This window comes from Falco cherrug, chromosome 7, assembly GCF_023634085.1.
Source record: "Falco cherrug isolate bFalChe1 chromosome 7, bFalChe1.pri, whole genome shotgun sequence".
NCBI lineage: Eukaryota > Metazoa > Chordata > Aves > Falconiformes > Falconidae > Falco > Falco cherrug.
In genome coordinates, this window is record NC_073703.1 from 6,439,246 (window position 1) to 6,540,509 (window position 101,264).

The 101,264-nt window shown below is 46.7% G+C and overlaps 9 protein-coding genes across 17 annotated transcripts; 3 read left to right on the top strand and 6 right to left on the bottom strand.

The window, feature by feature from the left end:
- Nucleotides 1–3,023: 3,023 nt before the first annotated feature.
- Nucleotides 3,024–8,917, bottom strand: MTFMT (mitochondrial methionyl-tRNA formyltransferase). Its single transcript, XM_055716558.1, has 9 exons — nt 8,745–8,917; nt 7,937–8,149; nt 7,389–7,511; nt 6,468–6,570; nt 5,857–5,932; nt 5,210–5,301; nt 4,622–4,703; nt 3,908–3,993; nt 3,024–3,607 (listed from the first exon to the last, which is right to left on the bottom strand). The coding sequence occupies exons 1-9, from the start codon at nt 8,891–8,893 to the stop codon at nt 3,407–3,409; spliced, it is 1,125 nt and encodes a 374-aa protein (XP_055572533.1). The 5' UTR covers nt 8,894–8,917; the 3' UTR covers nt 3,024–3,406.
- Nucleotides 8,918–13,307: 4,390 nt separating this feature from the next.
- On the top strand, nt 13,308–21,633 carry SLC51B (solute carrier family 51 subunit beta). Its single transcript, XM_027800220.2, has 7 exons — nt 13,308–13,507; nt 14,563–14,628; nt 17,105–17,205; nt 18,355–18,729; nt 19,032–19,175; nt 20,038–20,128; nt 20,959–21,633. Exons 3-7 carry the CDS (start codon nt 17,166–17,168, stop codon nt 21,173–21,175), a joined length of 867 nt encoding a protein of 288 aa, XP_027656021.2. The 5' UTR covers nt 13,308–13,507; nt 14,563–14,628; nt 17,105–17,165; the 3' UTR covers nt 21,176–21,633.
- RASL12 (RAS like family 12) lies at nt 21,422–26,781 on the bottom strand. 3 transcript variants are annotated; one of them, XM_055716818.1, is made up of 6 exons: nt 26,511–26,781; nt 25,472–25,588; nt 25,309–25,365; nt 24,116–24,189; nt 23,832–24,022; nt 21,422–23,002 (listed from the first exon to the last, which is right to left on the bottom strand). In XM_055716818.1, the coding sequence occupies exons 2-6, from the start codon at nt 25,578–25,580 to the stop codon at nt 22,618–22,620; spliced, it is 816 nt and encodes a 271-aa protein (XP_055572793.1). In that variant the 5' UTR covers nt 25,581–25,588; nt 26,511–26,781; the 3' UTR covers nt 21,422–22,617. The 3 variants fall into 3 exon arrangements, with proteins under 3 accessions (XP_055572793.1, XP_055572792.1, XP_005435654.3); XM_055716817.1 differs by lacking the exon at nt 26,511–26,781 and adding an exon at nt 25,905–26,121; XM_005435597.3 differs by lacking the exon at nt 26,511–26,781 and having other exon boundaries at nt 25,472–25,898.
- A 979-nt stretch (nt 26,782–27,760) lies between these two features.
- KBTBD13 (kelch repeat and BTB domain containing 13) lies at nt 27,761–29,548 on the top strand. Its single transcript, XM_005435596.3, has one exon. It carries the CDS (start codon nt 28,166–28,168, stop codon nt 29,546–29,548), a length of 1,383 nt encoding a protein of 460 aa, XP_005435653.2. The 5' UTR covers nt 27,761–28,165.
- Nucleotides 29,549–29,632: 84 nt separating this feature from the next.
- On the bottom strand, nt 29,633–45,633 carry UBAP1L (ubiquitin associated protein 1 like). Of its 2 annotated transcripts, none has more exons than XM_005435572.4 (6): nt 44,808–45,633; nt 42,099–42,250; nt 40,681–41,421; nt 39,295–39,504; nt 34,592–34,693; nt 29,633–33,623 (listed from the first exon to the last, which is right to left on the bottom strand). In XM_005435572.4, exons 1-6 carry the CDS (start codon nt 44,821–44,823, stop codon nt 33,489–33,491), a joined length of 1,356 nt encoding a protein of 451 aa, XP_005435629.3. In that variant the 5' UTR covers nt 44,824–45,633; the 3' UTR covers nt 29,633–33,488. The 2 variants fall into 2 exon arrangements, with proteins under 2 accessions (XP_005435629.3, XP_027656020.2); XM_027800219.2 differs by having other exon boundaries at nt 29,634–33,623; nt 42,099–42,253.
- A 152-nt stretch (nt 45,634–45,785) lies between these two features.
- Nucleotides 45,786–50,557, bottom strand: PDCD7 (programmed cell death 7). Its single transcript, XM_055715359.1, has 5 exons — nt 49,676–50,557; nt 48,394–48,532; nt 47,818–48,054; nt 47,110–47,197; nt 45,786–46,718 (listed from the first exon to the last, which is right to left on the bottom strand). Exons 1-5 carry the CDS (start codon nt 50,417–50,419, stop codon nt 46,601–46,603), a joined length of 1,326 nt encoding a protein of 441 aa, XP_055571334.1. The 5' UTR covers nt 50,420–50,557; the 3' UTR covers nt 45,786–46,600.
- Nucleotides 50,558–50,649: 92 nt separating this feature from the next.
- On the bottom strand, nt 50,650–71,443 carry CLPX (caseinolytic mitochondrial matrix peptidase chaperone subunit X). Of its 2 annotated transcripts, XM_055715356.1 has the most exons (14): nt 71,284–71,443; nt 67,546–67,706; nt 65,970–66,087; nt 61,666–61,820; nt 60,661–60,820; nt 59,434–59,475; nt 58,100–58,276; nt 57,055–57,219; nt 56,615–56,703; nt 55,892–56,056; nt 54,616–54,915; nt 54,021–54,113; nt 53,663–53,769; nt 50,650–52,546 (listed from the first exon to the last, which is right to left on the bottom strand). In XM_055715356.1, the coding sequence occupies exons 1-14, from the start codon at nt 71,351–71,353 to the stop codon at nt 52,456–52,458; spliced, it is 1,893 nt and encodes a 630-aa protein (XP_055571331.1). In that variant the 5' UTR covers nt 71,354–71,443; the 3' UTR covers nt 50,650–52,455. The 2 variants fall into 2 exon arrangements, with proteins under 2 accessions (XP_055571331.1, XP_055571333.1); XM_055715358.1 differs by lacking the exon at nt 59,434–59,475.
- A 1,755-nt stretch (nt 71,444–73,198) lies between these two features.
- Nucleotides 73,199–86,211, top strand: SPG21 (SPG21 abhydrolase domain containing, maspardin). Its single transcript, XM_005435569.3, has 9 exons — nt 73,199–73,330; nt 77,483–77,576; nt 81,638–81,799; nt 82,657–82,737; nt 83,336–83,481; nt 83,902–84,010; nt 84,467–84,574; nt 85,078–85,218; nt 85,562–86,211. The coding sequence occupies exons 2-9, from the start codon at nt 77,514–77,516 to the stop codon at nt 85,682–85,684; spliced, it is 933 nt and encodes a 310-aa protein (XP_005435626.1). The 5' UTR covers nt 73,199–73,330; nt 77,483–77,513; the 3' UTR covers nt 85,685–86,211.
- Nucleotides 86,212–86,419: 208 nt separating this feature from the next.
- ANKDD1A (ankyrin repeat and death domain containing 1A) lies at nt 86,420–100,486 on the bottom strand. 5 transcript variants are annotated; one of them, XM_055717406.1, is made up of 15 exons: nt 100,245–100,461; nt 97,743–97,846; nt 96,947–97,066; nt 96,260–96,358; nt 95,728–95,832; nt 94,771–94,869; nt 94,250–94,348; nt 93,017–93,115; nt 92,581–92,676; nt 92,237–92,335; nt 91,181–91,279; nt 89,794–89,889; nt 88,363–88,564; nt 87,519–87,650; nt 86,420–87,290 (listed from the first exon to the last, which is right to left on the bottom strand). In XM_055717406.1, the coding sequence occupies exons 1-15, from the start codon at nt 100,276–100,278 to the stop codon at nt 87,229–87,231; spliced, it is 1,545 nt and encodes a 514-aa protein (XP_055573381.1). In that variant the 5' UTR covers nt 100,279–100,461; the 3' UTR covers nt 86,420–87,228. The 5 variants fall into 5 exon arrangements, 4 of the variants coding, with proteins under 4 accessions (XP_055573381.1, XP_055573380.1, XP_055573382.1 ...); XM_055717405.1 differs by having other exon boundaries at nt 92,581–92,679; nt 100,245–100,456; XM_055717407.1 differs by having other exon boundaries at nt 92,581–92,679; nt 96,968–97,066; nt 100,245–100,455.
- Between the last annotated feature and the right edge of the window lie 778 nt (nt 100,487–101,264).

The following is a 101,264-nucleotide window of genomic DNA, read 5'->3' on the forward strand; positions in this document are numbered from 1 at the left end:
TGGACTTCTGATACTGTATTCTTTCTGTGGGAGTCACACCTCACTGTTCATTTTGCTCAGGTCATAATGAACCACAATGCATTTTCCAGTGCCTGGGGACCTGGTACATCAGAAAAGTTGGCTCCGTCCATGCTAACAGATAACTAAAATGCTTCGCTTCTCCCAAGTCTAAAATTCTTTACCATTTGTGCTTAAAATTATCTATAAATTGCAGTGGTGGGGTTTTTCATATACTCATTTCTCTGCTGATTCAGCTTTGGATACAATCCATGCCTGAGGCCAGACCCCTATCATGCAGCTGATTAGTGTCAAAAACCTCACTGTCTATGGGGAAGGGGCTGTAGAGAAAGTTTTTATCCTCAGCAAACACTGAATATTTGAATTAAGTGATGCCTACGAGTGTTCTTTACAAGTAACCGATGAAAAATTCCCCGAAGCTCCAGAAGGGAAAACACAAGGCAAACAGCCATGCAGCTCAGACCAGTGATGTAACAAACCCCAGAAAACCCCCAAACCCACCCACCAGCCCCACAAACACACAAAACACCTACTCACCCACCCTCCTTTCTATTGGCATAAGGTGATAACTAACCTTTCACACACTGCTCTAAACACAGGAAAAGCAAAACGACTTCACAGCCTTTACTTGCAAGTAGTAGGTGGGAGCAAAACACAAAAGTACATCATTTTCTTGGAAACAAACTTGCCAGTTTTATAACTTCTGCAGCACAAATTGCACCCTTGAGTCTGTGGGCAGAGACAAAAAAAACATTCTCCACAGAAGCTTGACTTCCAGCTTGCTTTTGTTTCCAGTTTTTGACTCTGATTCATAGGCTTGGATTTCTTGGAGGATCGTGTTCTGGAAAACCAGTCAGAAGCAGATTAACAGTTGGACCCACAGCAATTAATACTTCAATTTATTTACTTTTTTTGCATTAATTTAATTATTTGCATTAACTAATGCAAAAAATCTGCTTTAACAGATGCTTTTTCAGAAGCATTTTAATCCGTTTGGCAACACATTTTTCTAGATTTTTTTGCTTGCTTTCATTCAGTGAGTCACACTTAAACACATCAAGTTCCTGTCACCTTGATTTAAGTCCCATGAATTCAACACCTGACTTGAGCTTTAAGTTCCAGGCATGACTGCTGGAAAAGACAGGAAAGCACTGAAAAGTCTGAAGAGCCAATAGGACATGTGGAAGAGGATGTGCTGGCATTGACGAGCATGAGAAAAACAACCATTGTAACACCAAGCCTACGGAACTCCTGCGATTTTTTTTCCTTTTGAGGCTTCCAAGATTGCTGTAAACGTGAACCTAACAGAACAGTGCTACCCCCCCAACAACCCACCCCAAGTCTGAATAACCATCGGTTCTGCTTTTACATCAGTAATATTCAGAAAAAGCAGGAATAAGCTGAGCAAGTAACATTACAGCAGCTCCTAAGATGCAGCTGGTCTTTGTTTTATTGCTATCCTCACAGTGCTACATTACTTTCAAGACAAGAAAAAAAAAAAAGTCAACAGTTTGGGGATTCTTCACATTAAATGCTCCTTCTTACGTATGCCGTTAACCAAAGGCAGGTTGAAGAAAAGCTTGGATTCAGTTTACGGCTCCTCATCAGGCAAAAATCTCTCTCATCAGACAGAAAGTACAACAGCAGAACATAGAATGGCATACAAATATTAAGTGGAATATACTCTAGGATACGAAAACAAAAAAGGAGAAGGAAGAGATGGCAATTGACATGATTAAACAGAAAAGGTAAGACACTGATCAGAAAAGCTAAAGCTATCAAAGAAAAATATCTACTGAACAAGGTGAATGACAAGTTCGTAGATTAGAAACAGTAAGACTAAAACAAGTCACTTGCATTGAAAAGCAAACGTACACAGCAAATTTTTCTTTTCTGAATTTAAAAGGAAACAGTTACAATTTGAGTTAAGATGGACAAAAAATATTGCAATGCACCCATATCGATTAGTTGTCCATGGCTCACCCCTCATGGTGTGTTATGGGTCAAAGGTTCTCCCGCTTGTCTCAGCTACGTTGGACACCAATTGTAGTTGGGAGTCCAACTCAGTCAGCCTCACACGGGGCACCAAATGTTGCAGCACAAACAAACTAGTAGGCTGCAACAAAGTTTTTATTCGGTCAGGTTCTACTGTCCATGCTGTGCTGTTTCTCCTTCCTCCAGAGGTCAGACCACACCACCCCTCCTCCACCCAACCACCTCTCCCACACTCCTCAGGGCTATTTAACTACTTAGCAGGAATGGGCTACAGCTGCACATCGTCCATGGCAATCAACCCACTGCCTTCGAGGCAAGGCCACAGCTGCATGTTATCAATGCTAATGAACCCACTGCCTTCACTCCTCTACAGGAAACAAAATCATGTGCTCACATCACACACAGGTACCTAAAAACCATCAGCTACCATTCACGGATGACATTAAACAGTGCTTACTACAGAGAGTATTTTCAGAGTCAACAGGCCCAAACAAATACCATGATGGTCCTAAAACAACTGGATGAGAACTCAGATTAGAACAGATTATAAATATTCTGTCTGTTCCATTTCTAAATTGAAAATTTATTGAAACCGAATTTCAGCACACTGGAAGTATACACCTGCAGACTGAGACTACACAAAGGGAGTAAGCTGGAAGACAGGTAATTAAGCAGTTGGCAATGACTGCACAAGTCAATCAGATGGGAAATCAACCTGCTCAGAAAAACCCACCTAGCAAACAACCCGACAAAGGCATATACCAGCTGCACACAGCTCCACATATGTATTATAGAAAGATGTGGCATCAAATTCCAGTGAGAAATAAGGGATGTCCTGTGTTAAATGTAGTTGACTAAGAAAACTATCATGGACAGGAAAAGATACTCTAGATGTTCCCAGCAAAGGCTTAAGTTACTCATCTCAACATGGGGATACAAAGCTAGTTGAAGGGTCCACAAGAAAATCAAACTAGACAATCTAAGAGTCTCAGTGAACACTAAACTCTGAATTACGGAGAAGCATAGGATTTTAATATTTCCAGATTAAAGTAACCGTGTACAACTTATGCTTGAAGAAAATTATACCAGAAGTCCTCAAAAAGAAATTGAAAGCATTGTATAAAAAACATTTATATTTTTATATACTCAACAGTAGAAACAAGGATTTATTAACCGTCTTCAGTGTTCAGAGATTCTCTTCCTTGATGGGGAAAAAGAAATGAGTATCATCAGGAACCCATGATGAAAACACGCAGATGACAGTAACATCAAACACTTTGGGAGGAAACCCCTTAACTCAGTTGAATGTTGTAACACTGTAACATTCAGGTGGGCACTGAAATATTTTATATTACTATTAACTTACAGACATCTTCCACATTTTATAATACAACTATTGTTTTATATCCTGTGCAAATATTTTCCTTTTTTTCAGAGTCTTTTTTGCTGTGCTAAGTTTGAGTGTTTGAAATCTGCATTCCTGATGAATTGTTCTTGACTGCCGCTGGAACCACGAGTGCAAATATCCATTGTAGAAGTCAAGTGCTGTAAGCTGCTTCCTTAATATGACTCTTTTGAATCCAACCCAGCCTTCCTAAAAATAAAACCAAGAAAATGGCAGTAAGCTTCTTCCATGTTTTAAAATTATCTTTAGCTCTCAGTTTGGCTTAAAGAACACATTTTATTTAATGTCATTATGTTTACAAGTCAAATTCTCTCTTGCAAGCCTGTTAGTGGAAGCAGAGTTCTTCAAGTATCAAATGAGAAAGCTGATTCTAATCTAAACTAGTTCAGTGAATAAAAATGGACAACTAAGACAAAAGTTATGTAACACGCAAATACTAAAAACCTCATCTTTAGGGTACTGAATATAAAAGAAGTGGAAAAAACCTACCTTGCAACGAGCTATCAGCGTTTGGGACTCTTTATGGTATAGTAATGAACCAGGAACAACAGCTCCGTGATCATTTAACATTTGATCTAAAAGCAAAGCAAGATTGTCCTGCATTTTTATGCCAACAAGTACAAAAAAGTTTGAAACACTTAGGTCTCTCTGAACATGATAATCATCTTGAGTCACTATTTTGCTCAACACTATTTTATTGTATTCTGTGGTTTATTGTACCCAAATGAGCAGGGGAGAAGGAGAACAGTCACTCTCTGGCACTGCTCCCTATCTGATCCATAAACAGTCATTAAGCTTGATTGGGCTCTAGCAAACCACTCAGCCCACAAGGCTCTCAGACTCACAGACTACTATACAAAACGGTTTAAGCCACAGTACACAGGGACAGCTTCCCTCATGAGAGATCCCCAGACAATGGCATTAGAAGAGGATCTCCTAACTAATTAGAGGATTAAAATCCTCCAGTCTCAGGATTCACAACACAATACCTGCTGCTTGCTCAACATCATCACAAAGCAAGAATGTTCTTAAAACCCATTTTATGCTCATCTTTGGGCACAGAAACTTGCTGCACTCTGAGCACATACAAGGCTGACTGGCTTCAGAAAGCAGTACTTAAAGCTATTTTTTAGTACAATATGGTACAATCTCCAAGTCAATGTTTGAAAAGACAGGAAAACTTAACAGATTAAATTAAAATACCAGAAAACCCAGGAATATTATCCACTTCCTCAAAATCCAGAAGTTTAACAGTAGTACCCTTCCAGAGTGTCTGCAAAGGAAACTGGAAACAGAAGCAGATGACACATTAAGAATTATCACAATTTCCACAAAACTGCCTAGGCTGTGGGGCTTTTTATACAAGATATCTGTCATAATAACATTAGGGGGGAAATTTAGGTCAATGTCCAGATAAGAGACTTTATTTTATCTACTTTTCCTTGTTATTCCTCATCTCACTGACAAGCAAACCACTAGCATACACAAAGTGACTACCTACAATAGCTGTTTACTGTCGCCGTTCACACTGTTTACTGTCATGCAAAGATGTCATTATAGTGTTCTGAGGAAACAATACAAAACTATTGAGCAGATTTCACACTTGGGATCAAGTTCATGAAAATTCTCCTCCACACTAATTCTGCCTCTAATGCTGAACTGTGCTGGGATTTTAAAACACATGCTAGGTTTCAGAAGCTGAAATAATTAGTTTTAGTTACTAGTTAAAACCCACCAAACCCAGACATGCCAGAGGACAGAAAAGCGTTTAAAAAAAATCCACTGTCTTACCATACTTCCTATTGCACGATGCAGTTGAATTATCTGTGCAGCTGTTTGCTCTTCCCAATTTATACAACTCTTAGCTATAGATATTTTAGGAGCTAGGAGGGGAAAAGAAGAAATTAAAAAACTTTGTATTTTGTTTTGCACCTTTTTGTAAACAAATAGCTGTACTATTTCATACTATTTTAAACTGGTTTATTCTGACCAATGGCAGGATTACTGTCTAAACATACGTACCTTAAACTGGAGAAGATTTTGCAAAAAAACTCAATTACTTATACCTTATTCTCAGTTGTCCTCTTATTTACCCACTGCACTATGAACTGATAACACATATTTACAAGCACAGCTGTAACACTTTTGTCTGCATTACAACCATGAAGAATAACTCATTCAGATTTTGCAGTATCACTAGTGATTTTGATATTGTACAGGCAACTGGGAGAAAACTCATTAATGTAGTAAGCCTGAAGATTTCTGAAACATTTTTCCCCTCTGTACGAGTTTTTTAAGCCAGAGAAGGCAGTGAAGAGACCATACTGAGGAAGGTATCTAAAGAATATATAACCCAACACAGTAGGAAGAAACTTACTTTTCCAGCTGCTATAATAAAAAAAAATTTAAAAGTTGCATTAAGTATGATGTGTACCTACCAAATGTTACTCCTTCTTTCGGTTGCTCTTTTTTATTTTTTAAACTTTCAGGCAAGTTTTTCAAAACTGCTAACAGCTGCAAAATTAAATTTTGTACAGAATATTAGCAAAGCTAAGTAGAATATTTTTATTAACAGTAAATATAAGACATACAAATACAGTACTTAATTCTTCATCAGTGAAACTTTCTTGTGAGTTTTTAGAAAACTCGGTCAGTATATTAAGACGACTTGCATCATACACACAAACACACTAAAGGCATCCTACCTGCTGAATCACAATTAAAAAAGCCAACTGTTTTTTTTATGGATGATCTCCCCTCTGATATTATTCCCTTTAATGAAAGAAGAAACACGCACTGTTTCCATACAAAGCACTTGAGTTCTTCACTGAATAGAAACTGAACGGCAACACACAGGACCAACACTGACAGCTTATCACACACCACACAGTTTTCCTCTCAAGAAGGCAAAGTGCTCACAAACATTTAGTTTCAGATCACTACCTTCTCAACAGTTGCAGTAGTCAACTCAAAACAAGATAAAAAAGAATTCTGTTCACATATGTTAAAAGGTACTAATCAGAAGTGACACTAGCTTGCATGACTTTACCATATTTGCACCCATCTTTGATAACATCACTTCTAGCTCCTTTGCAGTACAGCGGGGAGGAACCGCAAACTCTTCTTGCTTAATAATTGGACCTATATCAAACCTATCAGGCAGAAAACATACAAGCTTACTAGAGAAGCTATAACAACCAGCAGTTCAAACATCTACATTCAATAAGTCAATTCAGTTACTATTTACCCTTTCCTCCTCTAAAACTTTATTTTTCACACATAATCAAAATAACGTTTGGTTCACAAGACAATACAGAGAAAAGAGTATCAGATATATCCTGGTAAGCAAGATTTACCTCAGCAAGCTGAGACTGATTAGAAAGCAGAATTTACATTTCAGAAGCATAAGACCTCAGTAGAAACAACCTAAAGAATTCAGAAGGAACTTGTTTTGCACTTTCCTGAGATCTATTATCAGACAAGCATCTAAGAAAAGATAACTATATGTGTTTTCCCAAGCCTTTTAAGCCAGAGTTTATGCTGAAACCAAAACATTTAATATCTCTCCCATCTCTAGATAGGCAACTGCTTGTCCTCTGCTTCACTTACAGGAGGTTACAGGTGACTCTGAAGTCTGAAAACCAGATCTTTTCTGTGACATCATACCAAGCCTATACATCCAGCTGTGTGACTGTTTGTTCTCTGTCTGCCCCCTGTGATAATACTAAGAATTAGAGAACAAGCCTAGAGTCTAGAGTACAAATTATGCACTCCCTAACATACTGTATTTGTGGCGAGTCTCATACGGTCAGATGAAAGTTTCTAAGATGTTTCAAATTTTAATATTAAACACACATTTTAAAAAAAAAGTTATTACATAGAATGATTTACATGATTTAAGCGGTGATGATTTTAAGTCCTGAGAGGCAAGAGAAGCAGTATATTGTTTTGGGAAGCACATCTAACCTACCTCTTTGGTCTTATTTCCATAATTGTCACCCCAGCCACTTTATCACCATGAAGCACTGTGTGGACTATTGGTGCAGGACCACGCCATCGTGGCAGACAGCTGGGATGGACATTCAGCACGCCACTGAATTGAATATTTTAAAGTTAGAATAGGAACAGTACCTGAAGAGGAACCCATATGTAAACAGGTGTGCAACATTTATTACACTGAAACTACTTTAAGAATTAAATTCTCAGATCTTCTGAAGTATTACTGGTTTAAATATACATTTAAAGGAAAATTCACATTATATAACCTTCAGTTTCTCAGTAAACACAGAAAGGGAGATGAGGGGAATAAAGGTATACATATTGTGCTGAACATTTGCACAGATCTACATCAGCGTGTTAAAGAACAACAGTGAACCACACAAAAGAAGCAGGCTCAGGCTAAGCAGATGAACCCAAGAAGAAGCTGATCTCGCCTGCTACAAGTCATAGGTGCCGACTCAAAACCATAGTCTAGCTTTGCTTACAAAGCAGCAACAGACATTCGGTCAACTCACTTACTACGGGAACTGCAGAATAAGGTCCTCACTTAGGAGACGTCCAAATGATGCTACCACACCTACATCAAACTGCCCCACAGGTCCTGTGTGTGGCCATTCATGAACAGGCAGCTGGAGCTCCCGGGCACAGTTCCTTACAGGCAGGTCCCCAGGCAAGTGGGAGGGTAGGGTCACCACCTCCAGCCTGGAGACGAGTGAGCCCTTGCTGGGCTCCCTAGGGTGGACAAGGCATTGAAGGCCTCACACAGGCAGACCAAGAGAGAGACAAAGACTGGGTCACCTCCACATCTTGCTGTGCCCTTCCACAGCACCTGCCCCTCCAACGGCTATCCCCTACGTGGTCCCCAGTCTCCCCCCACTGACCCTAGCCTCCCAACCCTGCCAGCCCCAGCCCCCTCACCACCAAAGGCTTCCTCCTTTCAATCCAAGCCCCCTTACGAACCCCCATGGTCCCTGCCCCTCCTCCAAGACCTGACCCCCTGTGATACCTCTCCATTGACCCACTCACGACGCCACGGTCCCTGACCCACCCTAAGGTCCCTTCCACCCCCTCTCCCCTACCAACCTCTGCCCAACCTACAGTCCCTGCCCCTCCAACCCCAGCTCATCCCCCAGCGGCCCCTGAACCCCACCACCTCTCCCACCCCCCGATGCCCAGCCCTCCCTCACCGTCCCCCGCCCCTCCCTCCACAGGACAGCCCCTGCCGCCCCCCCTCAGTCTCCATCCCTCCCGCCCCTCAACCACAGCCACGGCCTCCTCCCCGCAGGCCACGGCCCGCTCGGCCCGTCGCCCCGCCAGCAGGCGGTACCTGGCCGCCTCCAGGGCTCGCAGGGTGGTGACGGCGAAGCGGTCGGTACCGAAGAAGAGCACCCGCCATGGCGGTGCGGCCGCCTGCCCCGCCGCCCCGCGCACCGCCTTCAGCCCCTGACGCCAGGCGCGCAGCAGCCGGCCCCGCATAGCGGCACTTCCGGCGCCGGGCGATGACGCACCCGGGCGCGCGGAGCCCGCTGCGAGCCGGGCGGGGCGGCCTCTGGGGCTGAGGCGGCGCCGCCATCTTGGGGCGGGGCGGCGCGGAGCCCCGCGCAGGCGGGGAGCGGCGGGGCCCTCAGGGGCCGCGAGTTGTGCTTCCCGGGGCCGAGGCGGTGGCACCGCGCCCGGGGAAAGGGGAGCGGAGCCGAGCCAGGCCTCTGCCTCTGCCTCAGCCCCGGGCTGGGCTGCACGCCCCGAGCGCGGCCTCCGGCCTGTGGCTTCTGGCTCTCCGCAACGTCGGTGCTGCCCGAGCGAGCGTCTCCTGTGGCGGGGGACCCATAACCCTGGCCCTCATGACCGTAAACTGGCTGCTTTGCGCAAAGATAACGCGGAAAAACGTCAGGGTCAGAAAGGGGTGTTGACACCGCAGCCTCTGATGTTCTGCTGGCTCCAGTGCAGCGCTTGAAAAGCTAATTTCTGTGGCTGCCTCTGTGGACAGCTTTGTTCTAACAGTGATTATAATACAAAGAATGTTTTCTTGTAAACTATGGGGTCAGAATAACCACTTAAAAACCAGTCGTCTCGCATAACGTAAGAATGAAAATACTTTATCACTGTCCTACAAACATTCTCTTCCCCCGTGGTTTAGTTGTGTAGTGTTTCATTTAATGTAAATTGCATACACAAATTCCCTATACATCTAAATCACAGTATATCCTGCAGTCTTTGGCACTAGGAATTTCAAAAACATGGAATGTGAGGATCTGGAAACATTTCATAGATGCCAGTGAAAATATGTAAATTACTTGGATGATAGAATTTATGCCAGACAGCCACACGAGGAAAGGATCACTAAGGAAAGTGAAAATTTGTGCTGCGCTAAGCGGCACTGCATGTTCATTCCCTTTTTCACTTCTGTATTGACCATAAGGCTTTCTTCTCTCAGGTATGGAAGATGCCTCCACCTCTAGTGGTAGAAACAAAGAAAAACTAATGAGAAAGTGCTGTTACAGGTTAAATAAAAATGAGTAAGGCCATCCTAACTGAGGTGCTTATATTCCTGCATCCTGGAAAGAGGAGGATACCCTACCAAATACTGAGGTAATTTCCTAGCTGAGAATCAGTACATAAAAATCAATTGCTCCAGAAAACTTGGTTCTCTGTTACTCAGGGATCCTCATGAAAATCCTCAATTTAGTCGCATGCAGAATACTTCAATTCCAGCTGCTTCATTTCAGGGCGCATAGATGCAAGGATACGGTAAACATACAAAAAGATAAAGACAGTAACAAGGATGATGGAAAAACTTCTGTTTGAGAAGAGATTAAAGGAACCAGTGTAGTTTGTCTTGGAAAGTGGACACGGGGAAAAGAGGAGGCGAGCAGTCTCTCTTATTTTAAATAGTATGGAGCTGGTAAACAGGGAACAATTAGCTGTTGTACAATAACTAAGAAATTACAGGCACTTATGGGTATTAGGCCCCCCAAAAGAGGAAGCAGTATTCCACGCAGCATGTAACCACTTATCTCAGATGCTGAAAAATAGTCATGTTTTCCAGAAGCAGACATCGCAATTGATGGAAGGCAGGCTGGAAGGAGATGTCCTGTGTTGTGCCGGCAAATACCAGCTCTCTGAGGTCTTGGGTGAAACCCTGGATTTATCACCAGCAATTCAGAAAGGCCAGGGACATACTATGCGTGTCTGGATAGCCCAAATGCTGCCTGAAAGCTGGGAATTTGAAGTCTGCATCCAGCTGCTGCTCGGTGTTAATTTCCAGGTATCAGATCCCAGCACGGGAGGCACTGAACGTGTCAGTGGTATATCATATCGGCACTGCGTGCGGAGCTTCACCTGCTGCTCATCAGGGGACTTAAACCCTGGAAACGGATTCTTAGTTCTGGCAGTCGTTAAGGCTCCTGGAAATACTGGAAGTCCATACTGAGTTTTTGCCATCCTTACTCATGAAGTAATTAATGCTTCATTTGCAGTGAGTTTATGAAGTGGACTTAAATTCACTCCAGTATACTTGCTCACAAGTAATTAATCCTCGGCTCTGATACAACTGTGCAGTTCAAACAGATTACAGCTATTATTTAGTATCATGTCTTGGACACAGTGTACATTAATTTTAACTGAAGATTTATTACAATATAAATTTTTCCAGCAGAATGAAATCAACAATGATTGTTTCAGAACAAAAAAAAGCAAAAAGAAGCTCACAAATCTTGCTTTCCTGCTGCATTTGAACTCTGCTTTTGTACGTGGGGGAAAAAAAACCAACAACCCTGAATGTTTAGTTATTCTGTAACCAGGCATTTCAGGTCAAAGACACAGAAGGGATCAAAAAAGATAAGCACAATTAAAACACCAAGGTCGGACAAGTTCTTCTTAAGAGTAGTGAGGACAAATCTGAGGAGGAAGCAGAACACAAATCAATGTCATATCTCCACTTTGCTTCCTAGCCAAAGACACTGAAAGTGTCTCCAAGAAGTAAAAAGATATCTCCCATTAAAGGCTGCCAGTGTCGTCAAGGGAAATGTGAACTAAAACACAGCAATTGCTGGAGAGACAGCTCCTGAATGTGTTCGCAGCCCTCTAGAGAAGGAGAGGATTACTGGGCAGAAGGGCCAACTGTAACCAGCAGGAAACTGGTTTTATTTCCATGTACATCATGCTAAGTCCTGAAGGCATCTGAGCCACCTACCTGCATCTGGACACTATTTTTGGGGGGTTATTGGGGGTGAAATAGGAGCCACTGTGCTGGTGCCCTAAGGCTTGTCCCTGACTCACACTGCTCCACCCCAGGGAGGCAAGTGGAAGTAGCCCATCACTGCACCACTGGCTGTGGGACACTGGACTTGCAAGGGCTGCATGAGGGGTTTGGGGGTCTCCCATACAGGAGGAGCTGTTGGACACCTCTTCCTCAAACAGCCCAAAGGCAGGGCAGGAGCCAGATGGGCACTGCAGAGCTGCAGAGGTTCCCGTGACGTCCCAGGGGCTATAGTCACTCTGTCTCCTCTGATCAGGTTTCCCCACCTGGTTTCAGAGGCTTCAGTTTAGGGAATTGTGGGTTACGCTGTTATGCCCAGCTTCTGCACAGCAGCTGGGGAAATTTATATGTATTTTCTTAATTAAAATATAGATACGTAATTCAAGCTATATAGGAAATTGGGATTAAAAAGGACCTTCTGTGGCTTTGCACTCACCCTCCTCCTGTCACAGTCACCTCTTAACCATGGCTAATATGTCCTTCCCTCTACTCAGAGACTGCACTACAGGAGCCAGGCATTTCCTTTGCATCTTTCTCAAAGGCAGTGAGCCAGAGGATTTGGTTGTGTAAGCTGCGAGACTGCTTGCTGACCTGTCACTGAAACCCCTTCCCTGGCAATGGAAGGGTCACAAGGACACTGAAGAAAAGCGTTCCCTAGTGTGATGACACTTTTCAAATGATCCAACTCGAAATGAGGAGGAAAGACAGCCCAATTTACAGCATGGTGTGATGTCCTGGCTTGACCTGCCTCCCCCAGCAGAGAGGAGCTCTTGTTGCCTGGAGGATGTGTTTCTGAGCGTGAGCTCCCATCCCCTTGCTGCCAGGCTAACGCTCAACAGTGAAACATCTCTGTTTGGCGAGTGTGCGTGTCTGCTGGGTGAAATATCACAGGGGCAGCCAGAGGAAGCTCTGAATCAGCTGTGAGATGGGATTCAAAGGATCAATTGCACTGGAAGCACCTTGGCTTCAATGCCAAAGATGCTTTATTTCAAGCTGGAAAACACCAACAACAGAAAGAACATAAGATTACTGCGCTCATCTCCAATTAAGTCTAAGCTAAGCAGTGCTAGCTATGTGCTCCAAACCCATCACTGAGAAGTATCTCACTTGCTTTGCAGTACGCAGCTCCATCCATGGATCAGCTAGTTCAGGGAGGAGGAATTCTTTCCAAATGTGGCTGGCACAAAAAGGCAGCACATCAGTCTTGTGACACTGCAAAGCCTCTTAGCAGTCTATTCACTTGGCCAGCTGTTGTCAGTACCTGTAAAAAAGGGATGGCAGAATCTCTGATGAGTGCTTTGTGCTTTGCCTGCAAAGTCAATTGCTCTTGTGAGGTGCTCTCAGAGCCTTAGAATAACAATTAAAAAAAAAAAGGCGGGGGGCTAATATTTGCTTTATCAGTACATGCTTCCTTTTTGCAACAAGGAGCGAGCCAGGCAGAGTGAACGTTATCGTTTATGTTAATCCCAGAGTAACTTATTACTGTCATTCTGTTTGGTGTGCTCTGTTAATACTGATTGTGCCAATAGCTTGAGCAAATAAGCGGGACGTTCCTACAGCTCATACTTTGCAGAAAGGTCATTCACCTCATACCGTAATCGACCCACTAAGGAGGTGTGTTTTTTTCAGGGGCTGGAGTGAACTTCACCTGTTGGACTAGCATTCACACATGACTCAGGAGCAGAATGAATCACAGCTCATAGCATACCAAAATAGGAGGAAAGGCAACTTTGTCACCATAGTAAGGGGCTGACGAGAGCTCGGAGGAGATGTCTTCAGACAGCAGGGCTTGAAGAAATGTAGCTTCCTCTGCTGGGAACTGCATGTTTCTGGTGAGTTAGCGGAGATTAACGGACATTCCTGCTGCGCTAGCTGGTGGGTTAATTTATAGCTATCTGTAAAGAAAGGCTTATTTATTTATTTCCGTTAGAAAGCTGGAATTCTGGGAAATTTTAAGTGAAGGCTATGTCATTTGTTTAAGGAGAGAGTGAATGGCAAGTAAGAAGCAGGCTGGGGTAACTCCTGCATGTAAACAGTCTGGAAAGCAATCAAAGGAAAAGATTTAATACAACTCAGATTTGTTCATTAACTTTTAACTTTACAAAGGTTAAAAAATAGTACAGACTGCTTTTGTACTTTAGTATTTTAAATATTAATTGTTTTTCTTGTGTTCCTCAATTGAACTGAGTCCTTAATGTACCTGTATAAACCAATCCATCCATTTGTATCTTCATGGTGTGCCATTGTGTATCTTCTGTCAATCTCAAAGACTGGGCATCCCACTTCTGTAATGTATTTGGAATAACTGACACATTTCAACTCAATCAGTTAAGGTAACCACCAGAGACAGAGTCTGGATGACAAGAGGACACTATTTTACAAAGACTGGATGTTGTAGGTGCATCGTCCCGTATTGTGTAGTGAATATGGAGTAGGCAGTCCAGAGGGACATTATCATTTTAACAGAAGCTGTACTTGATGGTCTTCCCAGAAAACTTTTTTCCCCATCTTTACTTGTATCAATACAGTATCTCAAGACTTCTCATTTGCAGAGTGAGGGCAACATCTGGCTTAGTAAGCAACTGTGAATATTAGACCTGATAAAAACCAACATACAGGGCACATGGTGGTTTCACAGCACCACGTGCTGTGCCCTGGCTGGAAAGAGTCCACATGCTGCTGGGGACGTGTGTGCTCCCACACAGGACAGGCCCCTTGCTGGGTTATGCCAACTTGGAGCACCGATCCCTCAGCTCTGCCTTGTGTGTGTGATGGGTCTCAGATCTCCAAGGGCTTCCATAGTGAGGAAGGATTTTACCATTTAAGTGCCATGATCAATATGTCGAGCAAAAAGCAATCACTTGCCATTTTTCTATATTTTCTTGAGATTTCATTGGATGCCACCAACGATCACAGATCCTGGTTTTGAACAGGAGGATTTGAGACAGCACTGGTGAGTGACTCTTTGTTTCTGAAGTACATGCAGCATACAAGTTGTGCAGCTTTTGATATGAATATCCCATTTGCAAAAAGAAAGAAATGAAAATTTTTTTCAGATGAAAATAACACTGGTAAAATGTTTCCTTTGAAGATGCTGGCCTCCTTTCCATACAAGCATAAAATGCATGAGCTTTCTCTCATTTGAGCTTCCCATGTTGTACCCAAGCTGGGAAGCAACCTCAGAAGGGTCTTAGGTGTCTTCAGAGGGTAGGAGACCAAAGTCTAAGAGTTGTCAAAGGCCTGGATCTAAGGGCTCACCCCCATCCAACAGCAGCCAGAGTGACTGCTGAGATGTGTGGCTGGGAGAGCAACAGAGAAGACATCACCCACACTCTCTCAGCTTGTTTGGTGGAGCAGCGCTCACCCATGCTGGGATGTGGGCAGTGGGGCAGAGCAGCTGTGTGGGGGAAGCTGGAGGAGATGTCTTTAAAAATCTTTTAGGCTGGAAGATCCAAACTCTCCAGAGCGTGTTCAGCCCAACTGTGGGACTCAGTGTTTCCTTACTGGGGAAACTGGTGGTACAGGCAGTGTTCTGGACCTGCTCAGGCTCTCTACTGGGGTAGATACACTGGCCTAAGAACACTGTTTTGTAGCTTTGATGAATGAAACTTCCAAACCAGTTTGATGTAGATGTAGAAGATCTTTAAAATAACGGGAGTTTCCCTTAAACTCTTTTACCTAAATTTCCTGTTAATGCATGGTAAATATCCACTCTGCTACTGTATTTTACCTGAGAAGATCCAGCTTCCTGCATCTGGGGGAGATTTGGTGGTCACTGCTTTATAAAGTAGTGAAGTACTTCTAGCAGCTTTCTAGCACCCCTGCTGTGCATGGCAGCTTTGGTGTGGACACCAGGAGGTGGCCCACAAGTTATGAAACACCTTAGGAGAAAATCAGCAACATGCATGTCAAATATTCCTGTTTGAGCAAATGATTAGACAGAAGCCTTGCACAGCAAGATTTAACACATTCACTTCTTATTAGGGTGTAGCAGACTTATAACTTGATTTCATCGGCACCAAGACTTTATTTCCTCCTTTCTGAGGAGTGATCCATGTGAATAAGCTAAAGGTTACCTGGTCGGTAAGGTAATTGGCATACCCAACTGCAGGGAGTAGCTTTAGCCATATTTTCTGAAGTACAGAGCCAAAGTGGATCATGTATTTGAGAGTCTCATCCTCAAAGAACTGCTAACAAGTGGTTTTCTGGCAGCAGGGAGCAAGCCTGAATGCCTAGTTGGCTATAAAATGTGAACTTTGAATTATGAAGACATTGAGAAGGGGCGGGGGGGGGGAAGCGGAAATAGTAGCAATCATTAGGTCTATAACCAGTAGGACAAGTGCTTCCCAGAGGAGTCAGCAGCAGCATTGTTGACACAACCGGCATGTTGGAACGTGCTTGTGAGTGATTTCCAGCAAACAGTTTCAGACAGTGTCAGGCGATGCTACCAAGGCAGGTAAAAGTTGAGAGTATCAGTCATAAAAGTCTTAAGTCCTCACATAATAAGTAATGACCTGTGGGGCCAGCATGTCTGAGGGACACAAATGTTGTGTCATTCACCTGCGAGTGGGTGACGATTCAGGTGAGGCCGGTGAGCAGAGGCAGAGCAGTGGGCTGGGGAGAGCCACCTAACCATCTCAAAGTAACTCACAGTGGACAGATGGGAACCTTCTGCTTAGGTCAGGTCCCTCCAAAGGAGGCTGAAGAACTGAATTGGACAAACAGCCATAAAAGCCAGATTGATGCCACTGACAAATAAGAGACTAAAGCTCAAGGAGGAGCTTTCTGCTTCCCTGAGGGATGGGAGATACCTTTGCCTCAACGACAAGCTGGCTTTTCCTCCTGTTTGGGCTGAGCCCTTCATCATCTCCACACCCTTATTCTGCCATACAAGGATTGGTAGCAGGTAGTCACAGAGTATGTATTCCTTAAGGACTGTGGTGGGGGAGCAAGGAGGGAAGCAGCAAGGTTAGTTGGGGAGAGGCTGGCTTGCAGCAGCTAGGCTCACATCTGCACGGGGTCACCTAGGCAAGGCTTCCAGCCCCAGGCAGCAGACCCTGTGCCAGACCCACTCTGCTGTCACCTCAGTGGCTCCCAGGATGTCTGCACCCTGTCCTGGCAGCTCAGACTCATGTTCACAGAAGAAAACAGATGCCACAGCTGCAGCGGTACATCAGGTCCCCTCTCTGAGTACAAAGCTGGAGCAGAGAAGGGAATTGAGTTGTTTAAAAGATCATCGCTTCCACTTGTGGTTTTGCCTCCATTCAGCTGCTGTAGACACCAGAGCAGAAACATGCTGGCCTGCTGTCTCCAGTCCCTCTCAGTAATAACTCGTGTAACTTTCAGTGCTCCTAGTGATAAAACCAGTGGCACTGTGCTAGCAAAGGATGCTTTGAGGTTATCCCTTACCTCTCATCTCTCTTTTCCAGGCACTTGTGCACTGAAGAAATACTGGTGAAGACGTGATCCATCCCAGCTGCACATACAAATATGAAGTTCTTCTGGATAATCTCATTTTTGCTGCTGCAAGGTAGAGTCTTGGCTTAGAGGATAATGGTGTTGGTGAAGCAGGTCACACATGCTGAGTCTGTGCCTCTTCACAGGCTCTGACCCACACCAGGCTCAGCAGGGGATACAGCAAGACATTGTCTGCAAGGCAGGTTCATGGGAGCTAGATGTGCAAGAGTTTCCATCATTGTTGTATGACCTTATGAACACCTCACTGGCTGAGGGAAAACACATACAGATAGCATTATGGCAAAGACACGCATTCAAGACCTAAACTTTTTGGGAATATGGTTTCTTCCTCTCCTGGGACCCATTTTCCTCAGTATATAGCACTCTCAACCATGGGGAAAGTTTCACCCTAAGACTGTGCTTCCAGCACTGTTGCCATCTTTTTGACACCAAGGAAGACACCTGACTTATGGGGATTTGGGTTTTTTTAAACCCAATATCAATGTCTGTTGGGCCTCTCCACACCAATGCTGTGCACAGGGATGTTTCAGCTGACGCTTTAAGGTTAGACAACCAAACTAGAAATACCCGAGCCCCAAAACCTTCCCCTGTGGTTCCCCAGAAACAGAGACATTGGAGACAGTGTCTAGTTCATCCAGCTGGAGCAGGACATCAGCATGTCTGTTCCCAGAGGGAAAGCAGAAGCCAGCAGTGAGGCCCACCAAAGGGTCTGAGCCTTTGCCTCTTCGAACAAACCAGGAGAGCAGCCTCCCACCTCCCGTGAACAGCAGGAAGCGGCTAAGCGTGGGTCAGGCTGTGTGGCGCTGTGAGCTGACAGCTGCCAGCCCACCAAGGGACCTAGCAGAGCTCAAGTCTAGGAGAGGAGCTCACCATCTTTTTCTGGGGAACAGATACAGATACAGCTTCAGCCGGAGCTCAGCACCAGTTGCAAGGATGGTCTAACTGGGCTTCCCAGAACCCACCCAAAAGGATGTGCTTGAGCCATGTTTGCTGAGAGGTGTGGGTTAGGGAAAGCTACAAGCCCAGCAGCCTTGGCAAAGAGCAGCTGGACTGCAGGCAGTTTGCCTCTTGAATGCCTTTTGCCCTGCGTTGATTTCCCAGTGCCAGAGCTCAGTGTCATTCCCATCTGCCCTATACACTTGGTATGCATATATGTCCCATCCTTAGGGGGTGACCATCTCATATGCTCGTTTCTTTGCAGGCACTGAAGCTTTTCTGATGAAAAACGCTAACGTCAAGCTGTGTTTACAAGCCAGCCCGATGAATGGGCATGTATTGCTGGAGGACTGTAATCCAGAGTCAGATTTCCAGGACTGGTCTTGGCAAGGCGATTCTTTGATGAATCATGGCACGCAGAGCTGCCTCTCTGTGGTTGGGGCTGACAGAGTGCAGACAAGTTTCTGCGACAGCGCAGACTACATGAGCTGGGACTGCTCGAATTCGCTGCTCTCTCCTGTGGGCAGCAGCCAGGGCTACCTGGTGGCAAAGAGGAAAGGAGTCACTCTCAACAATGTGAGAGGCCTTAAGGCCCAATGGCAAGATGTTGCAGACAGGAGCGTGTGTGAGGAGAAACCAGGTAAATGCTACGCACCCTGGGACCAGTGGTACATGCACACACACCGCTGGGGAATGCAGAAAGGCACAGTCAGTGCCCTGGGGTCTTTCCAGCCCTGGGTGCCCCACCATAACGGCATCTGCAGTGTGAGGCAGAAATGCTTTCCACTTCTCAGTGCATGAGATAAGGCTGTGCCCTCACGGCTGCATTCTGCCTGCTTGGAGAGATGTGCTGGGCAGCCCTGGAGCCGAGGAGAAGGCCATTTCTAGCCTGAAGTATTGCAGCGAGTGACCATTTGATCTTTCTGCTCTTTTCCTCCACAGCCAAGGCAGAGCAAGACAGCTACTTCTTTGCAGCCCTTGCCAGCACACACATGTATGACCACACAGCAGGGAATGTGACTCTTGCACTGGGTATAGATCAAGAAGAGCTGGAGGAGCTGCTCTGGTTCTTCCGCAGAGAAGACCGTAAGTCCTGTTGATGTTCCTGGGTTGAGAGTTGAAATAGAGGTATGCGGTCCTTGGCTGTTAACCCTCCTGCCTAATGGACATGATGGAGGGAATTACCCAAGGAGGTGATTTACCCCAGATACATAAACCCTCAGTCTTGCCTCCAGAAGAAGCAGGCCACAGGTGAAGGCAGGCACGAGGCTTTGCTGAGATAGCATCTCCTCTCAGAGAGGGATTCAGCCTCTTTCCAGGCATAGCCTGCCAAGAGAGCAAAGGTCTGGGATGACCAGTGATTTTGGCAGGGTGGAGGGAGCAGATTGATATGAGCAGGTCAGTGCCACGATGATCAACTTCAAAGCCACAAAAATCAAGGACAGAGCATCGGCTGCCCTCTGTGCTGCGCACCCCAGCTGGTGTTCAAAGGCAAAGTCTACCTGCCTGGGTGTGGCAGCAGTGAGAAGGGCTGCAGAGACGGGGAGGGGGACCTTTTCTAGCAGTTCTCATGGTGGGATGCTGCAGCTCTCAGCCTTGTTCCCACCCTCGGGCACAGCCGCTCACAGCTCTCGGGCAAGGTTGAAAAGCCATGCGTGGCAGCTGGCGTCAGCGTGAGCCATACAGAGCCCAAGGCAGGGGGCTGTGAGCAGCAGAAAGCAGTTGTGCAAGTCGCCTGCCCAGGGAGGGAGGGTCGCCTGAGGTTATCCCAAAAAATGTGACATGGGTGCTCTGCTCTGAGTGTGGAGCTGGATACCAGTGCCTCTGCCCTTATCCTGTGGCCCAGCCACAGCACTCTGAGCTTGGGCATCCTCAGAAAACACCTGGCTGGGTTCTGCAGGTCACACTGCTCTGCGCATGCTAACGCTGCCTCTTTGCTTTCCCCCAGCATCAACGTGGAATTACTCCATCCTCGCGCTTTCCTTTGTGGCCATGATTTTGGGTCTTGTCCTTCTGGCCATTAACATTGTGCGAAACAGGTGAGACGGGAAAATTTGGGGGTCGTTTGGTGCGTGATGGTGTGCTGAACACCCCACCCCACCCCCACCCCCACCCCCAGCCCAAGCAGACAGACGTGGGTTTGGCAGGGCAGGGCAGCATGCTGAGATGTAGAGCAGGACAAGCCCTGAGTGATGGGGAAAAGAGCAAAGACAAACTCCCTTTGAACAATGCTTCGTTGTAAAACCTTGCCTGACTCCCTGCTGTCCCCATGTGTTGCCACTTCTCTGGGCCGTGGATCCTCACCAGTAGAGTATCTGCAACAGCTCTGCCCAGCCCGACAGGGCTGTTGGGAGGGAAGTGACATTAAATGTGCAGTGTGAGATGCTCTCCAATAAGTACAGGGGCTCTGGAGGACAACTCCCCAGCCTTTCCCTGTTTGCCTTCCCACGATATTCCCCTGGGCTGTGCTGCTGCACAACAACCCTGCGGCTGAGGAGCAACTCGCGGTTTTCTACAGCATGAAAACTTACATCTGGGTCAGAGCTTTCATCTTAAAATGAGAGAAAGAGCTAAGGTTATCAGTCTCTGCCATGCTGTCATTTTAGCAATGGCTTGCTGGGTGTTCCAGCCTCGCGTTGGGCGCTGTGTGTTCTCCGAGGGCAAACCCCACAGCTGCGTGTACCCAGACGCTTCAGATCACTTACACGACAGTGCAGCTGGCAGGGTTTGCACGTAAGCAGCTCACGTGTTCCCAGGGCCAAGGTGTGAGGAGGTGGATGTAACCATCGCCAGGGGTAGGAACTTGCCCCCAGGGGTGGGCCGGGCTTGCTGCTTCATGCTGCATTTCCTTTCCATGCCTTCCCTGCAGAAAAAGGAAGAGAATGTATAGAGAAGCAGTGCAAACTGCGCAGCAGGCGGAGCTGGAGGCCAAGCAAGCCCTGATGCCTGTGCAGGAATACAGCCCCGCCGAGCTGCAAAAGCAGGAGCCAGTGCCTCAGGAGCAGAGATCAGGAGAAGTGATGGTCCAGTGGAAGGACGGGACCGTCACGTCTCTGTACACAGAGAGGTCTGAGGATGCCGTATAACAGCAGCTGAAGTCAAACCATTTAGGCCCTAAGGAACATATCAGGATGTCTCTATTCATAGTGATGGAGGTTTAAAAACACAGTTTAGCCTGGCGAAACGAGAGAAAAAGAAGGAAGCAGCAGAGCTGCACCAGTAGGAGTAGCTCTGGACTCGAGGCAAACCTGTGCCTCCCCCGTTTCAGCTCCTGGGTGGCTGGTCTTTACCCACAGCTCCTGGCTACCTCCAGCCTTCTCTCCTGTGCTAGCTTCACTCCCTCCCTCGGATGCCACCTGCCTCTGCCGCAACCAGGTGGGAGACCAGCCGGGTGGGAGGTGGGAAGTGGGAGGCTCACGCTGCGGTCAGCCAGAGAATGCGCCCTCATGTCCCATCAAGAAAACAGCCACACTGAAGCGGAGGCACTTTTGTTCTTTGCAGAAATTGTCTTTATTAAAATACTTTCCAAAGTGGTTGATCGAAATCCCACATTGAATATCTCTCTATGAGTAAGGTCATATATATATATATTTATATATATGTACAAATATACACGTGGATATTTTACTCTGCAGAGTAACTGCAACTCCAGGGAGAAGTAGAACATTTAACCTGATAGAGCAAATGAAACCACACACACAGCCCTTGGCGCTGGCTTGGGCACAGGTAGAGCCTGCCCTGCTTTGGGATTCACTTCACACCCTTCCCTGGGCACACGTAGAAGGCATGAAATAATTAAAGATCTTTTTGGAAATACAACAGTCTTTTGAACAAAGGCTTTTCAGAGTGTGTCCTTGTCAGTGGAGCCTCCTTCCTAACAAAGCCTTTGAAAAGGAACGCTATAGTGTAAAAAGGTGATTAAAAACCCAGCTATTTTGGTACGACTTACTTTGATGCATGGAAATTGGTTTCAGGACACCTGAGGCCTTTAGTTGGCTGAAACAATGTCTGCACCTTTCTTGTTCAGATTAAAGAAAGATAAGAATTCCTCTCACTCACTGCTCAGTCAGGGGAACTGGGAGACAAACGAGATGGGTGCCTCCGTGCTTGATTAGTTCCCCCTTCCTGGGCTCCCATTGCTGTGCTCCAGGCACCCAACCCTCATCCTCCTGGTGGTGCCCACAGCTCTGGCTGCTCCAGGAACTGCCCAAATCCACCCAGAAATCTGGGCTCGCCCCCGATGCCAGTGGCAGGACAGGCTGCAAATAGCACGGCAGCGCTCGGCCAGGGCGGGTGAGAACCAGGGTGGGGGCAGGCAGAGTGGTGCCACAGCCAATTTCAGGCTCTCGGCACCAAGCCTGCTTGCCAAACTGCCACCGCAGGCTTTGCCCTGGCACAGAGACCGGGGCCGCTCTCCACCAGCAGCTGCTGCAGTGCCCGTGAGTCTGTCATGGATGGTCTCAGCCCTTACAGAACCAAGAGGATGGGGGTCTCTCACCACCCCCTCCACAGCCCGCAGGGACGTGTCCTAAAATATCTTGAAGCCTTTCAGCAAGGTGAGCGTGGGAGCTTTCCTCTTGCTCTGAGCCCGTGAGGACTTGACAGTGACCAGCTTGGCCTGGGCCACCGAGGGGATCTCCTTGTAGTTGACGGTGGAGAGAGTGTTGAAGGTGCAGCTGGCCAGGCTGTGGCGGGTGGGCAGGACCACTGGCGTGGCCACCGACGGACAGGGACGCTCCTCAGTGATGAATAGTGGCTGGACAGGCAAGCTCCACTCTGCCTGGCGCCGCACCTCCCGCACGGCTTCGTGGAAGACATGCTGCACACCTACGAAGTCCTGGCATGCCGACACCTCGTAGAAGAGGCACCCAAACCTGCTTGCCAGGGACATCCCTTCGGCTGCGGGCACCTGCCTGGCGAGAGCGGAGGGGATGGGTGCAGCATCCCTTGGGGCGCTTGCAACCACCCGAAAAGGGGAGCGAGGGGTGCAGGCGGCGGGCAACAGGCCCTGCATCCCATGCCTGCTTCCCAGGGAGCACCGCGGCAGCACCAGCTCATCCCTCCTCCTGCGACAAGCGGAAGATGTGGGTCCAAAATAGTTTTGCCTTTCCCAAAATCCTGGAGCAACAGACTATGCGGGTTGCTGGGGGATCATGCAACCTCCGTGCCAGAGACGTGTGCCAGGGATTCAGGGGGCTGCATGCGATGGCAGCACACTGGGAAGCGGGGAGAAGAGGCGGCAGGTCCTGGCCGTGGGGAGGGGGAAGCCTCTGTGCTGGGAGCACAGGGGGGTTCAGCAACACACGTGACTCAAGGACCTGTGGGAGCAACACTCAGCACGGCCCCAGAGTGGCACAAAAGGCCAGAAAAACATACCGAGGACATCCAGTCCTGGCAGCAGTGACGGAGCGAGAAAGGGCTCCAGGGAGCAGGCACGTCCAGAGGGGAGCAAGGAGCTGGAGCAGGCTCAAGCCCTGCCCGGGGACGGTGACGCTGCCTTACCACGCAGCCGAAAAACATCCCGCTGAAAATACCAGTGGGCTCAAAATAAGCACATCATCCCCCAGGCAGGAGAGCAGGAACCTTGGAGATGTGGGAGGACATGGCAAATACCAATGGGGGCAGAAATAACCACAAAAAAATTTAGATTTAGGTTTTGCATCCCAGCTAGAGGGATGCGGGGGGAGGTGTCTGTGAGCTCTCCCCCACCGGGAAAAGACAGCCTTGCCGCACGCCTGGTACCTGTACTGCTCCATGTCCAGCTTGTTGCCCAACAGGAGCACAGGGCAGCGGCGCTGGCAGCCCCTCGCGTGCAGGGCGAGGACCTCCAGGTAGTGCTGGCAGCCCTCAAAGCTCTTCCTATCGTCGATGCTGTAGACGACGAGGAAGGCGCTGGCCCAGCGCAGGTAGCGCTCACAGTTCCCCGGGCCGTCCTGGGGGTGAGAGGAGCAGCTGAGCTGTGATCCAGCCGCGGTCCAGCCGGGTCACACCGGGTGTTTGGCACCAGCTGTGCCCCGGTGCCTCACCTGGTCGGCAGTGTCCATCACCTTCAGCAGCACGGGCTGCTGGTCCACCAGCTCCTCTGAGGCGTAGGTGTCCTCTGCAAGGAGAAGAGTGGTTGTGAGGAAGGGCTGGGGCGTCCCACCTACGCCAAAGCCAAGCAAAGCCCTGGTTGCTTGGGACACCATGGAAAAATCTCAGCCCCTGGTGAGGAGCATCTTCCACCAATGCCTCCACCTCGCTCCTTCCTCCAACAATGCTATTTGGGGGACTGGCAGTGCCGCTGCTGGGTAAGCCCAGCTAGGCGCAGTCATTTCCCCGCGCATGCCGCAAGTGTGGGCTCCCGCGGGACAAGGAGGGAGGGAAGGAGCCCGACGTGGCCGCCACTGCGCCCAGGGCTCAGCCCTTATCTACATGCCACGGCCCAGCGAGATAAAGCGATGAACCAGGGGTGCTTCCCAATAAATCAGGCAAAAGCAGCACCCCTTTCTTTTGGCAGGAGGCAGGCAGGGAGAGCCGCCGAGCCATTCCCCTGGGAGAAAGATGCCGTCTCCCACCCGGGTCCTAACAGATGCGTTTCGGAAAGGTTTTGACATGGGAAGATAAAACCACATTCCCAAAAAAGATCTGAGGAGGAAAGGATTTATCCTTCTTTCTTAAGAGTCAGTGAGTTATTAGAGGCTGGAGTCAGTTCCTGGACAAGGTCCATATCTCCCTAATGTCCCTGATAAATCATTCATGGCTCTTCCCTGCACACTGGAGTCAGGCCTAGGAAAATAGTTATTAATTACTTAAACGAGTGGAAAAAATAAATGCCCAGAACTGCTTGCTGCAAAGCACAGCCCCCAGTGCTGCCTGCCCTGCGGCCCCCGCTCGCTGCCCCAGCCCCTCCCCTGCCTGATGCCCCCAGGAGTGAGTAGGAGGCATGAGATGCTGCCCAAGGACCCCCAGTAATTCAACTTTTAGTTTCTTTGTGGTGATGTGAGGAGCCGTGCCGCCCCGTGGGACATGCCCACAGAGAGAGCACTGTTTTCACCTCTGTTTTTACAGGCGGGTTTGGGTTGAATCCAGCCCTTCCCTTGTTTTTCATGTAATTTTGGGTTGGTTTTTTTTCCCCCTTAAATGCCATATTCGTGGGAAATGTGGGAGCAGGGGTGCTCCATGGGAGCTTGTGGGGGACAACTGGGGGCAAACACCAGTTTTGGAGAAAGCGACTTACCTAAGTTCGGGTCATATTCGCTTATGAACCTCTTGGTTAGAAACTTCACGGTCAGAGCTGCAGGAGGTGAAAGAAGCGGGTGAGGCGGGTGTCCCCCCCAGCACCGGCACCCAGCACCCCCCAGTGCCCGGCCATCCCCGTGGCGGCAGGGCACCCGTCTCACCTGACTTGCCAGCCCCTCGGCACCCCAGGATGGCCACATTACACTCGGCGAGGGGGCTCTGGGGCAGCCGCTCACCACCGGCTCGGGGTTTGCCAAACATCGACGACATCCTCCGACCTGCGGGAGAGAGCCGGGGGGGACGTGGGGCACCCACTGCCATGCCGGATGGGGACCTCCTCACCGCCCCTCACCGCCTGGCTCGTGGGCTGCCCCAGCCCAGGGGAAGGGGAGACTCAGCACCACTGGGGGGGGGGGGGGGATCCGTTCTCCTCCATGTGCGTCCTGGAGCCAGGGCAGCCAGCATCACCATCCCACGCCGGCAGCCAGCACCCCGCTCAAGCAAAGGCAGGGACACACACACGCACACGCACACGCACCCCAGCCCCCTGCCCACCCTTGGCAGCCCAGAGAGATGAGAAATGCAGCCTCCCACCTTGGCACCCGCTGACGGAGAAGCTGCCGCGCTCGCCGGGGTGCGCAGGGGCCGCGGCCGGGGCCGGGGGAGCAGCAGCCCCTGCGCTGCTGGGGCGGCCGCTGAATGAGGCAGGCGGAGGCGAGCGGCAAGGGCTGCTCGGGCCCCAGCCAAACTCCTTGTAAGGAAAGCTGCCGCGCAGGGCTGGCCACGCTGCCCCCGCCACCCCAAGGGTGGTCCCCCCGCCACGGCCCACGCCAGCCCCCCGAGCTCCTGGGGCTTGGGGCACGGACCCCCAGCCCCAAAACCCACCACGCCTCCGCTTTTGTGGCCACCTCACCGTGTCCCTAGCCCCTTGCCACGTCCCCAGCAAGCAAAAGCCTGCTCCCGCTGCCCTGGCTGAGGCCGCCGCACTCATTCTACCTCCCGCAGGCAGGAGCGGTGCCCAGGAACGATGCTGCCTGCACAGCCACCCTGCCCGCTGCTTGCCCGGCTCCCTCGGGCGCATTTAAGCACAGACACCTTCTGCTGCTGGCAGAGGCTCTGCAGGGTGAAAAAAACCCACAACCTTTTTCCTCCCCAAAGGCACAATCCCGAGGGGGAAAGGGGAGCCCGGGGAGTACTCACCGCTGCCCGCACCAAGCCATCAGCTGGCACCCAGCGGGCTCCCAGCTCGAGTAGGTGGCGGAGGCTGAAGTCAGCGTTGTCATAGCAATCACAGCCATTTGGGATGGGGCTCAGCACCCAGGACAGCAGGATACGGCCCCTGGGCTGGCCCTGAGGAGTTTCTATGGGGGCCCATAGCCGGGGCTGGGGGGTGAAGGCTGCTCCGTGGCCAGGCAGGGCTGCTGCGCCATTGGGATTATTGCCCGTTAATGCAGGCAGGATATTTTTAAACCCTCCCAAAATAGTCTGGGAGTGTGTAAGTCCCTGCAAGCCCCAGGGGTGGGAAGGATGGGGATCACTCCCCCGTGGGAAGCAGAGCCCCTCTGACAGGATCCCTGGCCCCCAGACCCCCTTTGGACACAGGTCAAGGATGCTTAAAAGCAATCGGAGCTAAATGGGGTATTTTAAGTGAGGTACCCGTAAAGATCAATACAGTGACACAAGCGCAAAGCTCTCACCTTCTCCCCTAAATGGATTTTGTGGGGAACCCACTGGAGCCACAATCCCGGAGCAATGGCTCTGCTGTCATCCAGTGCCCTGGGAACTCCCAGCTGCTGGGATGAGAAGCTACGGAGGGAGGAAAAAATATAGCTTCAACAGGGTGGGCTGCTCGGGTGAAATTCTGCATCAAAACTAAACACCAGCTGCAGGTGGCAACAGGGAGACTCAGGGAGCAGCCCCCCGGGTAAGTCCCTGTTGCTGGCCCTCCTTGGCATCCCTGCGGCAGAGGCAAAATGGGATTTCTTGCCAGAAAAAGCTGTGAATAGCACACCAACAAGTGATGTGCCCCAAGTAACACTTCACCATCAACCTCTACATGAGTCACAGGGGACTCGTCTCTGCCTGAAGCCAGGCGTTACGGGGTGTGGGGCGAGCTCTGTGGCCAGAGGGGACTTCTTTGGTGAGAAGGGGTCGCTGCACTTTGCTTTCCTCACCACGAGATCCCCAGATGAAGGACAGGCTGGTTTATGGCTCCTTGTGCGCAGGACGGATGTTGCCTGGGTTGCTCGATGGTTCCCTGGGGAGGGTCGCAAAGGAACAGCCCCTAAAAGATCTCTCCTTGCCTGTGGTCAGGGGCCAGCAAAGCCCCTTTCCCACGGCTGTACCAGATGGCACCGAGATTTGCTGATGTCAGTTACCTCCCTGTGACCATAAAACTCACTTTTTAAGGGGGGGGGGGGGGGGGGGGGGGAAGTGTCAACATGCTCTTCCCAGCCTTGTAAACGTGTTGCCCTTCCTGGGGTGGGGACTGTCCCTTTAGGGCATGGCAAGAAGGATGTCTGAGAGCAGGGAGAGCAAAACCCGTCTCCCCCTAGGGTGGCTGGGCATCCTCCATGGGGTGAGTCGTGATAGATCCAGGCACCTCCACCATGACCTGTGCCGGGTGGTGACGCCAGAGCCCTGCCTGTGTTTCGCGTGGGCAGCCGAGCGCGGCGGATGCCTTTGAAAGGCCCCTGTCACGAGCTCGGCTATCTTTAGCCGAAGGTATTTATATTCCAAGGCAGTGGCGTGGCGGCCACCGGGCAGCGCAGCAACGGCATCGAAGCGTGGAGGAGGCAGGAGGGGGCTGCGCCAGGGCACGGCACAGAGGAGCATCGCTGAGCCCCTGGGCGAGGATGACCCCAGAGGAGGAAGGCTCCCCGGCAGGGCCCCCGGAGCGGGTGCGTATCCGGGTGGAGGAGCAGTCGTTCTGGGTGGAGAAGACCTTGCTGGTGGAGAGCAGCGAGTACTTCCGTGCCCTCTTCCGCTCAGGCATGAGGGAGAGCACGCAGGAGGAGATCGGGCTGGGGGAGCTGAGCGCGGCTGGGTTCCTCGCCATGCTGCGGGTGCTGGCGGGTGAGAGGCCCATCCTCAGCAGTGAGGAGACCTTCCAGGCAGTCGAGTGTGCTGCCTTCCTGCAGGTGAAGCTCTTGGCCAAGTACTTGATCCACTCCATCAACTCCGACAACTGCATCCTGCTGTACCAAGCCGCCGCCATATTTGGCCTCCTGGACCTCTTCCACTGCGCCGCGCTCTACATCAGGGACAGCTACGCTGAGCTGGAGGAGTACCTGGACTGCCTCTCCACTGACCTGCTGGCCTACGTGGAAGCCCTCCTACCCAGCACCTTTGTGGCAGTAGGAGCCCACACACCCACCTTTGAGTTCTTGGAGGACCTCTCCAGGACCATCTGCTACCTGGACGAGGAGACCAACACATGGAGGACGCTCTCCTGCCTTCCGCTGAGTGCCAGCACATTCCTAGCCGGCATGACGACCATGGATAATAAGATCTACATCGTGGGTGGCGTCTATGGGGCCAGCAAGCAGGTGGTGGAGAGCAGCTTCTGCTACGACGCCGACACCAACACCTGGAGCGAGTTCCCCAGCCCTCACCAGCTGCGCTACGATGTCAGGCTGGTGGGCCACGAGGGCTACCTCTATGCTATTGGCGGGGAGTACGAGAAGATCTCACTGAAGTCCGTGGAGCGGTATGACGTGGCCTCCGGCACCTGGACATTCGTCTCTGACCTGCCACAGCCGAGCGCGGCAGCACCCTGTGCCCAAGCCATGGGCCAGATCTTCGTTTGCTTGTGGAAGCCGCTGGATACCACTGTCATCTATGAGTATGAGACCCAGCAAGACACGTGGCTTCCCGTCACTGAGCTCAAGCGGCACCAGAGCTACGGGCACTGCATGGTGGCCCACCGCGACAACCTCTACATCATGCGCAATGGCCCCTCGGATGACTTCTTGCGTTGCGTCATCGATTGCTTCAACCTGACATCACGGCAGTGGACCGCGCTGCCCGGGCAGTTCCTGAACAGCAAAGGAGCCCTTTTCACTGCCGTCATCAGAGGAGACACCGTCTACACTGTCAACAAGATGCTGACGCTCCTCTACTCTGTGGAAGAGGAGACCTGGAGGTTCAAGAAGGAGCGGGCAGGTTTCCCACGCAGCGGCTCCCTGCAGACCTTCCTCCTGCGGCTGCCGAGACGCAATCACGACATCGCGATGTAGGTGGCCCTCCATCCCACATCAGGATGCTCTCCGTGCATGTGGCCTCATCTCTGCACCTGCTGCTCCCCCGGGCAACTCTCCTCCTCCACAGAGCCGTGCTCAGGTCCAGGGATACATGATGTTGGACCTTGGAGGCGGCACTAGATGCTGCCAGAGGGAAAGGGGCTGGAGGCAGCTGCTGCCTGCCTGTGCCTGCACTGCAGGCTGTGTGCAGAATCCTACGAGACGTGGGCTCACAAGCCAACTACATGCAGGGCTTCATGGCTTCTGCAGAGGACAGATACCAGAGAGATGCAAACACAGGTTTTATTTTATTTATTCTGACTGCACTCTGAAGATGTGCAGCATCCCACCTCCTCGCTGCTCCGACGGGAAATCATTCACTATATCCTGGAATTAAAAGGAAAGCTATAAACCCTCCCTGTGTTTTTCATTACTCTTGGGTTTGGGGTTTTTTCACACACACACACGCACCCCGCTTCTGAAGGAAAATACCTCCTAATGGGGATCCACGTCAAGGCTTGCTCCTACCCACTGAATGCTTTTTCAGCTGTGGCTCCGTTTCAGAGCCGTACGTGGGAGCGCGGTTCTCACGCAGCCCCGCTCTCCCCGGGGAGATCTCCACAGCTCCCGGCCACAGCGGGGTCCTGGGAGGAGGAGGGGAGGTGTGGGGGTGAAGGAAAGCATCTCCTGAGCATCAGGTGCTTAATGCACTGAGGGGTTTCTGGGGCCTGGGAACCACCTGTCACCCCCCAAGAGCATCAGCCAGCTGTCGCCTCCTCCAGGCTTGTCTGCCAAGCCCCAGCACAGCCCCAACGGGGTGGCAAGTGCTGGCCATCAGTGGTGGCTCATTTGAGCCAGGACAGAGTCTTCTGAGGACGCGGCAAACTTGGAAATACAGGGGGTGCAAAAAGGGAAGGAAAGAGCATCACCATGGCATGGCGGCGCCGGGCTTGCAGAGGTCTTCTGTCAGCAGAGCTCCACAGCCAGGCGAGAGTTCCCGCCAGATACCAGTGGCTGGGTTTGAAGGCTGCTAGCCCTCAACACCAGCTCTGGGGGTGGCTGGAGGACACAGAGCTCCCTTTTGCGACCACAGGTGCTGGGAGATCTGCAGGGACCAGGGCAGCAGCAAACCCAGCCCATGGCTAAGCTGGGTTCCCATCCGTGGGGCAGGCGTGGGGCTGCCCGTGCCGTCCTGGCTGAGATGGAGCGGAAGGGAATACCAGCTGGGATGCCTCAAATACCTCCACTGCTGACCCTTGCCAAGTTCTCAGCATTTTCAAAACAGTTCCCGCATTTGAGAAAAAGCCCACACAACACAACCAACAAACCAAAACAAACAAGAAAACCCCAGCTCGCCTCCATGTCCAGATTGAGAGCCGCTTGATGCACCTTGTCCCCACGTGCCCTCTGCCACTGGGCCAGACCACCACCCGCTGTCACCGCTGGCGTGGGCTCGGCAGCCGGTGGAGGTGGTGGCGGCATGGGGGAGGCAGGGGACATTGGTGGGTCTCACCCAGCTCTACACCACGCTGCAGCGTCAGCTGAGCGGTGTTACTACCCTCGGGCAGACCATTAGCAGAAAGACCATCAAGTCAAACCCTTGTTCCCTTCCTAGACGAAGCCAATTAACATTTCACGTTGTCTTCTCCTAACTGAAAGCAGCACATGGAAGCACACTGCTTTAAAGCCATTTTAAGCTGAAAAAACAGCTTAAACCACCATTAAAATAAAGTTAAAATAATTCTGTTACTAAAATATTTATGATGGGCTCCTGTGGCTAACCTGGGACAGCTGAACCTGGCAGGCTCTCCCCTTCCCTCCAGCCCCAACACCACCAAGCAATGCAACCTCTCCCCACACCTTCACCTGCTGTTTTCTGACAGTTCAGGGGTTTACAAAGATATTTGCCAACAAAATGCGAAAGGTTTTAAGATTTCAAGTGCAGCACCTGCGGGGGAGGGCAGGTCTTGGCAGGCACCGTTGGGTATGGCATGGATGCTCCCGAGAGAGGAGTGAGTTGTTGCATCCATCAATCCAGAAAGTAACACAAGACAATTTCAGGCGCACAGAGAGGAAAAAAGATAACAGTTCTTACCCCTGCAAACAGGGAGAAAAAACGATGAGCCAGGATCAAGCATCTCTCTTAACAAGAGTGAGAGGCTGCTCAGCCTTTGCACGGTGAGTGGGCACGCTGCTGCCAACGTGCCTCGCTCCACCAGAATTTAGCCCTCAGCATTACACATTACTGGCACCAGCACAGCACCGTTATCTTCCCCTTTCAATCTTCACGGTGTTTACCCCGCCAAAGATTACAGTTTGAGGCAAAGCGACCTATCTAATCACAGTTTAACCTTTTGCAAGTTTCTTTTTTAAGGTGACATCATCTTGGCAAGGATGTACGTAATGAAAAGCTGTCTGTAGAATGGACTTGCCTTATAAGGGCCGTAACAAAAATAAAAGCTTGTATAACCAAGGGAAAGCTGGAGGAAAAACAAGGCTGGAAGCTCCAGGAAGAGCCTGTGAGCTCCCCACAAATTATCTCCCTTGGCCATACAAGGTGCCACGTTTTCCTTTTCAATGCCATTAAAGACGAGCAGGTGTAAAACATCCTCGGGTATGGATGGGTCAAGTCCCCCAAAACCTGGATGCCACGTTTCCTTGCTGCACGCAGGCAAGGATGAAGGCAGCCGTGGTGGGCTGTACCCTCCCGCTGGTGTCTGGCACCTACCTAGAGATGCGGGGAGCGGGGACACGGTGTTTTAGCTCGATGGCAGTACGTTGGGCTGGAAGATCGTTTAGAAGGATACAATGGAAAAATGGTACTAATGCAACTAATTAACTATTTTCTCTGCTAGGTTGTGCAAGTTGGCATTTTCACACGAAAAGACACAAATACGTTTCCTAACCACCCCTCCAACCATTGTCACTCAAGGAAATTACATTTATATCTAATTCACAGGAAAAAAAATACACTTTCATGTGAAAACACTGCCCACTGCTCCACTACCAAGCCAGGAGACACGTCCCGTAAGGTGATCTGAATCTCCCATTCTCCATTCTTCAGTTACATACAAAAATTCCCCCAGGTACCCAGATTTTCCTGATCCTGACACTTGTGCTTAACGTCACGTGGAGCCACTGTCTCCGCAGTTTAGGGAAGCATCCCCTGAGTTCTCCCGTGGGCAGAGCACGAGGATGGCCGAGCCATCCCCCATCTCTCTGTTCTGATTTCATTGAACTCCCTGAGCACAAACCCTTGCATAAGCCATTTTTCATTGCACTGAATAAACTTCATGGATTTCTAGAGCGAGGGCAGCCTGTTTTCTCTCCTCACCCTCACTAAATTGTGTATTTTTCCCAAGTTTCTGGTTTAAAAGGAGAAGCTAATGTGATTGGACTGGATTTCAATTGCAATATTCAACCAAGTCAACTGAGACTCATCCTGAGCAAGGATCAACAAATGTTTCTGCAGAGGCCTTCAGTTTTCAAGAAAACAATCTCTTCTGTTGATTTACACAATCTTTTAAGAATCCACACTTGATTGTAATTGAAAACACGATACCCGTCACCCCAGGTGGAGGGAGAAAGCTGCAGTTTGGGTTTTGCAAAATCTAAGCCAAAGGTGGTTTGGATTTTATGACATCCAATCTAGACAACTACCATGATCAAGGGTGGAGATGGGGGCGGGGTGGAGGGGGAGGGGAGAGAAACACTCCCGCTATAAAGCCTTTGCCCCAGTACAGTGACAAACACGCTTACGATGGATGTCCATAAACCGAGATGAGACACCAAGCCCATGCCGTGAAGGTTTGTGCCCGGTGAGCCGTGCTGCCTGGCGTGGGGGTGGAGCAGAAGGGTGAGCGTGTGCAGACCCACCCGAGTCCTTCGGTGGTCCGGTCTGGCAAGGGGAAGCGGCGACGGGTGGCCAGCATGCTGGTCACTGCGCTTTCATCACAAGCTCTTCCAGCGCCTTCTCCCTCTGATTCCCACAAAGCAAAAGAACTTCTTTGATTTCATTTTGCTGGAAACCCATGTCGTTAAACTGAGCTAACAGACGCAAGAATTCAGCTGCCTGGAGGAAGAAGGAAGAGAAGAGAGCGATGTTATCATGGGGTGTTAAGGATGGATTTAGTGTAGAGTTGCAGCAGGAACAGCGCTGGGTGATGAGGTTGCAGCCAGACGACCTGGCCGGGTTGTATTACCGCTGAAGGGCATTCCAACAGCGGACCGAGAGCGCACATACCGCTGCTAGCATTTAAAAGTGTGCTTTTACACCAACTTTTTAAATAAGAAATATTGAATAAAGTCAGCCTCTAGCTGCACGTATTCCTTATAAAGTTTAATATAAATTCCATGCAAGCGTTTGTCTGCATTAGAAAGAGACCAGGGAAAGGCAGCGAGGACAAGCTGGAATTAATTTGTCCTGCTTCCCCCCTTGCTCAGGCTGGGCCCCAGCACCACGACATCTCCCAGAGCCGTGTCCTCAGTAAAAAACACCCTGCCTGCCACCGAGACCCAGGCGCTCTCCCGCTGCCCCAGCCCCAGTGTGTGGTGAGCTGGAAATCCTACGTGCCGGCAGCATCACGTCAAACACCACCCGCCTAAATTTCAAGCATTTCTACCCCCGCAGGCTCTTCATTACCCCCAGGAGGAGACTGGTGATGGAGACCAATGCCTGGCGCGCCACCATGGATGGCTCTTTTCTCCCTGGGGGGTGAATGTGAAGGGAGAGCCAGGAGGGAGGTAGTGAGCATCGGGGAGGGGGGGGCTTCCCGCGCAGGGGCTGAGCGAGCATCGCGTTTGCACGGCAGAGTGAGAGGATGGATAGAGAAGAGCGAGGGAGCAGGTGTCCCTCCCCGGGGGTCCTTTTGGTGACGCTGTCCCCAGGGTCTGCTGTGAGTGCGGGCTCACAGCAATGGGTCTGACGTGCCAGGAGGCTGGGCGAGGGGCAGCGGAGGCGGAGGGGAGCGTGCAGCCCGCTGGAAAAGCCAGCCCAGAGGATGCAGCACAACGGGCCGAGCTGTGCCACCCCGCTCTAACCTTCTTCTCAGAGTACTGGAACATTTCCATGGCCTCCTCCACCTGCCCTTCCTCGTAGCCCTGCTTCAGCAGCCGGTCACAGGCACTCAGGTAGCTCAGGAACTGCAGATGACAACCAGGGTTAATCCAGCCTCACAGACACAGGGAGCGAGCGCGTTCAGGAGCCCACCTTGCCACCTCCCAGGGACACACTCATGGGGAAGACCTGGGCCACCACTGTGGCGTTGGTTCCTGTTCGATGCTCAGCCAGGGCAGTCTGTCAGCAGGACTCCCACCAGGAGAAAACAACATCTTGGTCCCCCCCACTCTCCCAAAGTAGGAATGGAAACAAGGTGGAGGGAGGATGAGGAGGCAAATCAAGCATCTGAACCACGCGAGATACAGAGCAATGGCCTCCAGGCTGTGGGGTGCAGCAGAGCCTGTCCTGGTGAGATGCCTACCCTCAGCCAACCCGGCGTCCCTTAGATGTGCCGGGGTTCAGGCACCCGTGGGTTTGCCCCAGGGTCCAAGCACAAAACCCACCCCAGGGGAGACCCGTGTGCTGTCATTACTGAAAGTAAACAGTTATTTTTGGCTTTCCTCGTTGTTCTTGGAGCGCTGACAGCACTATTCCCAGTCGTATCTTTTAAATACCAGAAGAATCATTCACTGTCCAAAAACATATGGGACAGACAATAATAAATGAGCTATACAATAGCAGGGGGAATAAAAACATCCCACGGCTCCCCCTGAAGCGGTGCCGTCTTCATCCAAGGAGCAGCTGATTCATATCTCCCCAGATCCACCAGCGCTCAGACCTCCACCCTCCCCAGCACCGCCGTAGCCAAGGAGAAGGATTCAGTAAAAGACCGTAAAACTTGAAAAAGCTACAAAAGTCCCCCAGACAGTCAGTTGATCTAGTTCGGCTAAAGAGCAGAGCAAGGATTTTAAGACCTGTCAGCCTTAAGGACTGGCTTATTAACTCAAAAACGAGACAGTAACTTGTCATTGGCATTTGTAACCTGGTTTTTTTTCCCCTCACTCCCTCACTAACTGACCCCCCATCACTGCTGTGTTTTCTTGCCCTCTCGCAGCCGGGACAGCTGCTCGCCGTGCTCACAGACAGTCCTGGCAGCCTGCTCAAGCCCAGCATGAAATCGGTGCCATTGCCAAATCAATGATTTTTATCATTAAAAAAATAATACATATGTTTATATCTATATCCGCAAGACTAAACAGAATCAGGTTTTTCAGTCCTATGATCTCCTAACCTCCTGGGTCCAGCACTGGCCCCACTGGGGAGGAGGAGGAGGTGCCACTGCCCTCTTGAAGCTCCTTCTCCCCTTGTAGCTCTCAAGGAGGCTCCTTATAACACTTAAACATGAAGTTCCTCCAGCACAGGCACCCCTGGGAGAGCTCGGCTTTATCCATGACACAGCCAAACCAATAACCTTGTCACAAACTGCTCATGTGGGAAGAGACCTCCAGGCTCTGGTAGATCAGTAACCTGCCCATTTATCTCTTCTCTCATTTGCTGCTATTTGATACTATGTGCAGCAACGCAGCTTTTCACAGCAAAGACAAGCACGTGCAGTGACAGAAGGAAGTCCCTCCTCTGGCGGGTTTTACCCTGACGCCCACTGGAAAGGCCCATTCCCATGCAGTCCCTGCTTCAGGTGTTCCAACAACTGGCTGCTTAAGAAGAGCAAAGCCTTACCACCAACCACTTCACCGACCCAGCTGCACCATGAACTATAAGCTGATAGTGTGGAAAAAACCACAAGCAAACACCACCGAAGACCCGAACGCTGATTTCATTGTGGAGGAACCAAGTAAACATCTCCCCAGTCCTGCAGCGGGGTTCAAGCCAAGGATGGGCAAAGCTGCTGGGCACAACGGCTCAGGTGCTAGCCTCCACGGACAGAGGCTCTCCGGGGGGACAGGGAGACCCCAGCCAGCACTGCAGCAGACAGCCCTGCTCAACTCACTGCTGCAAATGCCACCACTGAGAACACAACTTCTACAAGCGTTGGAGAGGCTTGAGGAGCCACCATCGGTGGGGATGACTGATGCAGCCTGTTCCAGTGCTTGACCACCCTTTCAGTGAAGAAATTTTTCCTAACATCCAAACTAAACCTCCCCTGGGGCGACTTGAGGCCATTTCTTCTTGTCCTGTCACTTGTTATCTGGGACAAGAGTCCGACCCCCCCACTCTACGACCTCCTTTCAGGCAGCCAGCTTTTTACCCAGCGCAGAGCACACCCATCCAAGCCACGAGCAGCTGGTCTCTCCAGCAGAATGCTGTGGGAGACGGTGTCAAAGGCTTTACTAGGGTCCAAGTAGACACCATCTACAGCCCTTCCCTCATCCACTAAGAAGGTCATCTTTCACAGGAGATCAGGTTCATCAAGCAGGACCTGCCTTTCATAAACCCATGCTGGCTGGGCCTGATCCCCCAGCTGTCCTGCACGAGACGTGTGATGGTGCTCAGGGGGATCTGCTCTGTAACTTTCCCTGGCACTGAGGTCGGGCTGACAGGCCTGTAGGTCCCTGGATCCTCCTTCCAGCCCTTCTTGTAGATGGGCATCACGTTGGCTCGCCTTGTCTTCTGGGACCTCCCCAGTTAGCCGGGACTGCTGATAAACGATGGAGAGTGGCTTGGCAAGCTCCTCCACCAGCTCCCTCCGCACCCTCGGGTGGATCCCGTCTGGCCCCATAGACTTGTGCACGTCTAAGTGGCGCAGCAGGTCAACCGTCCCCTCCTAGGCTGTGGGGGCTCCATTCTGCTCCTCCTTGTCCCTGTCTTCCAGCTCAGGATGCCGAGTGCCCAGAGGGAAGCTGGTCTTGCTATTAAAGACTGAGGCAAAGAAAGCATTAAGCCTTTTCCTCATCCTTTGTGGCAATGCTCCCCGCCGCATCTTATTGGATTATCCTTGGCCCTCCTTTTGTTTCTACTGAATTTGTAAAAACATTTTTTATTATCTTTTACGGCAGTGGCCAGCCTGAGTTCCAGCTGGGCTTTCATCTCTCTGATCTTCGCCCTGCCTAACCTCCTAACATCCTTACAGCCCTCCAGAGCTGCCTGCCTCTTCTTCCGAAGGTGGCACACTCTTCCTTTCCCCCCCACCCCCCCACCCCCCAGTCCCAGCCAAAGCTCTCTGTTCAGCCAGGCCAGTCTTCTCCCCCACCAGCTCATCTTTTGGCACATGGGGACGGCCTCCTCCTGTGCCTTTAACTTGAGTTGAAATGTATTTTCCAGGAAGGTTTAGCCTAATCTGGTAGTTTTGTACTTGTAAGAGATGCACATACAAAAGAGGGCTAGGCTTTATGTTTTATCTTGGCTGAACTGGGCATAGGTGGGAAAGATGGAAACTGCTGGTGAAGAAAGCACAGGATATAAGGCAGACCTTGTCTTTTGCTGCATTAACCTCTTCTCCAGGGGAATGGGAGTCCCGGTGTTTATACAGAAGGGAGCAGGCTGTACCATTCCCATCCTCAAGAAGATGTGCTGCTTCTCGATACTGAAGCCAGTAGCTGCTACAAGGCACCCTTGCGCGGCTTTGTGCAACGAACGTGGGCTGGGCTCTGTTCATCTCCCTCCGCCCGGATGAAGCCCTTACGAAGAATGCAAAGCCTCCCTTCCCACCCCGGCCTGAAACACCAGCGAGGGGATGGGGGGGCTGCTCCAGCCGGGGGCGACTCGGGAGGGAGCCAGAAGCTGCAGGATGACTCAGCTGCAGAGCAGCTTCGTGCACCGACCAGCCGGGTAAGAGCTGGCCCACGCAGCACAGGCAGCTCCCCGGGGGGGGATCGGGAAGGGGACTGGCCCCCGGCAGTGGCTGCTCCGTGCCGTGCTGCTCACACCTCTGCCCTGCTCCCTGGCATGACAGCCCAGGGGACATCCCTCTTGCTCAGCTGCGATAGAGCCCCTTCTCTCTCTGCAAGAGCTGCTGGGATAATTTAGCCCTATTGAACGCTCCACTGGGATGGGCAGGTCCAGCGCCGAGCCAGGGGGTCGGAGCCAGCAGCATCCCTCACCGCACAGGTGCTCTGAGCCCACCTGGACCACGGAAAGTTTGTCTGGACAAGCAGAGGCGCTGGGAATTGGGATGCAGCACAGCAGGCTGCGACGTACTCTGACGCCAGGGGTAGGAAGGGGTTGTACGTTCATTATTTTGAATAAATTCCAGGTTACTATAGAGGGTTCCTCAGGAAAAGAGCTCTGGGACCCAGCCGCAATGCTTGCAGGGAGTCCCTGGTTGCTCCAGTGCAGGGAAACTTATGTTTTGGAGAGAGCCCAGACAAATCTCCAAGGTATTTATACAGTCCCGCTCTGACAGGATGAGCCATGGCAATAATCACATGAATCTAACAGCTGGGAAAAAATTATGTGCAAAAAGTTTCCATATACAGGGGCAAAAATTGTACTTCAAAAGGACACCACACTCCAAACAACAGATTGATCAGATAACATTACCCGGCCGTTATTACTTGCTGAAAAGCTGAGGGCGACTCAGTGCTATTTTATTACAGCAGAAGTACAAACGCGTGATCTCATGGAAAACCCTGTCAGCTGAGGTCTGATTCCAAAGTGGGAAACCCAAGAGAAAAGAAAAAAGCCATGAGAAGTCCACCCCAAGCAAGGCAGCCATGCCTTTCTCCACAAAAATCACGTTTATCTTTACCAAAAGCTTTCCGCCCGATGCCGCACCAGCTCCACCAACCTGACTTAAGCTTTGCCTTCCAGTCTTCTGGAGGGTGAGGATGGCTTTGTGGGTGGGATAGCCCAAGGCTATAACAGGCTCGATGAGGTCCCGCTCCTCTTGGCTCAGAGCCAAGAGCAGGTCAGCCGCCGAATCCCTCTGGGATCTGTGGGAACTGAGAGGTTGCGCAGGCACGGAGGCCGGGGGGAGGCAGGCGTAGGGGCTGAGGGACTGCAAGAGAAAAACAGCAGATGGTCTTCTTGGTCCAGCTCATAAAATTATGTCAAACAATGCAGACTGAAGCAAAGCTTTCAAATGCCAGCAGTTACCTTGCTCTCTCCAGAAGCAGAAAATTCCCATACATAGAACAAACTCCCCTGGGCATCAGGGGAGACTGGACTTAATCAAATCCAGGCTCAGCTATGGACACAGATCAAACAGCAGTAGGGAGGGTTCATGAAGCAAAGTAAGCAAACCCAGCCTCCTTTCCCCGGGAATCCTGGTCATCTCTCCAGCAACAAATGCCATGCTTGTCCTTGAGCGGCCAAGCAAGAGGCAAGGCGATGCAGCAGCCCAGGCAGGAGGATGCTCCCCTGATGCCTCATTTATGCCAGATATATTTAGGCTTCTGTTACAAAGCCATCTCCAGAAATGACCTTGCACATGCACGCTCTTGCCTGGGGTTGAAGCTTTAGCATTCAGCACGATGCATGTGGAACAGCAGCCGAGAAGGGTAGGCAATGTACAAATACACAAGGGCATCTGACCGTTCCTTAATTACCCTATGTCTAATGCAACTACATATAAATAACCTGGCCTTCCATGTGTCCAATGGTTTCAGTTGCAGGTTTTGAGTAATTCATCTCCTAAATCTCTCAAGTAGGTGGATAAGACGTGATTTCTTAAAAAACATGGCGTAATTCAGATTTAAATTGACAAAGCAATATTTACTCCATCATTTCACATCACTGTCTCTGTCACTAAATGATCTGTATTTCTAGTAGGACTACGAAGTCCAAAGTTTCCTAAAGAAGACATGATGGCTGTAAGCGGGGCATTTCCCTATTAACCCTGTTTATATCTGTTAGAGGGGCAAAAATGGAGAACGGAGAAGGAAGAGGGGAAAAAAACTTATTTCTTTTTTTTTTAGTGTTTCAATTGAAAATCAAGACACCTTGCTTGTTGGGAAAAATAAACGTGCTCCCAGAAAGCTTGCCTTTAAACTCTAGCAAAAAACCCCCCACCTTCCTTCACTTAACTCATCAGCAATTCCTCATGGATTCAGTGTTCCCAAAGCCCCGTTTCGGTTCCATTTTGGACCACAGCAAATGGGACCAATTCAATGCCCTCCACTTCCCTCCTGTCTCAGCAACAAGCAAAGGGCCACCAGAAGGAAAAACGCCTCACCGGCACCGTGGGCTTATGCCGTTTGATTGGGGGGATTGGGGCAGCTGGAGGAGCTGGCACCAAGGTCCCCAGCCGGGACACATCTGGGGCTGGCCCATACTTGACGCTGCGGCTGGTGCGGGGGCGCCGGGGCAGCGGCCGGGACACCGGGACCCCCCTGCTCTCCGTGGTGGTTCTGTTCAAAGGATGCACCAAAGCAGCCAGCTTCCTCCTGGCAGCTTCCAGCTCGTTCTTCATGTTGTTAAATATCACCATGGATCTTCTCTGCTTGCTCGGGTCCGGGCTGGCTGGCTTGTGGCCACCATTCTCCAGCGAGGGCTCCAGCAAGCTGGGCGATGTCTTTGGTCGGGGCTGGTAAAAACCAGGACGCAGAGCCACACCTCTCTCAGTGCTTCGCCTCCTGGGAAGCTTTTCATCCTTGTCGTTGTCTTCCCAGGAGGTTGAGGAATACTCATCATCCTCAGAGTACTCGTCCTCCTCTGAGTGCCAGCTCTCGCTCTCGGGCAAGGCACCTCTGCCCGCGGTGTGCCCGTAGCTGCTGTGGGCAGAGCTCAGGCTGATGCTGCGCCGCACCGCCCCGTCCCGTGCTCGCCCCCCGCAGCTGTCGGCAGGATCCACCAGCAGCAGCCAGCACGGCGGAGCTGTGGGGATGACTTCGGAGGTGACCTGATGCCGGGAGGTTTGCTGCTGAGAAGCCACCTCTACCCAGTAAAGCACTTTTCTTTCCAGTGAGAAGTCATGCTGCAGAAGAGTGAAAAGCAGGTGGTGAGGGCATCTGAACCCAGACCGTGCAGCACAGAGCAAACCACGTGCTTCACGAGGGCACCTTAAGGGCTGCATCCCTCCCATGTTGGCCCCTACTTCCCTGAGCACAGGGCTGGCTGCGGGCACTGAGGCTGTAGGACTGAGCAGTGCCAGCCTCATCCCTATAAGGAATCCCCAGATTTATACTTGAAAGAAAAATCTATCTATGAATTTATTCCTATTCTGAGCTGCATCTACGATTCTTTTGACAGGTGTTTAATGCTCAGAGGTGGTTTTGTGTCACTTTGGCTGCTGTGGAAGGGAAGAGGGTGCAGACAGGAGATGTGGGCATCCTGATTTCAGGCAGCTGCATCGGCACTGCATCCCAGAGCGGAATCTGAAGTTTGTCCTCCTATCCCAGAAAGACCCAACCCTCCTGCTTGGATGGGATTTAAAGAAAAAAAAAAACCAACACCAAACCAACCCCTTCCTCCCACCCACCACAAATCATCCTCACCTCCTCCCACTCCTGCTGCAAACCAGCCAATTAAAAGGAGATCAGTTAGGAGAGGTTTCCCATCCCTTTTTCACAAGAAAAGGAAACCACCACTGACATCCCTTTGGGCACCGCCGAGAAGTGAATCCCTGCGTGGATGCAAGCGGAGGCGACTCACCATGGTGCTCATGAGGATGTCGGTGCAGTCGGGGAGCTCGATAGCCGGGGCAGTGATTAAAGTGTTTTCTGCCGCTGAGTCTCCACTGAGGCTTATGGCTGCCCGGAAGGGAACTTCATCCAGGTAGCTCATTGCTGCTGCCTGATTTCTTGCTGCTAGAGGAAGGGATGAAACAAAACTGTAAAAGGCAGGACTAGCACTATGTAAACTGGGTGGAAGAAGAGAAAGGTGAGCTGTTTCAAGTGATGCCGGTAAAAGGAAAGCAACCCTTAGAGATGCGGCCAGCCGAGTAAAAACCACTGTGTGTAATGTCCAGACTTGCAAAATCTTAATTACTGGTACCGGGAAGATTTGTCTGAACTAACTTTTGCTATTCTGAGCATGAGCCAGAAGAACCTGACCAAGCTTACAGCTTTATTGGGAGAGATCCCGAGTGCTTTTCTCCTCCATTTCCACCTCCATGCGTGCCCCGCTGTTTGCCATTCCTCCTCGCTGCCCATCGCATACTCCCTTTCCTAAGCTGGGGACAGACCGAGCACTTTTTCCTGTTACAGAGGCAGAAACCATGGCCAAGGGGGACACCTCCCAGGCCTCCTCTCCCTCTGTGACCCGAGAGCACTCGTGCTTGCGGAGCTCATCACACAGCCACGTGCTGCTAAGCTGTCACACGGAGCAGCCCGGGGAAGCTGGGGTGAGGGCATCCCCTCCAGCGCCGCAGCAGCTTACCGAGCACCAGACAAGGAGGCTGGTGCGTCAGGAAAGCTTCAGTGTCAGAGGGATGTCAAACGAGCCATTTTAAGGCCAGGCTGGCTTTTAAGAGTTATTCGTTTTAAGCACGGTGATGCTTTTAGATTAGGAATAGCAGAAGAGGGAAAAACTTCTGATGAACTGGGAATGGTGGCATGGAAAATATTACTGCAACTTACTATGCTTTTTTATTAGTATTATATTAATAGTAATATTAAATTGTAGTATTATTAAATGTAACATTATATAAACATTACAATTACTACGCTTACTGCATAGCCATCAGCTCTGTATAAATGTCTCAACTTGCTGCACGAACCTCGAGTCCCCAGCTTCCTAGCGTTGACAGCATGTGAAATAATTTCCTTTATGTACTGTCAGCTGGGAAGAGCTGATGGTCAGTCTTCTACTGAGTTCTGGTACCTGCAGCCTGTGCCTGTTCCTCCCAAAATCCTCAACAGTCACCCTCGAGACAAACAGTAAATAAAATACTCTGTGTGACATGCTTAAAAGTTTTTACCAATTTATTTTTTTCTCTAAAAAGAAATTATTTCTACGTCAATGAAGATAAATGCTCCACAAAAAGAAAACAAGCAGATGAATGTACACAAGGCAGAAAAAGCTGCCTGTTTAATGCAAAAATGAGGATCTATAATGGGAAACAGCATTCAAGGTAGTTTATGTTAGCTTCCAGACCACAAAGAAAGAGCAACACACACAATAGCTTGGCACAGCTCAGTTGGTCTTATCAGAACTACAAAAGAGTTGTCACTCGCCTGTTTACAACAGGAGCCTTTAATAGCCAGGGCTGTGGCGCAGGCAGAGCCCCTAACCAGCTTTGCAGCTCCCACACATGCATTGCTGCTAGCACGCAACTCAAACAACGTGTCCAGAGCCTGCACGGCACCAGGCCATCTGCTCCCCAGCCTAAGAGGGCTTAGCATATGTTACAATCCACGTCAGCACTGACAAAGACAACGCGTGAAAACATCTGTAAGCGAAGCTACCCTCCCCCACTTTCTCCAACTGCTCCACGTGGCCCTGCAACACCTGCCTGCAAGAGGGACAGACCCTCTTTGCAGCTTATGCTGTAAAGCAGCTCTTCCCAAAAGCCACGCGGTACAAAGGTGCAAAGGGAAAGAGTATCTCACCATCCGTCACCTAGAACAGCTTTACTGGGGTTTAAATGCTACTTCAAGGGATAGAGATGGGTAGTGAATGTGTCCAAAGCCACGATGAAGAAAATACGGAGAGATTACCGTAGTATATCTCACTGTATTTCACTGCATTAAATACCGTGCTCTAAGAAAGGCTCCCACAAGTGTTAATTCCTAAAACCACTATTTCGAAAAAAAGCAGCACATTGGGGTGAGAAGCGATGATAACGAAAACGCTACTAAAGAATAAAAGAGGGTCAGTTGTAAACACCAGCTTACTCCAGAAAGCAACTCCACCAGGAGTTCTAACCTCATGTGCTTCGTGCCAGGCCTGCTGCTTTCACATCAAAGATATAGGCTGGCAAAAGAACAAATTAATATCAGGAAGCAAATGTGCCTTAAAAGCATGAAAAACCTGAACTGCACTGGGACCAGGGAAGGAACAGGATGCAAGCAAGTCTCAGAAACTCACAGCCAACGCCTCTCTTCTTCTGGGCTAAAATAATTCTTTAAAACTTAAAAATAATAGGAAATACTAAACCAAATTTGAATCTTAAATCTGAATACACCTTTTTTTTTTTTTTTTAAGAATACCCTATCTCCATGTATTTTACGAGTTAAGATTTTAAACATTCCTCTTCCACCTGTGGCTTCAACATCTTCCTCACTAAAAACATAAAAAATTTTAATGCAGATGTCAGGACAAGAGCAAATATGTAGAACAAACCACAGAAAGCTTGAGGGGTTGAAAATCCCCTGGCATTTTCAAGTCCTATTTTTATTAAAAATATGAAGTTATCCTTACCGTCAGACGAAATCATGGAGCTCTTCTTGCAGGGCTGGGAGAACAGGGTTGCTTCTACGCTGCCTGCTCATCTACTGCTCCATTCTTCAAATTCTTGCAGCGTCAGACAAGCATCTGGCTTTGACAGTTTTAAGATTATCATAGCCTAAGCGGCTAGCCTGTCCTGTCAGATGTGCTGATGGGATAAGGAGCCTAACTCTTTAAGCAGAGCATCCTTCGGTCACTAAGCTTCCTGAACCAAAAGCATTTTTCTGCAATTGTTTCTATCCTAACTGAACTTCTGCTTTTTCTTCAGGTGTAACTCCCCAGGATCTGACCTAGCCGTAGGTCTTGGAGTAACGAGATGTAGAGGTGACAGTAGGGGTGGGAAGACATACGGACATGAAAATCAGAACCCTTTCCTCCAGAGGACTTCACAGCAATCTGTAGGGTGCTACAGGTAAGCAATACACAAGTGAGCAAGAACTGCAAACTTCTGCACCCAGATTAATTCTAACTCTATCAAAAATTACTAGTTCATGCACTCTTGCTAACAGAAACAAATGCAAAGCTTCAGCCAAGAAACTATTAACGTTACACAAGGCCCAAGTGTTTAATTTAGGCAATTATACACATTGCCTCCTCCACGAATTACACAACGTTGTGATGTGAAGAGGTAAGGAATCGGCGAGATTAAATCCATTCCTGGACGTTAGGGCTAAGCAAGAATAACGACCGCAGCTCTGGAAACACACCATGACAATCTGCATAGACCACCCCAAGCCCCAAACCCATATGGCCCATCACTGTTTCAAGCAAACTGTCCAGAACATGGAAGGTTTTGAAATCAGATGCCTCTGTCAGCTTGTACGAGGGAGAAGTTCCTTGACGTAAACCTTTTCCCAGCAATTCTCTCCACACTAGAGTTGTATTTGGTGCCAAGTACTGAAACAAATCTCTCCCTTGAAGTAAAAATGCTTCAAACAACAAAAAAACCCATCAATTTTTCTCAATTTATTCTGTATAAAAACAACTTACAAAATAGAGCTGGGTTTTTAAATCAAGTATTATGTACATGACCTGTCCCTGTACAAAAATAGCTATATAGGCAAAAACAATTACAGTAGGTTAGACTTCAGATTTTATTGTTTTTTTTTCCACCAGGCTTATTCATCAAACTCATACATATTCACACGGCTGTCTGACCTATTTCACCACAACTGGAATTTTTTCCATGTTGTGGTACCAGTTTCAGTCCACAAAAGTAAAACATCAACAGCTGCTTTAATCAACCTTGAAAAATCCTGTGTTGTTTGTACTCCAGAATTTGTTTAAACTTGTAATAGGTTTGTATCTATACAGAAAAATGCAGGAACTATTTTGACAGTGATGCCTGACATGCTTCATTTAAAAACATGTTTACTAATGATCTCTTTTTTTCTTTTTATACCTCTTTATTTCTGGAGATTTCATCATCTGGATTTAGGCTTATAAAGATAAAAGCCACTAAAAATAGGATGTTCATATTGGCACAAATACCCTTGGTCAGTAATGTTCCTTTATTAAGATTGAGATCAGTTAACAAAAACTCGCAGCGGGATTGTAATTCCATACCACAATAGGCCTAGCAGCTTTGGGCTTGCTCAGGTACTTCCCTGCAGAGTCAGATGGCAAAAGCAATTCTTACGCTTTTCTTCAAGACATTCCAGTACCTGGCTACCGAAACAGAGGATGAGGCTCTTTGGACCCTCTAATATCTACACAAGCAATTATAATGAAATATTCCTCCAATGTTAAAATAATTTATTACTAAATCATCTGACCGCAGTGGCCCACGTGTCATTTGTGGGGAGACTCGGAAGAACCCATCCTGGAGGGATGCAGCTTCCTTCAGGGTGATCAGCTGGCACCAAGTACCGATCCCATCCATGCCTTTAACAGAGAGAGCGTTGTTTGAGAGGACAGCCGGTATGAGTTTGAAGATTTATTACATACCCACACAGGTATTTTTCTATACCCATCAATACACAAAACACTGTAAATTGTACTCTGAAACTTGTTTTTCAAAACACAAATGTGAAAATTCTAAGTACTATTCTATTAAATGGCATGGTTATGCATGGAAGTGCACTCTGCCTCACACGGGCACCTGTTTGGATACAACTCTACCAAGCGAGAAGCTTGATCCCTAACCAAAACAGAACAGGACAATTCACTGCGTAACCATATTTGGAAGTTTACGAACCAAAAGGGGCCACACATTTACAATCTCAATAAACAATACTCATCATCTTTGGTAATAAAATAAAGACTCTGCGTTTACCTGATGTGGATTAGAGCTGCTACAGAATGCTCAGCTTGTAAGTAATACTCTCTGAAGGGTTGCAATAGATGGGCTAGAGGAAATTCATCTGTTAAATCAAACACAGAAATCGTTCAATAAATCAGAAAGACCTTTGATTCTACTAAGTCTTAGGAGCCCCAAATTTGCCAACTCATTTGCCACTCCCCAGCTATAACTGGAAATCACTTCCCTATGTAATACAGTAAGGACTGTTGCCATGTTTCGCTTGTCTCCTCATCCTTACCGGAGCTGTCAGAGGCAAGTCAAGACTAGCAAAACTTTTCCCACCTCCATCCTCTAAACAAGGGGAACATATGAACACTGAATCGTTACAGGCTACCTGAGTCACACCTACCAAAATCACCAGACTAAAGCATCTGTTGGGTGCTGGAAGTCTTCAATCTATTCTGTCTATTCTCACTTCAGCTTAATCTACAACCTCTTCTTGCAGAACACTATGAAATCAGCTTGAGATATACTGTAGTCTACGCTGAAGAGCTGAACAGTTCTTCTTACATCACATGTGCTACAGCACACTACTTTTATCCCATCTTTTCCTCAGACCATAAATTACTGTGCTGGATGGTTTCTTTCTCAACTATTTTATGCCCACATTTTAAACCCAGTGTCTATGAAATGGTGATGTGGTATGGAAAAATACTGTTAAATACGGCATGCAGAATTTACCTGGATCCCCAAACAGCTTGGAATCAATTTCAAGTTTCTGCTGCAGTAGTTTTTCCCTTTCCTTCTTCTGTTTCTTCTCCATTTCTCTCTTCCTTTCCTCCTCCTGTTCTCCCTCCAACATAACCCTTAATGCTCTCTCCTCAGCTTCATACAGCTCTGTGCGATTTTTGAGCAATGTTTTGAGACTCTCCACCTGATTTTCAAATGCTTCGTCTGCTGAGGGGGGTGGACAAACACCTAAACAGAAAGAAAATTAATTTTAAATTTTCAAATTCAGAAGGGGCCCTGTTATCAGACTTGACAGCAGAGCTGGCAAAATCTCAGAGGAACGTGAGCTTAACCTTGCCAAAGACTACCTTACTGGAATAATTCTTCTATCAAGAAAGCGCCTGGAAATATAGGAACAAAACCACTGTCTTTAGCATTGCATAGCTATTCTTGCATAACAGTGTAACTAAAATCACTACTAAAGAAACAGCTGTTTCAAGCTGCACCCTGCTAGTCTGCACACCGAACAAATATCATCTTATTTCCTGTGCACGCAATTAAAAGTTTGATAAAAATCTCATAATTAACCTTTCCTGCCAGCAGCCTCTTTTCTCAGTTTCCGAAGCTTTTCTAATGCACGCAGAATGTCCACCATCCTCTTTGTGTCTGCTTGTTTCTTCCGCACTTCAGATAAGACACTGTCTGCAGCAGCCTTAAGTTCTCGTTCCTATGAAAGAAAGAAAAAGACCAGACATGATGTGTGAAATATCCCATGCAGACAAGAATGAAACTGTACTTTAAAAAGATTAGCGAAGCACTGGGGATCAGAATAACTTCCTAGTAACACAGCCATAGCAAGTTAAGTCAACCATCCAACCACACCTTTTTATGAAGAAGCTAGAATAGGATGGCCTTCAGGAAACAAAATTTCCAACTCATAGATTTGGGCCAAATGGCTAAAGCCTGATAACCACAAAAAGTTAGGAAAAACATTAACAATAAACATAAACCGTCCTACAGCTCAGCAATTAAAGACCATTAACATGCCACAGGTTGAACACAAACACTTCCCCAACAGCTGCTCTGTACCACCCTGGCAGCAGACCAAGCACCACCAGCACAGCAGCTCTTCAGCCAACACAAAGGTGTTGCAGCACTTCCCAGAAAGCCTAACTTGGGGTGGGGGTTGTGGGTTTTCTTTTGCTTTGCAGCCATTTTACTTTCTGGTGAGGCTGAAAAGCTTGTGAACCACGAGCTTTACAAGGATGAAGCCAGCTGGCAGCTTGGGAGCCGAGAGGAAGCCCTCCTCACGCAACCAGGAGTTCAGAAACATTAAAACCAAAATTGTTGAGGCCTCAGACACCAGCGTGGCACAACTGTGATGCCCACCAAGGCTTTTAAGGAAGAAGCAGGGCTGCCTGCTTTCGCAGCTGCATGTCTCCAAGCCAGCTGAAGCCGTGCAGCACCCAGGTGGCACCTACTGAACCAAAACCCAAAACACCCGGGTGGCACCTACTGAACCAGGGAGCAGCTATTGAACCAGGGGACCAAAGCACCCGGGTGGCACCTACGGAGCCAGGCAGCACCTACTGAACCTGGGGCCAAAGCACCCAGGTGGCACCCAGTGAACCAGGGGACCAAAGCACCCGGGTGGCACCTACTGAACCTGCCGGGTGGCACCTACCGCACCAGGTGGCAACTAGTGAACCAGGGGACCAAAGCACCCGGGTGGCACCTACCGCACCAAGGGGCCAAAGCCAGGCGCCGGCCGGGCTGAGCCCGCCGCGGGCCCGGTACCGCAGGCCTCCCCGGCCCCGCCGCGCTGCCCCGCCGGGCGGGCCTCCCCGGAGGAGGCAGGATCAGGCCGTACCCGGTTCTTCTCCTCCACCTCCTGGATGCACTTGGCCCGCCACTGGTCGATCTTGGCCTCCCGCTCGGCGGCCCGGGCCGCCTCCGCCTCCTTGGCCGCCTGGGCTTCCTGCTTCCTGCGCTGCAGGCGCTGCCGCCTCTTCCTCGCCCTCTCGGCCTTCCTCCGCAGCGCCTCGCGGTAGCCGGGCTCCCGCAGGGGCCGCACGACGTCCCGCAGCTCCCGCCGCACCGCCTCCGCCTCCTCCCGCGCCTGGGCCCAGCCCGCTTCGTCCCCCTCGGCCTCCCGCCGCCGCAGGGCCCGGCAGAGCGCGGCCAGCCGCGCCACCCGCCCCAGCGCCTCCACCGCCAGCTGCCGGGCGCTGCTGGGGCTGGCGGCGGGCGGCGGCGGCGGCGGGGGGAAGGCCCGGCGCCGGCCCAGGAACTGCGACAGCCACAGCTCGTCCTGCTGCCGCTGCGCCGCCGCCGCCTCCTCCTCAGCCGCCGGCCGCGGCGGGAACGGTGGCGCCGCGGGGAAGTAGGGGCCGCCGCCCGGCGGGAAGCGCGGCCCCGCGTCGCCCTCGGGCCCGGCCGGCGGCGGCGGCAGCAGGAGGAAGGGCGGCGGCGCCGCTGCCGGCCCCGCGAAGGGCCCCGGGCGGGCGGCGGGGCCGGGGAAGGGCGCGGCGGGCGGCGGGAAGGGCCCGGCCGGCGGCGGGAATGCCCGGAACGGCGGCGGCAAGCGCCCGGCGAAGTGCGGCGGCTGCGCCATGCTGCCGCCTCGGGGGCCGCCGCGCCGCAGCGCCCCCGCGCGGCCGGGAGGAGCCGCCACCCGCCCCGCCCCGCCGGGGGCGGCCCGCACAGGGGGGCGGGGGCAGCGCCTCGCAGGGGCCCGCAGCGCCGGGTCCTTTCGTACAGACCCACCCTTCAAAACAAACAAAAAAAACCCTCCTAAAGCGCCAAACTTTAAACTTTCTGGGGATGACGACAACTCTCCGCTGCTTGAATATTCGCTTTGTTTTATTCAAACGCCAGAGGTGAAGTACAAACTGTAGTTACACAGCATTTTGTTTCCTTAAAAACATTCTGGATTACATAATTCCAAACAACTTTCAAAACCAAGTTGTTGAACAGTTTTCACCTAAAATGGTTTGTTGTTTTCTTTTTTTTTTTTAATCCATTTAAAAAAGGATGTGAATTAAAGGACTCAATTAAAAGCAGTTATATTTTTTTTTCCCACTCTACAAAGAGGAAAAGTGAGGATGCAGTTACAGATAGTTCACCACAGATTCCCACTGTGAGGGGACCAAGCTTCTCCCAAGAATATCCTCAACTCCAAACCGCAGCTTTGTCTGAACCATTAGTGGGTCATTTAACCCGGAAAAACCCTGAAATCCTAAGGGAAGTATCTGTTGCACCTGGCTGCAGCTGCATGTCACACTGCTAGGTAAGATCACAAGTATTACATAAAATTTACATGACAGAAAATTAACAGCAAAACCAAGGTCAACACATCTGCAAGTATCCTTTCCTGTCCTAACACACCCACTAGACCAAAAAGAATGACCGAAGTTTTATTTAAATAGCATGAATTAATAGTTTAGAAAAAAGGCTTGGTAAAACTGAAGTCCACGTATCACCAAAGGACAAAACGTTGTAAGCAACATAATTCCTAAAACGAAAATCAAAGACATACAGGTCCTTTAGTGTTTTTACAAAGACTTTCCTAAAGGATTGAATTAATTTCGGTGTAGAACAAAAGAGGGAGGATTGCTTTGCTGTGCGACTAAAAAAAAAAGAAAAAAAAATCAAGACACCCACAAGACGCAATACTAGCATTTGAGCGTATAACTTAAAAAGCACTGTCATGTGAACAATCACTACCGATTACATCAAAAATATTATACATGTACTTCTTTCATCTCTTAGCATTATAAGATAGGTTGGGCAAATACCTGGCACCAAAAAATTGATGCATGATAGTTCCAATATGTTAAACAAAATGTACTATATTAGAACATTAATATTTAAAAATTTCTGTCTCCTTCTCATCCAAATTCAGATGGCTTACCACTTCCTAGAAACCTTGTTCACCCCTCTGGAAAAATTAGCAAATTACTGACTTCACCGTCTTTCACAGTATTCAAGGTGACTAAAACTTAGTCCTAATGGAAGGGTGAAGGAAAGGATATTATTTGATATTGCATTCAAATTACTGTAACAAACTCGTGTCGCATTTCAGCAAAATCTCCCAGTAGTGCCATAAAGTGTGTCCCAGTTTTTCCAAAATCCTGTTGCAAGGGCTTCCTCCCCCACCAATGTAACAAAGTCACTCCAACACCCATCGGGTTTCAAACACCAGCAGGTACCTAACACTGACCTGAACGCACCCCCCCGTCAGCCGTATGAGGAGCTAATGGTTTATTCACCCTCTACTAATTATTAATCTTGATTTCCCATTTGTAGAGTAACATTATTGTAAAATCTAACTATTGGCAGCACCTGCACTGCTGTTTTAGGTTCTAGAAAGAGCAATCCAGGTGCTGCTGTATTTGCTATACATTTTAATTGAACAAGTGTAATATACATTTCATATTTGAACATTATGCTATCCAAGTCCACACAATGCCCATCAAATAAGTCTATGTGATGTTGCAATAAAATACATGATCTGATTTATCTAATAAAGTTCCTCATCATGTATCGTATCCACAATAGATCCAATGCCTTTAGTATCAGACTGAAGCCAGAGACAATCGTAAGGAAATAACCAAGTGCGCTTTATGCGGGCAAGCATTCTGACAGTATTTAATGGTTTGCAGCATCTGCTTGTCGAGGCCAGCCTTCTTCCTCAACGCCAGAGTCGTATTCTTCTTCAGACGAATCTTTAGTGGGAGCCCTATAATTAAAACGAACTGATCAGATACTTCAGAAATTGAGGAAGGAGACAGTTTCCATAGCTTCTGGTAAACATGCCACCTGCAAAGTGCCCCCAACCACAAGTGTCCTGACAAGCATCCATCTGCTAAATGAGTTTCTGATCTGAAAATGGCACTATGCCAATTTACCTTACAACCAGTATGGAGTCTCATTACTGAAAATCAAAAGGCTATTGAATTCAGTTAAGTCATAAATTTACTGATTAAATCAAACACTTCCAGCAAACATGAATGCTGGTGCTCTACAAAATCACTTAAGGCAGCCATGCGTGTAAGCTAATACTTTCCAGTGCAACCACCCCCTCTGAGACGCAAGGTGTGCTGAGCCAAGCTTCGGCACAGACACAGATGAATGCAAAGCATGTACCTCAGCGGAGGAAGTCACTCAAAAGTAAGTTGTCAGGCGTAGAAACCAAGCCAGAGTTACTAAGTTTCAGACCTGTGTTTTCAGACCTGACCCATTCCCTCTCAACTCCATCTTTTGTTCACTCTAATTAATTATTATTTTTTTTAAATCCAGATTTATCCAGTGCTTTCAGCATTTCACCACTTCATTACCATAATACAACCTTTACAACATTAATTAACATGAGTTCAGCAAATCAATAGATGTGCCTTTGTGGCTCTCCTCTGCTGCAAGAGCAACAGAGAGGAAAACTGCAGCAGCCCGGAGCTTGCATAAAAAAAAGCCACCTCACAGTGGTAGGAGGAGGAAAGAAAGAGTTCCATTTCAGAAATTTCAGTACAGTCACAATTAAACTTCAGGTTTTTACTGTTAACTTATGATGCTTATAATTTATTTCTATTTCTACAGGTATACACACACACAGAAAAGGCTTAAAAGTACCATCGTATCGTTTTATTTTACAATTTCTATTAAAAACTGAAGCAATACAAACCCAAAGTCTCTAGGACAGAACAGGCACTAATTCAGCTGTGTACAGTATACAGAGAATCAGATCCTTTCTAGGTTGTGTGCATGGTTTTGTGTTTACATGCTCCTTCCTACAGCAAACATCAGAATACCTGTCTAGCCACATTACTAGTCTGTTCTGATACTTCCGTTATGGTTTTACCTAATGTATCCTGGCTCTTTTTTGCCTTCTACAACATCTTTGTCAACTTCCACGCACACAATGTCAGAATTGGGCACTTCAAACATGGGCTCCAGCAACAGCTTTTCCTGAAAGAAAGCAAGATGGAAAAAGTATTTCTGTATGCCTTCTTCTACGTAACAACATGGTCAGCAAGCGATTTTCAGAGCTAGAGAGTTTTCTTGGAAGAACTCTGAATACACTAAGTTTTAAAAAGAGACTTAGTGTACCCATAAAAGACCCAGAATTAAGTGAGGTTTTGACTGAAAATTGTCTCTATTAGGTCCATACACACAAACATACATAGCTTCATTTACTCAGTGAGACTTAATTTACTCACCATTATAGATCGAAGACCTCTTGCACCAGTTTTTCTGTCCAGGGCCAGTCTGGCTATAGCCTTCAATGCATCTTCAGTTACATTTAATTCACACTACATAAAGAAAAATGGTAAGCTTAGTTCATCATTTCATTTGTAACTCAACATTGTCTTGAGTGCGACAGTGCGTGCGTTACTGAAAATAACTAACAGTAATATTTACCTGTTACAGACCAGAACATTTAACATTTAAGCTGCATATACAAACCTTCAGCTAGACTTTGTTTGTGACTAACATTACCAGTAGGGACTACGGCCCTTTACCTACAAGTACTATAAATACCTCTGCAGTACATGAAGTGGCTCTTGATGCCTATTAGGCAAGGTCACACACGTTCATTTGAACACTAACATGAAGAATGGTCCAACTATTTCCAGATTACTTGCCCCACAAGGACAAGCACCCAATCTAAACCAGTCAGGTTTTAACGAATTAGCTTACTACTTTTTCAGAGCGGGGAGGTGCACATGTAGGGACAAGAAGTGATTCCAATTGATATTTTAGATTGCTTTATAAACAAAAAATATTGAAGAGCTGTCGAATAAAAATTCAAACCTTATCCATGCTGAATAGTGCCTGGTATTGAGGAACCACAGCATTTCGTGGCTCAGTGAGAATCCGTACAAGGGTTTTCTCATCTAGGCTGTGCAGAGGAACCACAACAGGCAAGCGTCCCACAAACTCAGGAATCATGCCAAACTCAATGAGATCTCTGGCTTCCACATGACGCAGCAAGCGATCTTTTTCTTCAATATCTTCATGTGGATCAGACTCTCCACTTATATTAGCAAGATCAGCTGCTGCTGCAGCCCTTCTGCCTTTTCCCATGTTAGATGGTGTCCCAAATCCTAGGTACTGCAAAACAAACATGTTGTACTTACAGAACTTTACTAAAGTTTTCTTTATGCAACTAAATCACATTCCACGTGCATTAAAAAAACGGAAGCAACCGATTATGTCATTACATACTCACTCAAGCTCAAGAAGTTACCAATACTAAAATTAGACCCCTTGCACACAATCAGTTTCTTATAACATTTAATTCCCTCAGTAAAGTATCAACACCTCAGCCTAAGAGCAAGTTTTTCTTAAAAAAGGTTAGTAGTAACATGTCCCACCACGTTTACAAATACCAGTGATGCTGAAAAGGCCTGTTCAGAAGTGAAGCAAATGCATGCAAGTGTGCTTACATGAAAAGCTACATGAATTACCATGAACGGTTATTTGGATTTCAGTCACTCTCATTAAAGACAGCGTGCACATTTTGTCAGAAAGCTGCAGCCAGAATTCTGTCCCCAGACATTAACACAAAAAATAGTGAACTGCATGACTAGGTATTTTAAGATGATGATAGCTCAAACTATCTGAGCATCAACAGCAAGAGCCTCTTTCTACTAACATCCAAAGGTTTTCTCAGTTTCGTACTTGGTACACTCCAACTGAAAGAAATCCTATTACAACTGCTAGAACTGTTTCACACACTCCCTTTTTAAGAAACATTGGACATGACAATTTAAAGCGTTTACCACTCTAGTACAGACAGCAAGTTCTCTACCAACAGTTTTCAACCTTTTTCACCCCCTATTTTTTTCCTGTTTGCATATGCTAAGAATGTCTCTGTGGAAGACCACAGCAAGCTACTTAAGCCTACTAACAACAGGCTTGTTCTTTGCTACCTTTCTTAGGCTTGACCTCAAGCTCCCAGGTAACAGATGGAAACCCACTGCTCTACAAACAGTGGGAGTATAAATATAGCAAGACCTTGAGAAGTCAGTACTGCGAACAGTAATTAAGATAATTTTTCAGTTCAAACGCAGCCTGATGCACTCACTTTTTCATTTTTCCTCCTGCTGATAATTCTGTCAAGACCATTAAAAGCACCAGAAGCTACAAAGAGGATGTTTGTTGTGTCAACCTGCACCGTTTCTCCACGTAGTTTACGAGAATTCTTTTCTGGAACATTTACTATTGTGCCTTCTAGTAATTTTAACAAGCCCTAAGGAAGAAAGAAGAAAGAAGAAATATAAAATTCTAATGTGTAGCATCATATAAGGCAGCACACCATACTGTGGTTACTTTCACAGATGTACTTACATTTTTTGCTCCCTTATGCCTTTACAGTAACAGTAAGCGTTTAAAGGAATCTGTTCTCCATGTAAGACAATTCCACTCAGGGACAGACAAGTCTTCCTTTAAAGTGACTCCCATGAACATCATGAGCTGCGTTTACTAACAAGTTACTTCAAGTTTTGTCAAAACAGAAAAAGTTATCTATTTTTGCCTATGTTATGCAAGTTGCTATGTGAATGCTATGAAGATGTTTTTCAATTAAAACATTTCTGTGAAGCAGTCTTGAGTTACTTTTGAGATTTTTAGAGTTTTTTTGAATGAAAAAAGTAAAAAGGAAAGATGAGGGTTTCAAAGGTTAATAATTAAGGAACTGAAGAACTATGACTCTGTAAACTCCCATGATATTTGACACATAGTAGGATGATACATAGACTTGACCAGCTGTTCACTTATGAAGTAAAATTACTCCACAAAAAATACCTACTTGTTGAACACCTTCTCCTCCGACATCCCGTAACTGATGAATACCAGGCACACTGCCAATCTTATCTACTTCATCCAGAAAAACAATTCCTGCAGTTACAGCAAATGGATTTAAGGAAGACTCCACTTTTCAAAGAGAAGCAAGAACTTACACACAGGGAAGAACATAATTTAATACAGCAGCAGTCTTTTCTACCTCCATACTATGAATTGCAAAAATGTATGCAATCCTGTCCAACTATGGACAAGCGTAAAAAAACTACAAGATATGCTTCAAGCTTTTTTCAGGTTTATTATTTCTGATTTAGTGAGTTAAAGTTTCAAGTACATGCAACAGGAATATATATTACAGAAGTACTGGTGGTCACAAAGTTTAGAGCACTTAGGCGAGATGAACACAGTCTATGAATGAACTTCAGAAAACATACTGTAAAAGTTTACCTTGCTGAGCTTTTTCTACATTATAGTTGGCATCTTGCAGGAGTTTTGCAATGACAGATTCGATGTCTTCACCAACATAGCCAGCTTGAGTCAAGGTAGTACAATCACAGATAGCAAAAGGTACATCTAGGCATTTAGCTAGAGTCTGAGCCAGCAAGGTTTTACCTGATAAAATAAAAACCATATGTTACAACTACCATACATTTCTCTAGAGCACACAAACCAAAATATTTACCATAGGATCATTATTACTGTTAGTAGACTTTTTGAATGATGCCAGCATGTTCATATATTCATATCAGAACATTTTTCAAGGGAGCTAGTGTTCATCAACAGTGTTTTTTACATTGGCAAGCTCTATTTCTGAATTAGACTAACAGTACACATTTGAGGCAGCTTGAAATGCATACAGTATCACAAATAAGATGTCACACAATATAAAAAACAGAATACATGTACTTGCATAGATTAAACATTAAATAAATCAGTAGACCTTTGCAGACACTCAGGGTGCAGTGCAAAGTCCAGTGCTCCTGCTTTGAAGTTGGGGAGAAACAGAATTAAAAAATTCTTCAGTGAATGTTCTCCCAAATAGTCTACAAAATGCTGTCTTCAGCACAAACACTTCCACTTCTTATGAACATACAAATATAATTTCTCTTTTATCTCCCCTGCAACTGATCTGTCCCAGGCGCTAACCAACACTTTCTAACTGCATCTTCTCAGCTTGCCATCTAACATCTAACTAACATGTAACAGAAACTTTAAATGTATTTTATTTTAGCTTAGTGGAAGTTGCATCTTTTAATCAGCCAGTAAATATAAGTATAAAAAACCCCACCCAAACAAAACAAAAAAACCCCACACATGACTAGATCCGCTTTCTTTTCAAGGTCATTTAGCTCAGCTTATTACCATGGCATGAAAGCACAAAACCCCCAGCTTTTTATACACCAGACTGGAATATTCACAAAAGAGGAAAATGACTTGTTAATAATCAATTCTAAGAAAAATCTGACACCTATAAAAACACACAGCTATATACCTGATCCAGTTGGTCCAAGCAGCAAAATATTACTTTTTTCAAGTTTTATGTCATCATTGGGCGAATCTAGTACCTCTCCTCCCCGTTTTTCCTGAGGTATCTGCTGGTTCATTTGTTGCTGCATCGATGCTCCTAAAGCATTACCGTGTGGACTGATTCCAGCAATCTGCAGTAGTTCTGAAGAGAATAACAGTACTGTTTGAGCACTCACAAGGTCTGTCATTACCTTACATGCACAATAAAAGCTTGGTTCTTCTGTTTTGTTCTGCAAATCTATAATTCTATCTGTAGAGAAGTTTACAGATAGGACTGCAACAGCAATATGGCACAATTAGTACCAAAACATGAGTTCCAACTATTTTTGCACAAGCATATATTTATATATACAAAAATAGTTTCCAATGGTACAGTGGATTATCTAAAAATATTCCTCTATATTAAAAACTAGAGACATTTTTAGTTTTTACAAATTATAAAAAATTACAGTTAAAATGAGTTATTTTTTAACTGTTGCTCTCTATGATGAAAAAGTACAAGAATTGGCATACTGTAACAACTACAAAAGCAATGCACAGCTCTAGTCTCAAGAGTTAAAGACTTGCCTCAGGTTGTTACAGGTTTTGTCTCTACACATGGATACAGACATTCAGTTGGATTTTCTTTTTTCAGAGCACTTTTTTAATTTCAGAGCAATTTTTTAATTGGCTTGCAGGGTAGAATTTTGAAGATCAAGAAAATTGGTTTCAAGAACAATAACCGTGATTCCAAATGACCTACACTAGACTAAGGAATAAGTTCACAGACTAAAGAAGTTCAATAGCCAGTGAGAGCACCAGTGGACTGAAAATAAACATAACTGACATCACCCAGACAAAAAGCAGCAACATTCTGAATTTCAAGGTGACAGCGCATATTAAGAGTGCAAATACCCTGCAGAAAACAGTTGCATAACTTCCTTTATTATTTACCTCACATCATATTCTGTATGTCATTACTAATATCATCTCACCTCAGATCTAAGTAAAGAAAAAATAAAATCTACATTTCATTTGGTTTACTGAGAATAATTCTAAGGACAGATGATTATTTAACTTCATAAAAGATTGTATTTTACAATTTACCTGCTTTCCACCTAGAACTAGATAAAAAGAGTCAAATCATAGCCACCTCTGTTAAAAAGCATACTCAATGCCTTCAATTAAACTTACTTGCAGAAGAAAAGCAAAGAGAAGTTTACCCAGCATTTCAAAACTAGCAGTCACTAAAGACTATTCTATGTTAACATCAAAAGAGTAAATATTGCAGAGGAGGACATGAGGAGAGAGTTCACTTACTTGTAAATCTGTACTCATCCTCCCGTCTTCTGATTTCTAATTCTAAGAGAGAGGATGAAAACAGTAATAAAATATAGGTTTATAAAAAGTTTATAAATTCTCCACCTCTTGCCCTCTTCTGAATATCTCATCACTGTGTACGAATGTATTTCTAACAAGACACTCCCATATGAATTAGTTTTTATTGCTGCCAAAATTAATCCAAACCCCAACTTCCACGCTTTTAAAATGACAGCAAGCTTTCTACAACTGAAAACTGTCACAATTATTACCTCTGATTAGATTTTAATTTTAAAACCACTTCTAGAAGGGGGAAAAATGCAAAAATATAATTTTGGTTTGAAAAGGCTGCCTTAAACTCTCACGTTTATATCCAAGTGTTATAATGTAGGATTTCACATATTTCAAAGTACTATCTGTCATAAGCATTTACTGCCAGTCTCTCTGGATGTGCACCATTTTATCTTTCTGTGGAGGGTTGGGAGCTTTCCAGTGCCAAGTACACAACTGCTCTCTACCATTGCCAGGCCAGTGCTACTAGTGTTTTCCCCTCAGTTAAAATACTTCTTTACGTAAATTCACAAAAGGAAGATTTCTTTTCTGTTTGCCTAGCATACTATTTTTTGCAAGACCAAACAAAACACCTTAAAAAAAAAAAATCAAGGTACACTTTGAATCAGAAACAGTAACTGAATCCTACTTCTAAAAATAAATTAGATCAACATAGCTACACACTTAGTAGCAAAAGTACTGCCAAGAGTAACTCCATCTACACCTGCTAGATATGGAACAATACTATGAATACTATGGTCACCAACAGATGCTGCCAACAGCAGCAAGTAAGGTTAGAAAGCTAATTATTCATCGAATTACCTATGCAAAATATTGTCTTAGTTGTTGCTTGCAGATTAAGCAGCAGATTTACCATTAAGCAGTAAATGAGACTAGAAAGAAAAATTTAGGAGACTCACTTTATAAAGTTAAATATCTAATAATGTGTCAGTAAAACCACTAAACTTTTAATACCCATGGCACTATAAACCTTCTGGATTACTATTTAAACAGATCACAGAAGTTCACGTACAGTGAAAATTAAATTTGATAGAAATTCTTTTACATATACAGAACATCTACCATCAAGGTAAAACCTTTGACAGGTTTGTTAAGTTAGGGCCATGAAATGATGGGTTCTGTTTGACCAGAAAAAGTACAAAACTTCATACAAACCTCTTGGTGTTAGAGAAGTCTGCTTTTCAACTTCTGCTTGCTGTCTCAGGTTAGCTGGGATGTTATTGTAGATCCTCTTGTAATGATTGTACACAGCAACTGAAAGCACCTTCTTGGCAAAACACTGACCAACAACGTATTTGTCGAGGTAGTTATAAATCTGAAAGGTAACTCCATCTTAGTAACACTTCTAAATCATCTTGCAGCAGAAAAGAAAAAATAGTGTACTGTGCCAAAGATGGACTTTGGTCTAAACCAACCATTAGAGAACTAAGAAACAGAAGCCCTGCATCTAAAATACAAAATACATTGCTGTTGATGAGTTTACTTAAAACCACGGTGCTTACACAATCATGCTGTGTCTGTCAGTTCTCCCCTAAGAATATTTAAATCCATTGTCATTTTCACCCAAATTTGTAAGAGGAACAGAAATTTCAAGTATACTTAAATTTCTTAAAAGAGGCCTAACCAGGAGCCACGTGCAGCTTCAGAAACCATTACAGTGCACTAGAAACTGAGAAACACAACAAGCTCCTGCATTATTCGAGAGAGGGAAACCAAATGATTTAAGATGGGTCATTGCCACAAGCTGACCAGCCACAGTTCTCACCCACAAACAGGCCAAATAAAAGGTTCTGCAGCTACAGAAGGAAGCTGCTAACGTAAGGGTGCAGAATACGAGGCCATTGCAGGAAATGGAAGATACTATGGACGGTGAGGGTTGAGGTTAGCAGGGCCACAAGGAGAAAATGAAGGTACTGGACTTCAGTCACAAGACAAAGGCAGAGGAAAACAAGCCCAGCTGCTTTTACCGAATCTACTTGTTCCTTTTATCAGAGTCCTGCTGGGTCATATAGCTCTCAAAGGTTTAATCTTGAGCTAATCTTCTTTATTGCTTGTTGCTGTGTCAAAGTGAACTGTTACACACCTGATGCAGATTAAGAAGTAAAGCATTTCACCAGGCTGTAACAGAAGGAAACACTGGGATGAAATTAAGAACCATACCTTTTTCGGTGGAGGTGGTGGCTTCTGCTGGAATGCCAATTTCACTGCTTCTGCTGCTGACTCAGGCTCTTTAATGATGCTCTTTTTTGTGTCTGCCTCTGACAGTACAACAAAAAAATGGTGACACTTTTCGCACTTCACAAAACGGGTGGAAGCTACAGAAAAGTAAAACAAAACAGTAAGAGGAACTGCTTAGCATTCATTCAACTGCCCCATTTGTCATACAAAGGGCAAGCACCTGTAAGACAGCACAGTCACCTCTTTGTTTACACACTTCCCCTTCCTTTACCTTAGAAGATTTAAAACAAATTATTGGACTATGAAATTTGACACAGAGGGAATACAACTTGCCCAAAAAGTCACAATGCAGGGCAGCAACCAAACAAGGGATTAAAAAGTAAAAATCTATTTCATACTTCTTCAATAGCACTACACTCAGAAGAGGAAACTTTGCATCTCAGAGCGATGTAAAATTAACGAGGGCTTTAACTACACAGTAACAGTTCCTAACTCAAACTAGCAGGCAAAAACGTAATTGTGGTTAGGGACCAACTACTCTAAAGTACAGGAAGCAATCTACACCGTCAATCTCAAAGACGGCATGCAGCAGACTCAGGAAAGGACAGCTGTGGCAGCTCCCAGTCTCTGCATCCCACTGGCTGTGGAACACTATGGAGCATGGTTCAGTCACCTAAGCCCAGGACACAGAGCACAGTGGGGTCACACAAAGGGCTCATCCCAACAAGAGGCAGCTGTGGTATGCAACAGATGATCGGGACTTTGATGTTTTGCAAGATCTTTTGCTTATTTATTTTTACTGCCAGGAGCAGAACAAATTTCTTTCAAATTCCAAAAGCCAAACACTTCTACCACTGACTTTGTGAACTGTATCTCAAGAAATCATGTTCTCTGCAAAGATTGGCTTCAAAAGCCTGCGAACTAGAACTTGCACTACCTTTTTTCCTCCCTTTGGAAAAGCAAAGTTGAAATAAACAAAAATAGACAGTAAAGAATAAATTTGTAATTATTGTAATCAAAAATAGATCTTTTCTGACCATACTACTATGCTATTAAATGCAAATCATGTGCAACAGGACTGATTTAAAGTAAATAAATTAGTAAATGTATTCAATTAAAAGTAAACGTAGCAAAACCACCACATGAAAAGCTTCAACATCAAAACTTCTGAAATCATAAGAAGTTTTTAGAAAACAGCTTGAACCAGCTCATTTTAATAACAGCCTCTAGCAATAAACAAGCTGCTTATTTATAACTTGTTATTGCCTCCCATAGATCTAACATCAGCAAAAGAGGAGCAGGTGTGGTTTTTTGTTTGTTTTTTTTTGTTGGGTTTTGTTGTTTGGGGTTTTTTTTAATACTAAGCATACCTTATGACTGGATAAGTAAGACCAGCAAATTATTTTAAGAATGTAGCACATAACACTGTGACCATCACAGCTTTATTAACTCTACTCCAAAGAAAATTCATATAAATACTAGGAAGTTCTCCTGGGTTATCTGCCTGATGGGACAAGATGAAGAACCACTTGCAAGCACCCACTGCTCCTACATAACTATCATTTAGCAACAATTTTGTAGGGAAAATTGTCGGGAAACCCCCCAAACTTTCTCCCAGTGCTCACTCAAAACACCTCTGATACTCTTGATGACTGCAGTGCCATGAGGTGGTTGTCCTTCCTTATACAATGCTAACAGTCAGCTTAATTAGGATGAAAGCGCCACAAGAATACTTGCCCCCTTTTTAGGTCCACCGGAACGGTTAAAAAAAATAGAAAATAAAATAGCAGGCTGTAAGAATACTATTGTGCATCTTCAAAACATCATTCACCAAAAACAAAATATTGTTTAGAGTACACTTTTTATCAATTACTCCAGGCAGCACAGAGGAAGGTTATTAGAGATCTTCCCAATTTTCAGCAAGACCAGTAAGGTCAATGGTTACAGAGAAACTCTGATGTACAGGGTGCCTGGGGGAGCAGACTTAGTTATCAAAACACAGCTGTAAAACTGGCCAGTTTCTGTATCTACACAGCAATCTGGGAAAAAGTATCAATGTAAGTTTAACAGAACAAAGAGAACTGAGAAGGTTGCTCTGAAATGCAAGGAAACCAATTTCGAGTACTTCTATCTCCCTAAAACTCAAAATTGCAAGCAACTTTGCTATTCTCAAATACTGGCATGTTTTCACAAGTTCTTTTAGCAAACACATGAAAGCACAGCAAAGAGCTTCCTGTCAAACCACTTCACTGTCATTAAGATGTCTGCAAATATTTACAGTATACTAAAATTCAAGTCAAGTGTTGGTTTTTGATTCAGGCAACGTTACCACGGAGGCTGCATTTCAAAGAGATTTCTAAATACCATACAAGCTGACCTTATCAAAGAGAAAGGCCGCATTTCCAAAATACATACAGGAAGCAAAAACAATCAGAGGATTAATCTCAAAAACACTTGTAGGGTTGAGATGCTATAAGGTAAAAACACATCAGGAAAGCAAGCAGGGAAGCTTCTTGCCTATTAAGTAGGTACAATAGCAGGGAAGTCTTGCTTTGGAGGATGGGAGCTAACCTGACGGCATCAGGTGGAGACAGTAAAAGCAGCGCCTAGGTAAGGCTTCTTATGCCAATCAGCTTTACAGCTATTGGATTTCACCCTATATCTGAGGCTCACATCTTATTTCACTGATCACAAAACTCTTCTTACAGAGTCTCACAACCAAAACCAATACAGGAACTGCTGAGAAAGTGTGTCAAAGCAAAATTCCTTTTGGTTTGCATCATCTTCTGCCTTAATTGTTAATTACTGGAAAAAGCATTGCCAAGCAAATCCTTGTGCAAGATTTGCAGATACAAAGTGAAGCCCCATTAAAAACAAACTCCACCAGACAACCAGCCTGTCACACTACAACTCGATAGCAATTAATTTATTAATAAATGTGGCTTTTAGTTAGGATTTTGTTTCCCTACTTCTTACAAAATGACTGAAAAACCTAATATTTAAAGACTGAAACAAATGCTAATTGCGTATTTTCCTTTTGCTTTAAGTATTGACTTAAGGCTCTGCAGTTTGGTAATTCAAACCAGAATTGAGCAAATTCATCATTTTTCCTGACTAAGCAACATGAAACGCTTATCTGACAAATCAAGTTACAGTATGTTTAACACAACCTGCAACCCACTCATTTCGGGCAGAACAGGACAGATTTCTTTTTTCCTATTAGTTTTTGGTTTGTTTGTTGTTACACTGCTGCTTCTACTCCGGGGCAACGCCTTAGTGGTATTTCCAGATAAAAGCACAAACTCCAGTAACAAGAGGAGCAAACGGGGAAGGGAGAGTTTCAAAATGTCTGTGTCTACTCATGAACCATCTGATAAGAACGAAAATGAGGTTAAAAATCCTTCCACTATTTTCAACCACATCTAGTCCAAGGAGAGACTGATACACTGAACACCACATAGGGTTGTACTTCTAGTTACATCAACTAGCGCCAGCTTTTGCAGAAAAGTTTGAAACTATAGGCAAAAAGCAAACAACAAAAAAAAGCTTATTATTTCTGGAAAAAAATAGCAGCTGAGGACTTATCCTTTTATCTAACATAAATAAATATGTTAGTATAGAATTGTCTTGTGATTCATGACGTTTGATCATTTTTATTAAATAGTATTTTATATAAGTAGCAGCAAATAATAGCACATCCGCTCATTATTTTCACCAACTGTGATACTAACAACTGTTGAACAAGTTTATGCTGACCTTGTCTTAAGCTTCTTAGTGTACAAGTCTGATTATAACTTGATACTTCCTCCTCAAGACCCACCAGCTAACAATGGGTATTTGCTTTCTGGCAACTATTTTCTAAGCTGGCCTCATTAGCACTCAAACAAGGAGCAATGTCCTCAAGTCTGATTGAACCTAAAGCAGAACCGGTATGAATTTGGACTGCACTTCAAAAAAAGCAGCTGTTGCTGCTGAACACCAGGTACCTGACACATTTTGGATTTTCTAGTTGGACTTTACAACCTCCTACCTGGATAAAACTGCATATTCACAGTTGCAGTCTGAATTCCACGGCCATACTTTGCTCCACCACACATCACAGGAAATTACACAAACATATCCACAGAGACAATACATGATCAAGCCAACGTGGCCCAACCACACATAGCAAATTTTTTGACATTGTATAATTAGGTAGGCTAAAACTTAGCTATCAGGACTACATTAGATCACAAATACAGTCACATCTGTGGCTATTTAAAAAAGAAAGTATCATTACAACTTACACACAAAAGTCTCCACATGTGTGCACAAGTCACCACACTTCGGGCAGCGCAGCTGGTTCCCTCCTTTCCCAGAGCTTCCAGAACTTGACTTTTTACCACCTCCCTCACCGACAGACTTCTAAAAAAGATTTCCAGACAATTAGCCCCAAACAATGGAGCTGTTAACATCAGGCATTTAGCAGTGTGTTTATGGAATCCACTAATGTGAATACCGCAACAGCTGAATGACAAAATAACTATTGTCAGGATTTTTTTAAAGACTTCAAAAACTTAGAAAAACAGGATATAAACACTTTGAAATGTACACACATCTGCATTTCCCAGGTCTGCCAATTTTGGACACCCATCTATGTTAGAACCGCTTGACTGACACTAGAATGATAACAAGCTAAACTACAGCAAGAACGTTTTAATAGTATATTTCCATGTAATTTATACTAACCCCAGAGAAAAAAACAAGTCATACTTATAGAGAGAGTAATTTCATTATCGCAACTGTGTTGATTCTAAGGATTTCTGAAGCCACAACTCTTCTCACGTCCTTGACAGATGTAGCTATGCTGGCAGATGGCTGTAGGGTACATATGGCCTATAAAACAAGCATCTCAGAAATTGCTTGGAATACTTATGTTTTTTTACTTCTACAGCAGAATTCCCTGACAGACACGTACTTATCTTTCCCTGTGTTACCCTGCTTAGTGGTGTTCAAGGTTAAAAAATTTTAAATCTATATCCATTCTATGCCTTCATACTTTGGTTATTAATGAAAGCTACTATATTTGAGTAAACAGCAAAGATCTCTCTTCCCTTTTCTAAGGCAGTCACCCATTTTTTTTAAACCTTGCTTACCACCTCAGTTCTCCTTGAAACCTTCTCAAGAAAAAAGACTATTAAAAAAAGGTTTATCTTTCTTATTTTTAAAAAAAGTTTAATCTGAACCTTCAGAACACACCTGTGTCACCCAGACAGTTCCTCAGATGTCACAATATGCCATTGTAAGGCGACATTACTGCCTGTGAACTCTCAGAATATTATTTGCTGACTAAAGAGCAGTTTTATTCTCAGGTAATCATTTATCTGAAGAAGCTGTTTATTAACTATAACTATAGAGAAAGACTAGGATGAAAATAGACTACAATATAACAATAATAAAGCTAGCCTCCTCACAAACTTGTCTTGTTTAGTATAAACAAATCAATGCTGAAAAAAGAATTTCAAGATGTACTTACTTTAAAAAGCCTACTTTGGAGTAGCAGACTTTTGAAGAATAGTTCTGATTACTACTTTTTCCTGAGATATTGAAACCTGTTGTGGATTTGTAACATTCTACGAAATTTTCAAGTGTCCCTTTACACTAGGCAAAAAGATTCATAAAACTGGGAAAAGTGTTATGGGGCGCTTACGAAGTTTGTCTGCTAACAAATTACATTTTTCTTCACCATCACTTGTAGCAATTTGAAGGATCAGAAACGTCAAGTTAGAAAAAATTTCAGGAATATTCTAAGGAAATAATCTACTAAAAAAATTAAAGAAACATTTTATATAAACTATTGAAAAACCTAATGCATGAGATTACCTTGCTTCCATCACCAGAAGCATCCTTGCTTGCACCATCCTTTGAAGCAAAATACGCTGGTGTTTCTGAGAAGTTTCTAAGAGGAATTCGTCTTAGGGAACGCGTTTCAAAAGTCCCAAGTTTTCCTAAAACAGGGATGCGTGTACGACCACAAGTAATACCTAAAAAAAAACCCAAACACACATGAAAATTAAACATCAAAAATACTCTAGTTCTAATACAAGTGCCACCAAACCCCAGAATTTATTTACCTTAAATGGAGATCAAAGGCTTCCACAACAGAAATCAACATCCAAATTTCAGTTATCCAAAATAAATTCTCTTTACCACCTTAATGTTCATCACATTAAAAGCTGCCTGGATTGTCCAAAAATGACCCAAAAGTAATTTCAGGTCCTCTAACATCAGATAACTGAGAGTCCCATTGTGTCATGAAATAGGGAACATCCCAGTTATGAAATCAATCCTCAGAATTATAAATACGATCAACATCCAGAATTTATTGTGAAATAATTCAACCCCTGAAGTCAGAAAGAGACCTTTGAAATGTCCCCTTATTATGCAAAAATTACCAAAAAAGTGCCTCAGACTCACAGACTGCACGTCTGGATCTGGCTTTCACTCATGAACTCTACTAAAAACTAGTTTCCAGGAATTGAGGTACCACTTCACAGAAAAGGTTGTCCTGAGGAAAACTGAAAGGTAGTGTTATATTTGGCACATGCTGACAGACACACACAAGCAAAAATTCACTGTAATTTTAACTTTGTTGAAATAGCTTATTGCCAACATGAAAAAAAACACCTCATTGAGAAACTAAACAGCCTTTTCCTCCTCTTGCAACAGCGGGCAGGATTACATTTCATGACTAGGTATGATGTGAATCAACAAATACTGTGCTTGAGATTTCAACATCTCAGCACAGACAAGAGCTTGGAATCTATCTCTCATCTCAAGTGGCAAAATTCTCACTTGCTCTCTGGTTTGGCAAGAACTCTGTGCCTTACTTAACAAAAGAGCTATATAGCAACAATGACAACTACAAAATTGCTGACAATACATGGTTTCACTATTAGAGAGAATCCTAGAGAAATGCAAAAAAATCTTCTAAAAAAATAATAAGAACAGTATGAATGGCAAGAGGAGTACAGAGTACAGTTAATCTGCTCTGAAACAGGTAATAATGACAACCAAGAGCTGGAATCTTAGTTGAAAGAGGACACTTAAGAAAATTCACCTTGCTACTATAACGGAAAAATAGAAAAATAAAGAAAAGCATTATGAACAAGCTTAAATTTATCAGCAAAACCCTCACAGGCTTCTGCAAAGCCACAACCAAGATGACAGTGTCAAATAAGATTTGAAGTTGTTTTATTAACTTATACGCTGCTTAAGATTCCTGAACTTGAGGATCGTTTGCAGTTATTTTTAACAACTAAAAATGTAATCTTTTTAAAAATCTGTAATACAGAAACTAAGTGTTTTACCACTAAGCACTGCACATGGACTAAAGATGACTGATTTTGATCCACCGTACTCCTGTGACACAGAAAATACTGAAAACTGTATTGGATAAACTATGAAACTATATACAGCATCAAGTACTGAGCTAGTAAGTGCCACATTACTGACTGTGCCCATCTACTGATCAGAAACACCGCAGCTGTGGGGCTTCACCTCCAGCATTTGACAGGATGCTGGCAGCAGATCCATAGCCAGCAGCATTACACCCACACTGTAATGCCTTTGTTGCTGTTAAATTCACTTTCACAAAAGTCTTAGCTGGCCAGCCTTTGGGGAGCATTGCTACACATGCTGAACTCTAAAGGGTATAGATGGGCTAAACCAGAAAAAAAACCCCAAACATATTACTGCTACAACACCTTGTGTCTAAACACAAAATGCTTTGTCCCTGTGCTTATCATGAGGTCCGAGTGATTATTTTTAATAAAATACAGTTGTACAGTTAGAGAATAAAGTAGTAAGAAAGTTATCACAACTACTTTCTTGCATAAATAAGCCCAGAGGCAGATTTTCAGGAGAAATCAACAGTCCAGCCCAATGTCCGGCAACTTCCAGATACTGATAAATGTTCAAATATGCAACAGCTGGCTAGCACAGCAGTATTCACTCACACACGTAGCTGGCAGTCAGAGCTGGGGGGTTTTTTTGAAACAGCAAATTGGCATCTATCCAAGGCATTCAGATTAGTGTGTTAAGAAATACTGGGAGGCTCCTTCACACCTTATTAACCTTTAGTTGATACTTGAGGAAAGAAATCATGACTTTTGGGCCGAGCCTCAAATATCCTGGAAGAATCTATTGCCTTATAGAATCTAATCTATAAGGAAGTGACAGGGAGACTGACAGAAGTCTCCTCCTTGTCCCACACAACGCTTGACGGACTAGATTGATCCACGTACTCTGAATACTCTCACATTTGTACCAACCAGCAACAACAAACAAAGTACCTGGCAGAAGACGTAATCTGTTACAACAACAAAAATGCACCAAGGTTATTCTTTTTTAGAAGAACTTCTGTGGAAAGCTGATGCATAAATGATCTTATTACTCTGTATCTGTGTTTTAGTCTTATTTGTTCTTTTATATACCTTTTAGATTTTAGTTCTGACCAAAAAAAAGAAAAATAAAAAAGATAATTCTTAAGTCAACCCAGAATGTTACTTGCTTTAAAGTTTATTGTTTCTCCAGTTTACATGAGGCCAGACAGGCTGGAGTTGAAAGTACTGGTTTAAACCTTTCATCGCAGACGACATCATGAAATGCAGATGTAAATGTAAAGTCAACTGCAATGAGTTAACTCACCTCTTGAAGGCAATAAATCACCTTGGACTCATCAGGCTATTACTGAGGGCACAATCATTCAAAATCTTGTTGCAAACGTGGCAACAGCAGAGATTTTCAGCACAATTTGGGGGTGATCATCTGCCTTTCACCAAAAGCAGCACATGGTATTGTCAACTCTCACCACCCACACCACCATGAAAAGGACAAAAGTAGTAAAAAAGTAGCAGCTTTCCTCCATTTCAACTTCCAGTAAGTTGTCTGTGCAGTCTCATACTTCAACCAAGCTGGAAATAATTACTTTTTGCTAACTGAGGGCAAGTCCTTTATAAGACATAATTCGAGTTCAGGCTGCAGAACAGGCAGGCTTTTAATCAGTCAGTTAATGAAGCTCATTTGCTAGCACTGCAGGGTAACACACACTAGGCAAATGCTGCCGAAAATCACGTCCGTTGAAATTAACTCTCTATGTACGTCTCCCAGGAGATATTTCAATGCCGGGTAGTTTCCCAGAACTTCGCACCACCTAACGCTGCCCTTAACTCTGACACAACACCGGCCGCCCCCTCACACCACCCAGGGTGACACTAGCAAAAGGTAAGTAGCCCACAAAAAGGCGGCAAGGCCGAGACACGCACCCACTGCCTAGTCGCAGCCCTTATCGCAGCGCCGCAGACCGGGCTGGCCCAGGCCGGCTGCCGCTGGGCGCCGGAGGGCTCCTCTCCCTCCCCCTGCCCCGGGGGGGGGCTGCTCCCGCTGACCCCGCTCCGGCGCGCCACGGCGGAGCGCTGCCAGCCCGCGGCGGCCACAGGGAACGGCGCTCCCCCTCAGAGAAGCGGAAGGGGCCGCGGCGCTCGGGCCCCCACGGAGGGCCCAGCCCCGCCGGCGGGCAGCGCCCGGTCGGGCGTCGGTGGGCGGACGGGACGGCGTTACCTCTCCGCGCAGAGGGCAGCGTGGAGCCCAGGAGGCGGGCGGCGGCGGCACAGCTGTGGCAGGCGGACATGGTGCGGCCGCGGGCCCAGCCCGCTTCCCCCGCCGCCGACTAGGCCTCGCTGGCGGCGGTATTGCGCGCCCCACCCGCGCCGTAAACAGCCCCCCCCCCTCCCCGCGCCGCCTCAGTGACGGCAGCACGCTGCCACCTGCCGTCACCGCGCACAGCCCCGCCCGGCGGGCATCATGGGAGGCGTAGTCCTGGGGCGGGGCCGGCGCGCTGCATCACGGGAAATGGGGGGGTGGGGCCGCGCGGGGCGGCGGGCCCCGCGGGACCTGCAGCATTTGCCCCCCACACAGCTCATCTCGGGCGATTCCTGCCGCCTCCTTCTGCTTCCTTCACACGACACCAGATAAATATGTCCCTTGGATCCTAGAAATAATTTTGACAAAAAGGCTTTCGTGAAAAAAAAAAAAACAACAAAAACCAGCTGAAAAAACTTTAGGCAAAAGGAAGCAACTTTGGGAGTGAGATGCAAATGATAGTGCCTGTCACGGGGTCAGCTCCAGGCAGGGAGCAACACTGTGTACGTAAATCTATACAAAGGTATTCTTTACACATACCTCTGACAATTAGCTATAGGTCCCTTTCTTTCAACTCACCTTCAGCTCCTACTAGTCACACACCAATTAAATGAAGCTAATTGATCCCAACTGGTTTTTAGAGGAACTCAGTGAGAGGAATATATCACCTGTCGCTTTCCTTAATTAATCTGAGCTGCCCTACAGCAAATACCATTAGACCATGCCAGCAGCAGTTAACACACACCATGCTGCTCAGCTGCAAGCAGCGAGAACATCCAACATCAGTTTTAGTTTTTGCAAAACTATGGATGGAGTTTAACCCTTGTAAAATACAGGTTTAACACCACCACCTACAGCCAGACAGATGCCAGTCTGATTTTTAACCGGCATTAAATCCACCTCCGTGTTTCCTTTCAGGAGCTTTTTGAGGGAGTTAGGCAGGAAGAGCAGGTTGGGCTCAGGGACACACCGACACACGTCAACAGAAGCTGTTTGCCCTGCGATCGCACCTTATGAAAGCACAGAAGGAACAGCAGCAGTGTCTCCAGCGAGTACCGGTTGCATGCTGCTGCGCATCCACAGAATGTCTGGACCACTCATGGCAACAGGCAGTGCTCTCAGCTTCCTTGTAAACCTGGTGTACTGAAAATACACCAGTAAAATACTACTTATGAAATAACTATTTGAACAAACAATTTTCTCAGCTCAGAGCTTTACCTGCAAATGTTTCTTCGTGTATGAAAGGCAGGTAGTGCCATTACACCTTCTAACTCACCTCACCTAACTCAGCTTTTAGCACAGCCTTGAAATGGGCTTTTTAAAAATAAACTTTGCTTGAACAGATGCAGCCAATGAAAAGACCCTGATATTGTATTAGACAAGCAAGTGCTGCACAACAGCCAAGTCAAGGGAGCTGGATAAAGCCTAGAATATTAAAAGTAAGACCCCGATCTGAACACAGCTGTTTCACTCACCGGTGCTTTCACTGAAATCACTCAGGATTTCTCAACATACATCAAAAAAATTATGCTCTCTCCTACTGGATGGCAGTGGCAGGTAACAGTGACACCTGCACCAAGTAGGGCGGCAGCAGAGAGCGAAACTAAGCACCACCGGGGAGCTGCTGTGCCTTTTTTTCTAGGTTAAAACCCAATTCTGTGAGGAACCAGCCGAGCAGCAGATCAACAACAACCATCACCTCAGACGCTGCCGCCCCAGACTTGTTAATGGCGGCCGCGGGCCCGCGCCGACCAATCAGCGCCCCGCTGCGGGGGCACGTGATCTCCGCCTCGGTAGCAATGGCGGCCGCGCGCCTTGCGCCCCGCCCGCGCTCCTCCCCTCCGTCACGTGGCCGGCGCGGGCACAGCACCCGGAAGCAGCGGGCGGCGGCGGGCGCCCCCGCTTGGGTGCAGCGGGGCAGGAGGAGGCGAGCGGCGGCCCTGCGTCCCCGGGCCCTGCCGAGCCGGTGAGGGCTGAGCAGCGAGCGGGGAAGGCGGGGGGGTGGAGGGGTGTCACCGCTGTGGAGACAGGCCTGCCCCCTCTTCTCAGAGCCCCCGACCGGGGAGGGGGCTTGGGGGACCTGAGGGACCGGATGGGCCCAGAGGAGACCGGGGGGGTCTCACAGGCTCCGGGACAGCATTGCCCCAGGGCGAGGCTGTGCCTGAGTTGTCGGGGAGGGTGTGAGGAGCCGTCGGGCCGGGGGAGGGGGTTTTCACGGCCCCTAAGGGGCCCTGGCCTGGAGGAGGTCTTGGGGCTCGGCCCCGCAGGGAGCCCAAAGCCCAGCCCTGGGCGTTCGTCTTCCCGGGGGAGGCTTCGGGGAAGAGGCTGCCTCAGCCTGTGCTGTGGGGCAGAAAACCAGGGCCGGGGGTGCAGGGTGGGCTTTGGCCTCCTCCTCCCTGCGAGGTTGGGGGTGGCACTGTGGCTGAGGAGGAGGGATGGAGCAGGGGCTAGGGTCGGCGGGCGGCTGCGTCAGGGACGGTGGGAACAGCACTGGGGGAGAGGAGAGGGTGCTGCTGCCAGCATCCCAGTTATCCATAACTTCCCCATTGCCTGTGTTTGGTGGTCACGAAGCACATGTAGCCTTACGTCTCCGCTGCATCTCCTGGGGTTTGCCCGCAGCCCCCGTCAGCTGCATCTCCTGGGGTTTGCCCGCAGCCCCCGTCAGCTCTCGGTGTGGGTGTTGCTGATTCAGGTCCCTTGGCCCGTGGGAGTGGGCGCTGTGTGGGCAGCGCAGGGGGGGTGGCTGCGCAGGGCCCCGGCTCAGGCAGACACAGCAGCGGGGAGAGGAGTCACCGCTTGTCTGATCCACTCCGGGGATTCCTCTCTAGCAGCAGGATCAAAGTCTTTCTAAATCCATAGCGAGTGGAATATGTCATTAGTGTAGTGGGGATAACTCATAGGGAGAATATTATCAAGTGCTCTGAACACATCCATAGGTGATTTGTCCTAGGGGAATTGTTTTTAAGGGGTTAGGGTTCTTTGTGTTCTTTGGCTTTATGAAAAATTAAACTCGGGTCTTCAGAGGCTGGATCAGGAACAGTGTCATTTCTTTGTTTGTGATTTGAGTTACCTTTGATGGCTGGTTTCCTATTTTGAGTTAATAGTTCAGCTTTTCTGTGTCCAGAAGAGCACACAGTTGTTGATGACATTAATATTTGTGTGTGCAAATTCAATGCCGCATTTCTGTACCAGGGGAAACAAATTTTAGTAGTAGGACGCTGACTTCAGCAAAAACTTCTATAATCAAAGAAAGGCTGTTTACTCTTGCTTTAAAAGAGAGGCAGTTCTTAGGAGTGGTGGTCACAGATGGACCTTTGCAGGAAAGGAGCTGGAGGAAATCAGCCTAGGGTCTTGGTGGCCAACGGTTTGCTTCCACAAGTGGTAGCAGGTGAACTGAGAACCTCAAAATCTAGGTTTCAGATGGACTCTTAACGCACTCTGGTGCGAGCTGAGGTATGCTGACAGGACAAAGTTCATCTGCATGATACCCTTTCCTTACTTATTCTAACAATAGACGGCTTTGTGCTCCCAAGTGATGTGCCAGCCCACAAAAATTGAGTGCACCCTCAGCAAGTTTGCCAGCAATGCCAAGCTTGAAAGGTGGGCCTCTGCAAACCTCATACCTGGGTCAGGGCAATCCCAAGCACAAGTGCAGGTTGGGCAGAAAATGGATTGAGAGCAGCCCTGAGGAGAAAAACTGGGGGGTGTTGGTTGATGAGAAGCTAAACATGACCTGGCAATATGTGCTTGCAGCCCAGAAAGCCAACCATATCCTAGGCTGCATCAAAAGCAGTGTGGCCAGCCAGTCAAAGGGGGTGCTTCTCCCCTTGTTCTCTGCTCTCCTGAGACCCCACCTGCAGCCCTGTGTCCAGCTCTTGGAGCCCCCAACATAAGGACATGGACCTGTTGGAGCGAGTCCAGAGGAGGCCACGGAGATGATCAGAGGGCTGGAGCCCCTCTCCTGTGCAGACAGGCGGAGAGAGTTGGGAGTGTCCAGCCTGGAGAAGAGAAGGCTCTGGGGAGATCTTCCAGCACCTTCCAGCACTTAACGGGGCCAACAGGAAAGCTGGAGAGGGACGTTTTACGAGGGCTTGTAGTGATAGGACAAGGGAGAATCACTTTAAACTGGAAGAGAGTAGACTTAGGTTAGGTATTAGGAAGAAATTCTTCATTGTGAGGCACAGGCTGCCCAGAGCAGCTGTGGCTGCCCCATCCCTGGCAGTGTCCAAGGCCAGGTTGGATGAGGCTGGGAGCAACCTGGGCTGGTGGAAGGTGTCCCAGCCCATGGCAGGGGGTGGAACTGGGTGGTCTTTAAGGTCCCTTCCAACCCAAACCATTCTGTGATTCTATGAAAAGTAGCTGAATGAATTAGACTGAGGTGGCAGAAAAAAGAAAGGTAATAACGGTAGGAAGAAATTGCTGACCCTTTATGGCAGCCAGAATTATTAGCAAAAAATCTTCTCCTGTGTCTCTGTGTTTGTGCAGTGCCTGGCATAGCGAGGCCCTGACCATGACTTGAGTTTCTTGGCCCTACTATAATATCGTACTCCAAAAGAACATATCATTTTAAGGCATTTGCTGTAATTTATTTATGCCATTAATTTGTCACACCCTCGTTTACTGAATAGCACTTTGAAAACTATTGATGTGTGGTTATGGAAAGGAATTAATAGTCTGCACTGCTGTTTCTTTTCTCTAATGCCCAGCTGTCCCTCTTTAGTCTGGTAACGAATCTTTGTACCTGCTCTGCTTTGCAGGTTCTTGGGAGTAGGTATTTTTTACCTGCTGCCAGGCTATGACAAAGAGCAGAATAGTTGATGCAAGCACTGAAACAAAGCAACACAAAATTGAAATAATGGCCACGCAGCTGAATTTCCTACCTCAGACCCTTGTTGGACATGAGAGGTGTATCATGGGCTTTGTGGAAGATGTGTGTTGTCTTGCAGTTTAGAAAGTACTTTCCCTTTTGAAGTTCATTTCTGTACTTGTAAAATGGCAAATGAAGACTGAAAGATAAGGAAATTGTAACTGTTCGTCCAGCTGGAACCCAATAAGCTAGTTAAGCCTGCACACCAGCAGCTTTCTTGCAAGGAGAAATTAATTGGGCTGACTCACAGAACATACCAAGGTCTTATTTTATGAAGAATTAAGAGACAAAACCTATTGATCTGTACTTGGCAACTGTTAAGTAACAAGAGCAAAAGTTGCTTTGTTTTATTATGCTCAGTGCTGTGTGTGAATGCATGCAGATAATCTCTTGAGGCACTTGGCTTTCAGGGTAAAGCTATTGAGTTTGCAAGCTTCAAAACTGTTTGATACCATCTGTTGTATAAATGGAAGCTTTAAAAAAGTTAATTCTAGAAGTTACCTAAGTGTTTATTACTAATTAATGGAGTATTATAAGACACGCAGGACATTCTGACTTCAGAGTGAATTAGTGGTATTCCTGTGTGGACCCAACTCAAAATCAATTTGTTCTGTATTAATCGGTGTGCTTCAAAGATACCTTTGTTGGTGACTCCTGACAAGTCAGCTTCTGTGTGGATAGAATTAGAACTTCAGGACTCTTCTGTAAATTAAGCTTCAGATCAGCTGATGTTCCCCATGCACAGGGAAGATGTGATCTTGTTTTTTTCTTTCCATCTTCTAGAGATGGAAGAACATGGTCTGAATACTTAGGCAGTTGGTTCATGAAATAATGTGAGTCTATTGTGTGAACTGCTGAGTGAATGGGATAAATATTTATTAGATATAAATTTGGAGTGCTTTATAAATTAAGAACAAATCAAAAACATGCTTTGAGTATTAAAGCCACTTACAGCCTGCAACACAATTGTCTTTTCTTACAACTGTTACACGGGAATACTGTTACAAAAGTGTCATCATTTCATAATGAGGCTGGTACAGTAAGGCAGTCAGGTGACTGCCTCTCAGGAGAATAATTAAATGGTTTGTGATGAAAACTGAGGATAAGTAAACTTGGTGTGAGTCAGAGGTAGTACGATAACTGATAAGAGCAAACTTGCCCTGGAAATGCTTTATGTAAACACCATAGCTTTTGAATGCTGCCCACAGTAAAGCTACTGTATTGCTTTCTAACTTTGTCTCTCTTTTTCAGGCTGACCTAGACTGAGTTTTTTCTAAACATCATGGGAGAGATTAAAGTCTCTCCTGACTATAACTGGTTCAGAAGCACAGTTCCTCTTAAAAAGGTACGTACAGCTGTGATGGTCTTGTGGGTAGAATGTCTCCCCTTGCTTTGTAGTGGGGAAGGCTGAGCTGTTTGGTTAATGCAGAACAGTTGTGGCTTGTGCGAGTGACCTGGCTTATCTCCTGAACTGTTATCCCACATATCATATGAATGCATGAAAGCACACTCTTAATTTTCACATGCTGAGGTCACTTCTGCGTGTGGTGGGGAGCTGAGGCTCACAGTTGTGAGCCATGGCAGCGGTACCTGGCATCCTGATGCCAGCCACGCCTGAGGAGGAGACTTGGAGGAGGTGGCATGTGCTGGGGACCTCGTGCATGGCCTCTCATGGAGCTGCCTGTGCGCGCTGCACCACACCAAGGTGGGCAGCTGACCCAGCTGCCAGGCAGCCGTGCTGCCGGAGCCACCTCTGCCGTTCCTACCATCGTCCTCAGGTTGAAGCGGAGTATCTGAAGGCAGCTGCTCGGCAGTCAGGCTGCACACAGGCTTCCTGCAAGTGGACAGATGTCTTAACGATGGTGGGGAAAAATAAATGCTTTCTTCCACTGAGTGTCCTTTGGAAGTCCTCTGCTTAATCACATTGTCCAACCACTTTCTCCTCAGACTTGGATTTCTCCACTTCCTTTTGCTGAACCACAGGAGAGTGTTTGAGGTATGCAGTGCCCCGATGTCTGCTCCCTATATGTTGAGCGACAGAGGGCATGAAATTACTTCAACCTGTTGTAACACTTCACTTGACATTTAACATGAGGGTTTTTTTAGAAAAGTGCTTTGAATTACTGTGTTCCCAAAAAACTAAGTCTGGTGAATTCTAAAATCAGTAATTTTACTTAAGAAAACTGTGCAATGAAATTCTAGACCAGTTAAGAGCCCTCCCTTAGTACATCACTCCTGACCTGCACCAGCTCTCATGTATAGCTCTTGCAGATAAAGCCTGCTGGGGCTATGGTTGCGGACTAACCTGCAGCAGCAGCCCAGGCTCCCGCCAGCCTGAAGGACGGTCTTGCCTTTACACCCCAGCCCGCTGCTCCTGCAAGTGTGGTGGCTGCTCATGTGACCGCGCAAGCTGAGCAGGGTCAGTGACCTGCCTAGCTTGAAGGTGTTTTATAGTTTGGTTTGGGGTTAAACTGACTTCCAGTTGGTTCAGCTCCCTAACCTGGATGGCTGTGTGGGCTGCAGGAACACGGGGATGGTGCTGGCAGCAAAGGCAAGAGCAGCATTACCTCCTTCAATAGCAAGTTGCTTGCAGTTGGGCCACTTGAAAGGGACTGTGTCTCCAAACCTAAGGAACGATGTTTATATGTGCCCAGCACTATTTCCACTGAGTGGTGTGTAACTTTCTCGAAGAAACTACCTTTATGGAAGAACTGTAGGATTTTCCATTCAGGGTTTCTCGTTCATTTTTGCCAGTTTGCATCTTCTGTAAGTAAGAAAGATCCATTGCTGTTGGCTATGTCTAGGCTCTGGCTGTCCAGCTGCTCTTTGTTTCTGGCCAGTACCAGATCTGCTGGATCTGTTTGTGCCATGCTTTTGCCTTCAGGCAGTGCCTCACTGGGTCAGCAAAGCCGGGGGACAGTATTTCAGCGGAATGACGCATAGGTGCTTTTAGGCACTGCTTTGTGGGATGCGGTACAGTAGATGAAAGGGGCTGGAGGCTGTAACCACAGGACACGTTGCTGCTGCCTGGGGACTGTGTGACGCTGCAGCTCGCTGCCAAGGGGCAGTGCCTTCAGCTGCTGCTGACTACTCAGTATTTCATAAATGGGGACGTGTAAACTGAAGCTGCTGTTGACCTGGTGACCTTCAGACTAGGGAATACCTTACCCTTTTGAGTGGTTCAGTCTACTCAAAAGTAAAATGATGCCACAGTGATGAATGTGGGGTATGAAGAAGGTAGAAAGAAACAAAGTAGCCCTGGTTTCTGGAGAGAGAAGAAAAAAAAAAAAAAAAAAGTCCAATTTGAAGATGTAATCTCTGAAGCTGTAGTTAGGAAAACAATTGCTTGCATTATTGCCCAGAAGTATAGGCAAAGCATGTGCAATGCTGAGGAAGGAATGACCAACCATCATTACTGCTGGTAAGCACACATCACTGCTGTCAGATCTACTTAAGGAAGTCTTTTGTTTGAAAATGGGCTGAGATGTTCCTCCTGACAGGAGCAGGAAACTCACAGCTCCATTACCCTTCCGGCTCTTCTCAGATACAGGAAGTACAGCACAGAAAATAACATTTTTAATGTGAGTCTTTAGCCTTGCCTGTGAGCCTGCATTGCATACACTGCTTGCTGTCTTAGATAACCCCTTCCTAAAAGTCTTCAGCAAGGGACACTCTGGCTCTGCTAGGACAGGGGAAAGTTCTGCCCGTTTTTTAGTGCAGTGCAGATTTTACCCTTTATGTAAACTGTAGGTGATAATGATCGATTGACCAGAACAAGAAAAAGGCTGGTGACCTACCAAACCAGCAGTTAGCCACACTGCTATCTGCCTACGTGGTGCTTAGCCTTGTTCGGGAGCTGGAGTTAAACTATCCAGTATGTGGCTGGGAGTCAAATAGAACAATTGTTTAAACCCATTGATTCATTGTCTGGGCTTGAGGAACATTATCTCTGAGCCTCAGCTCTCTTGACGTGAACTAACTTTGGTTTTGTGACTTCAAGGAGCATGGTTCACCTTTGGAAATACTCCTAAAGAGAAACTTTGTAGTAGCCACTAACCACCACCCTGAACGGATCCTGGATCCGACATTACTGGTGGAATAACAGCTGAGAGCGGCGAGGCCTGGAGCTCTGGAGTTGTGTGACAAGGGTTTTGGGGGGAGATGGGAGGCTTTTGTACAAGGTTTATTTTTAAATGGTTTCAGTGGTCTGGAAGCTCTGGTATGCAGTTTTATTTTTTTTTTATAGATACTTTACAAAACAGCAGTATCATGTGATCGCTCACATGCCCCCAGAGCCTGAAATACTGGCTTTATTACAAGCAGATTTGTTAGTCAAGCAAATCTGATTTGTGGTACGCTATTCTTCTCCGATTCCCTGAGAAGCTTAACTGCTGTGATGAAGCAAATTGTGCTTGTATATTGCTGTTCAAAAAGCTACACAATTTTGATACAGAGGAGATGAATTCCTGCTGTGTGACGCAGGCTTTCCCCAGAGGTTTGTGCTTGTTGATCTGGTACAAGCTGCATGCTTTTGCTGGGTTGTGGAGCACTGAAAGAGCACCTTAAATATATAAAACAGTTTGCTGGTAGAAAAGGCTCTGTAAAAGCAAGTCAGGCTCCAGCACTGCAGAAAGGATGACCGTTGCCTAATTCCTATACTTTTACATATACTCACTGTGGTAGGACTTCTAACTTCTGCCCAAGATGGGCAGTGTATGAGGAACTGCTCACTAAGGATGGCAGCTTGCATGTGGATAATGTGCTTCAGCCAGCCACATGTCCTAGGCACTACAAATGCTCCCGAGATGCTGCCAGCTGATGGAAGCGTTTTGGTTTTTTTTCCAGGTCAGCTTTGCAGTGCTGCTTGGGGAGTTGTGTGCATCTCTGTTTCTGGCAGCTGGCTTTAACTGTTTCAGATCAATAATTTGTGGTGTTAGCTGCTTAATTCACTAGGCTTGCACGTATCCAGGCCTGTAACATCTTTTGTCCAGTGAATGTAAATATCCATGGTTGTTTAAAAAACTGCTCCCAGGGGCAGCCCTGTGTCTTCCAGCCTACAGCTGCTGCTGTCCATACCTTGAACTGACCTCCTGGGTCTCTCCTGGGCCATGGCACCGTGTTTGTTATCCAGCTTATGTCAGGACACACAAAGCATTTGGTCTGACAGTGCGTGGCTGCGGTTCTGCTCCAGCTGTATCCACACAAACACTGTAACTCCAGTTAGTAGACAGCCTGAGAGAGGAAAGCTATTGTGAAGAAGAGTAAAAGATGGTCTTGTTCAAAGGGGTCTTGAGTATTATGGTGTTTGCTAGATGATAAAGTGTTGTGTAGAAGCAATCCTGGAAGGTGGCTGAAGAATCTAATTTGTCTTGTGTGTTTCTTCTCCCCCGATGCCTGTCATTTCAGATAATAGTAGATGATGATGATAGTAAAGTCTGGTCACTGTATGATGCAGGACCTAGGAGTATTCGGTGCCCGCTCATATTTCTCCCTCCTGTAAGTGGAACTGCAGATGTGTTTTTCCAGCAAATTTTGGCGCTGACTGGATGGGGCTACAGAGTTATTGCTGTGAGTATTCTCTGTCTTGTGTCAAAGTTAGTATTACTTGTGCTTGTTGCTGTCATCAGAGGTTGGATAATGAAGACGAACAACTTAGTTTTGACTAAGGGAATCCATCAAAAACTTGGTGCTAGTTGTACTGTGGAATATGTAGCATTGCAGGTCCAGGCTGAAATCTGCGGTATGTTTATGGCAGCATTTACCCAAAGCCTTTGTGTGTGGACATTATTAATTACTCAGTCTGCTTTTTTCCCTTGTGTGCCCTGAGTGCCAGTCATTCTTGCCTCCAGCTGTATCTTTATTAGCCATGAGGCAAATGTGAGTTAGTTCAGGGTTTCCATGTTTTCCTTAGGGTTGGTGGATAACCTGGTTCTTAGCCTGCATCGCTGCAAGTGCTAAGTCACTCTGCAAAATCCTAACAGCGTGCTCTTGTGTGGCTTCTCAGCTCCTGAGCTGAACTGAGATTATTGAGCTGTACAGTATTTCTGCTAAACAGTACGGCTTTAGGAATGCTGCTGTATCTCTTGCGGCAGTTAACGATCTCTGTACCTGCCAACTCTACGTGCTACAAAATTGCTGAAAAATCCTCCCAGCCTCTCCTGCCACTGATTAGAGTGAAGCAATGCTGTACTTTCCCCTACAAGTTTGCTTTCCAGTACTTTGAGTTGTGTATTTTTGTGCAAGCGAGGGGGAGGTGTTTGCACCCTGGTGAGTTAGGGACCTTGCTGAAGAGCTTGAGCCTCATGACACAGGAGAGGCAGGTTGCTACCTTGAAACCTTTCATGTGAGAATTGGTATGGCTTTCAAGCAGACAGCTGATGGGTACTGCTCCGAGGCTGGCTTTTTCTAACTTTGTATTATTTTAGTTGCAGTATCCAGTGTACTGGGATCACCTTGAGTTCTGTGATGGATTCAGAAAACTGTTAGACCACCTTCAGCTGGATAAAGTGAGTGCTCAGAGATGGGGAAATGGATGTATAGTTGCAATAAAAACCTGTTGTTTGAAGAGTCGTTTAAAAGAAAGGGTATAAAATATGACACAAACATAGCCTATAAATAAAGGAGGCTGTGTTGCAATTTTACATTTGAAACTAGTTTATTTTTGAAGGTGAATACCCTTGAAAATTGTCATACTTGGCCTAAATTCAACTGCTATTCTAGGCCTATTAAATTGCATTGGTTAACTTCAGTTTTTCATGAGATCTCATGGAAGTTATCCTTCCTAATTCGTGTAGTACAGAATACCACAATAAAGTATCTTGGATTGGAAAGCTGTTGAAGACAAAGTGAAATGTTTGATTTTTTTTATTTTCTTAAGCTTGATGAGCACACAGAAACATGAACTGTGATCTGGAAACACTTCCCTTTTTCAGTATTTATCACATTTATATCATGCAAAAAATCAGAAGCTGAACAGAAGAGTGATTCTTTGAAAAAAATGGCTTATGACAACAGTGGAATTTGGATGACTGATTTTTGTAATGAAACATCGTGCTTAGAGTTCACATCTCATAAGTGTAACATGATTCTTTTTCCTTTAATTAGGTTCACCTTTTTGGAGCTTCTCTGGGAGGCTTTCTAGCTCAAAAATTTGCTGAATACACACACAAATCTCCCAGAGTTCAATCTCTGATCCTGTGTAATTCCTTTAGTGACACTTCTATCTTCAATCAGACATGGACAGCAAACAGGTGAGGGAGACTGAGACAAGCCTGCAGATTCATGGCATTAGTTTTTTTGCAGTGAAATGTCACGCTGACCTGGTTTGATGTGCATCTAACCTGTTTCCAGCCTGGGGGAGGGAGGTGCGGGGTGGAATGCTTGTGACTTTTAAAGCCATGCCGCAAGGAGAATGGAAGTTTTTTAGAGTGATGAAAGTGTTATTCACCTTGTTTAAAATACATTTTTGCAATGTAAGATTAACTGCTTCCCAGAACATTTTGAGTACCTAGCTGCCAGGTTTTCCATCTCAGTGCTCTCAAAGCTTCTTCAGGTTTTCATTTGAAGTTAAAGCACAAAGTCTGTGCAAGGAAAGGGAGTGCTTACAACAGAACATGTTAATGTTGGAGTCCTGGATGCTTGAAGATTGTTACATCTTGTTTCTGTTTCAGCTTTTGGCTGATGCCTGCTTTTATGCTGAAAAAAATTGTCCTTGGGAATTTTGCATCTGGTCCTCTAGATCCTGAAATGGCTGATGGGATTGATTTCATGGTGGACAGGGTAGGTAGCTGTGTACGCTAACGGCTGTGGTGTCAGTCTCTGTGAAAGATTTACTTAGCAGGAGGTTGTAGGTGTTTCTGCTGCTTTCTTCATTTACTTTCCCGGAAGGGAGGAGTGAGGAATAAATTTTTAGCAGGTATTGACTGTCACAGCTCCAGCAGTTTCACTGGTGCTGTGACTGTCTACCTTACAGTTCTGTTTATGTAAATCCGGAGTTAAACTGAGGTGGAAGAGAAGAAAGTGCTGGGATGCATCTGTAGGTTCTGGGGGCAGGAGGAACTAATGGAACATGTTTTAAGCATTTGTCTCATGCAGAGTAATGCTAAATTGGAACTGTAATCTTCATCTGAAGTGCAGTCATGTTTTCCTTTAACTTCTCTTTGGCTGTATTGTTAATATTGCATTAACTTCCTGCAGTGAAATATGTTGCTAATCAGTGTTTCTCTCTACTGAAAGCTGGAGAGTCTAGGCCAGAGCGAGCTTGCTTCAAGGCTTACTCTCAACTGCCAGAACTCCTATGTAGAACCTCATAAAATTCGAGACATCCCTGTAACCATTATGGATGTAAGTTAATCTCCATGTAATCCTTTTTTTTTTTTTTTTTTAACAGTTTCTCCCCTTGACCTGGATATCCACCTGGATATCCAGATGGGGCCTAGATATTCTGTTAGCAACTTGCTAACTATTTGTGGCATGTAACTTCATATTTAGATAAGCCACCTACTGACTGAGCAACACCGTGACTCTTCTGTGTTAAATTATGAATTAGATATTCTGTGCAATAACAGAGTCATATGTTTATGTATCACAGCGTTAGCATTCTAGCTGTCAGTGCCTAACACAGAATCATGGAACGGTTTGGGTTGGAAGAGACCTTAAAGATCCTTTCATTCCAACCCCCCTGCCCTGGGCAGGGACACCATCCACTACACCAGGTTGCTTGTTTTCTGTTTCTTCAACACTGCTCCAGAGAAGCTGAGAATTGCTTCTAGGAGCAGCACGTATCCAGTCTGATTTAATAAGCAAAATCTGAGATTCAGAGCTAACTCCTGTGACTTGTTATGCAGGTATTTGACCAAAGCGCACTTTCTACTGAAGCAAAAGAAGAAATGTATAAGCTCTATCCTAATGCCAGAAGAGCTCATCTCAAAACCGGAGGCAACTTCCCCTATCTCTGCAGGAGTGCTGAGGTCAACCTATATATTCAAGTGAGTCTCTGCACTCAAACCCAATCGACCAATGCATTCAGCCAGAACAGCTGTAGGAAGCACCTTTTCTGTGCTTACTTTTATTTTTTAGCTTGCCTGAGCTCTGTTTGCTCCAGCTTGCAGATAGCTGACACAGGGAGGGCAAGGCTGGGAGCAGCCACGTTCACGGAGGGCTGGCTTTGGGAGTTTGGCTGTTGCCTGTTTCCTCTGTCCTCTCTCTGAACATCTTGTACTCCAGAGCCATGATTTCATCCTCTCAAAAATTATTCTGAAAGAATGCTTCTCTTTTACCAAAACCTTGTGCTTCTGCACCTGTTTCAGTGTTATTTTCCATGTGCAACAGATCCATTTACTGCAGTTCCACGGTACCCGGTATGCAGCCATCGATCCCTCCATGGTCAGCGCAGAAGAGCTGGAAGTCCAAAAGATCCGTCTTCACACCAGCAATGAGCAAGAAGAGCAGTAGGTTTTGGGTGCCGGTGAAAATGAGGAGTTGGTTTGGTGGTCTTCCTGTGTACAATCAACTGTTCCTACTCTGCCTTTTTCCTTGTGTTAACCGATTATCACTGTGTGATTCCAACAGGATCAATAGTCAGTGAACTACCCACGGACAGTAACCTCTGGAAGTGTGACAGGATAGGTCTGTTTAATTTTTAGTCTTTGAATTCAAGGAGGCTTCGTTTGAAGATTACAGTTTTAAAAACAAAGACATTTTTGCTACCAAAGTCGTCACTGTCATGTTCTTAAGCAGAACAATATTTCTTTTTATATTTTTCACTCAGCTGTATATATTGCCACATGCAGATTGTGTACTTATAAGCTGACATATATTTTTGTTGAATATTTGGTTTAAAAGGTGTTTAAGTGACAACATTGCCGCCACTCACTTGCTTCGTATGTTGTGTTGTTAGTTAATTTCTATTTGAAATAAAGCATTTGAATTTTTAACTTTCTTGCTGTTTAAAAATGGTTTTCAATAAAACTTCAATTTCAGCAGGTGTCTCCTGTTTTGACTACGAGAGAAGAGCAGTGTAGCTTACTGCAGTCCTGGTTTGCCTCTACAAGCACCTCAAGAAATTAAGAAAACCACCACCTTCTGCTTGAATTCCCCCCAAGCTTTAATCACTAGGTTGCACTGGTTTAGCTCTAAGTAAGAATTATGTAGTATTTTTTTAATAAAGAATAAGGCACAACTTGCAAATTTAAGGGTAAAATCTGATTTTATTGAAATACAGACATTATTTTCCCCTTGAAACACTGTAAGAAATAAATATGAAGTATTACACAATGAATTGGTATTTAAGAAAGCTGTATGTCTTTGTCAGAGGCTGTGTAGATAACCAATGACAACTCTTACACTTTTCAAGCTGTAACCTAAGGGATTAAAGAAGTTACTTTTATGCAGTACTTCTATGCTAATCTACACTTCTCTATATATAAATGGTATGTGTTAATGTTCTTCTCTGAAACTTCTTTGTGAAGAGTTGAAACATTAAAGATCACAAACCCTTAAGGTTCCAAAAGGACCAAGTAGTAGCCTTGACTTTTCTTAAATTCCTACCCTAACAAGGACGTTATGAACACATCTAAGATAGAATTGATAGATGCCCCCCCAAAAAGGTAAGTAAATAACATTCCTGAAAACAAAGGCTTTCCCCTTGACAACTTAAAAAAATAACAATTAAAAATTTATATACAAAAATGTGATGTAAACAAGTTACAGTAAAATAGTGTAGTATTTCCTGATACAGTATGCCAAGTGAGGCTCGCTCACTGAAGTCTTATTACAGTACCTGCACTGTATGCAACAGCTGATTAAAAATCTCCCTTCTGTGTAAAGAGGCATTTTAGACTGTCAGCCTTTGCTGACACCCTTGCCATTTCAGACCAAGAAGGCGGCAGCAGCCATGCCAGCTCTTTATGCCGATCAGGAGCAGAGTGGGTGTTTCTCCTGTAGCTCCAAGACAAGCCAGGGCTGCAGCAGCTGAAGGAGCCTCTGGTGTCCTGCTGTTACATGGCTGTGCACTTCCGTGGAGATGCAGAATCTGCATTTGCTTTTTTCCGAATGCTTTCTGTAAACAAGAGAATGTTCTGCTGCACATAAAGTATAAAGCTGTGGCAGGATGTGTTAATTGATCAAAATAAAAGGGAAAAAAAAATGATGTATAATAGTGGCAAGGGGGCGGGGTGGCTTCTAGCCTGTGTGAACTGAATTCAGTTTTCCTCTGTGTATGTTGTATAACCACAGAATTCAGGTAGTGCTCAGTGTGTATTATTTGGAGGAAGACAAAAGGTATTACCTGCTAAATCTCTTCTTCCAATCCCTACAAGGCCTTCGTACAATCCCTTGATTGGGTTTTCTCCTGCTGCGATCACACCGTGGAGCCAAATAAGCAACATTCTGTGGCCATGTTCCCTGTAGCTTTTAGTGCCTGGCAAGATGAAACCACAAATGTAATCCTGCACACAGCACGCAGCCCTGACCAGAGCAGATTTCTGAATCAGTGGGTTTGGACAGCCCTCCCTCCCCTTTGGATTTTACTAGGAGGTTCTGAAATACAGTTCAGCTTAATTCCTGGTTGTGGTGTGATTGCTAGATTCATGTGAAGCTTAATGGAGTGGCTATGAATGAGCTTGGGCCTGTCAGACAACCTTTCATGGCAATACAGAATTTCTGCCTTCAGAGCACAGCTTAGCCCCTTGCTCGCATCGTGCAAACTACAGGAGTCCTTACAGTAACCGAAACAGCGGTCATCTGTTCCTGAAACTCAGAACCTGATTCTGCTAACATATCTCTTAAATTCTGAATGGGACTTCCCTGACTTCTTGGTTCAGATCCTTAAAAGAAAAAATAAAGCCAGCAAATTTCTCCTGTCCTACAGAACAAGAACTGTGGCAAGAACTCGAAGGTCTGGCAAGTGCCTCAGAAGTGAGCAATGAACCACTAATCCCCATGCTTTTGTGCTTTACTCCTAGACTCCAGTGTGTAAATAACTCCACTAAAACCAGGATTTTTAACCTAATCTTTTGGTTGTTTCAAAAAAGTCAGCTGCTTTTCTTCATGCCTTAGTATTACTACAGACTTGCCTCCTAGAAACACAGTTGAACTGAAGGAAGGGAAATAACCTGGGCAGTGGTTTATACCTGTCCATTGTTGCTCAATAGCCCTAATGTGGGCATCCGTGAATTTCCAGTAATGTGCCAGTTTCTTCCATTCACCAGGTCTGAGGTACTTAGTAGCTAATCTCCACATTACTGAGCGAATGTGCTGTGTTTCCAGCCTGTGATCTTGCTTAAAGGTCAAGTGCTTTGCCACCCAGGAGTCAGAGTCGCTGTTCAGATTGTCCTGCAAAGCCAGAACAGGGTGGGGGGTTCAGCTGGGATGCTGCAGATGTACCTGTCATACTGCAGCCTCCCAGGTCCTCAGCTCTGCAGGTGGCTGTGAGTTCCTTCTGCCACAGCACAAATTTTTTATTCTCTTGTTTCACTCTCTTCTAATCATGCATGTTAACGCATCCTGTTAATAGCAGCTTTGCTGTGGAAGCCCATGCAGATCTCCATTTGCATTTCTACAGTGCCTTTTATCTGAGGCTTGTATGCAGAATCATTTAATTAAATCTCCTTGGTCCCCTGCAACACAGTCGCAGCTGCTCAGCCCCCTTTAAGTGCCAGACTGCAAAGAGACTAAATGACTTTCCCCAGGGCTGTGTGGGAAGCCCATTGCAAGGGCCTGATATACATAGCATTAATCCTGAAGCTGCACCTGAGCCACAGGCGTATGCCTGCCTTTCCTTCTTTTTCCTTCTTTGCTGACTTCCTACAGCACTGCCTTTCCTTCTTTTTCCTTCTTTGCTGACTTCCTACAGCACTGCCTTTCCTGGTATGGGAGGATGCCCAAAGTCTTACCAAGAGGCAAGGGATGTGGTGTTTGGCTGTACTTTCAGCACACCCTCTGCTCAGATTGGTTTGGGCACAGGCTTGGTGTAGGCAGGGTTTCAGGTGGGGGACCGGGGCTGAGCAGCTGCACACGGGACGTGGGACCAGAGAGACTGCTGGGCCACGCTGGGAAACACAGGAGGAACTGCCCCAGCTGCGGGGCTTTTTGAGAGGGAAGTCAAGTTGTATGCCTCCACCAACAACTGATCTCTCGGCTTGCAAGAGGTGTCTCCCTTCCACTGTTGAAAAACTCCTCATGTCCCATTCGGTGACCTCAGGCCAAGCATTTTCCTGCTCAGTGCTTCAGTTTCTCCTTCTGGGAAAAGGAACAAATGCTACCCCACTCCCTTCTACAGGGCTTTGGGAACAGCTGCCAAAGCATCTTTGAAAACCCCAGTTGCCTTCAGCACAGCCTGGGGTTTTTAACAACAAGGCTGTTTTGAATGACGAAAGCCTTAAGTAGATGTTGTTGGCAGATGAGGACTTTGTTTTGTAAGGTGATGAAAGTAGAGGTCAGGCCACCACAGGGTGTCCTGTATTTCTTTTCCTTTTGACAGCTGGTAATGTGGAGCCTCAATGAAGAGGGTAAAGCTACACCTGCCCTGCAAAGCACAGGGGATGGTGGTGTAAGCTGCTCACCTTTTCCCATTTGTAAAACCTATCGGCTTTGATAATCATGTCCACCAAGTTGATGTGATTGCCTCGGGCAGCGACATCCAGAGATGTTTTCCCTTGCTGAAATTAGAAGGGGAAAAATGAGCTTGCATGCTTAGGGGGCACAATCTCCATGCCCACCCAGCAGTCTGTAGTAGCAGGCAGGATGGCCTATTGAGCAACGCACCCAGCCGGGATGAAGGACCCCTGTTCTCTACCTGTAAAGACATGGATGTGAGCTAGCTTTGAGCTACTGCATGCAGGGCATGGGAAGTAATTTTCTAGGCTGTGCAGCATCTCCCCTGTCGCCACAGGGGACCTGCCTGTTTGGCAGGAGCAGTTGGGAAAGCATCCTGCAACCCACAGTGGATGGCAGGGTGCTTTCAGGCTGCACAGCGGGTTTGCTGACACCAAACTGAAGTGATTTATACAACCTCATTAAATTTATAGGCTCCCCATATGTATGATTAGAAACGGTCTCCTAGAAGCACAGGCTGACGGGACTATGAAAATGTAATTACACTCCTTACATGAACATGATTTTGGACTGGTTGGGGTCGGGGGGGATTTGTATTTATATCTACAAGCATATAGCAGAAAGCAACGAGATTTGAAAGTTGCGTGAAGGAAAGCGAGCCAGCCCAGCCACGAGGCATGACAGTGAGAACGGTTCTAGCCTCAGATGTGAGCAGAAACCTAATTTCCCACAGCAAAGTGTGAATGTGTTCCCTGCACTGTCTCACTGCGGTTCCACAGACTGCTGGAAGGTGGCAAACGTTCACTGCAGCTGAAGGCCGTCCCAGCCAGGTGGCTTCAAGTCTCTATGTGCTTTAACCCGCTGTGAATAGCTGGCATTATCTTAATCTCTGCCCAAGCCCCCCTCAGCATTTTCTGGGCACATGCCATCCTTGCAGGCTGCACAAAGCTTGCCTGATTCCTCTAGAATTCTTTTTGTTGGTTTAATTAAAGGGTAGAAGGCCTGGACACTGGTGTCAGATCAATACTATTCAGGTACTTTTAACCTATTAAAACATCTGTGCTGTAATTCTTGAGGTATATTTTTTATCATTATTAGGGATGTTTGATATTAACGTGCACGATAGCACGAGTAGAAGGAACTAGAACAACTCTGAGAAAAAAAAGTTTGCTCACTCTGTGAACTGTTTTCTACCTTCCTAAGAACCAATCACTTCTTTCTGGGAAAATACATCAAAATAACCTACTAAGCAGTGTTTCAAGGCTTTATCCCTGGAAATATCCAGATTTTAATATTACTAGCATCCCTTGAAAATGATGAAAAACAGTGACAAAGACCATCTGTATTTTCCCTCTGTACCTCCACAGAACCTATTCAACCCATGGAGACATTCACCTTGTCTGTTAGCTTCAGATTAACTCCTGCGACAAGAATCATCTCGGCAATGTCCTGCCTGCCATGCTCCGCAGCGATGTGGAGTGAGGTCTGCTGCCTCTACAGAAGGAGGGTGAAAGGACTAAATTTCAGAGAAGAAAAAGTGTGAGGCTGGAAGGACAGGACAGAACAATACCAGGAGGAAGCACTGTAAGAACGCTGTCATCTCTGCCCTCCTTTCCCTCTATCACTTTTCAAACTGAGGGCCAAACACCCTCCTACCTCAAACTGGAGTTGGGTTCCTGAGACTGAGCAGAACTGATCTGTCCCTGTCCCAACACCAGCACTAGGAAGCCTCCTTGACAACATTTCAGTCCAAAGAAGGAACTTCTTCAGTTCCATAAAGCTCCCTAGGGTCATTTATAAGACTATACTATTTCCTGTTATTTAAACAATATCTGCAGGCAGACAGTTTGGCAAAGGGAGGAAAGGACCTGTGCCAATTCTTTGTTCCCGGGACACAGGGCTGGGTTAATGTGTATGCACTGTAAACTGTATGTACCTTGGGACTGTTTAACGGAAACAACTAAAATCAAACAAAAAATGTGGCAATTTTATGGTGTCATCAGGAAAGAACATCACTACAAGAATGAACATTAAATAAAGCATCACAAACAAGCTACAACAAAGTCCCTCATTCACAAAACTACGATTTGGTGAGACAACCAGCTACCTCCAGGCTTGCCTCCTATTCTCATCCCCCCAAACACTTAGCAGAATATCTTCTGGCCTGAAAATTCTGCCACCTGCTTCCAGCAGGGAGGAAAGAATCTGACTATGCAACGTCACTGTGCACAGGTCCCAGGGGAATGACACAGCCCATGTGTTGAAAGCCATCAAGCTATTACCTCACTGCAGCGATCCAGAATCATTTCACAGGTTTCATGTTTCCTAAGTTGCGCTTCCAGGTTTTCTCCATTTTAAAGCACTCCTCTTTAATCCTGTCCCCAAGGTGATCAAATCCCCCATGAAACTGGTTCACATTTCAAAGACAAAGAATAGGAACCGCAGTCTTACATTATCTGGAATGTCAAGGTCACACTCTGCATCAATGAAGAGCTTCACCATTGCTGGGAAGTTGTGCAGTACTGCAATGTGTGTCGCTGATGCGTTTTGCTGTGGAAAGTAGACCCTGTGCTTAGGAAGAGCTTATCTCAGGGCACTGAAAGGACCATGCTGTGCCCAGCATGCCTTACTCTAAGGCAGCTGCCAGCCTGGACTGGGGGCAGACTGGGGATGCTGCCCCATAAGCACAAGCCCCGTAGCAGCACTGGTCCTTTCGGAGTTGCTTTATGCTCTTGAGCAGCTTTATAAACTGGCTTTGCCTTTCGTAAGTGATGAGAGCATTGAGCAGGACTTACATGATTAACAGCATCTGTGTGGATTCCTGCATCCATGAGGATCCTTGCTATCTCCTCATAGCCATGCAGGGCTGCGTAGTGGAGGCAGTTCATCTTCTTCTGAGAAGCATGTCAGAAGAGACGGGTATTAGTCAGGGCTTCTTCTCAGAGGCTGCGGTGTTACAAACTATCAACAGAGATCTCCCCGCCTCCCCCATACCCCCATACTGACAAATTCATACAGAATGTCCCCACAGCCAAACCAGTTCCAGGGAGCTTCACCCATCTCTTTGTATAAAGTCATGTGTGCTTTCCTGTGGACTCCCTGCACTATTTTTGAAGTGCTGGGCTCCACATGGCCTCACCCGATCACGGGTGCCCTCCCTGGGAGACCACGGGCCTGGGCAAAAGTCCACAAAGTAGTGTTTGGAAATGGAGCCACTTCCATGGAGCTAACCTGGGTTTGGGCATTGACATCAGCACCTGTTTCCAAGAGCAGCTTCACACAGTCACTGTGACCTCCCTCAGCAGCCAGGTGCAGAGCTGTAAGTCCTTCCTGGACAAAACAAAAAAGGAGACAAGCAGCATTTCTGTAGACGAGGCCAAGAAGAGGAGCAGAATGAGCAAGCCTCTACCCCATCTTCTGAATCCACGACATGTTAAAATACCAATTCTGAGGGCCAGGGATCTCCAATCGATTGTTAGGAAAATAAAGGACACTATTACCTGCCACCAACATTAGAGTACTGCTCTGTCCTTATGCCACTGGAAACAGCTGGCCTGTGGGCCACAAGACAGACACCGCGTCTACCATCTTTCCTCCCCTTCAGCCCATCAGCAAACAGAAAAGAATTTCACGTGGACAATGAAGACAAACTGTTTTCCTGGAGTAGCCCAGAGACAGCCATAGGCAGAACTGGAAACCCATGGCCCTCAACCACTGGTTCTCCTTTCTAAGAGCTACAGCTCATTTCTTTACAAGAAAACAGAAACAAGCAGAATCCCGAAGTGATTTAATCTGGTTTTATTATTGCTCTTTGCACAAAAGGGAAGACAAATGCTACCAGTTACCAGAGAAGGTGGTTTCCCCTTTCTTTCAGATCCTAATCACAATCAAATACACTTTTCAAAGACAGTAACTAAATAAGACTAAAAAAAATTGCTGATAAACTTAATTGGGAGTGTGCCCTGAAATAAATAACAGTGCTCCTAAACCAATATTTGCTATCTAAATCATTAACTGTGTACCAGCCACATAATTTTCCAAAGCAGGTCTGGCAAAGAGAGATCTCAAACAGAAGGTCCATATGTTCAGTGACTAAGTCAATACTATAAAGCATAGTGAAGTTTAGTTTAAAACACACTCAATAACCATTTAGGCACTTGAATTTACAAGGGTCAGGGAGAAAAAGGGAGATTAAATGGAGTGATACGGTAGGTCAGCAGATAGAGCAGGAAGAAAAGGCAATATTTTAGAATGCAATATCAGTCCAAGAAGCGTGCTGCCTTTCACTGATACTCTGCAAGTGTGACCTGCAGTTACACACGTACACTTCAGATAAAATCAGCTATCTTCTAGACCTCTCCTGTCGATACTGACTGTTCAGCCTGATGACTGTGGCAGGAGATTATTTCTAGGGAGGGAAAGGGCGAAACTGACACAGTTTTTATTTCATTTAAGTGTACTTACTAAGTTCTTTCCATCAAGGTCCACTCCAATGTCTACAATCTTCTGCAGTACAGAGAGGTGTCCATTTTTAGCAGCTAAATGCAATGCTGTGTTTTCTTCCTGAAGGTAAACAACACTTCATACATGTATGTACCACAAGACTGAGTGTTCATACACCACAACCTTGCACAGAGTATATCCAGGGTGGCTGAAAAGGGGGGTTGTAACCAGTAACAAGAGTCTGAAACAGTTTTCTAATAGCTGCAGCAGGGAGGGAGGAAACCCAGCTACCTTAAACTGGAGCATGGTCCACTAGGCTTGCTGTGTATGCTGTCTGACAAGTCCTGGAGAGAAATCCAACATGGAGTGAGGTGCAAATGGCTTGCAATTGGATAGGGAAGAAAAGCCCTGACATACCACAACCATAGTCACAACTGCTGAGAACTTGCATGCATGAGCCTCTTCTGGTATCCTGTTCCCTGACTTTCACAGCCCCTAATTCTTGGACTTCACCTCCCTTGCATGTGGTTTTATGCCTGTACCTTGTCTTTGGCACTGTGAGAACAACCCAGTCGAATCAGGAACTCTACCACCTCCAGCCGCCCATACTCTGCAGCCAGGTGAAACGCTGTCCTGTCCATCTTCGCAAGAAAAAAAAAAGAATTATAGTCCAAGAAAAGCTCAGAAAACACAAGATTAGATCACCTTCTGCAAGCAGTACAATAATGCCTTGGGCAATAACCCAGTCCACAGGGGGGGGAAAGTGCTGCACTTCAAAAATAGTTACCTTTCATTCTGTTGTTAACTTTTATACTGCTTTACATTTGGGATGACCCTAACAAAACAAGGTCAAGAGAACTACCCACTGGGGCTAACAGCTCCAGGCACTTTGGTCTCACCAAACACTGGAAAAGAGATCTTTTCAGTATTTATTTCATATATATAGGGGATAATAAGTAGTTTACTAAAAGCAACTACGGATAAAAAAATGGAATTACTATCTGAGATCCCAGTTATTGAGTGAGTCAGAACTCCCTTGGGGGAAAGGCAGATCTCTTGTTACTTTATTTAACTCCCAAGCATCAGAGTGGGGACCACTCTTGGAACCATAAAGGCCATGGAGTCAAAAAAAATGTGCGCTAGCTCCTGTGTGTTCTTATGCTGTCTTCAGGAACAGATCAGCCAATGCTGGAACATGCTGGGAGAGGGTTAGCTTTGGTTATTACTTACCCACAATACCCTCTGAAGCATCAGCTGCAAGAGAGGAGGACACTGAAATTCCTGAATTTATTCTATAAAAGGCTACATTGCGAAGCCCTGGCTGCCAAAGCTTTACCAGAGCCAGAACCCCCATCGACCCTAAGCCCCCCTCTTCAGGAGGGCTTCCAGGAGTAGCATCTGATTCTGAGTCTCTTCCCAAGACAAAGGGCAACATTCCTGCTAAGCTTGGCAGAGGAAGGTCAGACCTGACGAAACAAAGCAGTGAAGAGCCTTCCTACCTTGTCTGTCTTATCCACACACATGTCCTCCAGGTCCTCCATGATGAACTCCATCACCTGGATGTGTCCCCTCTGAGCCGCACAGTGGAGCATGTTCCTGCCATTCTGGAGAGGAGATAAAGGACTGCTCATTTAACAAGTCCAAGATCACGGGACAGTCTGTTTTAACAATGTGATCCTGTTAGCAAAGAACCATTCCATGCCTTCCTGTGCCTCTAGGGCTAAACTAGCCTGTGCTGCACACAGCACGTTACGACTGAAGTATTAATGTTCCTTTTCCCAACCAAGGTCTATTTTAAAATACACGAACTGCTGATTCACTAAACCCATGTCCCATTTCTGTAACACCTGCCACAACAACACTGCACAAATATGAGCTAAGCAAGCTGTGTACATCTCTATAGCTACAATTATTACATGTGTAGGAATAAGGCAGAAGTGCAAATCTTAGTTCACAGGTAAGCCTCTCTCTCTCCCCACACCATCACTGGCTAGAGGCACGTGACAGACCCAAACAGGGAGACTGCCTCACCCTATTGACACAGTTAATCTTGGCCCCAGCACTGACGAGGATCTGCAGGACGTGGAGGTGACCGAACCAGGCAGACAAGAGAAGTGCATTCATTCCAAACTGGGTGGAAAAGAAGAGAGATACTTACAGCTAAACTGCAGCCACCACCATCCCCACCCACCCTGGAGGCAAGCTGTTCCTTTAGCTTCATGAAGTTTCCCAAACATTTTTGTTTCTTTCTGGGGTTTTTTTAGCCCCTTTCTCCAATTACTATTATTCCTGCCACAGATGGTTGCAGCAGCTGAGCAGAGACCTGCCTCTTGACTGCCACTTCCTAGTCAATGGTGTGTATTAGCCTGGTTGTTATGGGGGAAAGAGAACTTGCTGGCTGTCCCTGTCTTCTCACAAGCCCCAATAACAGGACCAGAAGCAGCCAAACATCCCCGTGCTATACAGGAAACCTCACAGATTCTACCAGCCTACTTCCTGGTCACTGTGCATGCAAGGAAAAGGCCAAAAGACAGAGCACTGACACCTCTGAAAACAAGGCTTGCTCCAGAAAGGCACTGCACCTGCCTCAGCAGGGAGGCCACAGCTTCTCAAGCACTGCAATGCCTTGTGCCACCCACCCAGGGCTAAGGTGAAGTCTGTAACTGCTGGCCCAGCACCCAGCCCCCAGCGCTCCCCCAACACATTTGCAGGACATGCAAGGGAGAGTCGCCTTTGTACACTGTCTTCGTCATCCACTGGGAAATCGTGATCCAGGAGCAGTCGCACAGCATCCACGTGGCCTGCTCCTGCGGCCCAGTGCAGGGCAGTCCGGTCTATCTGGAAGGGGAGGAAGGAGAGAGGGAAGGCTGATGTATGCAGAGCGCATGTGTATCTCCCAGTCTTCATGAAGGCCAAAATCTCCTTTGCCATCCATGGAGCCAGAATTTCTCACACTGTACAGGGTTTTCTTCGGACACAGCCATCTGTCTCTTTGCTGTCTTCTCAGGTAGACGGGTGCTAGTCACCTTCTACTCAGAAACTGCAGTTCTGGACTATAGCAACAGCACAGGAATTAAAAACATCGCTGACCGTCAATGGACAGATTGAAACAGCAGGGATGGGTGCAATCCCCTATTTCCAGGAACCTACTGGTCAACAAGCGGGAACCTGCACCAGGAACTAAGTTACACCCACAGCCTTGGCATAAAGAGATAGCAAAATCAAAGCCTTTCATTGGAGCTGTATCTGACACACAGGTTGCAAGGGGAGGCATAAATTACCACCCTCTCTCAGCACTTGCAACTTTCCAGTCTGACCAGGATGACAGCGCCGTGGGTTTCAGTGTATTGTGAAACTCATCAGTTGCCACAGGCCCTATTTAGCACTGGGCAGTGTATTTTAAAGCTTTGACCAATTGAGTAGCTAATGAGAAGAGTAGCATTAAGGAGCTGCAGTTCTGAAACATGCCCTCAGCACTTCCTGCAGCTTGGAGGTAGAAAACCCCAGGACTTACATTGTTTTTTGCTTTGATGTCGACCCCTCTCCTGATGAGCTCTTCCATCCTGGCTGTGTCATTACGCTTTGCCGCATCATGGAACTCCTTCTCTGAATGAAGCACTGCAACAGAGACACAAGAGCAGGCATTAACAGTGCTGGCAAGGAGCATGGAGCAGCATGCCCGAACAAATCTCCCCTGCATCTCACCGGCCCCAGTGGCTTCAAGGAAGGATGACTGCAGAAAGATTCTTTCAGCAAGAATTCCAGCCGAACAAACATTGGCATGTTTGCTGGGTTTGTCCTCTCCCATTATCTCCCCTTCCCTGAGTACCCGGTGTGACACCTGTGCTCTTCCAGTCCTACCAGCTTTTCTTCTAACTCAGTGTCCTCTGCATGGCCTTGTTCCAGCTGCAAAACCTTTTGATCCATTAGGTCCATGTTCACTGGGCATCCTCTGAGGTACAGAGCTGGTGTGAGGTCTCAGGCAGAAGACACTGACTCTTTTCTCCACCCCTCCACTTACATCCCACTGCTCTACAAGGAGGCCTTTACACATGGTCCTGCTGTCCCCCTCCAGGTAACATGAATCAGTCAAGCAGCACAAAACTGCTAGCCTGGCCTGTGATTAGTGTTGCATCTCTTAATAGACCGTTGCAGTTCTGCACATAATTTACCACAACCAGCAGTATTTGTCCTGCACAGTTAGGCATAATTTAAGAGCGTTTACTCTCCATGTTGGGCCTTGCCCCAGCAATCTTCTCCTTGATCAAACAAACCTTCCTGCCAAGAAACGAGAGCAAGGCTGTGACTCTGGGCCTGCTGCATCCTGACAGGGAGGCTCTGGAGGCTTTTGGCAAGCCTGGTGTCAGTCTTTGCTGGACTTAGTCTCTGTCCTAATGCTTTTTGGGGAAATCTTTTGAGAAGTGCTTGTGTCAGACCCTCACCCTGTTACATCCCACTGGAGAGCTGGCTCAGAGGTTCTGCTCTCTTTCGCATTTCTGCAGATCTCAGGCTGCAGTTTGAGGGTAGCAGGGGCTCAACGCACCTGCAGTTTGTCTCAACATATTGGCTAGACACTAACCACAGGCCACACAAGAGGCATCAAAACATATTATTGTTCCCATTCCACCACACTGAGGAGATAAACAGGAGACTTGCTGTCTAAATAGCACTACCACATTTGTCTCTGGAGGGCACAGAAGAAAGGCACCACTACTGTGGGCTCTTCAGGCAGCAGAGGTATAACCTCATCCTCCAGTTTCTGTTCCTCTTACCTTCAAACAAAAAATTTTAGCTCAAGAAAAACACGAATAACACAAACCTTAATACCAGACAAGGGAATTTAGGAGTGTCGGACCTACTGCTACAATTAAGGCAGTAGGATTTGGACACTGATTTCTGCAGGAACAGGATTTTCTACACTGTATATTGAGATCCTGTTCTCATCTGGTCAGGTGTGTTAACAGGGCTGCATTTTTACACCACAAGGACCCTTCATTTGAGGGGAAATATCTGGAGAACTTGGGAAAATCTGTAGAGTTTATGTTAATTAATTAATAGTTAATTAACAACACTGATGGCTTATCTCCGTTCAGTGGAGTAAATCCTCCGTTTCAGTTAAGCAAATGTTGCTGCACCTGCTCTCCAGGTGACAGCAATGTGTTCTTACATTTTACGATGGCACAAAGCATCATTGCCAACAGATGTCAAACTGCCCCTTGACTTATTTACTCTTTCCTCTACCTGTGAAGATGCAACAATCAACCTGGCATCGCTAAGGCTGCAGAAGTCTCAATTTATTTCTTTTCAGCAACACATAGGAAACAATTTGACAGCCTGAGTTTCCTATTTATTGTCCACACAGGCGAAGTAATGTAATGTAAATGTATGTGCACCCCCCATCATAGCACGCACCCTTCCAACAGCTGCATTCCCATAGATATTTAGCAGTTTTCTTTCTCCTTCAGGCTCAGGTTCTGGGGTATTTCATACCTGATGGTACTGAATATGCATTCAGTTATCCCAAACAGCGTGGAGCACAATTTAAATGATTTACCCTCAGTTCAATGCACCAGCTCACAGACAGTTTATTACGCAAGAGGTTTAAAAAAAAAAAAGCAGCGAAGGAGATGAAAGGACCGCAAAGGAAGGCGCTGGCATGTCCGCTGGGCGCTACCTGAGGCTGCAGGACACCAAGCCAGCCCAGGGCGGCCGGGGACCGCTCCGTGAGGGGGGCAGAACGGCGCGGGGGTGGGGGGTACCGGGGTTACATGCAGCACCTTAGGCATGCAGGATGCTTTGGGCAAAAGCAGTGGCGATTGCCGCGTAGGTTACGCAGCTGCGTTGTTTCTGAACGGATTTTTACAGGTTGTGTTATTCCTAAAAGCACCGCGGCCCTGCCGCACAGCCCCCCGCCGGCACGGGCCCGGGGAGGCCGGCGCCCCCTGCCGCCACACAGCCCCCCCCGAGCGCGCAGCGCCTCCCGCCCCGCCGGGCAGCCCCCCTCGCCCCCACTCACGGCTGTCGTCCTCCGGCGCCACGCCGGCCTCCATGCTGCCGCCCGCCGCCGCCTCGGGGCGGGCTGACGGGCGCGGCCCCGCCGCTTCACGGGCGGGCTGGCTGCTGCGCCGTAGGGCGCCTCTCGAACTGTCATTTAAAGGAAAATAAAATAAAATAAATGCTCTTTCCGACGAGCACGGTGCTTTCCGGCCGTTTTGGGGTGACTTGAGGGGCGAACATCCAGCTGGCGCCATTTCAGTCAGGGGATCGCACGGCTGTTACCTGGGCCGGTGCCCCCCTTTACCACAGCGTGGCTGGGACAAGTGCTCGTACTCCGGGGCTGTGAGTGGTTTAATTCTGTTCCCAGACCGATTTGGGAGGAGAGGGGTTGCTGCTCCGTGGGAAATTGGGGGTGGGATGGTGGTTTTTTTCCCTGAAAGCAGGGTTTTGGTGTTCCCAGGGGATGAGGTGCTCACATCCGCCACACTGCCGGGGTGCAGCAGCAGGTGCGGGAGGGGGTTAAGAGCGCTCATCACTCAGAGTTTTAGTTAATTCTTCTGTCCCAGAATCTGGCTCTGGTTTTGTCTTTTCGTTTCCATTTTGATAGTATGAGGAGAAAGGAATCAGGCAGTGGTCTGAGCTGAGGTTGGGAGAATCAGATCTGTTTTGGTGAGGTCTGAGGTAGGCAGAAAAAAAGGGTCCAAAACGGCCTAAACAATTACAAAACTGGGTGCTTGGTCCTGTCAAGTGTTGTCCATCTCCAGGCCAGAGAGATGATGCTGCCTTTTGATGAAGGACCAGGTCATGGATCTCCTGGCAGCAAACCTTTCCTGCAGCTACACGGGGGCCACCCCTCCAGCCATTTCAGTTCAGCCCATGCAAGGTTGCTGCCATGGGTCTGGCTGCCGCAACGTTCCCCCCGTATCTTAATTTGTCAGGGTTAGTGTGACACATGAGTGTTCCTTGCTCCTTGCATTTTCTTGCCTTTGCCATGTTTGCTTGCACTCAGTCTTGCCATGGATACGGGGTGATAATTGAG

Bases quoted from the DNA above. Each gene is read 5' to 3' on its own strand.
- RASL12 (XM_005435597.3), bottom strand. From the start codon at position 25,631: ATGGCAGTGGGTGCCCCACGTCCCCCCCGGCTCTCTCCCGCAGGTCGG. The intron at 25,366-25,471 runs GTGAGACGGGTG...CACCTCCTGCAG, and splicing joins CCGAGGGGCTGGCAAGTCAG to CTCTGACCGTGAAGTTTCTA. The intron at 24,190-25,308 runs GTAAGTCGCTTT...TTCTCCTTGCAG, and splicing joins CGAATATGACCCGAACTTAG to AGGACACCTACGCCTCAGAG.
- ANKDD1A (XM_055717405.1), bottom strand. From the start codon at position 100,278: ATGGAGGCCGGCGTGGCGCCGGAGGACGACAGCC. The intron at 92,680-93,016 runs GTTAGCTCCATG...CATGCTTCTCAG, and splicing joins ATGTCAATGCCCAAACCCAG to AAGAAGATGAACTGCCTCCA. The intron at 91,280-92,236 runs GTAAGACTGCGG...CTCCTTCTGTAG, and splicing joins ACCTTGACATTCCAGATAAT to AGGCAGCAGACCTCACTCCA.
- CLPX (XM_055715356.1), bottom strand. From the start codon at position 71,353: ATGTCCGCCTGCCACAGCTGTGCCGCCGCCGCCCGCCTCCTGGGCTCC. The intron at 66,088-67,545 runs GTAATCTCATGC...AATCTTTTTTAG, and splicing joins CTTCTGGTGATGGAAGCAAG to AAGTCTGTCGGTGAGGGAGG. The intron at 60,821-61,665 runs GTATGGTTCTTA...GTTACCTTTCAG, and splicing joins CACCACCTCCACCGAAAAAG to ATTTATAACTACCTCGACAA.
- KBTBD13 (XM_005435596.3), top strand. From the start codon at position 28,166: ATGACCCCAGAGGAGGAAGGCTCCCCGGCAGGGCCCCCGGAGCGGGTG.
- UBAP1L (XM_027800219.2), bottom strand. The intron at 41,422-42,098 runs GTGAGTCGCCTC...ACTCTTCTGCAG, and splicing joins ACATCCTCATGAGCACCATG to CATGACTTCTCACTGGAAAG. The intron at 33,624-34,591 runs GTTAGAGCGGGG...TTCTTCCTCCAG, and splicing joins TCCAGTACTCTGAGAAGAAG to GCAGCTGAATTCTTGCGTCT.
- SPG21 (XM_005435569.3), top strand. From the start codon at position 77,514: ATGGGAGAGATTAAAGTCTCTCCTGACTATAACTGGTTCAGAAGCACA. The intron at 84,575-85,077 runs GTAAGTTAATCT...CTTGTTATGCAG, and splicing joins TCCCTGTAACCATTATGGAT to GTATTTGACCAAAGCGCACT. The intron at 85,219-85,561 runs GTGAGTCTCTGC...CATGTGCAACAG, and splicing joins AGGTCAACCTATATATTCAA to ATCCATTTACTGCAGTTCCA.
- SLC51B (XM_027800220.2), top strand. From the start codon at position 17,166: ATGAAGTTCTTCTGGATAATCTCATTTTTGCTGCTGCAAG. The intron at 18,730-19,031 runs GTAAATGCTACG...TTTCCTCCACAG, and splicing joins CGTGTGTGAGGAGAAACCAG to CCAAGGCAGAGCAAGACAGC. The intron at 19,176-20,037 runs GTAAGTCCTGTT...GCTTTCCCCCAG, and splicing joins GTTCTTCCGCAGAGAAGACC to CATCAACGTGGAATTACTCC.
- MTFMT (XM_055716558.1), bottom strand. From the start codon at position 8,893: ATGCGGGGCCGGCTGCTGCGCGCCTGGCGTCAGGGGCTGAAGGCGGTG. The intron at 5,933-6,467 runs GTAAAGTCATGC...TTAATTTTGCAG, and splicing joins CAAAGATGGGTGCAAATATG to CTGTTAGCAGTTTTGAAAAA. The intron at 3,994-4,621 runs GTATTTTAATTT...CTTTGCTTTTAG, and splicing joins TAATATTCCTGGGTTTTCTG to ATCAAATGTTAAATGATCAC.
- PDCD7 (XM_055715359.1), bottom strand. From the start codon at position 50,419: ATGGCGCAGCCGCCGCACTTCGCCGGGCGCTTGCCGCCGCCGTTCCGG. The intron at 48,533-49,675 runs GTACGGCCTGAT...TTTCTTTCATAG, and splicing joins AGGTGGAGGAGAAGAACCGG to GAACGAGAACTTAAGGCTGC. The intron at 46,719-47,109 runs GTAAACGCAGAG...TCTCTGTTAAAG, and splicing joins GCAGCTCTAATCCACATCAG to GCATGGATGGGATCGGTACT.